The following is a 127,478-nucleotide window of genomic DNA, read 5'->3' as shown; positions in this document are numbered from 1 at the left end:
ATTTGGGTTTAGTTCATCATTTGGGGATTTAAGGGTAACTCCTTACACACCTTAATGACCCACTGTTCACAGCTCTCATTAGAAGTGACACAAACAGCCAGTTTTCTGGGTAGAGGATAATTAATGCTATGAGAATTACCGGCTGCAGATAATCAATAGGAATGTTTTTATCACGGACTGGTTGAAGGTGGAAGGGACCTCTGGAGATCACCTTGTCCAGCCCCCCTGCTCAGGCAGGCCCACCCAGAGCCAGGTGCCCAGGACTGTGTACAGAGGACTTCTGAATATCTCCAGTGGTGGAAACTCCACAGCCTCCCTGGGCAACCTGTGCCAGTGCTTGGTCACCCTTACTGCGAAAGAGTGTTTCCTGATGTTCGGAGGGAGCCTCCTGTGTTTCGGTGTGTAGCCATTGCCTCTGGTCCTGGCACTGGGCACCACTGAGAAGAGCCTGGCTCTGTCCTCTTGGCACCTTCCCTTCAGGTACTTACAGATGGGCACGAGACGCCCCGGAGCCTTCTCTGCTCCAGGCTGAGCAGTCCCAGCTCTCTCAGCCTTTCCTCATAGGAGTAATGCTTCAGCCCCTTCAGCAACTTCGTCGCCCTTCACTGGACTCTCTCCAGCATGTCCATGTCTCTCTTGTAGTGGGGAGCCCAGAACAGGACCCAGCACTCCAGGTGTGGCTTCACCAGTGCTGAGCAGAGGGGAAGGATCACCTCCCTTGGCCTGCTGGAGATGGTCATCACAATGCCACCCAGGACACGGTTGGCCTCTGCTGCAAGGGCATGTTTCTGGCTTATGTTCAACTTGTCCACCAGGTTCCTTTCTGCCAAGCTGTTTTCCAGCTGGGCAGCCCACAGGGTGTCCTGGTGCATGGGGTTGCTCCTCCCCAGGTACAGGACTCTGTTGAAGCTTCTGGCTTACCCAGGCCTTGCTCTCAAGTCTTCAGTAGAGTGAATTTGCTTAGGGAGCTGACCTGGCAGACCACTTTTTTTGTTTGCTTTTTTTCTTAATTCTCATTAGGATCTGGTCTTCTGCATATGAGAGCCAGCAGCTCTGACTTCAAATGGTTTAAAGCAGTGTTCTGAGATACATGATCATTTTATCCTCTTCATCTAATTCTAGCTCATTGCTGCTGTGTTTCAGATGGTCGATACGGGGCATGAGGAGGGGAGCAGACATGGATCACCTGACAATGCCATGGGGTTTTTGGATGAAAAATTTAGCTGTTGTTGCAAAGCTGCTTCTGTGTGCCAAGGCGAGCAGAGAAGTAGAAAGCAGAGGTGGTTGCCCAACCAACCAAGCAGGAAGCGATGCTCTTTTCTATGATTTGGAGCCACTTGCAGCAGAGATGAGGATGTTAATTGCCTCTCTTGACATCACTGCTGTGTGCAGCAGAGCCTGTTCTGACTGTGTCTGAGAGCAGCATCCCTGGTTCAGGGAAAAGGAGTGCTAATTCAGTCCAAATGGCAGAATGACTCATCTGCAGTGTGTCTCACTGTTAGCCACTGCACTTTGGAAAGCAGCCATTCGTTTTCCCGATAAGACAGTAGAGTTCTTCACTATATGCAAAGAAGCGCTAAAGCAGGGATGTGGCAGTGGGGAAGGGGACCAGAGATCCCATCTTGGGTCCAGAGAGACACTCCCGGCACTGGGCAGCGCTCACTGGAGCAGGCAGGACAGGGTGTAGGCAGGTCCCAGCAAGGGGACTCTGATCAGTCGTGAACCACAGAGGTGGGTAGCCTGGAGGGACGCTGAGCCCCTGGTCACGTCCTGTCATCCAGATAATGGAGAGGGAAGTGTGAGTAGGTGGGCTAATCCCTGAGAGACAACAGGAAAGGCTGAAAGGAGAAATCCAGTAGCGTTCGGGAAAGATGCTTTGCTGGAAATGAGGAGAGGGTTACTAGCGCTCTGCCCAACTTTCCGGGCTCACCTTACCAGAGAGCACACCCTGGATACAGTCTGGGAGAGGCTGTGTGCGTCTCCTCAGGTGTGTGAGCAGGTTGCCCTGTGGGCGATGAGGGGCCGGGGAGCTGTAGGTCCCAGAAGGCAAACACTTGTCAGAGCGTGGTGCCACCCAGGCAGCCTGGCCAGGAGCAGAAGGGCCATGGCCACGTCTTTCCTTGGAGTGCCACTGCGGGGCTCTGAGCTGTGGACACTGGTCCTGCCCGTGGCTGCAGGTGCACACTGCAGCCAGTGAGGAGACGAGGCAGGACCTGACGGGATGCATCCTCCTCCTGCTCTGAGCGGGAGCATGTTCCCATCGCTCCCACGGCTGCCTGTTTGAAGGTAACCAGAAGGTCTCTCCACTACTCCCCTGCCACCACTCCAAGATCACTCCAGTACTTCGCTAGCATACAGATGGCATTATAATCCTCTTGATAAGGTGTCTGGCCAACAGATGAAATGTTCTGTGAAACAGGCTGGGCATAGGCTCTTTCTCACACCTGAGAGCATGGGGCTCTGTAGGACAGTGTTGGGTTGGAGTCAGCTTTTCTTGGCAGTGTTGGCATGTCATCTCACAACTGGTTCCTGCACAGACAGCAGGAGGACAGGCACGGCAGCAGCAGGGAGGCACTCAGCTTTTGCCGGTGCTGCTTTTCTGGAAACGATGAGCTCTAATTAACTTACAGGCAGACAAATGCGCTCCCTGAGCAAAGCAAAATGCGAGGCCTGTGCTGTGCCAAGACGTGGCCCTGCAGGTCATGTGCGTGCACGGTGGGTTTGCGCAGTGTGCAGGTGGTGATGCGGCCAGCAGAGCTCCCAATGGTGCCCTCAGTGTCCACCGGGTCAGGGTGGCGGGGACGCGACCCACCATGTCATCACCAGCACCTGAACTGGGGGCTTGCACAAGTACAGGGCACCCCACACTGCTTCCACTGTGCTCTGCAACCTGTCCACTGTAGGACAAGAACATGAACCATTTCATGATTAATGAACATCAGGGAAAATTCATTAATGAGTGCCCACTGAATTCTCTCCACACAGGAAGAGGATATTACTTTATGGCTTTGTGTCTGAAAGTCCTAACTGTACTGACCGGTAAGGGTCTCAAGTACATTTAACATAAAAATAAAAATAAAAGATTAATTGGGAAAGCAGACTTTATTTTTACTTTCCTTGTAAAGATGAAGTTAGTGTGAACATTTGGATTTTTCCACAGTGATTGGTCGTATAAATATTAACATTTTAAGACAATATTTAAACTCTGTACTTCCAGCTCAACCTGTTGAAATTTTAAAGCTACTCGACCACATGACCTCTTCCAGGTCTTACTCCATATATTGAAATATTGAAATGAACTGTTGGCTCAAGTTTTGCAATGTGAAGTGAGTTAAACTACATATATTTTTGTGAACAAGTCTCTGTATGCCTGCTTGACAGTATGTGGATCCTCCAGGGGGCATTTGGCTGCCCTAGAGTGCAAATAGCACAGAATGAAGAGGGTACTCTAAACTGTTGTAAAGATCCCAAATCTCAGTGATTTTTGGTTTTTGGGGGTCTGACTGCTGGGATTCAGAAGCCTCTGAGAAGTGCCTGAACAGAGAGATGTTCTCCTAAACACCAGGGTTGAGGACACTGCAGGCAGCCCCGGGCATTACAGGTTCCCCATCTTATTTCTGAGGTCTCAGCACTGCCCGAGGCATATGTGGAATTTCAGTCAACTCCAGCTTCTGTGTGGCAGTAACCACCGCTGTGAGCCTGAGCCTCCGCGTCTGTTGCAGTTGTGCTATTTACTTCTCTGCAGGCGGTTTCAGAGTAGTACTGAACATTTCCAGGCGCTTCTGCAGGAGTGCCAACCTCATGGCAACTTCCAGCTTAAACACACCACCGTGCTCTTTCTGTCTGTGCCAGCAGCCTGGCTCTGTCCCGGCTAATGTACAGCCCAGCCTTCCTCTCCCAGTTCTCCCGTCTCTAAAGGCTCCCCGAGGGCATGCTCCCCCCGCACACCGAGGCTGCGGAGCTGTGCCTTTGTATGTGAGACAGGCAGCACGGCAGAGACAGCTACACAGGGCCTGGGACTTCAGGTTCCTGCCCTGCAGCCGGAATTTGTGTTCTCGCATCCTTCCCACACACCCATCCCCGCTGCCAGCCTCTGCACGCCTTCCTCTCCTGCCACTTACCCAGTAACTCATGTGGGCTTGTTGTGTACTGGCATCTGTCCTGCTATCACACCAGCTCCTTCTACTGCTTGACTCTACCCCTGCTCCAGACCACCCATCAAGCAAACCAACCCTGCCGGTGCCTCAGCTAGGAGCTGCAAGCTTCCCTTCCCTGAAGTTTGTCTCCTCCCAGGTGGCACCACCGTGGCAGGGACTGCCCTGCAATGCCCCAGTGGGGCTCATCTTCCCATTCTCTGCTTCAGCTGCCACCCTCGTCTCAAGAGACCTCCATGCGCGGTTCCTCCCACTCTGCCGCGGGAACAGCCACCGGCAGTTTGTCATTCAGACGCGCTGGTCTCTGACAGTTTGTGCTAGGTCAGCTTTGCTCTTATCCTGAGGCAAGCCAGGCCTTTGACCAACTCACTGACCTTAGAGTACAAAATAAAACAAGCAGTCTTTTAATGGTAAAAGGTTTCCTTTTGTGGTGGTGGTTCCAGATGACTCCAAATTGTACACCCAGAAGTAATGCGTATATAGCTAGGGGCAGAGATTTGCCAACTTACGATAGTGTCTCTCACCTCTGGTTTTAAACCTGCTCCTGAGTGTATGAACCCTTCCAGGCTTTGGCACAGGTTGTGTGCTTGCCAAGTGCCCGTCCCTGCTGGCTGGGCAGGGCTGCACCCCACCGCCTTGCAGTGTGACGAGCCCCTTCCGAAAGGATCCCCAAAAGCCACTCTGGAAGACTTCACTCAGTTTGGAAAGTAACTCAGTTACTGAAATGTAGACAACGTTTTAAATATACCATTTTTATTTGTGGCAGACAGTTTTCCTGAAATTATAGAAAATAGTACTTCTCCTTTTAAAAAAAAAAAGTTGGATTGGGTCTTCTTACAGCATCGGTCTGCAAAGAAGCAGGAGACAACATCAGACCGTGCAACACAGTTATGCCAGCTGGTACCAGAGGAGAAACCTGTGCGGGCAGCGTGTTATGTGAATGAGACAGAGACAATCCTGCTGGGAACCAACTGCCAGCTTCAGGCAGGGGGATGACAAGGCAGAAAACACTGCTGGTCATGAGAGGTTACGGCATGAAAGCCTCCAGCTCCCCGCAGTAAGAGCCCTGAGCCTCAGGGGCCTGCCGGGGATCCCCAGTGCCACCCTCAGAGCCCTCGCCCAGACCCTCCCAGTCCCAGGGAGCTCAGCCCTGCAGGCTGGGGGACACCTGCCCTCCCCCAAGCACCTCACAGAGCCAGGGCTGACAGCCAGGGCTATGGGAGACGCTGTGGGTGCAGGGGAAGAGCATTCCGGGACTACACAAGGCTTATTACAGGATGCCCAGGGGAGGAACCAAATGTGGGGAAACAGAGGGATAAGGGGATAAAAAGTGGCCCACTGCACGTACACAGGCAGCTGGTGGCCAAGGACAGATGCTTGTCTGGCCATGCTGGTGCCTGACAAGCGCAGTCTGTCCTGGCCACTCACCAGGCGCCCATTCTAAGGCGAGGTCGGTCGGTCTGGCTGGTGTGGATGCCAGCATCGGTGGTGTGTGGGGATCTGCATCTGTGAGGGGAGATGAAGTGGTTTGGGAGCCCAGGCACTGTCTGTCTGTTCGTCTGTCCGTGTCTGTCTGCCTGGATGCTGCCTCTGGGGGCTCATATGTGCTGATGCCAGGAGGTGGAGAGACTGGGAACCAGGGGCAGGTGCTGGGCACGCAGCATCTGAGCCCGCCTGCTGGAGGGACTCACACTGTAGGTATGTCTGTTTACACGTGTGTCTGTCTGCCCCTTCTGGATCAGAATCAACACAAACAGAAACATCGAGACCACACAGGATATGTCAGTCTCTGAGTACTCCAGAACAGATGCAGAAGGTCACTGACAAAGCATCTTCAAAGCAAGGGATTCCCAAACAAATAATGCCACAGCCCCGCACGGGAAGAGCGGTTTGTCTGGAGCTGCTGAAGGCCAGCCAGGCATTCCTCTGGTCCCACCTGGAGAGCATTTCATCTAAGGAACTGCTCGCTTGTAAATTACTCCAGCAGTGATCTCAGGGGGCAAAGAGGAAGACATTAACAGCTGTTTTCCCAGCTATTTTTTATTTAGTGAGGTGCCACTGAAGTTGCAAAGTCCTTCATGAAAAGGGAGTACAGTCCAATGGGGGTCCACGTCCCTGAGCTGTGAGAGCTTCCCAGTGGCAGCTCTGGAGAAAAGACAGGCAGAGAGACCGGTGAAGAAACCTTTCTCCCTGCTCAAAGAATGGTGCAGAAGATGCTCCCATGGTTGTGGCAGCCCCCGTCCACCCTGGTGGTTATGCTGGAAACCCTCTGACCAGCAGCTGCTGTGCAGGACACTGGGACACCTCCTTCAAGGTGAGGCCGTGCAGGGGGGTTGATCAGCATGCACTCCATATCAAACCTGGGAAAAGGAGAGACACCCCACGCATGGCCATAAGCAGGGTCAAAAGGCACTTCCACAGCAGCCTTAGAAACACTCCCTTCAGGTCCACCCTTCAAGGAGGGGCAGAGCAGTGGTCCTAGGTGCACAAAGCTCACCACACAACGTCTGTTCCAAAACCCAAGTGGGACAGAAACGGTTGGAGAATTGATACAGAAGATATTGCTTTACTGCAAAAACTACTTTCTGTAATTTCACAGCCAACACCTCCACATGACTGCAGGTTCTGGGGCAAGAGTCTGCAGAAAGAGAGTCAATGCTGGGACTTCCCAAGAATTGCTTAAAGGAGGCCAGATTTGAAAACCTAATGGAGTGCACCTGGACAAGGTGCTGGGAGTCCTCTCTAGTACACTCGAGTTTCCTGTGATGGGAATCTGGAGGACCAGGTGAGACCATCATCACCCTGGGGGACCACATGTCCTAACCTCCCTCCAGTAATGCAAGCCTTCCAATTTCACTGTGTCCTCTCCCACACCCTGGACCAAGATTTGTGACCCCCAAAGAAGAGTCAAGGTCGAATTTCTAGCTAAAAATAACAATTCGCTGAATACCCAGCCCTTGTATGGGTGATGGGGCTCAGGCTTTCCCTCCTCAGGTGACTGCTGCAGAGTCCTGGTCTAGAGTGACCTGTTTTGAACAAGGACTATAATGATGAGAGTCACTGAGATCTGGGTGACAGATGGCAGCTAAGTAAAGCTCTGTAATACCCATTAAGAGGTCTGCAGCTACAGTGGTATCTCTGTAGACCATCAGAAGGCACATTCTCTCTCTACTGGCACAAAGACCAGGGTAGCTAAATCATGCCTTGGAAAAACAAGCACTCCAAGATCCATTTTTCCCATTCACCATTCACATTGCTCTGGCAGCAAAATCCTGGAGGTAGAATCTGGTGCCTGAAGCCACCCTCCTCCTCACCAGCACAAAAGCACAATGCAGACTGGGGGTGGCGCTGGCCTTTCCTCCTTCCTCTGATTCTCGTGGCCCAGGCTACAAACACCCCGGGGCTGTCCGCACTGCAGGGACAGCAGTGCGGTATCCAAACACAGCAGCCAGGCTTCAAAGGCAGCACCGCGCAGGAAAATGAGCTGGCCCAGTCACAGGGCAGATGTCCCTATGCCCAGAGACATCCTGAAGACCCACACTGGCCTGTCAAGGAATAATCCAGTCCCCTCAGTTGGCTTTAGAGGTATCCCATGAGGAACCTCTTGGCTCCCCTTGATCTGCAGTCCTCACCTGCAATGGTCCAACACACCTGTGAGGCTGGTGCCATGGGTCAGGAGGGATTGGGAAGCTGGGCAGAGGAGCTACAAAGCAGAGCCCTCCAGTGCTCACCTAACACAGGAGCACGACGGTGTCTCCAAGCGCACAACTGCACCCCATGGTGTCAAGGGCCTCACCTTTTCTTGAAGGTGAGAAGCATGTTGTTTTGAATGATGCAATCCTCTGCATTCAATATTGGTCGCAAAATGGATTTCTTGGATCTCCCTTGGAAAATGAGGTTTTCCTGCACCAGGCCTTTGGCTTCATCAAAGAGAGCAATCCCATAGTCCCGAAAGGACTGGATCCTGTTCTTGGTCACCTGCAAAATAAGCTTTAGATGGGATGGCCCAAGCAGAAGAACATTGTTCATATGGCTCTTTGATCAACACAAAAACAAACCATAAGCTCTTCCACAGGCTCACAGGTACTCCCTGGCAGTTTGGGCGCACACCAAGGGTTCAGACTGGATGTGCTGTCGCCATGCGCACATAAGCTTTCCCAAGGCCTTCCACGCCTCATTGGTGGCCCCATCTGGCAGCTCAGTTGCCATCAGTGCTAGGTACTGCAAGCTTCCGTGCAACTGGTACCCAACCCCCTGGTGAAACACAAGCACAGATGCTGGTAAGCATGAGCTGAATGTGGACCTACTGCTGCTCCTTGCCCTCCAGGTTTCAAACAGCTGTACTTACAGGCTGTCACTACTTTGTATACGAAAAAAGAGCACTTAGGGGTCTCCTCTTCCCAAGAAACTCAAGGCCACAGCTCTCACTGTGCCACCATCTGGAAGATCAGTTGGGGATCAGTTCAGTACTTCCTCCTCCTTGGATCCACAGCAACAGCTACTGTGATGCTCCTCCCCACCCAGCACCACCCACCACCTCACCTGCTCTCAGGCACTTCTTGGGCTCTGCCAGTGGACGGACAAGAAACGACAGCACGACATCGCCAGTCCTTCAACAGGGACCTGCGCCCCCTGTTCTGCTCCCCAAACGCACCGTGCAACATGAATCCTGCCTGTGTGCTCCAGGACACTGCACAGCTGGGACCATAGAAAATGCAGCAGTTTTTAGCTTCTCGTACAGAGGACAATGTTTTTCTATGGACCTGGTTTTCAAAAGGACTCTGCAGCCCCTGCAGCACTCAGGCAGAACATTTGTCTTGGCAGGACTTTCTGTACTCATTTTAGGGGTCCTTCATGATGGGTTAAATTGTATTTATCTGCCATTTTGATACACAATGGCTTCACCTCAACCAAGAACAGAACAGAGGCAACCCTGAGCCAGGTGCTAGCCTTGGGAACTGGCTAGAGGCTGGAACACTGCATCTAACTTCTGAAAAACCTAGTTCAGATGCCAGCTACCCCAGTTCTTCAGCACAGCTCACGTAGCCTGCAGATCTCCAACAGAGACGTATGGGATCAGCCACTTGACTGTGAACTCAGTTAAATACAGGGGACAAGCCTGGGAGAAGATGAACTTTGTTGAACGTCGCTGCACCAAAACGCACAGGATTCCCTTTGCTGCCCTGAGGGAAGAGAAGTCTCTCCTACAAGCCATCTGTGAATCCACATGTGGGGAAACGATGACTGAGCTGACCTTTACCAAGGCTTAAACATCAGACAGATGTGACAAGCCACCTGTGGACCACTGTCAAGAGGACATAGCCTTGACATAGGACTTGAAAATTTACTCTTTCCTTTGGCACTGAGCAATGGCATGAGCTCGCACAAGCCCTTCCCTCATGCACTTGCCCACCTGAAAAGCAGCTGCTGCTAACAGACCTCCTTTCACATTCCTGTCGCTGTGGGCACGAGCACTCTGGGGCAACATGGCCAGCTCCCCTGGTAGGCGTGTGCTTTCCTGCTGCATGCGAGCAACAACAAGCATGGACCCACCAATGCTGAGGCTAAGGAAGATCTCATCTCCTCCTCCTGGGCCCTACAGAGCACTTCTAAACCTCTCTTGACAGGTGTTAGGATGTGACACACTTCAAACCCACTAGGGGTGGAAATGTCACCTTCTTCTGAGCAGTGCACTCTAGTTTTGCACTGCTGGCCTGATTAAAAACAAATGTTTATTTAATTCACACCTATGTCTTCCCTCAAACAATTTCTGCCAATTTTGCTCCAGCCTATTCCTGATGAATGCCCACAAAAAACCTGGAGTTAAGGAGGGCTGGTGGAAGGAAGCTTTGGAGTAGGACTATCTACAGCACTAGATCAGAGAAGCCCTGGCTTTGTCCTGCCAAAGCTTGGAAACCCCCAAAGATGGTGACTCCACACTGCTCTGTGACCTGTCCCAGGGCTGCACCACCCTCCAAGGCAAGAAGGTTCCCCCAGTCTCCCACATGGGCCTCCCAAGGTCCAGGGACCACTGCAACTTGTGCTGTTGATCCTTGTTGGCACTGCTGAGATGGGCTTGGCTTTGACTGCCCTTCAGGTAGCTGTGGGCTGCTGTTAGATCCCCTTTGGCCTCCTCTTCTTGGCCTTTTGGCTAAGATCAAGTGTAGTACCTGTTCTTATCAGTTTAATATCTGATACATCCTCGATGAGGGGACTTTATATTAAACGAATTTTTGGGCGCAACAAAATTATTTATTTGCTTCAACAAAGCCAAGTGACAGGCCCTGCACTTGGGCCACAACAACCCCATGCATCGCTACAGGCTTGGGGAAGTGTGGCTGGAGAGCTGCCTGGCAGAAAAGGACCTGAGGGTTCTAATTGACAAGTGGCCAAATATGAGCCAGCAGTGTGCCCAGGTGGCCAAGAAAGCCAATGCCATCCTGGCTTGTATTAGAAATAGTGTGACCAGCAGAAGGAGGGAGGTGATTGTCCCCCTGTACTCAGCACTGGTGAGGCCACACCTGGAGTACTGTGTCCAGTTCTGGGCACCTCAATACGAGAGAGATATCGAGGTGCTGGAGCGAGCGCAGAAGAGGGCAACGAAGCTGGTGAAGGGCCTGGAGAATAAATCTGATGAGGAGCGACTGAAGGAGCTGGGACTGTTTAGTTTGAGGAAGAGGAGGCTGAGGGGAGACCTCATCACTCTCTACAACTACTTGAAAGGCCATTGTAGAGAGGTTGGTGCTGGTCTCTTCTCACAGGTGATTGGCGATAGAACAAGAGGGAATGGCTTCAAGCTGCAACAGGGTAGGTTTAGACTGGACATTAGGAAAAAATTCTTCACAGAAAGAGTGGTCAGACACTGGAATAGGCTGCCCAGGCAGGTGGTGGAGCCACCATCCCTGGATGTGTTTAAGAGTCGTTTAGATGTGGTGTTGGGGGATGTGGTGTAGGGGAGAACTTTGTAGAGTGGGGTTGATGGTTGGACTCGATGATCCCAAGGGTCTTTTCCAACCTAAATGATTCTATGATTCTCTTTGCCAGACTAACTGACCCCAGCTCCCTCTGCCTCATCTCATCAGTCATGCCTCCCGGCACCTGCCCATCCTGGTAGCTCTGCAATGGATCCTCTCCCTTTTCTCCAACTCCCTTTTGACCCTGAGGTCCCAAACTGGACACAACATTTCAGATGCAGCCTCCCGATGGCAAATGAGATGGGTGACAACTTCCCTTGATCGGTGGGACATGCTTCTAATGAGCCTGGAAATTACACTCTCTCTAATCACCGGGTCGAGGACTCGATCCTGATTGTCTGCTCCTCCTGCTGGCAATGCCAGGGCAGTCCCTCCTGTCCTGCTGGCTTCCCCCTCGCCCAGGGAGGGAGGGCAGCAGCAGCAGGATGACTCGCCTCTGCCCCCCGCTGCAGGGCGGTGCAGGTCGGTGCCCTCTCAGCTCACTGCAGAACACACCTTCATGTCTGCTGCCTGGAGTAGCTGAAGGCCACATCTGTGGTTGCCAATGATGTCATTCTCTGCGATGATGCCCTCTCCCTTGGAGACGATGCCATGGCTGCTGTTCTCATAGATGCCATTGCCACGCAGCTCCACCTGGCAGTCGGCCTCCACCAGCACGCCTCCCCGGCTGTTGCAGGAGATGCTGTTGTTTGCGATGCGCGTCAGCTGGCTGCTCTGCAGCACGGCCACCCCGCCATCGCCGTTAGCGTGAATTACGTTGGCAATGATGTTGAGCACTTCACTGCTCTTGACATGCAGCCCAGCAGCTGCCGCCAAAGAAAAGTTATTGGTTAAGAGCTTGAATCTTCAGTCATGACCACCATAAATGTATTTCTGTTTCTATAAGCTACCCAGTTCCTTCTGTCACAATATGACTTTCCAACTGGGAGCTCAAGGACAAAAACGCACCCATACTTGGGTCTCAGCCCACCATTTCTCCAGAGTGCTCCTGGCCTAGTGGCCGCTGAGGAAGCCCCTGTCAGACCCCAGTGCTGGTGGGCCAGGACAACACACCATTCTGCATGCCACCCCTTCTCCTGCAGCCCAGGAAGAGCCACGGGCCCCCAGCTCACCTCCGTTGTGGTTGATGCTGTTCAATTCCACCAGCGCCACGCTGATGGGACGCCGGGCAGCCGGGTACTCCTCCTCGCTGTCAGCATCGTTCTCCCCACCAGCACCCTCCCTCTCCTCCTGGAAGCTCTCGCTGCCCCCCTGACCAGGGGGGTAGTCACCAGCATTGTCCTTGTGGCAGAATACCGCCACCCCGTAGATGCTGTTGTGGCTGATCTGGTTGTTGATAAGGTGTGGGAGGCTGGAGGACATCATCCACACACCGCAGCCCTTGTTGCCTGCAGAGTGGGGTGGCATAGACCACCAACTCATCAGTGCTTGGAGACCCCCAGCCTGTCCCCAAAGCAGCTGGTAGTCCATGTGTGGTGCAGGTGGGATGGAGGATATCCTCCTCTTTGAGCACACGTGAAGACTAACCCTACATGTCAGGGGCTTACGGAGATTTTTGGCCCTGACTTGGTCCTGGTGGGCTAACTCAAGTCCATGAGCTCAGTGCCTTCATTTACCCACCTCCGCCCTCTCCCAGCACTGTCTATGCTCTGACCCCAGCTCAACTCCCGCGGTTTAACTCATGCGATCAGGAGATAAACACCCGCTGCCCTGGGGCTCTGCAGGATGGCCAGGCACAGCCCGGTCCACTGGCTCTATACACAGGTGGCTTCACCACCGATGGGCACCACAGTGCTGGAAACCCACATGTCCTGGTCTCTCTTCCAGCAGGACTGGGAGTCTCTGGGGCCAGGGAGCAAGTGGCTCCGGGAGCACCGAGTGTGGTGCTCCCTGGGTGGGAGCCCCCCCCAGGGGCCCGGGTGTATTCCCCAGTGTCTATTGCAGGCTGAGCTGCAGCTGACACCACAGCCCCTCCTGGGCACCCACCACAACTCTGGAGAGCCCTGGAGGTAAAAGGCACCCCGGCAAGCCCAAGAGGACAGGAGTATGGGGTAGAAGGCGAGAATCGTTCTCCACTGGAGTTTGCTTGCTTACCATAAATGACGTTTCCTTCGATGAGGCCCTTCCCGCGCTCGCCCACCACCACGCCATCTGAGTAGCCGCAGGAGATGAGGTTGTTCCTGAGGACGGGGTCACCCCCATGGCGGATGTCTGCCCCACCCCACTGGTTCTCGCAGATGATGTTCCCTAGGGCCAGGCAGGGAGGATGAGGTGACCACACTGGCCTCCTGCCCACATAAGAGCAAGGAGACTTGGCAGGCTGAGACCTGGCCCCACCAAAAAGCTCCCATTGCCTGCAGCAGAACCCAAGCGTCAAGACCTTCCCCGCTCCCCCATTCCCCTGGCAATGCTCTCCCGCACAGGACAGCCATCACTAGCAGTTCCAGTGGCCACCACCTCCCTGTCCTCTGAGGTGCAGGGCAGAGTGGAAAGCACTCGGAGGTTCCACAACAGTAGGAAAATGTCATTGACAGCTTTAGCTTATAAACTGGATATGCCATATTGCTGTGGAGCACAGTTCCATGTCGCAGCTGTGCCAGGAACAATAATTTGGAGCACATGCTGCAGAAAGACATGCTCCCTCTGTCAACAGCAGAAATGCCAACTAGAAAATGCAAATCAGGGGATTATTGTAATAAAGTCACTCAAGAACGACAACAAGATAAATTTTGCAATCAAGCAAACAGACAGAGGCTTAAAGACAGAAACAAACTGGGCACAACACCACCATTTTCATTGCCATACCTGTGATTTGGCCTCTGCCATTCTCATTCACTGCTATTCCAGCAGCCATTCCCTGGAAAATATGGTTCCCACTGAAGTAGGAGAAGAAAATAAAGTTACCAGCAGCAGTGTTGCTGGTGCAGCGGGTCTCTGCAGAGGCACCAGTCTCCCTGGCTGGCTACTTGCCACAGCCTGTTGCCTGTGCCCAGTAGGAAGAGCTGGACGGGGGCTAGCTGCAGAGCGAAGGGCAGCGGGAGGGAAGCACAGTGGGGAAGGTACATGCAAAGCAGAGCAGAGCTACCGACAGCTGGACTGCTTTTTCAAGGAGGTGAATAACACAAAAGAGGCATGGAGAAACACCTGTCAACAAGATCATTCAAAGAGCGGGAGGTGCTCACGGACACCCAAATGGCCACCAAGTCAGACCAGTCACCCCATCTCCAGGAGTGCCCACAGCTGCAGCTGCAGGGAAGTCATGGGACGGGGAGAACCGCGCGCTGCCTCCTGCAGCCTGGCCTCTCTGCCCCGCCAGCTACCTGCACCCACAGTTACACCCACCCTGAGATGGACTTTCCTTCTCCTCAGGATTCAACGCGCTCCTCTGCAAACTGCCCTGCGCGCTTAGCTCCCCCAGCACCAGGCTGACACTGGGGGGAGGCAGACCATGCTGCCGGCAGCCACAGCCTCCCTCCCCCGTGGGCAGCATGGTGCGGGGGGCTCCCAGCTGCAGACCCCTGTGCCCCCATGGAAATGTGTGGGAGGCCCAACACATAGCAGATAGATGACACAGAGGAGTCTGTGAGGTCTTTAGCCCATTTCCCCCATCCTCCCCACTGCAGGAGGAGGGGAGAGGCTTTATCAGCCATGGGACTGCTGCTCCAAGAGCAGCCCTGAAGCCAGTGGGCAGACGGCGATCGCAGTTGATGGCAGGAAACATTGAACATGGTGGCAGCAGCAGAGGCAGTGCCGTACTGGGAAGGATGGCCTGGAGAGCACATGTCGGCCCCAATGCCCCTGAGTAGAGGTGTCACCCACTGTCCCCCGGGCTCCCACAGAGGGAGCCTGTCAGGAGGAATGAATCCCAGGAGCCTCAAGCCCACCACCAGCTTCTCCTCCACAACATGATCCCGAATCTCTGGCTTGCTGCTGAGGTTCAGAGCAGGAGAGCAATCAAATTGGTCATGAAGAAACATCACCAACCAAGGACAATACCTGGCACAGACTCTGCCCCAGCATCTACCCAGGAGAACCCACCAGAGATGGCTCCACTTCCCCTGAGCTGCGAAGGGAGTGGAGGCGCTTCTGCAGAGCAAGCCAGGGTGGCAGAGCAGCACCTGTGACATGCAGTCACCAGCGACGCCATCACCAGCACTGGCTGGACTGGAGGGGCGGGCACAGCACCTCATGCTGCTGTCCTGCTGCCAGGGACAAGAGTAGGCAGAGCAGGGGCCACCCCACCTCACCAGGAGGCTAGTGCCTCAGCTGCCCTGGCATGGCTGCCTCTCCACTTGCAGCTGCATGCTCGTGCACAGCTGCTCGCTCTGGCAGTGGGGGGAAGCCCCCGACGCCCCACTAGAGCAACCAGGCTACCAGTGGCACCCAGAGAATGGAAAGTTTCTGGTGGACTGGTAGGACCTGGTGCAACACATGTGCCTGCCTCTAGAAAGAGAGACCGGGTGAGAAGAGCACACAAGGTTTGAAATACATGCTTGCACCAGCAGCTGCGAGAGTAAGGAGGAAGAGAAGCTGCAAAACCATCCCAGAGGCAATCCCCCAGGAACACGAGGCAGGGGCTCTCAGCTGCCCAACCTGCTGCGGGTTGGTGTCCTCCAGGGCTGTGCTCACCATCTTAGGGGAGATGGCAGTTGCCTTGCACCACCGGGCACCATCACACTCGGCACCTTCCAGCCTCAGCCCCAGCACAGCAAGGGACGTGGTCTTACCCAAACAGCTTTTTAGCTGCTGCAGAGGGTGCCTCTGACTGGAAGATGTACATGCCCAAGGGGCTGTATCATGCTTAAAAATGGTACCTGGCACGCACACTTCTGCAAAGGACACCTCCCTGCTTTCTGCACAGAGTCCCTTACAATGCCCCACTGAAACCTGTCCCCCAGCCAGGCAGTGACACAGGATGGAGGTGGGCTTGCAGCTCTCAGGAACGGGCAAAACATAATTCTGTTTCCAGCTGTGGAAAAGGCAACCAGCAAAGGACATTACTCTGACTATAATCATCCCTCTGCGGCCAGCCCTGCCTGCCTGCAGTGGCATACATCATCCTGTCGGTGAGATACAGCCATGCCGATGGCCCCTGTTGAGCCCCACGCTCAACACAGCTGCACGTGGCAGCACCGGGCCAGGGCCAGAGCCTGCCTCAAGCCAATGCAGACGAAAGACAGCACAGAGCAGCACACAGGAGTGGAGCAGGGGGTCTCCTCCAAAATGGGAGGCTGGTCAGAAGAAAAAAGGTGTTTTCCCACCGAGCTTCCTCCCTGCCTCCTCCCCACCAAGCTTCCTCCCTGCCTCCTCCCCATCATCTCCTTCATGCCAGCAGGCACGGATGGTCATACATCAGTCACGGGTGTAAGCTGGGATTGCAAATGGTGTTGTGAGAAAGTATGGAGGGAAGAATATCTAGTGAATCTCTCCATCCCGCAGCCTGTTTCCTCTGCACTGTTGGGCCCTGCCATTACAATACCGCTTCTCTTAGAAATCAGTCTCTCTCTGAGACAGCGCTTGTTGGAAAGCCCAGCCCTGACCCCTGTGTTTTCAGGGCTGGTACATCTGGTGCAGACTTCTCCTCCCCAGGTCCCAGGACCAAGTGACTCGGTAGAGGTGCCTGCAAGAAGTCACTTCCATTAGGTCTGCAGGACTCGAGGCTGAAGCACTGTTAATTAACAAAACTTCCAGCACAAAGGCTCCCATTCTAACTGTGGGCCTGATCCAGGGCAACCATTTTCTTCCCTTTGTGCCCTACCCTGCTCTACACCACCACAGTGAGTTGTCATACCCCTGCTCCTTATCACCCACAGGCACAGTGAGAGGTGGGAAGGGGTGGCAGTACAGATGGGATGCCCCCTACATCTGCAACCAATACCGTGCTCCAGCTGCCATCCCATTACTGGGTTCATTGCTACCAGCTGATACCACCAGGTAAAGCTGATGGCATCAACCTGAAGAAAGCCTGCCAGACACCAACACCAACATCTAAACCGAACGGTATTAAACACACACGTCAGTAGCTCCAGATGTTTAAAGCAGAAAGGTGAATTGGAGTAACAGTGATTGGAGTGCCGAGGTCCGTTTCCCCTTTGCCTGCAAAAAGCACCATGACACGTGTGAGTTGTTCATCTTGAACACAGCCCGTGTCCTCCTCGGATCCAGGGAGAAAACCCAGGACAGGCACTTGGCAAAGACCTGTGTGCAGCAAGCGGACAGAGGGAAGTCACAGAAAGGCACTAATGCACCATGATCCTATTTCTGCTCTATGGTGAGGATAGGAAAAAAGAGAAGTGTGCACAGTGGGAGGAATAATTCTTAACAGGAGGAGGACAGAGAGAGGTCAGTGCTAGCTAACATACCTCACAGCAGGGTTTCCATTATACAGAATATAAATGCCAGCTTCTTTATTCCCACAGATCTGATTGCTACGGATGATGCCTTTTCCGTTGCCAGCGACGACAATGCCTGAGCGAAGGCCACTGTGTATCTTATTGCACTACAGTTTTATTTTTTGCACATGTAGAGAAAATAAAAGCAGAAGGAAGGAAGGTCACTCATAAAAGTGAGCAAGAGGAGACAGCAACCACAGAGAAAAGCAACAGCTCCCAACACTGCTGGGGAAAAGGGCAGAAGGGTAATTAATATAGCTGCCAAAAAAATCACTCTCAAATGGTCAAGACACACTTAACTTTTACCTTTCTTTGGGATTCTAGTACACAATGCCCAATTTCCCTTCCCATCATGCCTGCAGCCTCTGCTTCTTCCAGCAGCTCCTTCTGCCACCTCCAAGGGCTGCCCTGGACCTGGCAATGCTTTGTTCCCTGCAGCCCGTCTGCAAGGGCAACACCTCCCCGCGGCCACCAAGAGGAAAAGATCCTCAGCGGCACCAGACAGGAGCTGGAGGAAGGAGTCCATGTGGGGACCTCAGCATTACAGCATGGTGCCTTTTCTCAAGCTGCTAGACAGCACTTTGCACAGCCTGAACGACTGCTGTCAACAGCCACAGGCTGCTTCTCTCTACAGGGGCCAACATCTCCTGTGCGGGCAGGAGCACGCTGGGACCCTCTGAGCAGGACAGCAGCGCCAGCCGGTGTCTTGCAGAGTGGCGGGGTAGGAATTGCCAAACCAGCCAAAGCAACGAACAGCAGCTCAAAGATGCAACTGAGGCCAGACACGGCCTGCAACTCCATGGCCGAGCTGCCATCTCCGCCATGGAGCTGCAGCTCTGCCTGCCCCATCTCCTGTCAGAGCTCACACAGAGAGCTCGATGCAGCCACAGGGTCACTCGGATGCAGCTTAGATCTACCTTCCTGCCTCCCCCCACACATCGAGGCCCTGGTTCCTTCAAGGATAACTACAGATACAGCGTTCAGTGAACAGGGACAAGGTCGCCCGCTGCAGAGCTGGGGACACTACTGATTTGGAGGAAAAGCCGTGCCGCTGGAGAGTGAACTGCGGCTCCCCTCCGCCTGGGGCTGAGCAGAGAGCTGAGACCCTCCACCAGCCCCCAGGGTAGACAATACGAATCCCAGTGTGGGAGAAACAACTTACAGTACAGTGCCGATTTACTATCTTGGTTGCACAAGTTCACTCATTACACAGGGGAACACCCCCCTCCCCTCCCCTCAATGTACAGCAATTTTAAGACACACACTATCAAACAGAGCAGGATGTACCATCAGGCATGTACCAACAGGCAGCACTTTGCTGTGCTTTGCCCTTGGGGTTAGCTAAAACCTAAGAAACAGGCTGAATGGCAAAGCTAACAGAAAGGTCAGTGTTTTCTGTACTGGGAGATAGAATCCTGCTGCCCTTCAGAGCGAAACAGCACATGAGAGAAGGAGCGTGTTACCCTCCAGCACAGCTTGGAGGGGTACGTACCAGAACAAGGGGGTTGGCTCCCTTACGAATGTCCACTCCAGCCTCACAGTTCGAATGGATGTTGTTGTCTGCAATCAGGCCTCCTGCCAACAGGCGCAGGAATATCCCGGATGCTTTGCAGTGGTGGATGTCATTCCTCAGCATGATAACCTGCAGGGAAGAGGAGAAGCACCTGCAGTTGCAGTTAGAAGGACGAGGAAGAGGACGTGACCAAAGGATATAGCTCTCCTTTCTGCAGCCTCTGTGCGTCTACGACCTCTCTGCCTGTCCCACAGCCCAGGGTGTGCCAGGCACACAGGCCAGCTGAAAGGAAGTTCAGTGCGTGTGGAAAAGTGCTCCTTTTAAGCCTGTTGGGCACTACCCACTGTCATGGGTCTGCTTAGGGATGGGGACCTGCAGTTCTCGGTGCTACACAGCCAGAGCAAAGATATCCTCTTGGCCTGACACGTCCCTCCACCTGACAAAGCCCCTGTTCAGGTGTGCCCAATGGCTTCATTCACTGCATTGCACTTGCAGCACAGCACAGTGCGTGACCATTCCCCGTCCCATCTCCACACCACTCGTGGTACAACAGACCTGCCCCATCCCCGCTTGGGCAGTCCCTGTTCGCACTGGCACCCTCTCCGTACGCAGCCGGCAGCAGGCTGCCTCCTGACTCTGCTGCTCAGAGCTGCTCGCGGGTGACACTCAAATGCCACGGAGTCTCCCACGACTTCCCCATGGAGCTGCTACTGCACATGTGCTCAGCACCCAGCCTTACCATCGCCTTGCACCATCAGAACAGAGATCCTGCCGTTTGGGGGCAGAAATGGCCCAGCCAGCAAACTGAAGTCACTGGCACCACTCATAACAACCTAGTTTCCTCTAAGCAAATAAGTAGATAAATATTTACGCAGCAGCAGTCTTTAAAATTTTCCAGCCAAATAAATCATGTCTTAAATACATGTCTTACAAGTGCTAAGAAATAATCTACAAATTGCCTTTGCATATCCCACTTCAATAAGCAACACAGATCAAAAGGTAATTAAATTAGACTTCCTTCTATTTGCTCATTCCAGGAAAGTGCTTCATTCAATCTCTCCACTAAACGTGGAGCTCAGCAGGGCTTGACAGCTGCCTGTCTTCATTGCTCACACTTGGCTGCCGGGGGAGGGAGCTACAGGAGGCGAGAAATGCAGGCACCCGCTGCAGCTGGTCCCACACACCAGACCCTGGCTGGGGCTGGCCAGCACAAGGACGCCGAGCCCTTGCCAGCTCTGCTGTTCTCCTGCTCTGTGTCGCACCTTGCCCCCATCTCACGGAGAAGCCTTTCACTGTCTCCCATCGCCCAGTGCTCTGATGCCCACCTCTCGACAAGAGCCTCTGGGCTAATTCCCAGTGAGCAGCTCAGAGGGGCTGAGCAGCACAGCAGAGCCGCTCGAGGTGCCTCTGCTCCCTCCTGCTGTCATTCTGCGTCCAAGGGACAGCCTTTGGGAGGGCACCTCTGGTACAGATGTCCCTCAGAAAGAAAGGAGCTGCCCCCACTGCCAAGAAGCAGGGGACTGCAGGTGGGGAGACAGCATCACCACAGCAAAGCCCTTTCCTCCTGAGCCCTCCCAACACCGCCAGCACTGGGGATTTTGGCAGTGTGATTTTCCCCCAGTCCTTGATGTCACAGTCCTGTCTGAAGAGGAGCACAGGCACAGAGGCAGAGACCTCTGGGCAAGTGCAGGGTTAGATGATGCTGTGAGGAAAACCTCAGCTCAGCCTCCAGCACATGTCCCCTGCCAAAATCCCTCCTTAGACCCTACCTCTGCCTATGGCAGGCACCACCCCTGCAGGCTCTCCTGAAGCTGCCAGGACTGGCCATGGCAAGGGGCAAGACCAGGGGTTGACACCGCAGTCCCGAACTCCCTGCATTTGTGGTATGGGCTGTGCTGGGTGCAGCAAAGGTGATGATAACTAGCAGCACTTTTACAGCATGAGAGTTTAATTTACAGGTAGAGTGGGCCTGACTACATGACCCCAACATGCCACTGAGTTAACGCCTGCAATTGCAGTTACGTTACTGCATGCAGAAAGCAGGCGGCTGCAAGTGACCTGCCTTTCATTTGGGCTGGTTAACCCAAACCATGCATAGGAAAGGTGCTGGTGGAGCAGAAGGGAGAGAAAAGAGGGCTCGCAGCAGCATTCACAGCACCTTACTGTTCTGTATGCAGCGTACTGCGTAGGTCAGATCCCTGAAGATGCTTCCTTCCACTTTTGCTTGCCCTCGTGAATAAATGAATATTCCTCCCTTCCCATCCCTGAAAAGGCACTGCCGGATGATGCAGCCTTGCAGCGAGTTTGCCAAAGATTGGGCCTCCTTGTCCTGCTGCAACTCCTGCTGCAGAGACTTGAGCTTAAGGTCCCTCTGAAGGGCGTGCAGTCTGTTGCTTTGAAGCTTGCTGTCCATAACATCAGCAAGTGTGTGATTCGGGCTGTGGGCTTGACAGGCCACTTTGTATGCAACCTGAGCATCCTCTTCATCGTCGCTGCGTAAGTCACTGTCACTGGAGTTTGAGTCGAGGGACGGGTACTCCTCCTCCTCCTTTGCTGCTCTCAGGTTCTCTCCAAACTCACTGTCCTCCTGGGCTGAGCCAACCAGGGCTTGAGCACTCGCAGCAGCGAGGAAACTGCTTCGTTCTTCCCCTACCACAATTTTGCATGTTCTCACTGGCCTCAGCAGCGATTCCCTACAGCCATCCCACTTGGCCACGGGGCAGGCGGCTGGGTCAGGTTCCCGCAGGGACACTGTGCAGGACTTGGCCAGCACAGCCAGGTGCTTGCAGGCCCAGTTACGGTCAGAGCTCGGGCAGCCCTCCACAGTTACAGAGGCGTTCTCACTGCCGGTGAACTCACAATGCTCCAGGATGCAGAGGGCCACGCTGCGGAGGTGGATGCTGGACTGGCTGAAGGTGCAGAACTTCACCTGGCATGTCCCTGGTGCGTGAATCTGCAGCTGCCCACTTTCAAAGTTGCAATTGTCAAACTGGACGTAGCCTGAGGTTGTCTGGAGAGTAAGCACAAGGTGAGATCATTGCACAAAGCAAGAAAAAGCAGTCCTGAATCCACCATGAAGTTCTTCCAAAGCAGACAAGCTCATGCTCACAAACACAATACACGTTCAAGTGTCACCGACACAACAAGCTCACACAGGCACAGATGCAGTGCTGCAAGCTGAGTTAGCAAGTATCTTGCACCTACTGGCTTTCTTCCCTGCTGGCAACTTGTCCTTAACTTAGAATCCTAGAATGGTTTGGGTTGGAAGGGACCTTAAGGATCATCTCGTTACAACCCTTGTCATGGGAAGGGACACCTCCCACTAGTCCAGGTTGCTCAAAGCCCCTGGCTCAAGTCCAACCTGGCCTTGAACACCTCCAGGGATGGGGCAGCCACAGCTTCTCTGGGCAACCAGGGCCAGGGGCTCACCACCCTCAGAGCAATTTTTTCCTTACATCTAATCTGAATCTCCCCTCTTTCAGTTTAAAACCATTACCACTCAGGCTATCGCTCCCCTCCCTGATCCAGAGTCCCTCCCCAGCTTTCCTGGAGCCCTTTTAGGGACTGGAAGGTCTCCCCGGAGCCTTCTCTTCTCCAGGCTGAACAACCCCAACTCTCTCAGCCTGTCCTCACAGCAGAGGGGCTCCAGCCCTCCCAGCATCTCCGGGGCCTCCTCTGGCCCTGCTCCAACAGCTCTGTGTCCTTCTGCTGTTGGTGCCCCAGCGCTGGAGGCAGCACTGCAGGGGGGTCTCACAGAGCGGAGCAGAGGGGCAGAATCCCCTCCCTTGCCCTGCTGCCGACGCTGCTGGGGATGCAGCCCAGGATGCAGTTGGCTTTCTTGGCTGCCAGCACACATTGCCAACTCATGTTGAGCTTCTCACCCACCAGCACCCCCAAGTCCTTCTCCTCAGGGCTCTCAATGCATTCTCCACCCAGCCTGCGTTTGTGCTTGGCACTGCCCTGACCCAGGTGCAGAACCTTGCACTTGGCCTTGCTGAACCTCATGAGGTTGGCATGGTCCCACCTCTCCAGCCTGCCCAGGTCCCTCTGGATGGCATCCCTTCCCTCCAGCATGTCGACCACACCACACAGCTTGGTGTCATTGGCAAACTTGCTGAGGGTGCACTCAATCCCAACACCCATTTTGTCAACAAAGATGTTAAACAGCACTGGTCCCCGTACTGACCCCCGAGGAATGCCACTTGTCACTGCGTGCCATGACAACTTCGCTGCCAAGACACAGCTTTGCAGTCTCAGCAAGGCACAAGCAGTCACGCATGGGAGCAGACAGGGCCTAGATGTGCCAAGATCACTAAACCTTAGCAATGCTCCCTGCACAGAATAGTTTGCAGCCTTCAGAGACGTGTAGCTGCCAGCTGGCATCTTTAACGGACTCAGGGGTTTACCGGGTGAAGACGCAGGTAAGACAACATCAAACACCACCTGGTTGGCCTGGAGAACTACAATTCTCCCTAGAGCCATTAGCATACTTGGTGGAAGGACACTGCACTCACGATGCACCAAGTCCAAAGCAAAACAGGTAAAAATTTGTGCCATAGTGCTGCACGGGCATTACAGTGTGTCACTGCAGCAGAAGAGACACCATCAGTTCTTTGTTCCCTGGCTGTGGTTTCCCATCTGACCTGCTGGTACTTGCAGAACAGCCATCCCTACCATAGCCTTCCTGCTGTGCTAGGCAATACACGTTACAATTTATGGGTGCTGGCAAACCACCAGGATGATTGTCATGGACAAATATCTCTCTCCTGTATAGGCAGGGCACGTCTCTGCTTAGGTACAGAAAAGGCCAAGAGAAATGCAGCAAGGTACAGAGGAGTCAGGTCAGAAAAGCTGAGTAGTGTGCTTGGAATTTTACTGTGCTCTTAATTTGACTAGGAATCTCCCAAATCATTACTTTCTCTTCCCAGGTTATCCCTCAATCGCCTAGTCCACCCCACTAAAAACAGACAGACCAGTAACTTGTGACAGGCAATCTAGGGCCATTTTACAGAGATTTCCTGAGTTTGCAGCCAAGACACCATCCCAAGATTTGTTTTCAGCCTTGAGCACTCTCAGAAGTGGTCATACAGCAAATAGGTATTGAAATTCATTTCTCTGTACCCAAAGACAACCACAGAGAAATCCCTTCTGACTGGTAGCCTCCTCCAGACCGAATCATAACTTCCCTTTTTTAAAATTAAAAAAAAAGCTAATTAAAAGGGGCACAATGAAATCAGGTTCTGAGAGGCTGCTTGTGAAAGTCCTTCTGAAATTGCAACTTGCAGGGTTTTAATGACTGCCAGTAGGATTGGCCTAAGTTTGCTTTTTTTAATTTGTTTTTCATTGCTGGATTTGGGAGGGAACACTCTGGTTCCACCGGCAGCTGCTGAAGGTCTGTACCATCAACCGTTGCACATGGAGACCGGAGCGACCACCTGAACAATGAAACGCAGCCACAGGGACCAGCCAAATGCAGGAGACACCACACATCCGCTTCAGCAACTCGGCACATGGCCACAAACAGTGACTTTCTCAGCAGATTTGCGACTCAGTTTCCCCACTGCATGCTGGTGCATTATCTTTCTCCTGGAGACCTTCAGACTGATTAAGTCAAATATGTCACATGATAAATGCTGAAAAGGAAATGAAAAGGTGAATTATAACTAATGATGGGCTGACTCATTACAACGAAGGTCTCGTTTTTGGAGGCACAGCCCACAGGCACAGCACTCACACAGGGAACATCCCACTCTAGACCAGTCAGCGGCTGCCCGTGGGGACCAAAGTGTTGTCAGGGTGGACCACGGCAGCAGGGTTGGGCCCGTGGTCCCGCGTCCTAGCTTCCATCCAAAGGAGACCCTGGGCATCCCAGGAGAGGGCTCCCAGACCAGGCAGAGGACACAGTGCACATCAGCGCACCCAGTTTTTGGGGAAGCAGGGCTGGTGTGCAGCATGCTGCGGGGAGAGCTGGCTCCCTGGGGTTCCTCTTGCGCACCCAGCCCCTCAGGTCCCTCATGCTTTGCCATGCGGGCAGTCAGAAAGGCAGCTGGTAAGAAGGGGAAAATCACCAAAGGAAAAGACGTGGGAGCTGGGAGCCAGAAACACCCCTGAGAAGTGCAGCTGCGACTCTGAGGTGCATCTGGATACTGAGAAACCAGACATCCCGAGACACCACCAATAAGTGCACAAACCAAGGGACTGTAATGGCAACTTATCATCTGGAAAAACGGAAACAGTCCAGAAAAGTGAAATTGCCCTGAAAGAACAAAAACATCTTACCTATTGGCTGTTCCAGCTGAAAAATGGCAATTAACAGCATCTATTCGTTGCTCAAAGTGGTGGTGTGCTACATCCTCTTAAAAAAGACTTAATTTTTATCCAAAATGGAGCCCTTCTCTCTCTCTCTGAGAATGTCCCATCCTGCACATACCTTTCTTTTCCTAAACCGGCTGAACACTGCATGAACCTGCTACGAGGTCTCAGACCAGGGCTGGGGATGCGTGGATGATGCCAGGCTGTGACACGGGGAGTCTTTGAGGTGAGACTCTGTTACTTCACCGGTCCCCTTCACCCCTACTTTTGGGTTGGTCTGGTTTGCCCTCCTGCCTCTGGGACAGCTGGGTGCCCCTCTGGGACAGTGTAACAGAAGCACGCACCCTGACCGAGAGACCAGCGCTTCGGTTCAGGCACCACTGACAAGTAGCCCTGACCGAAGCCAGCCCTGCTGTGCCAACCGCAAGAAGGGTGCTGGGCCACGTCTTCTCAGGGACAAGGCATCTCACCAGGAGCTAACAGTGCCAGCCTGAGCTGGTGCTCAGATAAACTAAAACTTTCAGGTTTTTGACAAAACTAAAACTGCTACTGCCGCACACCTGCACAAACATCAAAGCAGGGGTTGACTACGAGTCCATCACTTGGCACTATAGGTTCTGCAGCCCCCTGAGCCCTCCTGTGCGGCTGCAGGCTGCGGGGCGGCCATCTCCCTTGAGCAGGGACTCTCTCGAGGTTATGCCTTGAGGCTGAGAGACGCCTTACCCGGCACCTGATACCTATAACGAGATAAGCGACGTCTTACATTAGGCCTAAAAGTATATTGTATCCTAGTGACATTGATATATCCAGCTTAATTACTGGAAGTGTAGTAAGCAGTAGAGTGTTTTACTGCCGTCTAAATTATCATTCAAACCAGTGTCAAATCACTGTCAAATCAGTGTTTCATCATCATTAAATTTTTGCTTAATCATCATTTGATTACCATTTAATTATTATTCAATGATCAATTAATTATCATTTGATCATCATTTAACCATGAATAAAACCCTTTAAGTTTACCCCACAACAATGACCACTCTTAATAATTTACCTGTGACAGATGGTTTGGCCCCTTCTGAAATCTGTCTAATTCTCTTGATACCTGTATTACATGTCCGTATCAGTATCTTATCTATCATAAGCATATCTGCTGTTGTATCGATGCTAAGTTTGCAGTAACCTGTAATAGCATTTACCTACTTGTTTGCTGCTGTTATTGGTTGTTGCTATAATATTGGTCATTGCAATATTACCGGTTGTTTCTATTACTGATTGCTGCCATACTATTGATTGATACTGTATTATTGATTGTTGGCAGTAATTTGCAATAGCCTGAAATATATATTTGCTTTATTAATCAAAGGCTTTCTTGCAAGTGGCAATTTGTGTGGCGTATGTGGTAATCTGTAACCAAGCGCAGACACTGAGAGGACAGAGCCCCTGAGCGCCATGCCTCACTGAGCCCCACGAACCCCCAGCCACGCTCTCCAGATGCCTGTAGACCAGGGGACCCCTTGGTCGTGACACCGTGGTGGCCTCACCATCCCCACTGTCCCCGCTCCGCCGAGCCTCACCTTGTAGAGCAGGGAGGTGAAGCGGGCCGGCATGAAGACCACGTTGCTGAGGCGGGCAGTGGGGCAGTGCTGGTCGATACTGGCCAGCAGTGCCACATCCCCCAGCTTGCCCTGCCCCACCACCTCCACGGGCACCTTCAGCAGCACCTCGCTCTGCTCCTCGTGCACGCCGGGCAGCAGCACCAGGCGGTCGTAGGGGCTCGCAGCGGCCAGGGCGGCCCGGAGGCTGCCGAACTCGCCCCCAACGCCCACACAGAGCCGGCGCCAGCCCTTCCGCCGGCGGAAGAGGGAGAGGCAGTTGGAGGAGTCCAGGTCCTGCGTGGTTTTGCTCCAGGTTTTGGAGGCCAGGTAGTGCTGTTTGAAGGCCTCTCTCCAGGACGGCGGCTCCACACCGGGACGATTGGGCCAGTTGGGGTGTCTGTGCTGGAGGCAGCCCAGGCAGAGCTGCCGCCAGCGTGTTCTGTCCAGGCTGAGGACGAGCTCGCTCCAGGCCCGGCAGACCAGGCTGCAGCGGCCCAGGTCAGGGAGGTGCAGGTAGGAGAAGATGAGCTGCCACAGCTCCACCGGCAGAATGCCGACCTCCATCAGCACCTGCGAAGGACAGGACACAGCATCAGTGGGGAGCCCGGAGAGCTGCTGGGGCATGGGGGGAAGCAAGCTCAGGCTGGCAGGGACACCCTCCTGTGGGGATGGGCAGGTCCCCGCCAGACATGGCTGTGCGTGGGCAGAGACGTACAGGAGCAGGCACGCAGCATCAGGCAGGCATGCCTTGGGCAGAGACACAGGCTCTGACCAAGCGGGGTTCATCATTCACCCTGCGGTGTGCTCCCATCAGCATTGATCCCTCCCTCCCTCCACTGGTAGCCCTGCTTATGGGCCAGCAATGCCCAAACAAGCTGTTCTGAGGCCTCTGCTCTTTCAGGGCGGTTAAATCTCTGTTGCTTAGCCCTCGGGCTCAAAGACCGCGCAGGAACAAGCACATTCCTCTGCCCCTGGCATTGCCATGTCCCCTGCCATGGCTTTCCCCACCACACTCCATCAGCCCTCACAGACCACCGGCCCTCACAGGTCTTGCCAGCTGCCCCTGCAGGCACGATGCCTTCCTGGGACACTCGGCTCATCAGGAAAAGTGTGAAGCTTTCTCCAGAGGCCAAGTTCATCCTGCAGCCCAGTGGCTGGGGATACCGGCAGGATGCTCCAAGCAGAGGAGGGATCAAGAAGAAATCGTTCATGACTCCAGCAATGCACCACCAGCAAAACGGGCTCGACTCATAGTGGATGCAAGAGACCTGATCCCGTCCCAGCATGAGGCCGCTGCTGCTGAGGGTGTGCAACACCACGCCCCTCTGCTCTGGTTCGTGCCACCCCCTCCCCAGCGTTATTCCCCATGTCCTGCCCTGAGAAGCGGTGGGTGCCCGTGGCACAATGCCTCCCTTGATTGCAGGACTTCAGCCCCCACCTCCCACCCAGTGCATGCAGCTGCGAAGAAGCCTCCCGATGGGCTCAGTGACCTCCCACTACTCTCCATAAAGCGCTGGTCAAGCGGCTTCACTAAACAGGTAGGTATCCCTCAAAATTTACCACTTGGTATTTGAGAGTAGAAGTGTTATTATCAGTGACCGGAGAAAACAACAATGCACAACGGGGAGCTCCACGGTCCAGCAGCACTCCCCCTGAAGCAGCCTGCTTCATGCACATTATCCAGCATGCAGTAGGTGGAGATCAGTACTCCGGGATGGTAGGAGCCCTACAAACACCACAAAAAGCTGTGTACATCCACAGGCTGGCTTCAAGTCAGCTGAGTGGCCAGGGGAGCCTTTGCTGGCAGCAGTGGCTCTGACCCCGCACCGGCAGTTCTGGCTCTGCCCCTGCCTGCCTCACCACTGCCAGGGTGGGTGGGACCACGCACCCACTCACATGCCGGGAAACGCACTCAGGCAAGGGCTGTGGTTACCCTCTAGTGCCAGAGTTCATCTCTAATATGATGCCGTTAAAAGCCTTCGGGAACCAGGCTCCCTTCCTCTCTCACAAATGCAGGCTGGCACAGCAGGCAAGCACTTAGTGCTGTGAACAATATTCTTTGACCAAACGTGGGGAATTTTACTTCTCCTTGCAGATATCTTGATTTCCAGCTATCCTGCAACTATCACAAGGGAATCTGCTCAAGAAAGCACAGACTTTCCTTGAAGCTAAGTTCTTAGTTTGTCTGAGAGCCCTATGCAATGCCCTAGGCACCCAGTGGGGAACCACCCCCTTGAACTTGGCTGGAGGAGATGCAGATTTGCTGCCCCGCTCCCACAGTAGCACTCCACGCAGTCTGCCAGGAAGAAAGGTCCCGTTGCAGCAGTGCTGTGGCCCTCTCAACTATGGTCTGCGGGGCTCGGCAGCTCTGAGCCTCTCCCCTGTATGACATCCCCAGCTTGCGCATCACGAGGCCATGGAAACCAGGCTCCGACACAGGAAGAGGGAGAGTTTAGAGCAGAACTTGGGAGGGAAGACTTAGTCTGATGCCCTTTCAAGCAGGCAAAGAGCTCAGCATCTTCTCTTTGCTGTTCCTCCCTTTCGCGGGGTTATCACAATGGGTTAAATTGTAATAAGCCTTGCCATTAAACTTTGTGGTAACAATACAAACACTGAAATAAAAATGAGCCATGGTCTCATTTCCCACCAAACCACTAAAATTAATCAAACCCCACAACAAAAAAACAATAAAATTATGCACTTCGTCAGTGCTTTGTATCTCTCAGCCCCTCCCCGGTGCGAGGCGACACCAGCGCCGAGCCCAGCCGCGAACGGAGGATGCCGCCTCTCCCGGGGGACACCGAGGGCCTCGCTGACGCCTTCCCGCAGCCCCGCACCGAGCACCCGGCGCCGGCGGGTGGGGAAGCGCGGCGACCGTCGGCCGGCGGAGCCCGGGACAACCCCTGCGAGACGCGGTACCTGGCCCAGGAAGCCGGAGAACGAGGAACCAACCAGGGCAGAAGTTTCGCCGAGCCCCCCGCCGCGCCCGGCGGCTTTTCCCGGGTTCTCTGCCGGAGGGTCCGCAAGGGAAGGAGGGGGACACAGAAAGCGGCGGAGGCGACCCCGCCTTCCGGTCCCCCGCCGCCGCCGCAGTGCCGGCCTCACCTCCGCCCCGCCCCGGCGGGACCCGCGCCGCGCGCCGGGGGGCGGGGTTGGGGGCGGGGCTGCGGGGCGGTAGTCTCGTCCCGCCCCCGGCCTCGCCGCCGCTCGATTGGCCGAGGCGGGGAGGGGGCGGTGCCATCACGGCCCAGCTCCCCGGTCACGTGAAGGGGAGGCGCACCCGGCTTCTTCGTCCTCCCCGCACTCCCTCCGCGAGCGTCACCCCGTGCGTCACGGCGGCGCGGCTGCGTCACATCCCGGCGCCCGCACGGTGGAGGCCGCGGGGCCGGCTCGCCGGCGGAGGCTTCCGTCCCGTCCCGTCCCGCCGCTATCGCCATGGCAACGGCCGCAGGTGTGTCATCGGGCGGGGCCCGGCTCAGCGGGGCAAGCGGGAGCTTGGCCCGGCCCGGCCCGGCGGGGCCCGGCCCGGCCTGGTCGTGGCGGCGGCTGCGCAGGCGCGGCGGGACCGGGAGCGGGCGGGGCCGCGCCGTCCCGCCGATCGGGTGCCGCAGCCGCCGCCCCGCGCTCCACCGCGGTGCCGGACTGACCTTGAGCGCAGTCGCGGTGCGGGCCGGCGGCCGTCCGCTGGGCCGAGGAGCGAGGCAGCGCTGCCGGCCCGGGAGGTGCCGGCGTTGTCTCCCGCCGGCCTGGCGCGGCCGCCCGCTTGACGGCGCTGCCCCGTCCCTTACCCGTGCTCGCCCCTTCGCTTTCAGGTCGCCTGGTGCCGCGACCCGGCGGGGCCGCCGTCGTTCCCCAGCCTCCCCGGCAGTCCCTCGCCGCGGCCCGGCGGCACTGAGGCCTCCGCGGCGACGGCACGGGGAGCCCGCGGCGGCGATGCAGCCGGTTTGGAAGCTTCGGGAAGGGCTCGATGCTGCCGGCGACCGGCGGCGGCGAGGAGCCGTGGGCTGGTGAGCCCTGAGTCAGTCCGGTGACAGTTACAGCGGTAGGTGATGGGCTGGAGAAATCAACAAATGAATCCCTGAACCTTCCAGGTCAACCAGCGCAGCTGCGTGTCTTCAGGATTGGGCTAATTGTTTAGGATGAATATTTCTCACAGTTGATGGTGAAAGAGTGTGAGTTTGTGGTATTACTCCAATGAACTGGTTGAATGAATATTCAGTTCCCTGGGTAATCACAAACTGACTGGGCCAGGAGGACTTGCCAGGTAGCATGTGTGTTCCACAGCAGTCAAGATGATGGGCAGCACTGCAGTCGCTTACCGGTATTACAAATACAGAGATATAACGCAATATCAGATAGCTAATGTCCTTTTCTTTATTCTTGTGTTTTTCAGACCTAGTGGGTCACGTGCCAGCATTTTGAAGGCCATGGTCGTTTAGGCGGGTAAATGGGTTGAAATGCTTCTTTAGAAGCACTGGATGTGCATTCCACAAGATGGTGACAGTGGCAGGCACCCAACGTACAGACCTTGGAACAGGGAATGTGATGTCTAAAAGGATTGTGTGTGCCCTCTTGCTCAGAGCACTTTGAAATCAGCTCCTGGCTTGTGGGGAGCTTCTGTATATAAATGGGTGGTGTATAAGCCATCTAATATGAATTCCTGTCTCTGATGTTGCTACTCATATTGAAAAAACATTTCATCTTTGTAAATTGTTTAGATGGCGTTTTCACTTGCCAGACTTTAAAGGATTAAATAGTATGTAACTGTAGGGGAAAAAACAATCCAGGTACATATGTGTTTTGTTTTAAAATAATTTGTGTACTTGGTCAAAATAATCTGTCAGGTTGCTTTTAGCAGTCCATGTTGTTTCTGTGTATCACACATCCTTCAGGTATCACTCACTTTTCTTGGGTTTTATTTTCCTCTCTCTCTTTGTTGTTTTTTTTTTTTCCCCTGACAAGATATTTTTTAAAAAAATTATTAAACGGTTTTTATCTCACCCCACAAGTTTCCTTTTTTTTTTTTTTTTTTTTTTTTAACCCTTTTGATTCTCCCCACCATCCCACCGGGGACAGGGGGAGAGTGAGCGAGTGGCTGTGTGGTGCTTAGTTGCTGGCTGAGATAACTGAAATAACTATTTATCATGGTTTATCTGTTGTTTTCTGTCACAGGGAAAGGCAGAGCAGAATAATCAGAATTTGTACTGCTACTGCATGTATTTTGCTTGGTTTTTTATTTCTTTTTTTCTTAGACTCTCTTCTGTCCCCACCACTACTGTCCAAGTGATGTGTATTTTATTAGTGTGAGTGTAGACCTTTCACTGTTTGAATACCATTGCACAGCGAATGGGGAAATCAAACATGTCAGCTCTAACGTAGCACTTGAGGAGTCCGTGTCTCAATGTCCTTCCCATTTTTTTTTCTGTTTTAATTTGTAAGCACACAGAAAGGAAAAACTGCCACTTTTTTAGGTCTCTGAGACTTGAGTAGAAAACCGTACAACATCTGTCACATCTGGCATTTGTTGCTTTTCTCCTTCAAATTTTATGGGCTTTCCTCAGACGTAAGATACCAGGTGCTGTTTGAATGATCCACTATGGTGAAAAAAGCTGTGGCTCTGCTCATGTTCATTCTTTTCTTTTTTGATGTAGGGAAGGAGAACTGAGGTATACTACAGTAAGAAAAACAGTATGATGGATTCAGAAAGTTCTGCCCCAAAGAATTCAAAGGAATATCTAAGGAATGATGTAACAGCTACCTCTGGTAAACATTATCTTTGTGGCTACTGTGCGGCCTTCACAAATATAGCAGTCACATTTCCCATCCAGAAGGTCCTCTTTCGACAGCAGTTGTATGGTTTAAAAACAAAGGATGCAGTACATCAGCTGCAGAAGGACGGACTTCGAAACCTCTATCGTGGCATCCTTCCTCCGTTAATGCAGAAAACGACAACGCTGGCTTTAATGTTTGGCTTGTACGAAGATTTCTCCTCCCTGCTCCATATCCATGTGAGTGCTCCTGAGCTTCTCACTCGCAGCATGGCAGCGGTGCTTGCAGGGACCACGGAAGCTCTTCTTACACCTTTTGAGCGGGTTCAGACTTTGCTTCAGGACTACAAACACCATGATAAATTTACAAACACTTACCAGGCTTTCAAGGTACTGAAAGTCTATGGGATGAGAGAATATTATCGGGGATTGGTGCCTATTCTGCTCCGAAATGGACCCAGTAATGCACTCTTCTTTGGCCTGCGGGGACCTATCAAACAGTGTCTGCCTGAAGCAACTTCTTACAGCACTCACTTGGTCAATGACTTTATCTGTGGAGGGCTGTTGGGCGCCATGCTGGGATTCTTGTTTTTCCCAGTGAATGTTGTAAAAACTCGCATGCAAGCTCAAATTGGTGGTGAATTTCAGTCCTTCTCAAAAGTCTTCGTGAAGATCTGGCTGGAACGTGATAGAAAACTGAACCACCTTTTCAGAGGAGCCCATCTGAATTACCATCGTTCTGTCCTGTCCTGGGGAATAATCAATGCAACCTATGAATTCTTGCTAAAGCTGTTGTGAAAACCACTGTCTTCCTTCGGCTCTTCTGTTCATTTGGGTATTGGTACATATGATGTCACTTAATCCCAGGGAACAGTGCCTGCGTAGTGTAAAAGGTAATTAGTCTTGGCCTTCAATATTTATGGAGTGAATGGTGATGCATCTAAACCTTGGTGCAATTAAGATGAACTTTTTAAAGTATTTATTTGCTGTCAGGTGAGTTTACCCATAATGGAGCTACTAGACAAATACAAGGTTTTAAAAAAAAGACTTACGTTAGTCCAGCAGCTTATTTTGTATCACTCCCAAAATTTCTTAACGCTCCATGATGGAATGTGCTCCACTGCCCACGTTGTAGAACATCAAAATCAAGGAGGGGCTGATGAAAACTTATTGCTTTGCCTGATAAACTACAAAATCTCGATTTAAGAGCTGCATTTTCAAACGTTTTAGGATCGTAAGTAGCCCATTGTTTAAAGATAACAGGGCAGATCCAGATGAGGATCACTGAAGTTAAGAACTTCAAGCTTAAGCTAAGCCTGCGCAAACTTTTCTGCCAGCCATTTTGATGCTTGGCTTTTAGATGAACATTTCATTCAGCAGCGTAAGAGCGGCTACTTGATGTTTAACTTCGGTGTAAGCTGACTCCAGTTCAAAGCGGGATCTCTGTGTTTATGTACATGTGTGCCTTCATGTGAAAAAGGGAAAAGTGGAAGGAATGAAACAGCAAATTTACTAAAGCTTTAAAGTGCCCTTCCTGCTTAAAAAACCTTCTATTCATAAACATGGAGTTTGTTCTGCCTTTTTTTTTTTTGTTGTTGTTGTTGCATTGCTGCTTTTTCTGTTGCTTACAGCTGTGGGGCCAGAAAGAAGATGGCCCTTTCTGTGACGCTCATGAAATGGTTTGGCTTCCCACAGTTGTGAAAGTAGCTCACAGACACAGCGCTCTTGTACTGAGATTTCTTGTCTTTTGCAAATTACTTCTGTTTCATTTGGGCTGTGGAATAATGGATCACAACAAGATATTTTTTCCTGAAACCTGGAGTTCTGCCCAGTTGATGGCTACTCTTTAACAGTTCTGTAAGACGGGATTGTACAGCAGCACTGACAAGATGAGGTTTCCGGGTATTACCCGTTTCAGTGGAAGTCTGTAAGTGTAGCAGAGATGACAGCCAAAGATGACCTTAGAAGCAGCTAGGTAGGAAAGATACAGCATTTGGAGATGTGTTTAAGGACTTCTGTAGGTGAGTACTGAAAAAGACTTACAGAAACATGAAGTACTGTGTGTCTTACAGACTTGGGAGTGGAGAGATATGACTTCAGGCCCTAGAGAAAGGGCCAGAAGAGCAAGCATGACCATAAACCAGGTGAGGGTCTTAAAAAAACCATTTGATTCTCCTGGGGGACTTTATGTTGTGAAACTCTCTATATAAAACAAAATATTTTGGATGATGGAGGGCAGGAAAGCTTTTGGAAACTGCTCTGAATTGGTCTTTTCTTAAGTTTTGGAGTGGCTATTACTGTTCTAATTTGAGTTTTACATTTGCTAAACTGTCCCCAAATATTGATTCTAATCAGTGTGTTATAATCATAATATAGTCCCTAGCTTCTCAGTCAAAAATGGCCAGGCGCAAGTGAGCATTCTTGTACCCGAATGTTGTGATTATCTGCATTTGAATAAAATGTTTACTGAATGTTTGTTACTGTCAGAATCTGATTTTTACCAGTGTACTTTTTTTGTAATCACTCCTTGATGGAATAAAAAAATTTGCATCCCATTTCTCTGTGGAAGATAATACTTCTTTAATGTTGGGAAATCTGAAGTGTTGAGGGTAAGAGTTTAATGTAAGGCCGCCACTAAGTGGTGATTGTCACTACTGGAGCAAAAAGAAAAAAGCATGGTCATGGTCTGTTCTGTCCCTGCTCAGCTGGTGCCGTTCGATGGCGTGCTCTGCAAGTCTGTGCTCAAGTACCCTCTCAGCTTTGCTTTACCATCACTGACAGTTTTACAACACAAAGGAAGTGTCTGCTTAACAAATTACAGATGTTTTATCTGTAAGAGGACAGATAGATACTCATCACTGGTGAGGAGAGGGGTCCAGTGAGTTTTAGCACGCAAAGTGGCTGTGAGATGGAGGATGTCGTTTACTGAACAGGGCATGTTGCCAGTCCAGGCGGCGTGCACAGAAAAGTTGCAATGCTTCAACTGAGATGTAAACAACTCTGTTCAGGCAAGTTTCAAGATTGTTTCCAGTCTTTGCAAGCTGACTATAGCCATACTTCATACAGTTGCAATGTAAGCATACGCGTGATGAAAGGATGAGGGAAAAGCCCAGCTTGTGGTGCTTCTGCGTGCTGTGTCCTGCACAGGGCAGGGTTCCCACAGGAACTGTGAAGGAGAAGGTGTATTGGAGAGAAGTGGCCTTGGCCATCTTCCCTGCTGGGGTGGCACCCTTTAATGGGGAAAGCTCAGTTGTCTGTTACCTTGTCTCATCACTGTTGCCACAGCTGGAAGGGGAAACTAAACGAGGACCTGTCCTGAACAGCAAGAGGGCCAGGCCTCAGCTGCTGCCTTCTCTGAAAACCTGCAGCTGGCAACAGCCGCTATAGTAGCATTTTAAAAAAGATTGCTGGTGCCTCAGTTTCTCTCTTGGTGGACTACAACAGCTTTATTCCAGCTAAAGAAGGGAAGGGGAATTCCACCAACAAGATAACAGGTAATACTGCCAAAAGAAAGACTAATAGAGCTAGACTTTGGGTAATGACTACTTTGAACAAAGGAGGGCAATATTACAAAATGCTGTATCCCTTTGAGGCGTGTTTTTCCAAAACCCTTGTATGTTTATGTCATGGTTTAACCTGAGCCTGCAACCAGAACCAGGTGGCCGCTTGCTCCCCCTGAAAGAAGGGTTGGGGGAAGAGTCAAAAAAAGCAAGGGGAAAGGGAGAAAAAAAAAATCCCACCTCATGGGTTGAGGTAAAGAGAGTTTAATAGAAACAATGACAGAAAAGGAATTATAATAATGGTGTGGGTCACTCTCACCGCCCAGTGAATTGGCACCGTCCTGAGCAGTGATTGCAGATTCCCACCCCTTGGCCAACCCCTGTTTATATACCGAGGATGACGTCTATGGTATGGAATATTTCATAGGTTATTCTGTTCTGTCTATCCTTCTATAGGAAGCTGAAAAAAGTCCTTGAACAGTGTAAATATCACTTAGCAACAACTAAAACCAATAGCTATTACTGACATTCCATTCACAGCAATCACTAGAAAGAAAATTAACTCCCAGCTGAAACCAGCACAACCTATTTTATGCTAAGCAGGGAGCCAAATTGGCACAGTTCTTATCTGTTTGCAGGGGTTAGGTGGGAAGACCACAGCCTTTTGCCTGGGAAAATAAACTCGTATGGAAGGCAACAGCTCTCTGCAGTCCTGACATGATGGTGTGGCTGGGAAAGGCAAGAGGCTCCAGTAACAGCCATGAGAAATAAACACGGGGAAGTCAATCATCTGGGAGAGTCATTAGGCTTTTCTCACAGAAACCAATGCCATCACATCCCTAACAACTAGACAGAGACGGCTCCTCCCCTCATTTATTATGCGGTGTACAAGGAGGGGGCGAGACTAAGCCAGAAGCACTGACAAGCCCAAACAGCATTTTTTTGCGGTGTCAGAGTAGGTAAACTGGATATAGCACATGACTTTAGGCTGTTTACCACTTCCTGCTCTGGTGGTCTGCATCAAACAGGGCTGTTGCACAGCTAAGAGGTTCAGAGTGAAATTTTGACGCTTCTGCTCTCACTTTCAGGAAAACTCGACAGAACAGCACTACAGCTGGGCTTGGGACACACACCCCTGAGAACTGCACAGCAGCTTAGTATTAATTACTGCCTTTATAGCAAAGCCAGGGCAACAAAGTGTGCTCATTTCCTCCGCTGCTTAGCTTGTATTCCTTCCCCCAACTCAAATCCACCTGCTGACTCAAACCCAGATGTTGCGCTGCTCCTGTGTGAGTTGAGGCCTCATTTACACGGACCACTGCAGCTGATAACCGTGACCTGCCCCATGTTCCCCACTGCTGGTGCCTCAGGTGACGTGAAATGAAGGCGAGTTTGGTTTTGCGCAGATGCTGCTTTCATGGTGGCTGCACTGGAGCCCAGACCTTCGCCAGGGGAAGCACTGCAGGGCAGCGTGTCGCTCTTGGCACAGGCAACCCGGGACCCGCTGCTCAGACCCGGCTGCCCACAGCAGCGCAGGCCCGAGAGTTCCCAGGACAGTTCCCAGCTTCAGGCTGGTCCTGGGGGCAGATTTGAGCTCACCTCTGCAAGGCTCCTTCAGCAAAACTTTACGCGAACAGCAATGCTCCTTTCAAGAGTTTGCTGTTTGAACAAAAGGAGCTCTCTACCTGGCAGGTACTGTCTCAGGCAGTGGAATGGTTAATTACACTTAGTTTGTCATTATGATACTAGCCCCAACATCTGTCCTGCTCTCTAGAGCTGCTTCTTCTCACAAGCATGCTTGACGGTAAGGACAGTAGCCAAGAAACCTGCAGAGGGGAGACCTGCAGTTTGTTTTGCTCCACGCGCTGGTTTTTTCCTCTTAGTTACACGGAGTAGATAAGAACCAGCGAGCATTACAGAACAGAGCTCAGTGTAAGATAAATACATTAAAATAGATTTTAATTCATTGAATTATTGTTTAGTTTATTATGCAAGCAAAAGAAACTGTCCACAAATAGTAAATTACTGTACGGCTGTAAGTACAATATTTTCAGAGCAGGTCTGATACTTCCTATACCGTATTAAAAGGCTACAATTTTTACTATGAAATCTCAGGTATTTCAAAATATTCTACATGCACAATTTGTTCTTGTATTAAAAACCTTACACTTAACTGAAGATACTTAGTGCTTAAGAAAATGCACTTTTGACCAAGATCAGGAAATGAGAAGTTTCTTTTTCCTGCAGGATGAAAATATTACGGGCTGTTGACTTTTTCCCTTTACTCCACCTTTTTTGAATCTTGTAAACTAGATTTTTTAAAAGCTTTCATTTGGCAAGTGTATTTCTTTCTTCTAGGAGTTCACATTTCATAGAGCAACAGACCCATGTTTTACGGTATCAGGACCTTCTCCACATCAGTATTACCCAAATTAAAAAAATAAACCCAACACCAACAAACAAACAAAAAAAACCCCACCAAAATCAACCAATCCCCCCCCCCCCCCCCCCAAACCCCAGAAAAACCTGATGTTTACATTCTAATTCTGGTAGTAGGCAATCAAACTGTCCTTACCAAGACTCCAAGAGTGCAAACAAACGTGCGTGTGTGTGTCTGTCTGTATCACTGTGCTTTTCCTCCTATCCCCAATAGTTCCGTTTGGAGGTTACATTATTCCCTGAACTACCCATGTTTGACAAGTGAACTGATGCCCCATGGCGGAATATACACTGAAATACACACACACACACACCTCATACAGAGAAAGTACATACACATGAAATTTCACTGTATCGTCCCATTAATAGTTTCTCTCCCCATCCCCACAAATGTCTGCAGTGATTTAAAGACTCTAATGGAACACTCAGAAAATGCATTTACTCCCACAACATAAAGTCACTGGACTACTACAACAGGATTACTACCTTCAAACACTAGTTTGGTTCCTGTAGATGCTGCTATATGTTCACATTCCCACAGAGATCTTAATTATGCAGTTTATCTGCTTCTGCTGATCAGCCATGCTGTGAATGGAGGAATTCTTTTACTACAGAAGTTAATGAATATGAAACCATGCATTTAAAAAACGTACTGCATGCTTTACAGTCACACAGAGAGCTCTATCTTCAGTAGGAAACACTGTAAAATTTGTCAAGTAATGTAACGCTTGAGTGGTCAAAAGTCAACCAGCGTAAAGAAGCCTCCGGTGTAAGTCGTTACCATACTCTGCTTTGGTGCAGTCTTTCATCTACTATTTGAAACATTTTCTTATATGTATTTCAGACAGTTTTATACAGTTATAGAAGGTTAGGAATTCATCTTTTGAAACATAACAGTAAGACACATTGTTGTTTTGGGTTTTTTTACTATCGAGAAATAGTCCAAATCTCACCAACAAATTACTTCATTAATTCAATAAGGCAAGGTAATACTATTCAGAAAGACTGAAAATCAGTCCTTCCACCAAGATGCAACTGCAAGGTATACCAGTTATAAACTTCGGAATAGTGTTTCATTAAGTGTTACGTGAGCTTCACAGGTAGGAGATGAACCTTCACTGAAAATTTCCAAGTATTGTTGAAAAGGAGTAATCAAACAATCAAGACCCAAGATTACCTCCTTACTCTAATTCAAACTCTTACAACGTAATCAGAAGAACTAGGTAACATTTCTACAGCATACACGGACAGAATCCATCTTAATATGCATGTGCTGGACACGCTACAGAAGTGCCAATGTACCATCAAACCCCTCAACCAGGTCAGCTTGAGATCAGCCCCACGCTCCTGCTCCCAGGGCAGGGACTGTCACCCACCGCCCCCAGCGTGGGCGCCGCGGCTGGCACCCGGGTGGGATGACACGTCTCGCTTCGCAGTAAAGTTCCTTATGCAGAAAAGTCAGTGTCCACCGTTTCAGCACAATACTCGTAAAAAACAGTGTATCATGAGGTAGAATTTAAAAAGTAACACTCAGTGCATATTAACAGGCATAGAATTAAAGTCACAAGCAATCTACCAGTTCAAATAATTTCTGATAGGAAAAACCAAAGCCAGCTATGAAAGCAAACGAACCAACCAACTCAAGAACTGCTTTGATTTCACGGGTGCTTCTTCGCCTCCAAAACGAACACAGTTCAAGACTGTGAGAACAGTATTCAAGATTTCTTCAAAATGTCACCTGTAGCCCCTTTAATGATTAGCAAAGCACTAAGTAAGATGAGAAAACAGCAGCCTAGAAGTGGGAAGAGCAAGTGCTTAGGGAAAAAGCCATCATGGTCCAGTGCAGGGACAGGGGGAGAACAAGCTGCTAATGGGGTTTTTTTTTGGCGTTTGGTTTTTTTTCCCCAAATACCTTGGCTAATTAAAAACTCCTTGTAGCTTAGCTCCTCCTTTGCATAAAAATACTATGTTCCACAACTGTCCTCAAGTTTTCTGTACAATTCACTTCCATTGCTTTAAGTCATTAACGAGGGAAGTGCCCCTGAAATGCTTCTAACAAACACACGAATCCTCACCGCTCCACCTGCAGGTTCGTGTTCACAGGCTGTTATTTGCATTCACATGGAGCTGGGTGCAGATGGAAGCCACGTGTTTCTAACCGGTCTCAGATACACTTGCGTATTTTATTCATTTAGTCACTATGCTCCATTTTTCATGGCTCAGCCAATTAATTTAAAATTAAAAGAATACCTTTTTATGAACTGCGTTCCTTGCCCACAGGTCAAAAGCATTCAAAAGGTACAAGTATTTGAACTCAAGAGTTGATGTTTTAGAAGACTTCACTTGCGATTTCATCGGTCTACTTTTGAGTTCCAGACAATAGTTTCAGCAGCAACAGAACTGCTCAGAAGATACGCTACAGAACATTCCAACCTATGCGTTCCTATCTGATAAGACCATGGGCATTAATTTGCATTTTAAGTTAACTGAGTATATTTACTTAAAAAACTTTTCTTCCTCCTCCTGCAGCTGGGATGATATTCTACTGAGATATCATCACCAAATAATTCTGTTAAAAACCCATGAGAAAGAAAGTTTAGGACTTTTACCAAAAAGTAGGAAGTCTGTTATCTGCACACACTTGACTACTTGAATGTGGTCCTTTAGCAGTCAGTTCCCAGAGGTGACGAAAACCCAATGCAGGAGTAATTAACTAGTCCTCAGATTACCAAATACCCAGTATTGGAGGCTTTGTATTACTAAAGAAATTCCCAAAAGAGAAAATCAATTTTTTTTTTTTCTCCTAATGCAGAGGAACCTTAAATTGCAGATTTCTCCACCAACACCCAGAGTATGCTACCTACACAAATTCAAAACTACAAGAGGATCCTTGGGCTTATGTATTTCCAGCAATCTCATCTGCATAGATGTCTTCCTTTTCCCCAAACACGTATTTTGCAAAAGGCTTTTTAGGAGTCAACTTTTAAAAAGCACGCTCTGTCGAGCTGGAGATAGTGAATCTGAACGCCAAAATATGACAGTCCTTTTTAGGTAGAGTTTTCCTCCTGAATTGAGTGTGTGATTGATCAGCAAAACCTTAGTGAAATATTAAAAAAAAAAAGATCTTGGAACACGTAAGTAATGAGAATATTACAAACTGATACTGATGTATGAGACTGAAATAACTGCATTTACAAGGTTAGCTGTATTAACTTGAGGCCTAAACTTGGCATTCATACTTAATATGTGATTTAATGGCGAACATTAACATTTTTCACATCTTACGATAAATTACCGGTTGAATCCAAAAAGATCTTATTGTAGGCAGGCATGCTTTTAATCCATTCCCAAACTGACAGTACATGTGAAGAAAGGCTCATCTGGTGATCCTACGGACCCGTCCTACATGAATTCCTCTCACAGCAATGGTGCGGGTGAGGTGTAGAAGAAGAGTCAGGTGGGACATAGCCTTAACATCAGCAGAAAATTCTGCAGTGTTAAGTTTCAAACGTGGGATTACGGTTTAGGTTACGATGTGCAAAGCTCCCTACAACAGAAACCCTGGCAGCTGAGAAGTCAAAGCTGCCCGAGAGAGGCCGGCCGAGGACACCCCCTCACACGAAGTGTCCCAACAGTTCATCTGCAGTGGTTACAGGGCAGGGGGGTTAATGGGCCTTCACCCATTCAGCTCCTGCTTCCCTGCCCCAGTTTCTTCCTATTAAATTCTCTTGAGGAAAAAATGCAGCTACATCTCCATCCAAAACTTCTTCCTTCTGGCAATAAACACAATATATGCAAACACAGAAAACCACATGTTAACTGCAGCAAACATTACAGAAAGTCGGCTCATTTTTCTAGCCAATCACAAACAACCAAATTAATATATAAATTAAAACAAAATTTTCTTTTCTTTTGTGACAGTAACTAACTGTGTCAGTTACGTAGAAAAGCAGCTCGTTATCTAATAATCACCATATGGTAGCTTCAGCAACAGAAAAGGCCAAGGAGGTGTACGTGAAGAAGTCCAGCTCCTTTGGAACAAGGAGGCGGCGTACCTGAGGGCGCCTTTTGGCTGAACTGCAACCCTTGCCCCCTCTACATTTGTTTTGAATAGCCCACTTCAAGTTGCATCAAAGGAAATTATCAACAAGTACTATGGTACAAACAAACCAGAACAATGACTCGATGGCACAGGATCAGCAGGAGCAGAGGTCTGCTTGGAAGGCTGGAAACACAGCATGTGGAAGTGGACTGGTGGGTGCAGTATGAGAATGCACAGAGTGCTGGGCTGGAAACTGGTTCCGCTGTTGTGTTCAGAGACCATAGCAACTATGATCTTGTCTGGATTTAGAAAACTCAGAAAGAACATACTTCAACTAAACTGAAGTGAAAACCACAAACGTCTGAAGGTCCTGTTGATGCAAGATGTGCCTAGAACTTTGGCTGATACAGAGAAACACGTCCGCTAAGGCACCCCGAGGCAATCTGACAGTGTGTTGGAGAAAACTTGGTTGTCAGTACCACGTCATTGTGGGAGTAGAGGGAACGGATTTCTTTCAGGGGACTGGCTTCTTTGGGCAAACAGTCGACAAGTTCGTTGCAGTGTGCATCAAACCCCAACAAGCGGATCCCAAAGCCATGCGGGGATGAAATCATCCGGCCATCGGGACTAAAACAAAGTTCTTTGATGTAACCCCGGCCCACATTGGCTTCTTCAATGCAATGAGTCAATCGCAGGGAACAGCGAGGCGAGACAGGGCGCACAGGGGCTCCTTCCTGGAATTCATAGACACAAGTCCACTAAAGAGAGAGGCAGAGAAAGGAATGTTGAAATAAAAGTACAGCACTGCAAACACTCGTTCTCTCCCACCGCATGTTAAGCGAATAACACAAGAATGACCAATATGACTGCTTATCTACTCTTTGATACACACCGACTAAGAAACACAGAAGACAGGCCAGTCCATTGGCATCTCCTCCGCTTTGAACTAAGCAAAAAAGCTGCTTTTTTAATTAAATAGGTGCTAGATATAATCTTTTAAATCTAGTTTTTATCTGGAAAGAGCAAAGCCTAATCCTTTGGCCAGGCATCTGCTCTAATTTAGTAAACATTTAAATGAAATCTATAATAAAGTAGAACTCAGCCTACTGTAATTTACAATTGACCGTTGGCATCTTATGCCCTTAACTTCAAAAGGAAAGAAATCTTGAAACAAGAGGTAAATACATTTTTGAAGGAATTTATGAACAGCTCTATAGCCAGATCAGTACTTGTGAGACAGCCAGGGATTTTAATGTGTAATCTAATTATCTAATCTCAAACCAAATGCAAAAACAGCTCTATGACAAAGTTTATATTGTGTTGAAAGATCCATTTCAGCCACAAGGCAAAAGAACTGTTCTTAGTTCTGTTCCATGTATTCTACTGAAATAAACACAAAGGGAACAATACTAATGAATATTAATAGAAGACAGTAAGTCAGACACTAGGACTATGCGAAATTATAACTAGGTCAATCACCAGTATCAGCCAAACCAATATAATATTTCCATTTTCAAAAAATTCTGTGTCGTATAGTGGTTTGATGATAAGTTTACAGAACCAGCATTAAAATTTGTAACAAATCTGCTAAGCTTTCATTTGGTCCTCTACACACCTGTAAGAGGTCACTATTACAAAGAATGGCTTTCTTCAAACCCCAAACAAATAAACAAACAAAAAAAAACCCCAATCAAAAAAAAAACCCAAACCAACCCAACCCCAATTTATATCAGCTATCAAATTAACTAAACTGTTTATTATTGGTCAAGTATTCAAATAATTCTTTGTGGTTTTGGAAAATAAATATAAAAGCTCTGTGCCTTGAAAACAGAGTGGTCTGCACAACTGCCACGGCAATAACTTTGAAATAACCCTAGGAAAAAAGGTGTTTGCAAGAGGACCATCTGATGGAGCTCAGGTGTTCTGAAGGCTCTGGCTGAGCTTTAAGTGAACTTGAGTTAACCCGGAAGTTACTTCTTCAAAAGCAGGTGCTCTAAAACACAACCCACAGGCTCTTGCTTTTTGTATACAGTCCATGAAGAAGTTTTTTCACTATTCTGAGTGCACTACAGACTGCTTGTTTGCCTTACAACAGGGTCCCAGTGCAATATAGCAGCTATTATGTGACACTTCACAAACAGAATCTGGGGAAACATGATCCAACACTGGCCTTAAAGTCTGCCATTAGGGAGAGCCACCACACAGGAAGACCTGGACAGGCTGGAAGAGTGGGCTAACATACCATATGAACCACATGAAGTTCAACAAGGACAAGCATAGGCTCTTGCATCTGGGAAAACATCATCAAGGAGTGTAGCACAGGCTGGGATCTACTCAACTGCGGAGCAGCTCCATGGAAAGGGACCTGGGGGTCCTGGTGGACAAGCTCAGTATGAGTGAACAATGTGCTGCTGTGGCCAAGAAAGTTGATGGGACGCTGGGTTGCATCACTGAGGGCATCACGAAGTCATTATCCCACTCTACTTGGCACCTGTCAGGCCACACCCAGAATACTCTGCAAAAAAGTTGTGGATGGGTTGGAAAGGGTCCAGAGAAGGGCCACCAAGATGATCCAAGGTTTGGGAAGCCTGCTGTATGAGGAAAGGCTGAGAGAACTGGGTTTGCTAGCCTTCAGAATAGAAGGCTTAGGGGAGACCTTATCACCATATTCCTTTATTTAAAGGGTGGCTACAAAGAAGATGGAGACTCTGTTTTTACAAGGAGTCACATGGAAAAGATTAGGGGTAATGGGTACAAGTTACTCCTGGGGAGATTCTGATGGGACACAAGAGGAAAAATTTTCACAATGAGAACAATCAGCCATTGGGATAGCCTCCCTAGAGAAGTGGTGGATTCCCCAACATTGGACGCTTTTAAGATTCAGATGGACAGGGTGCTAGGCCATCTTGTTTAGACTATGGTTTGCCAAGGAAGGTCGGACCAGATGATCCTTGAAGTACCTTCCAACCTGGGATTCTAAGACTCTATGATTCTTTAAAGCTGTTTTTACGGGACTGAAATCTGCAAGTGGTGTATGAGCTGTAGATGGTCTTATGACTTATTACTTCAAGTAAAGGTTTGAAATGGATTCTGCCAGAAAGATCATTGATACCCCCTTTATATTTAAGTTGCAGAGTTTTAGGATGAGAGTTGAAACCAAGGCACTCTGTTACATAAACTTCACTGGAATGCATCACATTCAGACCTATGGCGTGGCAGTTTTAAGGAGATGCAGAAATACACCATGAGGTTTTTTTTACAGCAGTGTAGGAGCAGCCTCTGGAAAGCATCATCAGCACAGCAGGAGCACTTCATCCTTGAAGCACCAATGGAGGTAGAAAACATTCCAAAGGCACTTGAGGAATTCAGAGGAGCTTCTCTGCTCAACTTGGACCACGTACACAACTCTCTAATCCTCTGTCTTTTCCAAGTTAATGCCACCTACATTTTGGCAGTTACATATTTTTAAGTCACGTATTTGGCAGCACAACTGTTGTTTGAAAACTCTTAACAGAGCCGTGACCTATAAAACGTATTCTGTGACAGAGATGGACAACGGGAGTACTGAATGCAGGATACAAAGTCATATGAGATCATTAAAAAAAAAAAAGGAAAAAAGAATTTCATGATCTTTGTAAAAAAAACTTGTAAGCAGCAATAACAGACTAATTTATTCAAATGCAAATTTACCCCAAAAGAAGGAAATCTCAATACAGTTGTATGTTCGATACATCTTAACATATTTTTTAAAAAAACATATTTGTTTTACCTCCTGGTCATCTGTATTACTTGAGCACCGAAGAAGCGTAGCCCACCCTTTTGGATGTAGCTGTAGTGATGTAATGCAATTGCCTCGATCTCTTTCTCCAGGAACCTCTGGTGTTAAGACCTCCAAACTATTTCTAGGTGATCCACCTACAAGGGGAAGTCAAGGTTAAGGTCTCAATGAAGTCTATACACTGATCTTCACCTCATCAGTCTAGTGCCGAAATGAGGTCAAACAGGTGACACTTTCACCTGACTGCTAGAGAAGACCGCACCTTTATGAAAGGATAAATCAAATACGAAAAACTGAAGCTAATACCAACGGGTTCAGGCCTGATTTTAAATAGCTTATTTTTTGAAATTTGCCTTCCAAGAGCTGCGTTAAATCACCTCATATTGTGAACTAAGTCAGAGTTAGCTTTCCACACCTACACTCTTCATTATCATTAAAACAAAGTCTAAAGAGTGTTTTTTCTGTAAGAACTACTGGTTCTCAAACTTCTGAATTCCTTCCAAAGTCCGTTCAGCTGTATGCAGTTTGCCTCCCTGCACCCCCTCACCCCTAGAAAGCTTTTCACCAGTAAATCATGCCCAAGTATCCAGATAAGCCTCCTCCTTTCATAAGTACAACTGAAATTCTCAGAACCAAGGGTAGTTAAAACTTAACATTATATTTATTTTAAACTGCATGTGATTCACAAACTATTCACCAATTTGCCAAGTTCACACTGACTCTCTGAAATGTATCCTAGATTCAGAGGAAGCCTGCTAACCATAGGATCATCAGTTTTCATAGCTCTGCAGTTAGGTAGGACTTGGTTTGTAATCAGAACTCCACAAAACACCGTGTCCACATTTGAGACGTCTTTGCGTATTCTTTTTCCATGCTATTCACTTCTTATGGAGAAACTGCAGACACATATTCCCATCATTAAGGAATACAAAAAGCTATGTTCTGCTTCGTTGTTTTTTTTTCCCCTAAAGGTCATTCATGCAAACTTTGTTTGAGGAAAAAACACAAGGGAAAGGGAGCATCTCTATGTAATAACAATAATGTACTAATATAAAATAAAGATCTTGTTGCTGTCATCAGATTTCTTGGAAAAAAAATTATCAGATCCCCAGCCTTCGCTGTGCAACAGTATTTTATTGGTTTATTAGAAGTCATAACAATGCTATTCTTTTAAAAGTCACAGAGACAAAAGCTATTATACTCTGGCCACTTATAGATACAAAGAGTCAAAGTCCATGATTTTTTTTATTATTATTTTTTTAAAATCTTTTCCTACCTTCTCGCTGGGAGGACCGCGACATGTGTTTCTCAGACAGTAGACCTGAATCATTCTGGTGACATGGTGAACCAACAGCCCGAGGACCAGACGAACCTGATGAAGTTATGTCTGCAAACAGCATGAGCCATGTGAACATCCCAGCTATGCACAGCCCACTTATTACGCACGTCCCTCACTTATCCCTCCTTAGAAATGTTAAGTAAAGGGTAAGGCACCCTGTTAAGAAAACACTTTTGAAAGCTCAGTTTATACTCTAAAAGTACCATTCTGTTTGTGCCTCATACAAATAAACTGCCAGCACAACAAACTCTACTGGGAATAAGAGGCAAGCTGCTTTCCTTCCTTCTTATGCACTGACACTACTAGAAACTGGGGTATGAATTCTTCCCGAGACCACTCTCTTTACATTCTGACATCCTAAACGGCAGAGTTTCTATCAGTATTTTGCTCTGTTACTACCACAAAGCAGTGACATTTCAGAGCAGGCGATTCTTCCAGGTCTGCTGCCAAGAGCAACTACACCACTACACAAAAGCCATTAGTAGTTGCTGGAGCCCACGTACAGTCAGCCCACTTAACGTGAGTTAAGTTTCTTTTTTACAGGACCAAGATAGATAAATAAAGCTAGAGACTCCCAGCTCAAGGTGACAAAATTCCACAGGCGCTTTATCCTGTAGTGCTGAAGTCTTGATACCAAAAATCACTCTAGAGACTCTACCTGAGTCAGAACCGTACAGATCTGTTATGACCCCCTGAACAACAGAACTGCTGCTGTGCCAAAAACTTCCTCATCAGAGTCCTTCTGACTCTACCTCTGCCTTCTTTTGCTAGCTAATAGTATCCCATAAAACAACTCAAACACAGAAGCTGCCAGAGACTCTTCCACAAGCATTCACCTGAACTTGTTGTAGTCCTCCTAGCTCTTAAAATGGGGTAGCTGCCAACCTCTAATGATTTGTTTAGGTCAAGGTCATGCAAAATCAGAAGATATCCAGAGGAGGTTGAGATCAACATTTTGGAACAGTCTGGAGTCAGCCTCATTCGCATAAGAAAACGGGTGTGAAAAAACTTCTTGTGGGGACATCCATCTTCTGTGCACCTGGACAGTGAAAAAAACCCACAAGAAATGGCTGCAATTAGCTTTGACTCAAGTCCCTAATAATGTCCAGAAGAGTCCAAGATCTGCTGAGCATCCTTATTAATTCAAAAACTTTTTTTCAGTACTGTCTTTATCCTATTTAAATCAGATTTTAATGAAATGGCAAGTCACATTTTCATACTACCACAACAATGAAGACAGAGATTTTTCAAAAAAAAAAACCCAAACCAACAAAAAAACCAAACTACATTTTGTCACGTCAGCAAGAAAAGCTCTCTTTTTAGCTACTGGACTAACACCATATAAAGGTGATGCAAGTTCTTGATAAGGGCTATAAACTAATCCCAGTATTTAAGAACGCATTATAGCACCATTCAAGGAAGCAGGTGTTCCATCTTGTACAGAAGAAACCTGTCCTCCTGTGTTCTAGAAATGTAACAGCAGTAACACAGCCACTTACCTGTTTGTGTCCCAGATGATCACATTTCCATCAAACCCTGACGTTACTAGTAATCTTGTATTGGTATCGTACTCGATGTTCTTAACCCAGCTAGTGTGACCATGCAAAGTGCACACTTTTGTGTTCAGCTTTCTCAAATCCCAAAGTGCTATTGTAGTGTCATCAGAACAAGTCGCAAACAGTCGATTATCTAGAAACCTGAAAATGGGAGAGAAATACTGTGTCTGCTTAGTGTCTTCTCCAATTTAAATATTCTTAAGCAGGAATTTAAGCTAACAGAGAAATAAATAAGAGTGGCCACACAAAAAAATTAATATACAGCAGAATATTTACCAATAAAACAGTTTCATTGAAAACCAGTACCCTTAGGATATGAACCAGTAGCACATCTGTAATAGCAAACATATACAAACAGCAGAAGCATAGTAAAAGGGTTTTTTGTTTGGTTGGTTTTTTGGGGGTTTTTTTTGTTTGTTTGTTTGTTTTTTAAATGAATCACATAAAGATCACACAACCACCAAACCACCAGTGGAACAAATGCTCACACAGAATCCCTGTGGTAACTAAACCAGTCACCCATCTGGACAATACTTAGTTTTAAACTTGACAAGTCTTTAAAAGACACAAACATCCTAGTACTGGTCAGCTTTTGGACCACTGGCAAGACACTCCCACTGAGTGGTTTGGCAGTCCCTGCAACAGGGCTCTGCCAGCCTGCAATGTTTGTAAGTTATGTCTTTCATCTTCCTCATTTTTGCCAGAGCCTTTTTCTACTACAGACAGGCAGCAATTCTATCTTCATTTCAGACTACACAAGATCCTATCAGCTCGTAATTAATCAAACCCATGCTCCTCTTGACTGTCCTCATTTCTACCTGCATACCCACCGTCATTCTTCTCCTACTTTTCTATAAACCCTCCTTTCTTCCCCACCGCAGACATAAGCTCCCTGCACTCAAAGGAAGTTTTTAAAAGCAAGATCACCTTTTGCTATTCCTACTGGAAGCCCCCGACCGCTTTGACACCTTGCTGCTCCATACGGTGTACGTCCCGCCAGCTTTACCAACCACGTGGCTTATACTACACAGAGTACTGCTACCTTGGGAACATGTACTAGATTTAAATCTGAACGCTGCCACTGTTTGCACATTCCCCTAGACCCTTAATTTCATTCCACCTTTGCCCATCGTTCTCCTCGGAGCCCCTCCACCTCTGCAATGCCCAAAGAGCATCGCTCGCTGCAGCCGCAGACCCAGGAGGAGCTATGCAGACCTTCTGCAGCCAGGAAGGTTTTCTACCACCTGGATGGCCTGGACAGGTGGTCAAGGGAGGTCATCCTCCCCCTCTGCTCTGCCCTGGGGAGGCCGCATCTGGAGCAGTGCGTCCAGTTCTGGGCTCCCTGGTTCAAGAGGGACAGGGAACTGCTGGAGAGAGGACAGCAAAGGGTTACCAAGATGATGAGGGGACTGGAACACCTCTCCTATGAAGAAAGGCTGAAGGATTTGGGTGTCTTCAGTCTGGAAAAAAGATGGCTGAAGGGGGAATCTCATCAATGCTTATAAATACTGAAAGGGTGGGTGTCAGGAGGATGGGGCCAGGCTCTTTTCAGTGGTGCCCAGCAACAGGACAAGAGGTAAAAGGCACAAACTTGACCATAGGAAGTTCCACCTAAACATGAGGAGGAACCTCTTTCCTTTGAGGGTGGCAGAGCCCTGGCACAGGCTGCCCAGAGAGGTGGTGGAGTCTCCGTCTCTGGAGACATTCCAGACCCGCCTGGACACTTTCCTGTGCCACCTGCTCTGGGTGACCCTGCTCTGGCAGGGGTTGGACTGGATGATCTCCAGAGGTCCCTGCCAACCTCACCATTCTGTGATTCTGTGACAGTCTCCACCAAAAAGCAAGGAGCTTTTTCTCCCACATTTCTGCCTTTCCTTTCCCCAAAGTACGGTTCATGTGTTTGAAGCAGGCACATGAAGTTAAGCCTTTCAAATGCACAAAAGCAGGTACACATATCACAGTGCACGTGCAGTGCACTCTTTCACATGAGCATTTCAGATCAACTTTGGAAGTACCAGTGCTATGCTGCACAAGTGCACAGGCTACCCAAATTTATGGACTCCTTCCATAGAGATGTGCATTTGAGGATTAGAGTGGTTTGAGTTTGAATCACAACAGAACATGAAATTCTGTTTATCTCCAACTACCGCAAGAAGACCAAGCCTACTACTCTGCATTTCACAAGGTATTTACAGACCTGCAGTTCTACAGTACACTTCTACGCAGCAATTCATTTATATCACATGCATGGTGCTCCACATGCACTATGTATGTTCTGCACTTAGCAGTTCTGAGTTCTTGCTCTGTTCACAGACGATTTTGGGAGAAGATGAGAAAGTGGAAAAGAATATGGGTCATACCAGTTGGATTACTACACTGATCAGGTTAAGTCCTTAGCCTGTTCAGGTGGTAATCCTTCATGATGATGATCTCCAGTCTTCAGCCAAAATTCAATGTACGTATCACTTCTGCCTGAAACAGTATGAGGCAGCTCGACAACCTTCAAGTGATTACAGAAGGAAAGAATATCTGATGTAAAAACACTTCATCAGACAGAAGGGATAGAAGGGCTAGAATCAGCACTAAAAAGGCATAGCTAGGTAATAAATTGAGTCTAGAGGATACTGAGGCAAATGCAAGACTTCTCAAAAACACCAAGTGAAGATATGATTTTGAAAGTGTACTTAGACAAGTTATTTGGTTCACCAAGAAAATTACTGGATCAAATTATTTAGTTTGGATTACACAATCAAAATAGATCATACTCCATTCCTACTGCAATTTATGCATGCCCTTACTTTTAGAAGGGGAAAGCATACTGTTTTATGTTTGGAATTCATGCCCGATGAAGACATTCAGGAAAAAAAAAGCCTAAACGTAAAAGGGAAAATAAAACCTATCCGAAAACCACCAGAAGTACATGAATACTAAGGCAAGAATGATCTACACAGAGGCATGTGGTAAGTTACCCCTAGAAACAGCATTTTATCTTTTAGACTTAGAACCTGGCTACATCATGTAAAAACAGCAACAACTCCAATGAAAAATAACCAACTACAACAGGAAGAACCCAATATTTCAGTTTTTCAGGGCAAAAGTAAAAGAGAGTACACCTCTTGCCTATAGAAATCCACCATTTGCCTTTATCTTGGATGCTACAGCAACCCTGCTTCACTCACCACAAACAAGTTTCAGATGAGGGAGGTACAAATGGTTCACACAGGCAATGACTGGGATTCATTTGAAAAAGAGCTCATTGAAGGTGCATATGACTCAGGCATATAAAACTGACTGAGACAGAGAAAGTAAATATAGGTTAATTATTCCTTGTCTTCCTACTTAAGAAAAGAAGACACAAAAAAAATAGACGGCCTCAAACCAAGCTAGCGAGTTTTAAAAATACTATTAAATCCTCCTTGAAACACATTTGTGCCATGGAGCTCTCAATGGGAGAGTTTTAAGTAAGCTTAAAACCTGACCAAATTCAGGTGAAAAAAATGTCTGCTTCAGACGATGACACACAAATCCCCAGTGACTGGGAGACTACTGGAAGAGGACCACTACATACTTCCCTGTTCACACATACCTCTGAGACATCTGCTATAGGGCACAGCAGTGGCAGTATTTAATTTTTGTGCTTATTACAAGCAATTTCTGTAGCAGTGTAACGCCTGGAGTCCTGCTCATTAAGCAGAAACAATACTCCAGGTAATGCTGTATTAGCCATGTCTTAAAGAATATAGTTAAGTACCTTGTAACTAAATTTATAACAATAAATAAATGGGGACGTGCAGTAAGACAGAATAAGGTGCCGCTATCCTACAAAGAAAAAATAAATCTTTAAGGAGCATTTTAAAGGAGAGCGGAAAGTTCACTACGCGTTGTCAGGCAGGACCTTAGTCTGGTGATTAACAGTAGATCTGAGAGTTATCTGCTTGGAGGTAGTACTGGTGTTTTGATATCAATCAAACCACACAGAGAGAAGCAGAGAGCAGACTTACAAAGCCTCACATGCAGACAAAGTGGAAAAAAAGGAGATCCTTTGAATAAGAGAAGAGAGTGGCAGGAAGTTTCAATGCTGTTCTCAACTAAGGAACGAGATAAATTTTCAGGACCAGCACAGCTGACTGCAAGAGAGACAGCCAACAGGCCAAGGAGGCTGCAGCAGAATGCCCTTTGTAAAACGTGACCCAGAGTAACTCACTTGAAACCCGAGCTAGAGCAGTTTGAATGTAAGGATCAGATACTGCATTAGGGGTATATAAAAAGGAAAATAAATCTCGTTCGCCTTTGCCTTCCGATATCTCGGATTTATTTCTCATAGAATCATCTAGCATTATCTAAAAACTAAACACATTTAAAGGACAGCCACCGGCACGCAAGACGTGAAAAACTGTATTTCCTTACAGAAAAGCATGTTCTCAACATCTCTTCTATTTGTGTCTGCCAGCCCCAGCTTTTACTTTAGCTTTTCTGAAAGACATTCAACTGATGTAAAATTTCACTCTCTTCTAAAAAGGACAGGCAGCTTGTGAAAAACATCAACTTATCTGAATAATGCACAAAGACACTGTCAGCCCACATTTTATTTAACTCTTTTGAGGGAAAACGCTCACAATACTTCTACAGTTTTCTTGGGTGTTTTTTTATTTGATTTGGTTTTTGGGTTAGGTTTTTTTGCTTTGAGAATCTGAGTGAAGAGAGGCTGCAATATTGCCCACAAGGTTAAAAAGTGTATTAAGTTCACATGTGAAACTCTATTCTCAGACCCAGAACAGCTAAAAATAATAGAATTTAAAAGGAAAAACATTACATGACAAAAACCCGGATGATTTAGGTTCCTACGCTTGCTGTTTCCAACTTCATCCTGAGAAACAGGCAAAAGATTTAAACCATAAAGACTGAGTTCAAGTTGAATTGCAGAAGCCACCTCATTTTCCCAGCTCATCTATATCACACCAGTATTTAAAGCAGCCAATATTTGTTTTGAAATTTCTATGCAACTATGGCAATATCTCTTATGATTCAAAATACCAGACATATTCATATAAATACCTCATCTTGCTACAGCCTCGGATTTGCATTTTAAACATAAATCCCACATTACTTGCTCTGCTCTGATTTACCACGTTCATTCAGGGCATTCCAAAGACCAGTTAAAGCAGGTGATAATACCTGTCCTGGTTTGAGGTAAAACAGAACCAATTTTCTTTTCAGTAATTTTCAGTTAAGCATCTTTTAACTGAGTGAAATTAACGGCATATTACGTTCGCTTCTAGCAGGTAAGGTCTGATGTTTGTAGTGAATACCACGGAATGGTATGCAGAGAGAGAGGCTCCCGCTTATAATAACTGCTGTAACAGCCAAGGTCAGCTAACTTTCTAACTTTATGTACTGACTTGGAGGGTCAGCAGCAGAAGAGCATAGAGGGGCTGCGCCTGTGGGGAGAAAGGGACAGGCAAAGTGACCCAAAACTCAACGGGGTATTCCATTCCATCTGCATCATGCTCAATACAAAAGCTGAGGGATCAACGGGTCAACTCCTTTTCTTATTATTATTACCCATTCTTCTGCATTTGCATGGTTTCTTATTAAATATTGGTGCAGGAGTAGATGTCCACCACCCGTACCAGCATGAGCCACTCCGACCGCTCCAACAATGAACACTGCTGCTACTCCAACTCCATCAGCACCAGTACGAGTTGCCTCAGTGGCCAGGAAGCAGAAAAAGAGGTCAGTTCGTTCCCCTGCCCCTTATGACAAAGGCCAGATAAAGCAAGATAGCATGGGAGAGAATTCTTCTGCCAAAAATCCAGCAGAGGGTCCTTATCAAGTAGATCCGTGAAAGGGACCTTCTCAAGCAGATCACAGAGAGAGTCCTTCTCGGGCAGTGTCAACACAGGAGGAGGAATCAGACAGAGGTAATCATTCAATACTTATCTATGAAGGACTTGCGAAATACAACAAAGGACTTTAGCCATCATGAAGGTGAGACACTTATCACCTGGTTGCTCCAATGCTGGGATACTGGGGACGATACCATAGACTTAAAAGGTAGAGAAGCCAGGCAGTTGGGAAACCTGGCCAGAGACAAGAGGTATCGATAAAGCAATTGGGAGAAAGCTGGACACTCTCAGTCTGTGGAGGTGACTCGTGTCGGCCGTAAAGGGCAGGTATCCCTTTAAGGGTGACATCGGATGCCACCTGAGCAAATGGACCACCACAGAGAAAGGTATTAAGTACCTGAGAGAACTGGCTGTGCAAAAGGTGATTTATGGTGACTGGCAAGTGAATGCTGACCCTGATGAAATGCCGTGCAAATGACCTATGAGTCTGCGCAGAGTGCACCACTGATGTGTTCCCACACACTACCTACAGTGGTCTGGGGAACATCTGATGCTGACACACCAACGGCAAATGAAGTTGCTAACCAAGTATGACAGCATGAAGACAGTCTCTCTCGTCCCCTCACTGTTGCAGCCATAGAGGAACTGACTGAGAAAACCAAGAAAATCACTGAAAAAAATAAGAAATTATTTGAAAAATTATGATAAACTGTCCAGGATGGAGGAAAGATCCCACTCGTCCCCCACATGGACCCACACTGCAGCCCTTAGGAGAAGACACTCTTCTCCTCCCATAAACTGCAGCTCTTCCATCAACAAGACCACCTGCCAGCATTATACACCACCACTTTCAGATTCTTCCTCTTCCCCTTTCCAGCCTTTCCCCACCTCCAATACCAAAGAGAAGGAAAATGGTACAAAGCAAACTGCAGCCTAATGGCTTCACAAAACCCACTCCCCCCAAGAAAGTGTGTAACACAAACTTATCACACTGTTGTAAGAAAAGCATCTATGGTAAGACAAAATACAAGATCTTTTATTCCTTCTGGCCTACCTGATATTATTTACACAGTCTTCATGAGCTTCAGAGAGAGTTTTGATGTGCTTTGAAGAGATTGGGTCAAAAAGCAGTACTTCAGTCTGTTCACAAGCAACAGTCAACACTGACCTGTAGGGGACCAGAGCAAAGCAGAAACATTTGTATTCAGTAAAAGAAATTACACCTGTGTGCATCCAGCTAACCTCCATTCCCTGTCCTCAGGGAAACATGGCTTCACCATTACTTAGCGTGGCTTTCTGTTTACACTGCACAGAATCTGCAGCAGTGTTCATGGTTTTTTATTAACTTCTTGCAGATGTCTATTCTCAAGTACATAACACACAAATAACGTAGAAGAAAATAGCATGTTGTTTTATTCTGGAGAAGTTAACTTCTCTAACTCCTCTTCAAGAGACCATGACTCTTCTCCTGCCTGGCTGCTGACATAATTAATGCACAGCTTGTGCATTCACCAGACAAACCACATGATTTTTTTAATTCACTTTTTTTTTTTAACATGCAAGGTGGTTGTTTTGTAACAGCTATTTACTTCATAGATCCAACGATGGCATTATTTAAATCTCATAGTGAAGTGTATTTACATCAGTGGTTTTTTTTTAGAAGTTACTTGAGGCTGATTTGTTCCACCTCTGCAGTGCAGTGCACAAACTCAGTGGTTCCTGTCTGGGAAAAAAAGAAGAATCAAGCTCTGGCATGAAACCCACTGCTTTGTTCATGTGAGGATCATGGAATCATGGAATTTCAGAGTTGGAAGGGACCTCTAGAGATCACCTAGTCCAACCCCCCTGTAAAGCAGGACTGCCCAGAGCACATTACTCAGGGCTGCATCCAGGCGGGTCTTGAGTCTCCAGAAAAGGGGACTCCGCAACCTCCCTGGGCAGCCTGTTCCAGGGCTCTGTCATCCTCACCGTAAAGAAGTTTGTTCTCATATCTGATCGGAACTTCCTATGTTCCAGCTTGTGCCCATTACCCTTTGTCCTCTTACTGGGAACCACTGAAAAGAGTCTGGCTCCACCCTCCTTAAACCCACCCTTTAGATACTTGTAAACATTAATAAGGTCTCCCCTCAGCATTCTCATCTCCAGGCTAAAGAGTCCCAGCTCTCTCAGCCTTTCCTCATAAGTGCGATGCTCTAATCCCTCACTCATCTTTGTTGCCCTACGCTGGACTCTCTCCAGTAGTTCCCTGTCTCTCTTGAACTGGGGAGCCCAGAACTGGACACAGTATTCCAGTTGTGGCCTCACCAGTGCAGAGCAGAGGGGGAGAATGACCTCCCTTGACCTGCTGGCCACACTCTTCCCTATGCAGCCCAGAATTCTGTTGGCCTTCTTGGCAACAAGGGCACATTGCTTGCTCATGGATAATTTACTGTCTACCAAGACCCCCAGATCCTTTTCTTCACAGCTGCTTTCCAGCAGGTCCACCCCTAACCTATACTGGTGCCTGACATTCTTCCTCCCCAGGTGCAGGACCCTACACTTGTCCTTGTTGAACCTCATTAGGTTCTTCTCTGCCCAGCTCTCCAGCCTATCCAGGTCATGCTGGGTGGCAGCACGGCCCTCTGGGGTGTCAGCCACCCCACCCAGTTTGGTATCATCAGCAAACTTGCTGAGCATACACTCTGTCCCCTCGTCCAGGTCGTTGATGAATATGTTAAACAATACTGGTCCAAGTATTGACCCCTGGGGGACACCACTGGTTACAGGCCTCCAACTTGACCCTGCTCCATTAATCACAACCCTCCGAGTCCTGTCACACAGGCAGCTCTCAATCCACCTCACTGTCCCCTCATCTAGTCCACACTTCCTTGGTTTCCTAAGGAGGACGTTATGAGAGACAGTGTAAAAGTCTTGCTGAAGTCAAGGTAGATGACATCTGCTGCTCTGCCCCTACCCAGCCAACCAGTTATACCATCACAGAAGGCTACGAGATCGGTCAAGCCTGATTCACCCCTTGGTAAATCCATGTTGACCACTTCCAGTAACTTCCTGCTCCTGAACGTGTTTGGATATGACATCCAGAACAAGTCGCTCCATTACCTTCCCAGGGACGGAGGTGAGACTAAGAATCTTGCTTCACATTGCAGGAAAGAGGAAAAAAAAAAGACATCAGCACCCAAGAGTAAGTGGAAAGGCATCTACTCTGAAATTCTACTGCAGATTTCCCGTATGACTGTGCCCATGTCACTGCCTCCCTCTGTTCTTCCACTGGCAACACTTTTCAGGGCATTGGGAGACACTGTAGTTTGCTTTCCGGGGTGTCAGCCGATCAGCTGAAGAGTCTGTAATATGCGAGGGTCTGCAAGGGGCTGTACAGAAGGAGGGAGAACAGCCGGCGTCGAGTGCTGGCCGCTGGCTCGCTTGGGTGAGCCAGCTGGCCATGAGCCACCCTTACACTGCCACTGCACCAACCCTCATCAAAGAGGACAACATATGGAAACACCCCCCTCTGGTCTGCCTCCCTGATCAACCACGACAATATTCCCCTAAGACCTTTACAGGTGCTACCCCAGCTACACTACCTCTTCGTAACAGGCAGCCTGTGCTGAGGTGCAACCACCGACTTCTTCAGGGTAAAGACGCAGGTACAGTTTTCTCATCTCCTGCCATAACACTGACTTTGATGGCTATTCAGTTTGGCATCCACCCAAAAGCAGCACAAAGATGACATTCAGACTGCGTATTCAGGAGCAGAATTTTTAAACCAAACTCTAAAGGACAGAACCCTTCCCCGATAATCTGACTACTCAAGCTCTGCTGACTACCAGCATTTTTCTACATCAGAACAGCATGAAGCCAGTAAATGCTAATGGCAGAAATAAGACTGATTCAAAGCTTTATTTAAAATATCTAGCCTTTCTGCAACCGAGTCATTGTTTCACTAAAAGCTTATATTATAAAGTTTAGATTTAAAATGTTTACTTTTTAAAATAGCAAAGAAGTCAGGGGATTGCTGTCAGACATCACATACTATTAAGTACAAAGAAAAAGAGTCCTCGGACAAAAGGTATTGTTGTCTAAATGCAGTAGTGCTGTTACGGAAGTGACGGTCAAAGGCAGGAATAGCAAGACGCTGGCACCAGTCTAAATTGGGCATTAGCAGAGACTCAGGCTGGGAACTTAGCTAATTGTTATCCATGTTTTTTGAGACATTCAAAACCCACCTGGACGCGTTCCCGTGCAACCTACTCTATGTGAACCTGCTCTAGCAGGGGGCTTCAACTAGGTGATCACTTGAGGTCCCTTCCAGCCCCTATCATTGTGTGATTCGGTGATTACTACTCTGAGGACACAGAAAAGTCTGGAGCAAGATTTAGTATCTTACTATATCACCTAATTCAGTTGCCAAAACCAGAACAACTTCAAGAACTACAATTTCAAGGATGTTACCTCCTTTAAAAAAAAGCACCTTTTCTTCCCCACATGAAGACCTTTGTGTATCTGTGTATTTACGGCTTTCCTTGGAGAAAAAAAGTAATCAAAGACCTTGTCCCAGGATACACATTATTTGTGAATGAGACCAGAGAGAAGTCTGCAGAGAGTTCACAGGGGTCCAAACAGGCACAGAAAACACCCACTTGGGCAGGCTGTCTGGCTCTGCACCAGCCTCTCCTAGGGCATCAATATTTAATGGGTTCATGTATGTTGAAAAGGTCTGATTAAGTACAATGACACGACAGTGACAGTGAAGTCTGGCCTGCTAAATTAGTGAAGCTGACCTCCTGAAAAGCTCAGGAGTTCCCCCAGCCCTGCAGAGCTCCAACCCGTACAGAGGCATTATGGCAGGAAGGCAGCCGCCCTTGGTCCGCACACCAAGTGCGAGAGAGCAGCTCCCTGCGGGCCAGACCTCACCCGCAGCACAAAGTCCAAAGGCACCATACCCGCCGTATCCCCACAGCAGTGCTTCGAGGAGCCAGAAGGTGACAGAAGGGGCAAGCGACAGAAGCTACAGAGAGACCAGAAGTCTCCACTGCACAGGATGGGTCTTGGCCAGCGCAGGTTAGGCCAGGTCTGTGACAGCTCTAAGCTGAGCATAACCAGCAGAGAATCACACAGAAGTGAGCAAGGTTTGGGCCATTTCATTTGGTTTTCAGGCAACTGAGATTCAGAACCATGGTGCAAACTCACACCCAGCACCACTGGTAGTCTGCTGGGCCTGGCCCTGCAACCACACCAGGTCCATGGATGTGTCTCTGTGACACCAGAACCTTCTTGCTGGGTTTGTTTTGGAGCAGGAAGGTCCCTGGTTTAGCTCACCATGCCGCCTCACACGCCTCAGGCACAAAGGAGGTGGGAGGAATACAGAAGTACACCTTTTGCCAGAAACCTGCACAAATAGTCTTGAACAACAGACCAATTACACTGCTACCGCAGCTGACAGTTTCTACACTAGTACAAAACATCCAGGTGCAGGTATTTTTCCAATTTGCTTGCTGCAGCCAAGCCAGGAGAGCGATCCCCCCAGCCTCTTCACACTGCAGAGAGGATCCCATGCCTCAGGAACGTTCCTCACACCCAGCTGGGGATCTACAAAAGAAATCACTTTCCAGCAACAGTCACCTGAGGATTATTTTGACAGTTTTTGAAGCTTAACTTTCTCCTTTTCAAAAAATGGAGAAACAGATAAGGAGTTGAACGTCATCTCTACAGCTCAACTATGGCAAAAGTGTCATGAGTTCAGATGTTCACAGAAACCAGAAGCCTGTTCTGATAAAAACTCACTGAAAACAGAAAAGCTGACCAGCCATCAAGGGTAACTAAGATTTCAATTCTGACTATCGAAACACTGTTGAGACCACCCTACCTGGCAAGGTCTCTCTGTCAAGAAAACCCCACATGCGAGCACACTGCAGGATGCAAATATGCAGGTGTCTCTGAAGTTAACTCACTCTGCTCTTGGTTGGTGTTCCAGGACTTCTTGTGTTCTAAATGAGCCCAAGTGCCACCTGCTTTTGTCTACACCACTACAGGAGTGTTCAGCAAGACACCTCTCAACTCCTTCCTCAACGCAGACCCACAAAATTCATGGCACCCGCAATGAATAAATGTGTCACGTTTCAAACAGAAACTTGGCTCTCTGAGGACATCTGGCACAAACGCTTCTGCGCCTTAACGAAGAGGTTCCGCCACCCTGTTCTCAACTGTGTGCCTCAGTGTACCGCCTCCCCTCCTCCCGCGGAAGCAACCACAGAGAAGCCGGGACCGACGCCAGGCCCTGGGCAGCGGGACGGACTCCCGGCGGGGGCTCCCCGCGTGCCGGGCCGGGCCGCCGTTCGCGGGCAGGAGCGGCGGAGCGCAAAGGCCTCCCGCCCGGGCCTGCCGAGCCAGGCCCATCCCCACCAGGGCCGAGTCCCGACGCTGCCCCAGACCTCACGGTCCCCCCACCACGGGTCACGACAGCCGCGGCCCCCTGGCAGAGCGCGACCGAGCGGGGCTCACCAGCCCTGCTCGGCACCCGGGGGGGGGGCCGGACGGGACGGCAGCGCCGCCGGCTGGGCCCGGTTCCCGCAGCGGTCGGGCTCGGCAGGCTCCGCGCCGCCCGGGCTGGCGGGAGCGGCGTCGGGGCCGGCGGGGGAGCGGGGAACAGCGCTGGGCCCCTACCCGTCGGGCGAGTACTCGAGGTTGAAGACGGCGCCGTGCGTGCGGGTGCTGAGGTACACGGAGTCGGCGGGCTGGATGGAGCCGTACAGCCCGGTCATGGCGCGGAAGGTGTCCCGCGCCGGGTCCACGGCGGCGCTGCGGCCCAGGCAGCGTCCGCGCAGCCACCCGAACAGGCCGGCCCCCGGCGCCGCCCGCGGGGGAGCGGCCGGCAACGCCGGCTCCATACCGGCGGGCGAACCAGGCCCCGGAGCCGCCTGGCCGCCGGCGGTCCCCGCCCGGGCGGCCTCCGCCTCCGCGCTCATGGCGCGGACATCGCCGGGCCGCGCCTCCGCTTGCCCCCACCGCCGGCACCGCGCCTGCGCGCGCCGCCCCGCGTGGGACACGTGACCTCCGCGCGCGGCGGGGGCGGCTCCGGGCCTGGCGGGCCCCGCAACCGCAGCCGCCGCGCGGAGACACGCAGCGCTGCGAAGCGTCCCCCCCCGTCCGCCCCGGGCCCCGGTGAGAGCCCGCCGCCGTGACGAGGCGTACGGGGTCTCACGGTGGAGCAGGCAGGAGGCCGCGCAGCAGCTCGGGTGGGAGCACGGGGTGACCCAGCAAGCCCACCACCGGCGCGGCCAGTGCCGAGGCCACAGCTGCCATCGCCCTGCTGGCCCGGATGACCAGGGAAGAGAAGCCCACTCTCCCCTTGGCAACCCTCTGGCATTAATCTCTTAACCCCTTTGCACACTCAGAATAAGCCACACTAGCTTGCAAATGGAGAGCTTGATCAACGTTAAGGCTGCACGGGCATCAGCAACCTGTCAGGCGCGCTCGGTGTCCCCTCCTGGCTCCCCGCAGGGTGTCCTGCCCATGGCATAGAACTCCTTGTTTGGGCGCAGGTCAATATAATGAGCAATGCGATTGGACATGGCAAAAAATGCAGAGATCATGCCTACGTCCCAGGCATCTTCACGGTCAAAACTGTGCCTCCCCACCTTCTGGAAGTGCTCCTCAGTGATGTTATCGGCTGTACAGACTGCAACAGCAAACTCCAGCATTGCCAGGTCCTGGTCACTCAGGTCAGACAGTTTCCAGTTCACAATGACCTGTGAGAAAGCAGAAGCCAGAGGTAGCACAGATGGACCGAGCAAATGGTCTGCCTGGCTGGCCACCTTCTTTTCTCCACAAGCCAGAGAGATGGCTCTTATTTGGCACCTGAACCAGACATCCTGGCTACCATCAAAAGACTCATCAGTTTTACCGCCCTTCTTGTCTCAGGGGCTATGGCAGTTTTGGTGAGACAAAACTGTGGAGAAGTACTTGAAACAGGACCCAACACCACCAGGACACTGCAGCTCCCCATTGGTACCAAGTTCCTCCACACACCAGATTAAAACAGCAAAGAATGTGGGCAGGAGGATGAATGCTCTACAGGTCAACCATCCCTCCCGAAATCTTTCTTGGAAGGTGGATGAAGATACACAGACCCCCACCTCGGGGTCCTGCCCTCACTGGCCACTGCTCACCAATAAACCTAGTGGCACAAGTATTGCGTTGGGGTCCCAGACATGTCAAAATTGCTCAAGATTGCTGGGAACTACATAGATCAAAGGTTCAAAATATAGACCGAAGATCAAAACTTCAGGTAAGAAAGCAAGCACATGAGAGGGCCATTCCCACCTCCCAGGGGACCACGCGAAGGAGGCGAGGTGCACACTGCTGTCACCCCACTGACCTGGTCAGCCAGCGCTGGCTGCTTGGAATATATTCGATGAAGTGCTCCATGTGCAATCACACAGCAGGGACATCTATTCACCACACTTGTAGCCACAATTACAAGCTCTTTGTCTGCCTTGCTCAGTCGCCCTACAGGGACAGCAAAAGATTTAGCAGACTTTGCTGTTAAAGATGACCACCACAGCAAGAATCACTGGGGCAACAGGGAAGGGAGGGTGCTGGGTACAAGCTGCCTGCAGTACAGCCCAGGAGACAGAGCTCCAGAGAGTGTGCAAGGAGACACTGCAACCAAAGCTCCTAGGTGACAGGACGAGGGGCAGCCATTTTAAACTGAAAGACGGTAGGTTTAGATTGGACATAAGAAAATGTTTTATGACAACGGTGATGAGACACTGGGACAGGCTGTCCAGAGAAGCTGTGGGTATCCCACCCCTAAAGTGTTTAAGGTCAGGTTGGACTGGCCTTTGATCACCCTGATCTAGTGAAAGGTGTCGAACACCACATGGCAGGCGGGGGGGTGTTGGACTAGCTGATCTTTAAAGGTCCCTTCCAACCCAAACCACTCTGTCACTTCATGATCATCCATGCGACTAATTTACCTGTATAGTTGCCCGTGAGGCACCCAATTAGGATGAGGGGCATGAGATTTTGTCAACAGGGAAACAACAATTCTGCATAACAGGAAAACTCAGACAAGCAAAATTACCTGCTCACCGAGTAGGAAGCTCAGTTGGTACTTCTCTGTGTATGTCTTGGAGGCAAATGGCTCAGGAGTGTGTTGTCTGTTCTTCCTCTGATGCTTTATTGCTGCTTCACAGAGAAGTGCAATGTTCTAAAACCCGCTAAGCAGGTTTCGGCAAGTAAACATTACTGGCAGCTTTTGAAGGCAGGAAGAAAAAAATAAAAGTAACAGCGAGGCACGCTAGGACTGGGGCTTTGAGAACTTCTAGTGACCACCAGACAGACAAACCACAACTTCTGCAGAGTATCTAGCTCTGTGACTGCTCTAAAGAAGCTGTGGAGAAGGCTGTGCTTTTTTGTACTCAGAACCAATCCTCATCATTTTCACAAACAGCTTCACAAGAGGACTGTGCACAGGATCTGAGGAACTTCCCTGGCTGCGTATCAGCACTCATGCTTTTTGCCTTCTTTAAGAGAATTGGCAGCACTTTTTTTTCTAAAACTACACTTCGCAGGGAAGGTCGGGGTCTCTTCCTCCCCACAAAAGCCTCTGCTTTCCATAAAACCAGTGTCTTCTAAGAGCAAGAAAAACACTACTAAAACCTCCCAGGTAAAAAAATCAGAAGAGGCCTTACTGCTCTGCTTCAGTGCCAGCAGGTGGCAATGCCGTGATGCTGCAGGAGAGATGCTGAAAAAGATGGGATCCAAAATAGTCCTACTCTTCAAGTCAAAAATGAAAGCATGGGAATGAGAAAGGAAAAACAGACCCTCATATAGCTAGGGGCATGGCTTCACTCCAGCAGCACAAGCAGAGCAGAAAGCTTCACACAGAGCCTGCACATATCATGTGGGAGAGGCTTAAGGCTGCACTCCTCACTGCCTCCAGATCTTGCGGAGACACTCCTCCCAAGCCCTCATCTCCTGCTGACTACATGCACCAGCTTATTTTTACAAAATCCTGGTTTTACTAATGTACCTTCAGAGCAAAAGCAAGGAGAGCAGGCCCTTCATTGCCCTGTACCATGGGAAGAATGAGGGAGGAAACCGCATACCTCAAACCGTGTTTCCTCAAAGGCTGGAGAGCCATGCAGAGTTCCCTACAGCCCTGCTCAGGGCACTGCTGCAGCCAGCCCTTCCTCATTTCCACATCCCAGTGCACAGCAAGCACCTTGGTCCTCTCCCTGCTGCTGTAGGGTAGGGACACCCCAGGGTTCAAAGTCCCTGGCGCAGTGTGGCAGGGCACAGAGGGCATATCCTCCCTCACACAAATTCTGTGCACTGCTCATGGGCAGCTCATTGGCAAGAACTGTTGGGAAGGCAGAGCTGCAGGCAGGCTCAGCAAGGACCTGCCCCTCCCTTGGAAGCTGTTTCATGATCGGCCCATGGCTATGACCCAGCCTGAGCCTCACTGTGTCTGTGGTGCCCGGTCTGGAACCTGACTAACCCCCAGGCCAACTTCCTGGCTTGATTGTGGATCTGCCTCGTCCCCTTGGACTTGCCTGGGAAATCTAGACCTACCCTGCTCACCTTGCTCTGGTAGTGTGGGGCTGCAGCCTTGCCCATGAAACCACTGCCTCGGTCCATGCCCTTCCAGCACACTCTGCTCCAGCTCATCTTCCCTTCGGCAGCAGCCCATCCTTTCTTTGTCATGACCTAGAGCACAGTGCAGTGAGGCAGCAAAGCTTGGCTTGAGAGCTGCTTTCTAACCACAGGCTAAAGACTATGAAGCTGTATTCAACAGGAGTGAAGCCAGAAGCAGCTGCACCATTCCAGCCTCTGCCAGCTGTTACTATGGGCTGGGAGAAGGCACAGTGAGGCAATACATCAGAGGATGTCAGAAGTGTCGCTTCTAGCAATGTTTCACATCTACAAAGGGAAGGGCAGTTCTGAGGTGGTTGTATGGTTTACCTGTGTCTTTGTGCATAATGGCGTTGTAATAAGCAAAAAAAGCTCTGAATTCAGCAGGTCAGTGAGACATGACTTTGAACACATTGGGCAGAAATCCAGCCTGTTCAAGGAAAAAGAAAAACAAGTCAAGAACTGTAACTTAACGCAGACGGCGACATTAATGCACTAGGCTTAGACAACCATTTATTAGCACAGCAGTGCTGGGGAATCTCTGCAGACCCATTCTTTTGCCCTTTGAGCCTATTTATGCATAGGACTGAACATGTAATGATGTGGTTCTTAATGAGGTGTTGCTGCAGTTTCATAACATTGCCCTGCTCACTTCAACCACAGAAGTAATGCCCACAGTCACATTGGCAAGCGCCTTTACAAACCAAGAGGCTGTCTCCACTTGATCTTCCTGCACAGATGCTGCTATGCCCACTTGACCATCCTAAACCTTCTGTAACTCTCCTCTTCCCTCTGAGATCACAGGATGCAAGACAGGGCTGGCCCCATCTGAACAGGCATGCTGTTTAAGGTGCTGATACACAGTGGGTGTATATGTGGGCACAAGAGTGCTGCTCTACTACTCTCCCCATTCTGCCCCCAATAGCAGATAGCTGCTAACGCCTGGTCCATCTCTGTGATGGCGTGCAGGGCTGCCTTTCCCAGAGAATCGATTGCTGTCTCTCACACACACGATCAGCCGATGCACCATCCACCCATGCCTGGGTCCCAGCAGTTGGTATTTATCAGTAGAGGTTCAGCCTCAGTGCCTGGCTGCCTACTTGCCCTTCTAAACAGTCTGTGTTTGCTGTGATTGTGCTCACTGCCTGCAAGCTCCACCAGCCTACCAGCTGCTGTTCTTGAGGGTGTTCATGGAAAAGTAGAGTTGCCCATATGTCACAGAGTCCTCTGGCAACCTCCCTCCATTGCCACACACTGCCTGTGCCTTCCTCCTGTCTTACCCATCTGGCTATTGTTCGTTAACCAAGGGGAGGCTCCTCCCTCTTTGTCCACAACCCATTACTTTACTGAGGAACCTCTGGCAACAGAGGTTGGCAGCCCTGTTTGGATATCCAAGGCTGCTACTTTGATGGGATCCTAGCACGTAGGTCTGTGCTGACCCCTTCAGCACACACAGGGGTTTGCGTCACAGCATGTGACATTTGAGCTGACTCTTCCTCTGTACATCATATTTATGCAAACTTCACCAGGGCCACCGCAACAGTAGCAGAGCACAGATTCAATGTGCTGGCAGGAAGGACAGGGAGGCATGGACCAGCACTCTCCTGAGACGAGCTCTTGGAAGAGAGAAGTCTCTGTGGAGCTGTGGCTGCTGGTGTTTTAGCTGTCAGGAAGGACTGTGTGGCATTCCTTCTCTGCAGCAGCAGGGAAGGAAATTCTTGTCCAATTCCCTCTTTTTCCCCTTATACACAGTTATGCATTAGGCTTACTGTTCTGCCACTGTGCTCCCTGTTTAGCTTTGGAGAAAAAAAAAAGTCAAAGCTCAAAAGCAGGAATACCCCCTAAGCCTTTTAATACTGTAATCAAAACAGCTCTTTTTTTTCTCTCCATTAAAAGTGTTAAAAACACTCCTAATAGCGTCTCAAGTAAACACAGATGCTGTCCCAGAAAAACAAATACATGTCAGTGTTCCAGCTAATTCCGTGCACAAGATGCCATCTGAAAAAACGCACTAGTCTCATGGAACCAGGGAGACTTACAATCCTGCCAACACACTGCAGGATTTCCAGTAAAATTCCCATCCTGTAGACTGGAAGGAGCTTCTAAAGAAGTGCTGCTCATCTCAGTCTCCCATTAGGTTTGTGTTAGACCTAACTGGACCAGAACTGCTCTCTTAAGGTGTATGACCGACTTGGACTTTGGACCCTTTCCACAGATGGAGTTTTGCAGCAGAACTCTTCTACCTTCATTTCTACTTCCTCCATGAGCTCCACGATGTCATACGGCATGTCCTTCTTATTGGGTACCGGGTACCACCCAATAGGTCTTGCAGCATTCTCTTCCTTGGTGCTGCTATATGCCACCCAGGGCCAGCTCCAGAGCCCCTCTGAGGCTAGGAGAGGCAGAAGCTGGGGAGAGAGGAAGGAGGAGTTTGTTATTTGGAAGGTGTCCTGGTTCCGGTGGGGATAGGGTTAACTTTTCCTGGTATTCCATGCCATGTGAGCCACGCCCACCCTGAGCTGCCGGGGGAGGGGGCAGGAAGTTGCTGCTTAAAAGCGGGCTGGGGCGGCCCGGGTCCGGCCGGCGAGCAGCGGTTCCGTAATCGCGTTTGTATATTCCGTTGTTGTTGTTGTTGTTGTTGTTGTTGTTGTTGTTGTTGTTGTTGTTGTTGTTGTTGTTGTTGTTGTTGTTGTTGTTGTTGTTGTTGTTGTTGTTGTTGTTGTTGTTGTTGTTGTTGTTGTTGTTGTTGTTGTTGTTGTTGTTTGCCTGTTCCCTTTGCTGTTCTATTAAACTGCCTTTGTCTCAACCCAAGAGTCTTGCCTTTTCTTACGATTCTTCCTGTGTTTGGAAGGCACGAGCGAGCGACATGTGGTTCTTTGTTGCCGTCTGAGGCTAAACCACGGCAGTCCTTTTTGGCGCCCAACGTGGGGCTCGAAGGGTTGAGATAACGACAGAATCCAACTAGAACGTGGAAAAAACGGTTTTGGTTTTTTTTGTATGCATTTATTTTATTAGGTAAGTAGTCACTGGTCATCATGTTGCTTGGTTTGTTCTCATGGCTGTGTTACATAAATTCCTATATGGCTTATGTACTCCCTGCGATGCTGTTTACTGTGTCTGGAACAGGGATGAGGATTATCATTCTGCTGTCCTGTGCGATATCTGTTTATGATATGATAACATCACTGTTCAGACGGCTATTTTGGGGTGTTTATGCGGTTTTGCTGTCCTATCCGTACATTGGACACCGTCTCTCAGAATTTGTTAATAATTTCCCCAGCCCTTTTGCCTCCCTTTTCTCCTTCGGGTCAGGTATGACAGCTTTTGAGAATTTTGAATATCCTTGGGATACTCAAACTAGCGTGTTCGTAGTGCTATGTCTCCTGAATACGTTCCAGGTCTTGTTTAGGGTTAAGCGACTATTTAAGACTACCACCCGGAGATCTGCTCCGAGGCTGGATAGTCAGGGGTGGCATGGCATGTGGGAGAGCATGGGCAGGTACCTAGAGAACTACTCACCTCCAATGGTCTGGGACTTCACCCCTGAACAATTACAGGACCCTGATAAAGTGGTAGAATATTTGAAGGGAAAATGCTGTGGCTATTCTAGAGAGGCACAACTCACCGCGCTGTGCTGGGCCCTGGCCAGTATCTACCAGGCACTGCTCAGAATTATGCAGCACCCTCAAGGGGAAGAGATGGAAACCAGACCTGCGGCGGCCCCTGCGGCTGCTGCAGCCCCTGCTGCAGCCCCTGCGGCGGCCCCTGCGGCTGCTGCAGCCCCTGCTGCAGCCCCTGCGGCGGCCCCTGCGGCTGCTGCAGCCCCTGCGGCGGCCCCTGCGGCTGCTGCAATCCTTGCGACGGACACTGCGGCTGCTGCAATCCTTGCGACGGACACTGCGGCTACTGCAATCCTTGCGACAGACACTGCAGCTACTGCAACCCCCGTGGTAGCCACTGCCACTGAACCAGGGAACCAACCCATGCCAGTATCAGTTGCCCCCATACAGAAGAAGAAGTACACAAAGAAATCAGTTCGCTTAGTAAGAGATGATGATGAACCAGGGCCATCACGAGAGCAGGAGGAAGAGGCAGAACCAGAGATAATTACTCGATCCCTATCCTTGAGTGAGCTGCGGGATATGCGAAAAGATTTTAGCCGACTTTCAGGCGAGCACATTGTCACCTGGCTGCTCCGGTGCTGGGATAATGGGGCCAGTAGCCTGGAATTAGAGGGTAGGGAGGCCAGGCAGCTGGGATCCCTGTCTAGGGAAGGCGGCATTGACAAGGCGATCGGGAAAAAGACCCAAGCCCTCAGCCTCTGGAAACGACTCCTGTTAGGCGTGAGGGAGAGGTACCCCTTCAGCGAGGATGTTGTATGTCAGCCAAGCAAGTGGACTACCATGGAAAGAGGTATCCAGTACCTGAGAGAATTAGCCGTGCGGGAGATGATTTATTATGACTTGGACAATGCAGACTTACCCACAGACCCTGATGAGGTGCGATGCACAAGGCCCATGTGGCGGAAGTTTGTACGGAGCGCACCATCGTCATATGCCAACTCCCTGGCAGTAATGGAATGGAAAGGTGAAGAGGGACCAACGGTGGATGAGGTAGCTGGCCGGCTCCGGCGATATGAATAAAGTCTCTCTTCCCCCCTTGTCTCAGCTGTGGAGAAACTGTCGCGGAAGGTCCAGCAACTTGAAGAGAATATGTCCTACTCCCCACCTGCACGGGCCAGCATCTCAGCTATTAGAAGCAGGCATTTCCCCACTCAAGAGAGAGAGTACGGAGGGTACACACCACGAGGCACCCTGTGGTTCTACCTGCGGGACCACGGAGAGGACATGAGGAAGTGGGACGGACAACCTACTTCGATCCTGCGGACACGGGTACAGGAGTTGCAAGGAAGGACAACCACAAAAGGGGATCCCTCCAGGAAAAGTGCCGCCCCAGTTTCCAGTGGGCCGTTCCCCAGACAAAGCAGAAGGCTTGATCTTGCTTCTGATCCTCTTGAAGGAACTTCCAAGTCATTTATGCAAGAAGTGAGTAATGGATACTATGACCAGTATTAGGGGGGCCCTGCCTCCGGCCAGGTGGAGGAAAGGGATAACCGGGTTTATTGGACGGTGTGGATTCGATGGCCTGGCACATCAGACCCACAGGAGTATAAGGCTCTAGTGGACACGGGTGCGCAGTGTACTTTAATACCATCAAGCTATAGAGGGGCAGAACCCATTTGTATTTCTGGGGTGACAGGGGGATCCCAAGAGTTGACTGTACTGGAGGCAGAAGTGAGCCTAACTGGGAATGAGTGGCAAAAGCATCCCATTGTGACTGGCCCAGAGGCTCCATGCATCCTTGGTATAGATTACCTCAGGAGAGGGTATTTTAAGGACCCAAAAGGGTACCGCTGGGCCTTTGGCATAGCTGCTTTGGAGACAGAGGAAGTTAAACAGTTGTCTGCCTTGCCTGGTCTCTCAGAGGATTCTTCTGTTGTGGGGTTGTTGAGGGTCAAAGAACAACAGGTGCCGATTGCTACCACAACGGTGCATCGGCAGCAGTATCGCACTAACCGAGACTCTCTGATTCCCATCCATGAGCTGATTCGTCAACTAGAGGTTCAAGGAGTGATCAGCAAGACTCGCTCACCCTTTTAACAGTCCCATATGGCCGGTGCGAAAATCTAATGGAGAGTGGAGGCTAACTGTAGACTATCGTGGTCTGAATGAAGTCACGCCACCGCTGAGTGCTGCTGTGCCGGACATGCTAGAACTCCAGTACGAACTGGAGTCCAAGGCAGCCAAGTGGTATGCCACGATTGATATAGCGAATGCATTCTTCTCAATCCCTTTGGCAGCAGAGTGCAGGCCACAGTTTGCTTTCACTTGGAGGGGCATCCAATACACCTGGAATCGACTGCCCCAGGGGTGGAAACACAGCCCCACCATTTGCCATGGACTGATCCAGACTGCACTGGAACAGGGTGAAGCTCCAGAACATCTGCAGTACATTGATGACATCATTGTATGGGGAAACACAGCAGAAGAAGTTTTTGAGAAAGGGAGTAAAATAGTCCAAATCCTTCTGAACGCTGGTTTTGCTATAAAGCGAAGTAAGGTCAAGGGACCTGCGCAGGAGATCCAGTTTTTAGGAATAAAATGGCAAGATGGACGCCGTCAGATTCCAATGGATGTGATCAACAAAATAGCAGCTATGTCTCCACCAACTAGTAAAAAGGAAACACAGGCTTTCTTAGGTATTGTGGGTTTTTGGAGAATGCATATCCCAGATTACAGTCAAATTGTAAGCCCTCTGTATCAAGTAACCCGGAAGAAGAATGATTTTAAATGGGGTCCTGAGCAACGACAAGCTTTTGAACAAATCAAACAGGAAATAGTCCATGCAGTGGCCCTGGGGCCAGTCCGGGCAGGACAAGATGTTAAAAATGTGCTCTACACTGCAACCGGGGAGAACGGCCCTACCTGGAGCCTCTGGCAGAAAGCACCAGGGGAGACTCGAGGTCGACCCCTAGGGTTTTGGAGTCGTGGATACAGAGGATCCGAAGCCCGCTACACTCCAACAGAAAAAGAGATATTGGCAGCATATGAAGGGGTTCGAGCTGCTTCGGAAGTGGTTGGTACAGAAGCACAGCTCCTCTTAGCACCTCGACTGCCGGTGCTGGGTTGGATGTTCAAAGAAAGGGTCCCCACCACACATCATGCAACCGATGCTACATGGAGTAAGTGGATTGCACTGATCACGCAGCGAACTCGAATGGGAAACCCCAGTCGCCCGGGAATTCTGGAAGTGATCATGGACTGGCCAGAAGGCAAGGATTTCGGAATGTCACCAGAGGAGGAGGTGACACGTGCAGAAGAGGCCCCACCATATAATAAACTGCCAGAAAATGAGAAGAAATATGCCCTGTTCACTGATGGGTCCTGCCGTATTGTGGGAAAGCATCGAAAGTGGAAGGCTGCTGTGTGGAGTCCTACACGACGGGTTGCAGAAGCCAGTGAGGGACAGGGTGAATCGAGCCAGTTTGCAGAGGTGAAGGCTATTCAGCTGGCTTTGGACATTGCTGAGCGAGAAAAATGGCCAGTACTTTATCTCTACACTGACTCATGGATGGTGGCAAATGCTCTGTGGGGATGGTTACAGCAGTGGAAGCAGGGCAACTGGCAGCGCAGAGGCAAACCCATCTGGGCTGCTGACCTATGGCAAGATATTGCTGCCCGGATAGAGAATCTGGTTGTGAAAGTACGCCATGTAGATGCCCACGTACCAAAGAATCGGGCCACGGAGGAACATCAGAACAACCAGCAGGTGGATCGGGCCGCTAGGATTGAAGTGGCTCAGGTGGATCTGGACTGGCAACATAAGGGTGAACTATTCATAGCTCGGTGGGCCCATGACTCCTCAGGCCATCAAGGGAGAGATGCGACATATAGATGGGCTCGTGACCGAGGGGTGGACTTGACCATGGACACTATTGCACAGGTCATCCATGAATGTGAGACATGCGCTGCGATCAAACAAGCCAAGCGTTTGAAGCCTCTTTGGTATGGAGGGCGATGGCTGAAATACAAATATGGGGAGGCCTGGCAGATTGATTATATCACGCTGCCACAAACCCGTCAAGGCAAGCGCTATGTGCTCACAATGGTGGAAGCAACCACTGGATGGCTGGAAACATACCCTGTGCCCCATGCCACTGCCCGGAACACTATCCTGGGCCTTGAAAAGCAAGTCCTGTGGCGACATGGTACCCCAGAGAGAATTGAGTCGGACAATGGGACTCATTTCCGAAACGGCCTCATAGACACCTGGGCCAAAGAGCATGGTATCGAGTGGGTGTATCACATCCCCTATCACGCCCCAGCCTCTGGGAAGATAGAACGATACAATGGACTGTTATAAACTACACTGAGAGCAATGGGTGGTGGGACTTTCAAACACTGGGATATGCATTTAGCAAAAGCTACCTGGCTAGTTAACACCAGGGGATCTAACAATCGGGCTGGCCCTGCCCAATCAAAACTTCCACGTACTGTAGAAGGGGATAAAGTCCCCGTAGTGCACATGAAGAATATGCTAGGGAAGACAGTCTGGGTTAGTCCTGCCTCAGGCAAAGGCAAACCCATCCGTGGGATTGCTTTTGCCCAAGGACCTGGGTGCACTTGGTGGGTGATGCGGAAGGATGGGGAAGTCCGATGTGTACCTCATGGAGATCTGATTTTGGGCGAGAATAGCCAATGAATCAGATTGTGTGCTGTTAATTGCTAAGTAACACTGTCACTGTATGTCCTCATTGCTATCAGTTGTACTACAAGTAAGGCACAGGGGTGATGGGATAAGAACTGATCTCAGCAGCCGGCGCCCAGCAGTTTCCTCAAGATCTACATCTTCAGCCTACAGACTGCGTGCATGAGCCACACCAGGTGCACCAGTCACAAGCTCCAAAAAATACAGCATGCAACAGACCAGCACCACCCAGCATCTCACCTGCCCTGAGAGACTGTTCTAACAGATGGAGCCCAAAGCCGTGGATTAAAAGAACTCAACGGACACTTTGGAGGGATGACCCATAAACTAAGGGTATTATATGTGTGTATATATATATATATAACAGGGGAAAGTGGTGGCAATTCATTGGAACCTGCTGGGCATGGCATAGATGGTATGGAATAAGGGGTGGATAATGTCCTGGTTCCGGTGGGGATAGGGTTAACTTTTCCTGGTATTCCATGCCATGTGAGCCACGCCCACCCTGAGCTGCCGGGGGAGGGGGCAGGAAGTTGCTGCTTAAAAGCGGGCTGGGGCGGCCCGGGTCCGGCCGGCGAGCGGCGAGGGGAGCGGCGGTTCCGTAATCGCGTTTGTATATTCCCCTATCCGTGTTCGTGTTGTTGTTGTTGTTGTTGTTTGCCTGTTCCCTTTGCTGTTCTATTAAACTGCCTTTGTCTCAACCCAAGAGTCTTGCCTTTTCTTACGATTCTTCCTGTGTTTGGAAGGCACGAGCGAGCGACACGTGGTTCTTTGTTGCCGTCTGAGGCTAAACCACGGCAGAAGGACACGTATTACCTTGTCAGCCTGCGGAGGGAGGACTTTTCCTCAGCTATTCCTGCTTTTCTGACAGGACTCAGGCACCTCTATCGCTGTAAGCCACTTGCTGCTCCATTAGCAGGGCAGTAAGTGCTCTGGGAAAGGAAACCCAAGACCCATTCCTGGCTGTAGCCCTAAGCTGTTGTGTGGGCACACAGCAAGCGTCATGTCCCCTTTCCCCACTTCTATGCACCATCTCAGCTGCAGGCCACAGCCACTCCTCCTCCTTGCAGCCCTCACCAGCCATGGATCAGCCCATCTGCACCAACCTGCAGCATCTCCCAAACTTAAAAGGCATTTCCCACCAATCTGCACAGAGCAACATCACACGGACATCCAGCGGTGGCCCTAACAGATCTCCTTCAGCAAAGGAGCACAAAGAATAAATTCAAAGCCTTTTTTTTCTGCCAGTCGGCCTTCTTCCAAGCAAAGTCACCTCCTCTCCTGCAGAACAATCAATGGCACCAGAATCAGGCCTTCTGGAGGTCTGAAGCAAACAGCAATTTTATGCCAGAACCACTGGAAAGGGTTTGGTACCGAAAGACTGTTTCACCCTTTGTAATGCTCCATTACTGTAAGAAGTTGTGGTCTTGCAGTGCCCGGGCTGTAGGCCTTGCCAGCTGTTCAACCCTGCTGCAAAGGGCTTTACGATGCAGCTGCATTTGACAGACAGTGGGGCTGGGCCAGAGCGCAAGAGACCCGGCGCTGGGCAGCTGGTGCGAGTGTGGGCACCCTGCTTGGAGGGCACCTCGAGCATCCGCCCAACTCTCCATCACACACCACAGCGGATCTGAGCATTCCCAGGAACACCGCACCATCCCCAGTCACCCCCACCACCGCAGGGTGTCCCTCACAGTTTTTTAGGGAAAACTAAACGTGTTGGATCACACATTCTGTGAGTGTTCTTGCTTGGCTTATACTCAAATTCTGGCCCAAAACACCAACACACTACTGCAGCATAAACGAACAACAATGATAACCGGGACACAGACACCTCAGCTTGCTGCTGAGGAACAAGGACACTGAAACAGCTGTACATGCTGCACCAGAACATATCCAGGTACCACCAATGAAAATCATAAGAAAAACACTAAAGCAAGTATAAATAGGAAAACCATCTTAAAAATGAAACTTCTGAGGGGGTAAGTGCAACAAGTAGCTTTAGGGCCACTGAGAGCGCAGATTCCCACCACATCAGGGTCAGCCCTGCGCCCCGTTGGGAACCAGGCAGCCCTGCACAGCCCATGGAGGGGCCCGGCGGATTTCCCTCTGTCGCTGGGATGGCGAGTACCGGGGACCGGAGGCCGCCGGGTGCGTGACAGGGAGCAGCAGCTTCGCGGCGGGACGGGGCGCCAGGGCCTGGCAGGTTCGTCCCCTCTGCGACCGAGGAGAAACTGCCGCGGGGCGGGACTGGCGGCCTCCACGAAACCCGACGGCTCCGCGAAGGCCGAGGCCGGCGGGACACCCCGGCTCCGCCGCTCCTCCCGCGGAGGGGCCGCCCGGGCCCCGCCACCGGTCCCGGCCCAGGCTGCCTGGAGGGACGGGGCAGGAGCTAACAGCGCCCGCTCGCCACCGCCGCTCGGACATCCCTCCGCACAGCGGCCCTGCCGCCTTCCCGGCCCCGGCCCCACGGGGCGGCTCCCCCCGCCCGGGGCGCCCCCCTCGCCGGGCCGAGCCCCTACTCACGGGCGGGCGGGAAGGCCGCAGCCGCAGGCCGCGCAGCAGGGAGCCGCTCCTGGGCCGTCCTCCCCTCGGGGCCTCACCCCGCCCGGCCTTCCCGCCTTCCCCTGGCCCCATCCACCTCCCCCTGGCCCGGCCTCACAGCAGGGCACCGCCCCGCCCGGCCCGGCCCCTTCCGTGCCAGGCCCCGGCTGCGGCCCCGCCTCGGAGCGCCGGCGGCAGTGGCGATGGCGGGCGGCGGCGATGGCGGGTACCCATCGGCGGAGGCCGAGGGGGAGGCAGCGGTTGCCTGTGAGGCTCTCCGTCTGCTGCAGATCGACCCCTCGGCCGTCAGCCCTGGCGCGGGGCGGGCGGGCGGCGTGGCGCCGTGCTCGGTAGGTGCCGCGGGGAGGGTGGGGGCCGGCGGGCCCGGCTCGGCGCCCGAAGCCCGAGGCCTGAGGCCCCACTGCTCCACAGAGGAACGTGCTGCGGAAGCGGAGGCGCTGGGAGCGGGTCCTGGCGGCCAAGAGGAGGAAGCGGCGGCAGGAGCGGGAGCGGAGCCGGGCCCGGCACGCCGGGGACCGAGGTGAGGCGTGGAGTGGGGCGGCCCCGCTGAGGGGCCCGGGACCGGGCCCGGGGCCGGCGCTGCCCTCTCTCTGCTCTGCCTCCCAGGTGCTGCCGGCCAGGACGGCGGGAGGGCCGCGACCGCCCTGGTGAAAGAACGGCTTCTGGAGGCGCGGGCGTCGGGGCCCCGGCTCTGCGTGGACCTCGGTCTGGTCCACCGCATGTCGCAGAAGGTACGGGGGACCTGCGGCGGCCTGGACGCCGTTCGGAGGTGCTGGACGTGCCCCCTCGCAGCCTTGACGCGGACCGGTTGGCTGCTCCTCTCCTCTCCCTGTCCTTCTCTGCTTCTGCTGTGCCGTGTCCTGCCCTGTGCTGATCGCTGGGAGGGAGCAAAGGGGAGCCCTCTGAAGTGGGGCTGAGGGAGAGGAGGTCGCTGGGGCGGGTCCCTGGTTTGTTCTGTTTGTGCTGGCAAAGTCAGGAACCCTCCAGCTCAGCTCGAGCAGGCGTGTGTGAGGATGCACATACAGCAGCTCCCCTGAGCTCAGCCTTGGGGGCTCCCCTCCCATCTCTGTCCATGCTGTCTGGGCTGCCGGGTCTCCAGCACGGGCTGGCTGCACACCCAGCTGGCCCTCTGGGAGAACAACCTCAGCAGCTGGCTGGTGACACAGGCATGATGGATGTTTGCAGGCCCAGAACGGAGCCTGCCCCTAGGCTTGTGGGTCACTGTGTTTGTTATTTGTTGGAAGGAAACAAGCCGCCTCGCCTCCCAGATCAGGAGACTCTATGGGGCAAACAGGCGGGCCAAGAAGCCGTTTTGGCTCTGTCTGACGGAGTTTGTGGTAGGCTCGTTGATCTATGAGGAGTGTTTTCGCATGAACGACGGCTTCTCCAATTATTTGGTAAGGGTCTCTGACCATAGTGCTTTTAAGGCTCGTAGCACCCCACAGCCACAGTGCTGGCCCAGAACAGGCAGAGGTGGGCTGGGATGGTGGGAATGCAGTTCAGTGACAGTGGTTAAGGACAGATATTCTTGCCCTTTGGCAGGAGACAAGAACTGACAGATAATGGGGTGATGTGCAAGGCCACCTGGTTGGAGCTCATGTCCCTCCTGTGTGCAGGAGGAGAAATCCTTCTGCAGATGCTACTTCTGCAGAGAGACGTGTGATATTGGGGACAGGCAGACACATAAGTTTGGTCAGGCTTTGGGCAGGTCATGCATTCCTCTCCTGAGTTTTGTACTGAGCTTGGCCTGACTTAGCAGAAGGCCCACACGTACAGGTTGTGGCAGTGACATTGAGCTGTGTGTTCTACAGCGCATGTGGGGTTGCATCTGGTAACAGGGGAAAAAACCACCTGAAGTGGAGATTCCTGAATCTCTCAAGAATTAGGATCTCATTTAAAATTAGGCAACTATTGCTGATCTCCCTTCCTCAAACCATGTCTAGGAATTTTTATGAGAAGATAATTTAATGGATCTTGAGATGTGTATTGTTCAGTGCCCATATAGAAACTTTTTCCAAATTAAAAAGCCCACTCTACCTGTAGGAGTTTAAACACCTAAGGCAGTAGTGTCAGTTCTGGTATATGTCCGTATCTGAGAGGGGGTTTTGCTCTGTCAGGTGGAGTTTGGGCTAATGGGCTGCTTCTCTTCCCGTCTTGCATTTTTCAGATGGATACAACTCAAGAAAGTTACCTGGACCTGTTTCCTTTAGATGCAATTGTTTATCTCACTCCTGACTCTGAGAACGGTAAATATGCTTGCTTTAGGCACAGGGAAACTAGGGCAAAAGGTTGATTTTTAAGATCTTTTTTTTAAAGACTATTTCTTACTTCAGGTTATTCAATTCCAAGCATTCACTGTCTCGAATTGCATGAGATATACTGTGTTCTTAGGTCTGATGCTAAATCTATTCATATCTCAATCTGTTTCGACAGGGAATGAGGTTTTGAGTCAGGGCTGTGTGTCATCTGCAGCAGACTTAACTTAAAACCTGAGTGTAGTTCCCCTGCAGTTTGTAATACTACGAAGTGGCAAAGTGGAGATGCTGTGGCAGCTTTGAATACAGTCTAAATTACATCTTTCTCTAACGCAGGAGCTACAACGTTCCCTTTATTACTTAATTTGCTGCTGTGTTTATTTTGTCCTCTTCCTCCATTTCTAATCGGCCACATGTTCCTGGGGATGTAGATCCCTTTCTTGTTTTATGCAAGTGTCTTAATCTGATAAAGAGTGTGGTAGGAGTGGGGGAAGGTTTTAGTAGCCGACTCTGAGACTGGGGAGGTGTCTGTGGAGCACAGCTGACCGTATCAGTCACATCTCAGAACAGACACTGGTTCACGGGAGCAGTGTGTGGTATCTCCAGCACTCTGTGCTCTTGGGTTGTGTCTGATCTCTCCCTTCCAGTCTGCCTGCGGATTCAGGCAGACACTTCCATCTCAAGCCTCAGCCTCCTGCACGGCCTGAGGCTCCAGTGTGAAGGGTGAGGCTGGCTACAGCTTTCTCATGAGTGTAGGGTCTGTCTTGGGGGAAGGTGTGGTGCAGGATTTTACTGTTGCATATTGCTGAGTGAGTGCTTCTCTTGTTTCTAGTCCTTGAAGATGTTGATCCAAGTAAAGTGTATGTCCTTGGAGGCCTGGTGGATGAAAGTATTCATAAGGTGGGTGGTAGCCTGTGGGAACCTGAAGGTGCTGTCTGCCCCATTCTCTCACGAGAGCTGAGATGTCCCATTGGTAGCACCCAGTGCTGCTGCTGCCTCAGTTTGAGACAACTATTGTGCCATCATCCGTTTTTCCTCAGGGTTCTGCCTGGACCCAGTACCAGGCTGAGAGAGACTGCAGCAGTCTGGGTGAAATGAGCCCCAGAGCAGTTTTCGGCTTTGTAGCTGGTTGTATCCACAATGACGTGCCTGCTTTGCACGTGCAAGTTTGTGCACATTGGGCACCTTGTTCTTGTTTCCCTTGCAGAAGCTGACTCTGCAAAGGGCACAAGAGCAGTCCTTGCAAACAGCCCGCCTCCCCATTCGGGAATATATGGTGAAAGCCGTTAACACCAAGAACTACCACTCAGAGACACTGGCAATTAATCAAGGTGAGAGGCTAAGCCATGTCCTATAACTTGCCTGGGCTGCAGGAGGGGGGGAGGCTGTCAAGCAGCAGAGTTTTCAAAATGGAGGCCTGGTGCTGAGTAATTGGAAAAACACTGGAAGCAGAAGTTTTTCTTACTAGGTTTTATCCATGCCGCTCCCATTTTAAGGTCTTGTGTGCTTCTCTGCATCAGCCCATTCTCAGAGGAGCAGGACTTGCATCACTCTTGCTTTGCACAGAGCAGTGAACAGCTGGTGTGGGGAGATGTGAGGAGGCTGCTGTTGCTACAAGTTACACAAGGTCCCAGGCAAGGGAGAAGGACAGAAGTTTTCAGGCCGCGTCAGGTTCAGTCAAAGCAGGGCTTACAACACCAGGGTGGAGTGTTCGTGTGCTGTACCACTGTGATGGCTCCATGTCCTGACCATGACCTGGTGACATCAGTGGATGCTCCTCCACCTCTGCAGGTAGTCTGTGGCTCTGTAATGTGAACGCCTCTCTGCTAGGGACTATGGGGGGGTCTCATGTCCTAGGCCAGCTCTAGTAAGTTCTTGCCTCTGGCATGAGGACTTTGTTGCCATCTCTGTTGGCACCAGGCCGAGGAGGTGGCTGAGGACTCTGCAGAGCACCAAGCTTAGCTGCTAGAGACCACTGTGTCCCAAGGGAGCCCTGATGTGGAGACACAGCATCTGAGAAGCGATGGTGGAAGCACATCAGGTATGACCCACCATGGATGTACTGTCATCAGCAGCACAGACCAGCAGTACAAGTTAGTCACAGTGGTGACTGGGGGCATCTTCCTTTATTTGACATGGCCTCTGCTTTTTCTAGGCAGAGCTCCCCAAAGTCATCTTCAAAATAGTCATCTGCTTCTAGATAAGCTGCCTTAAATGCTTGCTCATCAGATTTTAAATGAGAGGGAACGCAAACCCCATGCTAACCTTCTCTAGGATCCGTTATTATAATTTCCTGATGGTTTGCAGCTAGCGGAGCAGTAGAGCTTGCTGACTGATACTGGTATCACAGCATGGTACATCTCTCTGTTCTGACAGTCTTTGATGTGTTATCAACTTACTATGAGACCCGAAGCTGGCCATCAGCCTTGAAAGCTGGAGTGACTTCTGGAAAAGGCTATGTGCTACCAGATGCAGTGAAAGAAGTGAAAATACCTCAGCATGACAATGCCCAAGAAAACTCTTTTATTTTGTGATGTTGAGGAGCTGTGCAGACAAGAGAGGCAAACTCCACATTTCAAGCAGAGGCACCAGCATGAATGTGTGTAGAGAAAACAGCTCTGCTTAAATCTTCTCTAAGGACCTTGCCAAGAGTGACACATTCTACCTCAGCAGTACAATGCTGGAAATGATTTCCTCTTTTTGAACAGAAAACAAAAGCCAATGGAGCCCTGGGATCAAGTAAAAACTGGCAGGAATTCAGTTTTGCTGCTTTGCAGATGCTTGTTAGAGTGTTTCTAACTCTTGCATCTACACTTCTCTGGGACCGGGAGGAGACCTTTAAGGTATTTCTTTCATGTTGATTAAACAGTAAGGTGAAGTTAGAATGCAAAACTCACTGGCGGGGGAAATTCCTTCCCATGGAAAAGGACGGCACTGGTCCAGTTGGGTAACACAAGATGGGAAGTGATTCCCCAGTGGAGAAACAGTTCCCACGTGCGCCACGTCCTAACAATGTTAAACCAGTTGAATTGGCGACTTGGTGAGTTGTTGAAGCCTATAGCTAATCCTGTGCATCTAATCTAAAATAAAATGTTTACTCTTAAACTCCCATTGCGTCCTTACAGTTACTGCTGCATGCATGTTTTATGTGTGCCCCAGCACACATGCTGATGTGTGATGTTCACTAACCCTGACATTCCTCCTGGAAAGGTACCTGGGATTTGGCTGTGTCCTGCACAAACAGCAGTGACGTATTTCGTGGGCACAGCAGAAAGCATTTTTCATGCATCTAAACTGCTATGTTACTTCACACGTTGTTGCTGGGAAAAAAAAAAAAACAAACAAAAAAAGCCCTTATTTCTGATGACTATGTCTAACCACCAGTGGAAGGACTTGAACGTCTTCTGAGGTAAACCGCTATCTCATATGCTTATGCATTTCTCCTTCACATCAAGAGCCTTTTACAACACCTGGAGTTCAGTGCCTACAGCATCAGTAGGGCCTGCTGCAGCAGAAGCTCTTGGTGGACACTGGCTGTTGCTCCCTATGTAGACTCAATTTGCGTCTGCCGGTCCCTGTTGCTTTGCTGTGCCCTCTTTCAGTGTCCCATGGGCTCTTCCAGGTCTTGCTTTTCTTGTACCCCTGCTTATTAGCTGTGGGTGTGTAGTTAGAGGTCTGCACTTGGGCTTCAGCATAAGAGACTTAAACTTTCTAATTGAGCCTGAGTTTGCTAGGCAGCAGAATACACTAACCCAAACCACCGGGCAGTGCTGCGCTCCCCAGTGGCTGAAGGTACTTCCGCCACCCTGTCCTTGTGTGGCCAGGAGAACAGACTGCTCTTGGGTAGCTAGCTTGCCTGCGGGCACACTGTGAGAGCAGCAGCTGTTGAGGACCTGGCGTAGGGCTGCTGTAGGTTGCCAGGTTCCTGTGGGTGTTCGCTTGCCTTGGCTGTTAGAGTCTGCCTGGTTAGGGAGCTCTTGTAGGGGTGCTGCAGCAGTCCCTTCTGCCCCAGGTGCCGTCCTTTTCCACACCAGGCTTCAGTTGCAAGAACTTGCCTTTCTCCCTCCAGAAGCATTAAAGAATGAGCAAAAAGTGGGGGTGCCCTCCCTCAGATGTTACAAAACCACAAGACAAGCCTGTCCCCACACTGCCCTTGTGCTTGGGGAGATGTGGCAGAGCTGGCTGCCTCCTGTGGCCCGCCCATGCTCCTCTGGTGCAGACTCCTCCATCCTGAGCACAGTTGGCTGCAGCAACAGCTTGTCATGCAGTACTCCTGCTGCAGGCACCGCTCAGAGAAAGCCAGCCGTTCCCCAACAAGCCCCTCGGTTAGACACCAGCAATGGGGACCTGCCTCTGCCCGCTTCATCAGAGACACTAAGGTCATGCCTCCAGCACTGGCATGCTGATTCACTGGGGATGCACAGATAGATGACCTTCAAGGGCTAACAGCTCATACTCAGCTAGGGATATACCGCACGTGACAGAAAAAGAGCTACTGATGAGATTGGGAAAAGGGGCTTGCCCTCTCCTCAGGAGGCCAGCGTAATGGGTCACCAATGAAGGTGGCATTTCAGTCTCTGGGCTTACATGTTCCTTCTGGAAGACACCGATCTGAAAGTAGCATGGCGGGGGAGGGGCGGGGTCTAATCAGGAACTTTCTCAAGCATCAGCAAATGGAAATAGAAGAGCAGGGTAACACGCAGAAACCATATCAGAAGAGCAGGATATGATGTTGCCTCCCTGGCCTGGGACAGCCCTCTCTTCAGCCCTTGCAAGGAAAAGCAGTTAAATATAGCACAGCTTTGTTCCCAAAGAGGTTTCCATTACAAGTCCAGGCACACCTTCAGCTACAGAAGGTGAACAAAGCAGCCTGGGTTCCTTCATGTCGGGCCTGGGTGGGATTTGACATCACTCAAGTTCACAGAGTCTGCCTGGAGAGTCAGGAGGGTGAGGAAAGGCAGGCAAAACGCTCCTGTCTTTCTCCACAGGCGACAGAAGAAGGCTAAGACAACACCTTGTTGACTGGCCACCTGCAAGGCCTTTGGGAGATGAGGGACAAGCCCCAGGCAAGATACATAAGCCACTGAAGTACTCTATGAATTTGCATATTACATACGGACTGTGTACGCAGAATTACAGAAAGCTAAGCTGGAGAGCAGTATGCCCTGCCCCATGACTATCCCCTGGACAGGGCAGCTCTTGGTGGAGCTAAGCTGACATGCGTGGACACGTCCTTCCGTGACCATTCTCACACTGTGGGACTAAACATCCTGTGTGGGAGACCCTGGTAGTGGACAGAGGGAACATGGCTGGGCTCTTCCCCACCCAGTGCACTCGTGTGCTACCAAACAGCCCCATCATGACAAGGCGGGTACCCTGAATTGCTGCAGGAGACAAAACATGGCAGCTGTAAGAGCTGTGTGTTGGCGAGCAAGGAGCTTGGCACCCAGATCTGGGCAGCCTTGCCTGCAAAGCTGCTGGTGGACAGCCTGCACAAGCTGGTGGTAGGTGCCCACCACATCCACAAGCGCAGCCCCAAGCTCCTCCTGCCTCTGCCTGCACAGCTGGCAGTGCGTCACCTGGAAGCAGGCCACTGCCAGCTGAACCAGGTGGTTAAATGTCACCTTCAGTGCACCCTGCAACTCTTTGAGGGGCTGCTCTGTTTTCAGGAGCTCCTGGCAACTGGACAGCAGGTCCCGACAGGCTAAGCCAAGGGCACCCTTACTCTCAGCACCCTGCTCTGCACATTGATCTTGCAGGTGGGTTGCCTGGTTCCCAGAGAGCTTCCCCACAACCTCCTGAAGCTCTGTGGTGTAGGCTAGGAAGCAGGAGAAATCTGCAGGGCTCATCCGTGCTTGGTCCTTCAGCTGGCTGAGGGCTTGGACATGAGGGTCCCACCATGCCACATCCCTAGCAATGGAGACTGGGTAACTGCCCACAGGGGTCCCAAGAAGACTGCGGCTGCTGGATGGTGGGGTGGTGAGGGGTCCCAGAAACGTGCTGCACATGGGGATGGTGGTTTCACATTCCCCCTTGTCTGCAGGCCTGTGGAAGCAGCTGATATAGGACAGCCGACAGCTGCACTTGTCCATCCCAACCTGTGGTGGAGATGTCATCTTTGCTGTGGGAAAACCCAAGGTCCTGGTCACAATGGGGTCAGAAGGGGTCTGCTCATCCTTCTTGTGGTTAAAGCATAGGAAGGAGTGTTTTGAAGCCTCCTGGTCTTCTGCTCGTTTCCCCAACGAGCCTAAAGGTATTGGGCCTGAGGAGATGGAAAGCCCTAGAGACGGAGTCAGAGGACCATCCTTCCCCACCTCAGTAGCCTGTTCTTTGTGAAGAGGAGTCTGGACAGGCCATGGCTGTTTGGGAGCCACGTTTCCTCCATCTTTTCTGGGCTCTCCTTTATCCAGCCCCAGGCTGCTTACCACCTCTCTCTCAATGGGTTGTCCAGCTGAGGATGTTTGCATCTCCCTTCTGACAGCATCAGCCTCCAGGCACCCATTGCTCTTCTGAGAGGCCAAAAGCTCTAGTGGGACATCTGCGCTTTTCTGAGATGTGAGGTCTGTCCTCACCCCAAATGAGAGCCAGGAGAGGCGAGTTATAACCCCTGAAGTGCTGCTGCAATCTGTTAAGAGCTGGGTTGCATCTGGAAAACCGACATTTTTATTGTGCACTTTCTGTAAGGCCTCCTTGTTTATCACTTGTCTGCTTTTTGCCTGTGAGAAGGCACTGTCACCACTGTTTTCAGCGCAGCTGTCACAATTAGCTTTTCTTTCTTCACAGGGAGCTGGGACAGGCTCCTCAGACATTGCTTGCCTCCCAGCAGTGGGGAGCAGTTCCTTGTCCTGGGCCACCTCATGGGGAGAGGCCACGCTGGGGCCATGAGCTGATGGTGGCAGTGTGTGTTTGTTAGCAGGCGAGGTCACCACTTGGTCCAGGGATGGGGGTACATCACTAACCTTGTGCTGGGTTGCCATTGCCTCACCCACATCCTCCAGTGCTACTCGGGCTGGCCAGCCTCCAGTGGCCACACAGCTCTCCTCACTTGGCCACCCAGTATTTGTCTTCATGGAGGAACTTTCCTGGGCAGCTCTGCTTTGTCCCCCAGCAAGGGGCACAGGTTCCTCCAGGGACAGGAAAGGTGGATGTACAGCATGTGCAGGTTGGAGGCCACCGTCCACATGTATGGCAATGCCTGCACTCTCCTCTGGGTGCTGGTCACCCTGCAGGCGAAGAGCAGAAATGGAAGAAACCACTGAATCAGTCACTGATTTTGTTTCCATGGTGTCAGGCTCCATTTCCATCGGGTCAGAGGATGGGTTTATGCTAGCAGTATCTCTCTGGGCCTGGGTGGCAGCAAGAAGTCCCAGCTCTGCATCCTTTTCGATGTTCTCTGAGGAGGGTGGAGCGGGGAGCTGAGCAAGGAGTTGGGGGGCAGGTGGCCAAGAGCAGCGGCTCTGCAGAGAGCCTGGCAAAGCCAAGGGGAAAGAGACCTGTGAGGTGTAATCGGTTTTCAGGAAAGATCTCCTCTTCCTCAGGCTCTTGGCATATGTCAGCTCCTTCTCCTTTCTGTGTTTCTCCCTTGCTGTCTGCCTTGTGATCACGTTTTCCCCTAGGCTGTAACACCTTGGTTTCTTTAGGATGCAGAAGGAGTTGTCTGTACCCTCCTGGGACGTCATGTTGTAGCCTGCTGGCAAGAAAAAAAACATGCAAGTCAGGAAATGGCCCCAGGCAGCAGAATATCCATGTTATCTATGCAGTGGGCCAAAAATCTCTTAACACAGGTCCTGCAATTGCAGACATAGATGTTTGGCAGCAAAGGCTGGCTCCCAAGTGCCAAAGGAAACTTTCTTACGTTATGATCAAGCACCTGCTTCGGACCGGCTATGTCAAGAAAAATAAAGACTCTGGGCCCATGGCTACAAAGACTGAAGTCCAGGATTCGTGATGAAGGGCACTGGATAGGCTTTCCCTTTGTTTACTGGAGTCACTTGGTCTGACTGCAGGTACAGCTATAATTCTCAAGTTAAATTTGGTGATATTAGCAGCAACTCCAGAGACCACTGCCTACAGCTGTAGATTTATTAACACTGAATGGAAACATTATCAGAAATTCCCAGCCTGGATATTTAGAAGATAAAAATTTCCAGAGATTACAGTTTTGTGCCTGAATATGGTATTGTTCCCATGCATGAGCACAAAAGCCAAAATTGTTCTAACTACACAAAACAAAGTCTTAAGAATTTCAGTTAATGTTGAAAGAGCTGGTTATTTCAGAAACAAGAATCCTCCAACTACTGGGACCTGCTCGGCCGCAGGACTCCTCCACCCAGTTTCATAACACGCCCCTGACCCAAAAATTACTTTTAATCTTGGGGGAGCATGGAACAATAATGTTTTACAGCTTTTAGCTCTCCTCAGCTTGAAACAAGACAGCAGAGCACAGGTACTGCCTGACAGTGGGAATATTTGCCATAAAGCTCCCTGTCAGTGCAAGGACAAATATCTGTGTTGTGTTGTGTTTCTGGGACTCGTCACTCTTCATCACCAAAGATTCTGCCTACATAGAAGGATGCACAGAACTTCCTTATGCAGCATGCCAGCTTCAGGATCAGGGAGAGCCATACATCAGCATTCTGGAATTCCTGCAGAAACATGGGGACTTTCCAGAATGCCAAACTCATTTGAAAACTGACTTTTTCTGGGATCCAATGCTTGAATGTGATGACAAAACTCCCTGCAAAGCTGCAGCTCTGACCACTGTGTGCACATCCACTGTATTTCTGCTCAAGAGTGGCTTATGAAGAACAGGTGTACAAAGGTCCTTCAAAAATCTTGGGAAAACTATGACAAGCTGAAAGATGATCCCTCCAGGAAGGATGACGGGGGAAACAGGCAACAGCCTAGCCCAGGGGGTGGAAGGAAGGTGACCTGCAGCGAGTGGGTGGTGGTTTACCTGCCAAGGCATCCGGAGGGCTAAGCCTGTCTGCAGCATCATAGAACTCCTCCTCAGAACTGGTGTCACCAAAGCCTGGGGGTGGCTCCAAAATGAGGTTGCTTGCCTCTGCCGTCTGCTGTGCCCCACATGGTACCTCTTCGTGGGCAGACCCATCTTTCCAAACGCTTCTTTGAGGGCTGCGACTGATGTTGTTCCTTTCCACGCTGCTTGCAGGTGATATGCTGTAGCATAGGCTGTAGTAGCCCATGGTGTTTGTCTCAGACAGCTTGGTCTCCAGCACAGACGCAGCAGTGTCCTCCCCTCTCTGCTCAGAGGGACTGTCTTCACACCCAGGCGCCTCTGCATGCGGTACCTTCAAGAAACAGAAGTAGTCTCTGGTTTCTGCCCTGCTGGAGCCTCCTGCAGCATGAATGGGGAAGAAGCTCTTGTCTGAGCTGCTCATCTCCTGCACTGTTGGTGTGTAGAAGTGGAAGAACTCTGGCCTGGAGGAAGAGCAAGCTTCCAACTCATCTTCTTCTAGTGCATCCATAGAGTCACTGGAGCCACTCGTCTTAAACCCTCGACTTTCGGTGTTGGCTGAATCTGAAGCCTCGGATGTGCTGTCTGTTGCATTGTCACCCCCATCGCACTGGTCGCTCCCTCCAGCTCGGGGCTTTGTGCTGTCCTTCTCCAGGTTGTGTAGCTCTCCCAGCTTCTCCTTGTTGCACACAGGATGGGCACTGCTGTATGCTATAGGATGGTCCAAGCAATGCTCTGAGGAGGAATCCAGCTCCCAGGAGTCTTCAGAGTCACTGCAGGTTCGAGATTCATACCCTGGGATTGAAACATAACGATCAGCCGGTCCTTTGCAGTGGCAAGGAGGAACAGCCAGACAAGGGTTACAAACTCGCCTGCACAGCGGGGATACAAAGCCCAGAGAGCTCTGCCCTCACTTGCTCATCAGCAGATAACGTGAAGATGCAATCTGACCTGCGGGGCCATAACCTGTCAGTGGAGGCTTGGTCCCTCCTGCCTGCTTTGCCTGGTTTTATGGCAGACCAGTACCAGAGAGAGCTGCAGAACAGGAGCCAGCTATCTCACTGCCTAAAGCCTCCGTCTGCAATCCCTGTGAAGCTGGAGTTATCCTGACACGGGACAGGACAGCATGTCAAACAGATCCTCTCTCTCCTGGCTGAGGCATGCCAGCAGCAGGGAAGTTGTGCAGGTTGGTAAAAGAGCATAACTGGTTAGTGACAGGTCTGCCATTTCAATGACAGGCACTAGCCTTCACTTCTGGGGAAAAGCTGACAATTACTGCGGCTCTTCTCCTGCCCGACATGACTGGGGTTGATGGAAACCTGTCACTGCCTGCACCAAGGCTAACAGTCTTAATAATTTGCAGGTGCCACTGCACATCCCTGGGCATGATGCTGTTCCCAGGAAGGAATAACACCTCTAATGCTGGAGGATCCACCCACTTTCTCCCCATCCTTTGGCAAAAAAATGGCTGTTTTTTTTTTAACCTTCTTCGGCTGAGACACGGTGCAGTTGCTGTTTTTTCTCTCCCCAGGTAAATATGGAGACATTTGCATCCACGAACAGTCTGTAATAGCCAATGATGAGGCAGACAAGATCTTTTGCACTGTTTGATTCCAGCAGCAGAGTCAGCAGCTTTTTTGGGGGGAAAGGGGAGAAAACAGTAAAAAATGAGAAAATAGACAAATATTGCTTGTACCACAATCCGCAGGAACATGCTGCATACTGAAAAGACAATCCCTCTCTCCCATAGTGCCACCACTGCAGAGTGCTCTGTTTGTGCATGAGGCACAAAGAAAGAAGAGAAACTGTTTTTCTCGCATTTTGTTTCTTTGATATGTCTCACTGATGGAGGACAGCAGGAAGAAACACTTCTGTCATTTTGTATTTTCCTACGAGCTTTCCCTTCTGAGTCTATTCTAAGCCTTTTGTACTGATGACACCATCAGCTAAATGTCAGATTTTGAAAAGAACAGATGGTGTGAATGACTCTCCCCTTGTTCTGTGGCCCTGACACAGCCACACCCTGGCCATTGTGAAAGCACTGCTTACCTTCAGGTCCTGCAGGTAGATTTTCACCATGCTCACTTTTTCAGACTCCTCTGTAAGCTCCATCCTGCTGATGTTTGCAAACTCTGCCAGACTTGTTATGATGTTGAGCTTATTATTGATAATCTGGCTCACCCCATACTTGGCACCCACCAGCAAGGCAACATATGATTCTCTGTCCTGGAGCTGTAGGGGGAGAGGTTAAATCTGTAGCCAAAAATCCAAGCACGAACCCATTCACCTGTGCTGGGCAGGGACTCCTCAGCCACCCAATCTTTGGTATCTTTTAGCATTGGACTCTACAGCTGGGCTGTAACCAGCTGCAAAGGGAGCCCCTCATTACTTACAGGCTGTCAGGTCACCTGCTCCCGGCCGTTCTCTTCTCTAGCTTGGGGACCACCGGTTTCTCTGTGCCACCAAGGTAGGTGGCCCCAGAGATGCACCAGCCATCTAGCAGATCCAAAGAGGTGGTCAGCAGCAGGTTGCTATCAGAAGTGTCATCTGGCAGGCTGTGCCAGATGGACCTAGCGAGACCTACTGGAGCTGGCTAGAAACTTCAGGAAGGCATTTTTGGTTTAGGGAGAAATGTCAGCGCTTTCTGTTAAGATCAGACACTTGAAAAATTAATGAATGCCCATATAATTTGTCAGAAACATTTAAATTTTCACACAAGGGTAAACCTAGGCATTACTGCAACCCATCAGTAAGGTCATCCTCTGGTTCAGACCTACCTACACTGCTCAACTCTCTGTACAAAGCAGCTTGTGGTCCACAGTTCAGCACAGATCCAAGTAGGGACATGCAAAAAAAAACAACCCAAGAAACCTCTTGTGTTCTTTTTTACAGTAAGATTTAAGCGTGGCCAGTATCTTTTCAATAGTTTATGAACACACATACCCCTCCCCGATCTCTTAATTACTTTATGACACACAAAATCTAGACAGATCTCGTCTGAAGAGCAAGAGTCACAACTTTCAGTTAGAAAGAATATGCATAATTATTGTGTAGGCTGGTATGTTATTCACTTCAATGGAACTAGGCTGTGTTACCCTAGCACAGTCCCTTGGCAATATTTATCATGATGTCCCAGGACAGGGAAAAGTCGTATGACTGGAACTGTCTGAAACAGCATCACCATAGCTAATGTTATATTTTCTATGAGTATTAAAGCAGACAGGGAAGGAGACTCAGTAAGAGGCTGCTAATCTCAAATCAACAATCAGTTTAGAAAAATATTTAAACATTTCTGCTTTAGATAGGGTTTACTTTGGTTAAGACATGATCTTACCCACTGGTGAAGAAAAAGGGTTAAAACTGCTTCTTGTGCCCTATCTTTGCAGTTATTGTCCAAGTACACTGCCATAAGAGATGCACAAAGCAAGGCAATAAGACAGTATGCCAAAACCCAATTACATAAATAAACAGCACTCATACCATGAGGGTGGCATTAAAGATCTTCCCATTGTACATCTTCAGGTCTCCCAGTATTTGCAGGTAGCTCAGGCGCACTTGGACTGCTGCGAGCATATGCTTCATTTTGCAAGAGAAGAAATACTGTTTAGAAACATGACAGATGACTAAGGTTTGACAGCCTGTAGGCTAGAAGATGTTCTTTTCATACAGGACTTAGTATTTCACCAACACATCTAGCTTGGTCTGGATAGGCAATAGATCTGTACAGGACCATCCCACATTACCACATTTGCCATCTGGCAATGCCACAAGCAAACTGCAACATAACAGAACACACTATGCAGGGAAATTAGGGTGCGTGCGCAGCAGAGGGATTTACAAGAGGAAAAGACAGAAGAAAAGCCCCAAGTGGTCCCATAGAGAGAACACTCATGGAGGAAAGACATTGCCTCTTTGGCCATGAGGGACACTGCCACCATCCTGGGGGGCGCCTTGAACCCAGGGGACACACACTACCTTCTGACGAGGGTCCAGTAGCACCTGGTTCCGCTTCATGTGGTAGCTGATGGCTTTCTTGATATCCTTCCCTCTCATGTTTCGAAGCAAAGTTGGTGAGATGAAGTTTTCAATTCCCCAGTCCCTCCTGCCAGAAAGACGGGAAGGGAGCAAAGGGGGTCCAGCAGTGCTGTCCCCCAGCAAGACAGGAATGTGCAGAAAGGCAGCTGGCCAGAGGCAGAGACGGGCAAAGGCACCACGGAGCCTCATGTCCGGACGGCTCATGCAATGTGACTGCCTCACTTGAATTCACTTCTGTGTACATCTGCTACTGGGTCAGCACATGGGGTTGGATGAATATGTGCTTTCATGCAGAATGCCTGTTTTTACATGGTTATACAGAAGACAATCTACAAATTTAGTCAGCATAATAGTCCCAATCTGTCCTTGCCACCAGAGGATGAAGATTCTGTCTTTACATTCACTTTTCTTTCGTTACGAGATTATTACATTTTAACATCTCCAGTTCCCTAGACCCAAAAGTGTAGGCCATTTTTTGTTGCTGAAGAGTTTATTCAGCCCAAGTGTTAAATATGCAGGAACTAACAATGCTGCAGTTATCTGTAGTCGCTTCTCACTCTCCACTAACTGCACATGGTTGGGTATGTCTGGCCGTATGCAAGGAATCGGTGGCGCTTGCACAGGCTGGTGGAGGCTCAATGCTGCAGTTACCACACAAATGTCTGTTATTTAATGATTGGCCCATCACAAGTTCTTAAAGCAGGGCAAGTGTGTTCTAACAGTACTGACATGCAGCACAGCACACCTGCTGCTTGTGAAAGCATTTTTCGGTATTTTTTTCCAGATCCCATTACTTCACAGGACCTATCACTTATACTGAAATTAGGTATTTCTGATATAGTTCTGGTGGATGAAGGGATGTAAAGTAATGCCTACGCAAAGTTGATGATTATCCTCTCTCTCAACTACAGCATACAAATCTTAGTATACTGGCAGGAGCAGCCTGGGTAACATAGCAATGTGAGAGATTTGCAATTTCATGTCCCTGCTCTAGCGACAGATCAGGATGTCCCTCTGCTTAGGGACATGCCCAGGTGTTATACTGTCCTTATTATTCAAGCAGCTCAGCAGGTTAAAGAAAGGGAGACTTGTGAAGCCATGTTGCCCTAAAATGACTGGCACAACTAAGAGACTGCAGCCTCTATCGGTCAGAGACATTCTTCTGTCCAGAGCTAAACACTGGGCAAACATAGAGCTGATGACAATTTTAGTTGGCTCCTTCTTTTGCCAGGCTTAGTCACAACATAAGACAGAAATCTGAGAACTTACTCAATGTATTTCAGGGATACTTTCTGTGGCTGAGCACAAGCATAGATCCTTTCCTGTATGTGCAGAGCAGCCAGACGTAACGCCACACTGCATTTCATTTCCACAGCAAATCTTTCCTGAAGCACATCGCTGCAGCTCTGGAACAAACACAGCTGAGTTAGCATGATGATGGGAGCTCAGGAAGAAGTCAGGATAAGACCTCTGATATGACTACCATGTGTCAAATAAAGGCAGCCACCCAGCTCATTTCAATTGCATTCTGTTAAAAAGCCAAGCATATCTCCTGGATCAAGCACTGGCTGGGTGGACGGTCCCAAAGAGTGGTGGTCAATGGAGTTAAATCCAGCTGGCGGCCGGTCACAAGTGGTGTGCCTCACAGCTCAGTGTTGGGACCATTTCTGTTTAAGGCCCTGGGGGTTCTAATTGACAAGCGGCCAAATATGAGCCAGCAGTGTGCCCAGGTGGCCAAGAAAGCCAATGCCATCCTGGCTTGTATTAGAAATAGTGTGACCAGCAGAAGGAGGGAGGTGATTGTCCCCCCGTACTCAGCACTGGTGAGGCCACACCTGGAGTATTGTGTCCAGTTCTGGGCACCTCAATACGAGAGAGATATCGAGGTGCTGGAGCGAGTGCAGAAGAGGGCAACGAAGCTGGTGAAGGGCCTGGAGAATAAATCTGATGAGGAGCGACTGAAGGAGCTGGGACTGTTTAGTTTGAGGAAGAGGAGGCTGAGGGGAGACCTCATCACTCTCTACAACTACTTGAAAGGCCATTGTAGAGAGGTTGGTGCTGGTCTCTTCTCACAGGTAATTGGCGATAGAACAAGAGGGAATGGCTTCAAGCTGCAACAGGGTAGGTTTAGACTGGACATTAGGAAAAAATTCTTCACAGAAAGAGTGGTCGGACACTGGAATAGGCTGCCCAGGGAGGTGGTGGAGCCACCATCCCTGAATGTGTTTAAGAGTAATTTAGATGTGGTATTGGGGGATGTGGTGTAAGGGTGAGCTTTGTAGAGTGGGGTTGATGGTTGGACTCGATGATCCCAAGGGTCTTTTCCAACCTAAATGGTTCTATGATTCTATATAAGTTGATTCAAGGATTTCAGGCAAGTTGAATCCAAATGCTCTGTTCTTAAGTCCTCTGCCTTTCACATTCACATAACTGAAGTGGCCTGAAGTATGCTTTGGTTTAAAGCAGAAGTGAGAATTGGGTGAGAATAGATCCTGAAGCATGGAATGCCTTGATTTCACCTGCAGGTAGAGATATTCGAAGGCAACTGGGTCTTCCTGCAGGAGGTCTAAGGGATCCTTTGGGACAAAGCAAACTCTGAAGAGGCACCGGTAGTCGTGAGATTCTCTTTTTTGGACCACCTGCAACAGACAAACAGCATCATGCCACAACTACTGCTGTATGGCTGCAGATTAGCCATTTTCCTTAGCAAATACACGGAGACATTGCTAGTGTTTGTAATTTTATCTTCAATTCTTTTTCTGGTTTTTGCTTCTCCCTGTGGTGGCTTGGAAATCCTTCGACAGCAAAAATTCAATAAATAACCGTTGATCTCATATACTTGCAGGATAACTGTGACAGAAACTTCAAGGCCTTATAATAATGACAGAGGAAAGGGCAAGCTTCTCTGCTTTTAAGTTCAGTCACAAGATACAGCAGCCCTAAACCGACACTTGGATCATTATCATAATGTCAATACAATGTTAAGACCCCTGGGTTATACATTAGCATATTTTATTCTGGGCAAATCCCATACGGGCTCACCAACTGAAACAAAGCAGAAATTCTGAGGGACATGTGCTCAGTGGTTGGACAGTGTTAGCTACCGAACCTCTCTGCATTACAGTGGGTCATCAACAACGTCAACAGCATGGTGATGAGACTCCCAGGTAGGCACATTCTCACAAATTAGATTAGTCCAGAATTACGAGCACAGCAACACAATTACTAACAGAGTTAACATCATGTTTGCAGGACACAAACTTTTGATTTAAAATTTAATCACAGTGGCACCTGGCTGGGTTAACTCTCTGACTACCGAGAGAACTGTAAATACCTGGGTACACAGCTATGTTAAGACTGTCTCAAATAGTCCTCTGTAGATCAGCCTATCTGACAGGTGACACAAAGCATGGTCATCCCCTACATGGTCCAAGCAATACCAGCCCCTGGGTATTGCTCTGTGGGCTCTCTAAACAGAGTGAGATGCTTCTGAAAGCACCATTTCTCCATGGGCTCCAGTTAATGCAGTGGTAACATGTGCAACAGAGAGAAGAGCAGAGCACTTCTGCAGATGGGGCCAAGCTGACTCCCTCTTGTGACACCTCTCTCTGCACCTCGCTGGCCACAGTTCACTGGTGGTGGTGCCCACCCCCAGCACAGCTGCCAGGGCACGCAAGGGGCTCTCCTCACCTGCTCAATGAGCTCTTCCTCGTGCAGCAGGTGGATCTTTGCCACATTGTACTGTTCCTCCAGAGCGAGGGCAAAGTGCACAATGCTCCGGATGGAGAGCTTCTCTTTCAAGGTGAGAACAATGTCCTGGGAAAGGAAGGCACACAGATGGTCAAACAGCATTTAGACACAGTTGCTGAGCACTGCTAGCACACTGCATGAATGTGGATGATTCTAGCCTGCCACTGGCAGCTGTGTGGACAGCACTAAAAGGGCAGTGGTGAGACACAAAGTTCTCTGGTGCTGCAACAGAGCGAAATTTTTAGTGCTGTTTCACAGGAAACCAGTGCTTCTACGATGTGCTGCCTTTCCCTCTTCACCGACAGCTTCGAACACATTGACCTAGACAAACCACAGAAGTCTCAGTGTCAGAAAAAGCCTGCAAGTTCATCAGAAGTGGAGGTACGGGAGATGGGAGCCTCTTCGGGACACCAAGCACGAGCTTGGCGGTTAGCTGCTGTGCTTTTCCAGATGTATGTCTGAGCAACAAAACAGTATGCCAGCCAGGCAGTCGGCAGGATGGTGGTCGGAGCCACCCACATCCATTGATGCCAGAGAGTTGGTAAGGAAGGGATTCAAGGGAACTGCAGGAGAAGCACAGAAAGCACAGATAAAGGGAGGACAATACATTTCAGTAGACCAGGAGGACAAGGTAGGGAAACTGCAACTTGCTGTGGTAAGAGTGCATTAAGATGCAAACTTCAAGGTGTAATAGGCATCAAATCCATTTCCTAGAGTCGCATGTCGCGGGCTGCTTCATGCTGAAAGTTTTGGCCTTACAGCTTTTAGCTTGGTGGTGTTAAGCACTTTCTGTCACACTTGATCCAAGTGTTTGCTGTTAGCCATTCTAGCTTTCTATAATGCTATGACACTTTGTGAAGAAACTACTAAGAACTGGTGAAAAACACTTCTCCCCACCAATAAACAAGAATTTGAGAGCATAATTGTAAAAATCTTACCAAATTTGAATCGGTGTTTCAGTTGTATGGAGAAATCTGTTGGAATACTAAGTGTGATGGAAATAACTAGTTTATTTTTGGCAAACATTACTTGACTGAGTACCAATTGAAAGAGAACTCCTTTGACTCACTCAAATCTCTTAAGGTAAGCATAAATGTTTGACTCATCTCAGTGTTAAGCAAAGATCTCTCAAACAGCAGAGGAGCTTTTGAAAACACTAAACTTAGGAAGCATTTTACCCATTTGAGTGTTTCTGTGAGGATGCTGGTGAGGGTTGCACTCAACTTCAGTAGGGAAAAATTTGTTTCAGGTCAGAGGTAAGCAATTCAATTCAAACCTGAGGAATTAATCCATCTTTTAGATGTTAATCCCTTGCAGGTGGGCATTCATATCTCTCTTTAACATCTCCCCTTTCCTTACTACCTCCTTGCTTTATTTCAGTATTTTCTTTTTCTCTGCCCTGCAAGCCACAAGACTTGCAGAGACTTACTTGCGTGAGAGACCACAACAGTTTTGTCAAGTTTGGATGAACTAGATAATAAACTCCTTTTTGAGCAAAGTTTTCAGTGCATTATAAATAAAATTGTATAAATAAAATTGGCTGCTAAGAAAACAGAGGTGAACCAAAGCAACACCTCCTCTGCAGAAAGAGCATGGAAAATCCAGCAAGCTCAGCATCAGCCAGCACTCCAGTTCCCACTAGGTGGCGAATACAACCAAGCGCTTGCAAGTTCCACTGCATGCACCTTTGCTGCTAGATTGAATTCAGGTGGTGAGAACAAAGACAGACAACCAAGCATCATTACCTTCACAGTAGTGCTCGTCTCAAACCTGAAAGCTTTCGTCTGTCCATTTTCCAAGTATACCTTGAGAACGTTGGGCATACAAAGAAGAGAATTCCCCTGTAGAACAAAAGCAACAGCGCTAATTCTTGGACGTTAAGTCTCCGGGCATCCGGCTGCTCTGCCTGACACAGGACATCCTGGTATAAATTAAAATCTTTCTCTGCTTTTGCAATCTTCTTCTGTGGCACCAAGCTTTATTCCTTGATTATTCTTCTGGCACAGAACAAGGGAAAGAGAGCATAACAAATGCCTTTATCATAAAACTGTGGCCAGTGCAATAGCTGCATGTGGCCCAGATACGCCCACTGTTCAGCTCCCACATGGCACAGGAAGATCTGGCAGGTACTGAAAGCTGCAAGCCATCCTCACTGCTCATTACTGGAAAACCAGCGATGTCTGCCGGAAAAGACATCTTCCCATTATTGGGCACCAGGCAGCAATAACCCCAACACTGACCACTTCCCACTGGCAGCAGCCATGACTTCAGCTCAAGAGCTACACAAACCCTGTATGCTACTGTGTAGTATGCTACTGTGAATATATTTTGCACACCACCAGAAGGCTGTAGGATTCAGCTAAACGTGCAGTGGTACTTTTACTGAGCATTCCACTAAGATTTGTGACTCCTGAACTTCCCAAACAGATGATGTAACCAGAATTTCTTGAGATAGGTCTCAAATGCATTAGGCAAGGCAATGACTCCCATAGCAAAAGCACCTCTGTTGGGTGCTCTTGGAACTTGCCTCTGTCCTTCAGGGGCTGTCTAGGGCTGCACCTTTCAACCTTCCACCTTACTCCTTTAGTAGAGCTCATTTGCACCTTCCTTCTTGTTTTCAGCCTTATTCTTGTTGCTCAGTGCCGAGAATGTTTACTTCTCCATGTAATGAGAATCTCAAGGTTGAGAAAGACATTTCTAAGACGCTCTCTCCTATGTTTCATTTGCTGTAACACCTTATAAATCTCACAGCCTTGGTTCCTCTTGATAAGAGGGCCCATATACCCTGGAAGTACTAGCAGAACAAACATAAAACACTTTTGAATCTTGTTCCTTGTTCCTCCCCTCCCTGTTTTGTGGGGTTCAAGCTGCCTACAGTCATCACTGAGAAAAAAGAGTGAATATTGCCACTATTCCCAAGCCCAAGCTCTAACTCCTTCCTGCGAAGTAGCACGAACACATTGCATCTTTGACAGGTCCTCCATCAATTTCAGAAAAGTGATGCTGGTTTGCACCAACTGCACATTTTCTCCGGTAGCTCCCGCAGCCTCGGATTATCATATGAATGGGGTCTTGTACAGCCAGCACACAGCAGAACTTGAAGTCTATATAGAAACTCATATACAAATGAAATATCGCTACTCTCCTGGTCAGATCCAATTAGCTGGCCAGAACACCCAGATAGGATTTCTCTCCTTTTGTGCAGGCTCTAACAGACTACTACGAATTAATGCTGAAAGCTGCTGCTATGGCTTACGCAGCTGTACCCCTCCTGTTTTGTCTGGTGCAGGGTTGATTTACTCCATGTTACAGCTAGGCCCACAGCTTCTAATAATACACTGACTGATGCTGACCTGAGGATCCTGAGGGACCTGTCTCTTGCATATCATTCAGTTATATAGGAATACATAATAAGTTTGCAACAGAAAATGGAGGCCAGATAGCATTGCAGCTGATAAACAATTTATGTTCCCAAACTGGAGTTTCAGGTTTCAACTGCAGAAGGCAGCCTCTGGGTTCCTTCCAGTTGCCACAAAGATCACTTAGCAATGCTCCATTAAGATGAGAAGAGTAGTGTATTTACTGAAACAGGAGGCTTTGCAGTTTTTCAGGGCCATAATACCCATTTTGGCTGTCTTAATACATCAGTCCACTGAAAGGAGAGCAGTTCTAAAACACTCAAGCAGAGTAGCTGCTGTCTATAAGTGAATAGTGCTTTTCCAGAAAGAAGTCATAAATATGCAACAAATTTATTTACTCTTCCTTTGTGCTAATATTTTACTGTTCAAAACAGGGTCCATATCCAACTGGTGAAAAGGGAAGCTAACACCAGTGGGACCCCAACAGACAAATAAATTTCTCATACCTTTATGTTCTCATTAAATGGATAGCAAACTATATATTGATTGTGCCCTTCCTCTGAACTTGCTGGTATAATTAACTTAGCTCAGCAGAGAACTGATAGAGGCTTTGTAGGAAGCACAAAGTACAACGTCCCCTTCATAAGTGCCTTCTTCAGACCTCTCAAGACCTGCCTTGCAATCAGTAAGTCAATGGCACAGATCTGAGACCTGCATGTGCTGCAACACCAGTGCCCAGTCTCTGGCTGAAACAGCTCCATGGAAGCTCCCAAGCAGAAACTAGTGCGAACCTCCACCTATAAGAAAAAACAGAGTCTGATGGCATTTTCAGGTCTGTCTGTATCCCATGACCAGCCTTGCCCAAGGCCTCTCAGTCATCTCTGCCTGGGACCATTTCCAGAGCACATCCTTCTCTTCCCTAGTCCCTGAGCGTCATGTCTCCCAGCTGCATGAGGGGTCCAGTACCTGGCTTCTGTCAGGAAGGGTGGCCCAACTGCCATAATGCTCAGGCAGGTCCCAGACAGACCTGTCATTAAGATCTGAGGGATGTGAACACAGCCCTTGGTACAGCAGAGATGTGCCTTGCAGCAGCTCCAGCACATCTGGCAACAACTTGGCAGGAAGGAAAGGATCCCAGAGTCTAGAGAGATGTATGTAGCAAATGTGTCAGGAGTCACACCTGAACCTCTCCTGCTCTAAAGAGCAGGCCGGAGAAGGAGTCCTGACATGCCTGGAGTCACGCACAGGTGCCAAAGCATTTGCATTGTGCCTGTCTAATAGCCTGGTGACATCCATGGCATCTCTGGCTGCACCTCTGCCCTGGTGCAGGGGGAGAAAAGGAAACACCTGCCTTAGCTGGGTCGGGAGACCTCCCTACCACCAGAGATGGGAAACAAGAGACAGCCTAGAAGAGAAGAAGAAAAGGGCCTAATGGAAAGGAAAAAAGGAAAATTCAACAGAGTTAAAGACTCCCAACTGACCCCAGTCCATCCCAACCACACTGAGCTTAGTAAGATAACACAGAAACAAAAAGGAAGCATTTAAGAGCTGCTCCCATTTCAGGGAAGCTACAAGTGTTCTCACTTCTTGGCCTTTTCTAGTACAGGCAGACCCATATCTACTCAGCTCATTTGTTAGTAGTGCTAGAAACCCTGTGATAAATTTGCAGCATTCCTCCAGTGAGCTGCGATCTTGTTTCACGTAAGAACAGATCGGCTCAGCTTACAGAGAGTCTATTATGGAGGCAGCTGTGAATGCTCTGTGGAAGCCTGCTGCAAGGATGTGGAACACAACAAGCTGTCACCCTATCAGCTAGAGAACATATGTCAAATTTAATAGTAAAGCAAAGTCACCAGTACCAAACTCTCTGAACACAGTGCTACCTGAACACTGCTGAAGGCCAGGAAGAGATATCCCAGCTATTTCATCAGCAAATAAACCTGGCACGGACAGTAGGATTCACCTCTCAACTGTAGGGTTAGGATTTCTCATGCCCATACTTCAGTCTAAGTTTACTACGGAGAGATTGGCACCTCAGCAGATCACTACTACACCGCACAGCCGTGTAATGCTGATTTAAAGTTCACCTGATGGTAAACGGACAAAAGCAGTACATGCAGGTATTTTCCATAAGTCTAAGTAAGCGAATCAAAGACAAACCCCTCTGGAGGTGCCAGTATTTACACCTGATCACCAGTGAGCCTAGGGGACAAGTTGGGACCAGATGCCTGGATGCATATCCAGGGCAGACTCACACAGTGAGGGTGCAGCCACCCTGTGTAGATCCTGCCCATGTTAACCCAGCTCGGTATCTGCCCGCAGGAATGGCCCGTTTCTTCCCAGCACGCAGTGCTGACGGCGCCCAGCTGCAGCTGCACCCCACTGACCTGTGTGTGTCCATTCACCAGCACTTCCTCTGCGAAGCGTACTTTCACGGGGTTTGTTTTCAGCCTTGCCCTCTTCTCTGCAGTAAGAAATGATGACTTAGGCCCGCCCTGAAAAAATAACAGCACTCAGTTGGCAGCTCAGTCAGTCTCATGAGAGGCAGAGGCCTACAGAACAGGCGGGGGTGCGATCACAGCCCGCGCTGACACTGGTCACACCACACTGCCTCGCACTTACAGGACCAGGTGCTGTTAGGAGTCTCTCACCCTCCAGGCTTGTCACAGGCCTTTTTGACCTATCTGGGCAGTTGCTACCCTCAGAGCCCAAACCCATCTGTCCAACAAGTGGACATAAATGCAACACATGCTGTACATACTCCTAATTTCACTGCATGTTAACACATTACCGTGCTTAGGCATCTCCCCAGCTCCTGCAATGAAGCCAGGATCCTGCAGAATGACTGTTAATCTGCCAACAGCTGGCTTGCAGCAGGGCTACAAGGTACCATAAACCAGCATGTGCAGAGTGCCGTGCAGTGATAGAACCCCTTGGCAGCATTTCACAGGAACACAGTTGTGTGTGCAGCACTTCCCAGCTCAGCTGGGGTATCTAGAGCAGAGTCTCATGTTGCAAATGTTTAAGAAAACTGCCAAAGGCTAAAAAGCCAACTTGACTTAATTGCACTGCTGTCACATAACCATGGTTTCACCCTGACAGGGGCCTACCAAGCTCACAAGACACCACATGAGCCTCGGAACGACTGAGTTCTTGTGCCCAGATGTCCTGCTCTTGTTAAGCACAGTACTCCCTAAGAAGAACAGAGGCACTATCCCTCAGTATCCTCACAAACGACTTTGAGGTAGAGCAATTCCTACATTCTTGCCAGAGACGCAGGTGCTTCCCAACCTGCCACAGCATCAGCTCGCCCCAAGGACATTTGGCAAGGACGGAGAAAGGGAGGCAGGCAGGAGTCTGTGCCCAGCTAGCCAGCCCTTCCAGAGTCTGCCGGGCTGTAGGGAGCACCACGCCCCGCAGCTGCCCTGAGAAGGGACAAGGCCTCCCACATCCCTCCTAGTGCTGCCAGGGCAGCCCCGGCAGAGGGTCTGGTGTCTGTCGATGGGAGGCGTTACCTCTCAGCTCTAAGCACAGCTGCCTTCAGAGTGGGGCAAGAGCCAACCCCAAACCCAAGATCAGCCTTGGCTGTATTTGGAGGTGTCCTTAAAGTGACCTGCAAAGGAAAAAACAAAAATGGGTTCGTGCCCCATTGGCTTCTCAACAATGCATGAAGGCCTGTGAAGGGTGTTCCAAATCCCATGAAGGGTTTGCCAAATCCTTTTTTTTCTGAAAAGCCATTGCATTTTCCCCCTTTTGGCAGGCATCCAGGTCTTCAGTAACTAACTCTCATCTCCAGAGCCAGATCAAGCACTGGCAAGACTGACAGCCAGTATACCAGGCAAGGGTGATCAGATTAAGAAAAGAGGGAAGCCACCGTTCAGTGGGTTTGCTTAAAGTTTTTCTGGTTATTTTGGCTTTGTGCACATCCATTGAATGCCAACATGGGTGGGAAACTTTGGACAGGAAAAATATATTTAAGAGATTTTCTCTTCAATGTACCTTCACTGAATGGCCAAAAAACCATCATGACCTTAAGCCTGACAGCTCCAGTAACTCTTCCGAAAGAATCACAATTCTTGTTTCTAAGAATAAATCAAAATTTAAAAACTCCAAACAAATGAAAAAGACTCCCAGAATGCCTTCCGGGGAGGGGTGGTGGGGAATTCATCTCAGGCCACTTTCATACATCACAAGAAGCCAAAAAGCACACAAACCCAATTTTGTCCTTGCTTTGCAGCTCAGCTTTTATACACATTGAAATACCCTGCACCCAGGGGAGCTGTGAGAGGTTGCCACTGATTCTCCACAAAACCTTCTCAAAGGACATGCGTGGAAGCAGAGGACCCTTGCAGCTCCCTCATGGCTTTGGTCGGGCCGTTGCGTCCTGCATGCCAGCCCAGCTGCCCCACCTTCCCTGCGGGCCACGCTGCCGGCCATGGCCACCTGGGGCAGTGCTGCTGGGAGTGCTGAGAGTGCTGAAGAAAGGCCATTTACCAATGTGCAGCGCAGGACAGTTAGGAGGAGCTCATCACCGGCCTCCCTGTAACAGAGACAGGCAGTTGGTCAGGGTCAGCAGCCACCTGCACCTTCCTCCCCAGCATCACGGCCATCAGGCCCTCCACCCTGGCAACCGAAGGCTCTCAGCTGGGCAGGGCGCAGCACACCAGGGCCCACCATGGTGCCGGAGAGCAAGGAAACCCCAATCTCCTGGGCCACTATGCCCTTCAACTGCAGGGCAGGCTTGTCCCTGTGGGGCTGGCCCCCTCCCAGCCCAGCACCCCAGGAAGCGGCGAGGTCTTCCCCTCGGCAGAGTCCAGCCCCACATGGCCATGCACCTCCGCAGCCCTTGGTGAGACCCAGTCCCTGCACCTCTCCTTTCAGCCCTCTGCCACCTCGTCCCCACCGGCCATGCAGGACCACACCTGATGATGTCAGCTGCTCGTTCGACAGACACATCATCCACCGCAGTTGAGTTTATCATGAGGAGCTGATCGCCCGGTTGCAGCTTCCCTTCGGCGGTGCTCCCTGTGGGTGACCGGCACTCTGTTAGTCACGACTGTGCCATGCCAGCAGACCTCCTCCCACCAGCAACGCTCACTGCAAGCTCCTCTTCCCACCCGGCACCCACTTGCCTCAGCAAGTGCCTCTGGATGTCAAAATAAAAAAGCACCAAAGGATGTTGGGCCCTGATACCAGCTGGTGTACCACCGCCCTTATCCATGCCACCTCATCCGGGCTGTCCCTTGGCCCCAGAGGCTGCCCCTGCCCTACAGAAAATCACTCTTGCGCAGGTCTTTTCCCTTGGTAGAGCCCACCACACTGTCCTCAGACAGAGCCTGCCCAGGGTGTGGCAGGAGAGCTCATAGGCTCCCAGTAAACCGCAGGAGGACTGGGGCAGCAGCACTGCCTTGCCCTTTGCCCACCCGCGAGCGCTTCCCCTCTGTGGGGTCTGCACCCTGGGCTGACCCTGACAGTCACCACCTGCGGCGCACAAGCCCAGGCTTGGCACTCCTGGCATGCCACCATCCAGACCAAGGTGCTGCCGCAGTCCATGGGAGATGTGGGCTGGATTCCGAGCTCGGTGACTCCCCTCTGCAACTTGGGAGAACACGGAGGAGGTCTCCTTAACCACACTATCTGCTGGGAGGATCCACAACAAGGGGAAAAGATGGTTTCTGAGCTTTGTTTTTCAGGAGAGCAGCAGCCACACGATCCAAGGGGCTAGGGAGCAGGTGGACCTCTGATCTGAGAAGGAGAAGCATGCTTGCACCCCCCAGCTCTACTACAGCCAGCCTGCTGGCTCAGGCACACTATGAATTTCTCTGACACAGAGGTGTGCCCACAAACCCACCTAGCACCCACCCCCTGTCCCTCAGGAAGACTCCGGCATCAGGTACCATACTTGAAAGGCAAAACACATAATTTGGAATGAAAAACAGGGCTTTTATCTGTGGCCTCCTACAGCAAAGGGCGGGACTTAAAAGGACGGATATCTTTGTGCCTCAGTTTTAATAAAATAATGATTCTTTCCGATTAGGAAAAAAGAAAAGACTAACAGAAAAACTCCTTCCCCACTTCACAGACCTTAAGTCTCTCAGCTAATTTGTTAGTTGGCCACTAACATTAAGGACAACAAAAAAAGCTTTTATAAATACATCAACAAAAAGAAAGCCAGGGAGAATCTCCATCCCTTACTGGATGCGGGGGGGGGGAGAAAGTTGCAACCAAGGACGAGGAGAAGGCTGAGATACTTAATGCCTTCTTTGCCTCCATCTTCAATAGTCAGACCAGCTATCCCCAGGGTGCTCAGCCTCCTGAGCTGGAAGATAAGGATGGAGGGCAGAACAACCCACCCATAATCCAGGAGGAAGTAGTCAATCTGCTTCTGCACCTAGATGCATATAAGTCTATGGGGCCGGATGGGATTCACGCAACAGCACTCAGGGAGCTGGCGGGAGAGCTCACCAAGCCTCTCTCCATCACTTATCAACTATCCTGGTCAGCAGCGCAGGTACGAGATGACTGGAGGGTGGCTAATGTGACGCCCATCTACAAGAAGGGTTGGAAGGAGGATCTGGGGAACTACAGGCCTGTCAGCCTGACTTTGGTACCAGGAAAAATCATGGAGAGGATCATCTTGAGTGAGCTCTCACCGCAAGTGCAGGGCAGCCAAGGGATCAGGGCCAGCCAGCATGGGTTTAGGAAAGGGAGGTCCTGCTGAACCAACCTGATCTCTTCCTATGACCATGTGACCCACCTTCTGGATGCGGGGAAGGCTGTGGACGTTGTCTATCTGGACTTTGGTAAGGCCTTTGACACCGTCCCCCAGCATTCTCCTGGAGAAGCTGGCGAATCATGGCATAGGCAAGTGTACCCTTCACTGGGTTAAAAACTGGCTAGATGGCTGTGCCCAGAGAGTTGGGATTAATGGGGTGAAATCCTCTCGGCGGCCAGTCACCAGTGGTGTCCCTCAGGGCTTAGTTTTGGGGCTGGTTTTGTTTAATATCTGTATCAATGATCTGGATGAGGGGATTGAGTGCACCCTCAGTCAGTTTGCAGATGACACCAAACCAGGTGGGAGTGTTGATCTGCTGGAGGGTAGGAAGGCTCTACAGAGGGACCTGGACAGGCTGGATCCATGGGCCAAGGCCAACCATATGAGGTTTAATAAGGCCACGTGCCGGGTCCTGCATTTCGGTCACAACAACCCCAAGCAACGCTACAGGCTTGGGGAAGAGTGGCTGGAAAGCTGCCCGGCAGAAAAGGACCTGGGGGTGCTGGTGGAGCCAGCTTAACATGAGCCAGCAGTGTGCCCGGGTGGCCAAGAAGGCCAACAGCATTCTGGCTTATATCAGGAATAGCGTGGCCAGCAGGAATAGGGAAGTGACGGTGCCTCTGTACTCGGCACTGGTGAGGCCTCACCTCGAGTGCTGTGTTCAGTTCTGGGCCCTGCTGTACAAGAGGGACATTGAGGTGCTGGAGCGTGTCCAGAGGAGAGCAACCAGGCTGGTGAGGGGTCTGGAGACCAGGGCATCTGAGGAGAGGTTGAGGGAGCTGGGCATGTTTAGCTTGGAGAAGAGGAGGCTGAGGGGAGACCTCATTGCCCTCTACAACTACCTGAAAGGAGGTTGTAGAGAGCTGGGTGTTGGCCTCTTCTCCCAAGTAAATAATGACAGGACCAGAGGAAATGGTCTGAAGTTGCAGCAGGGGAGGTTTAGATTAGAGATTAGGAAGAATTACTTTACTGAAAGAGTGGTCAGGCACTGGAACAGCCTGCCCAGGGAGGGGGTTGAGTCACCATCCCTAGAGGTGTTTAAGAAACGTCTAGATGTGGCACTTCAGGGCATGCTCTAGTGGCAGAGATTGTAGGTTGTTTGGTTGGACTCGATGATCTCAAAGGTCCTTTCCAACCATGAAGATTCTATGATTCTGTAATTTAACCACGTTTCACATGGGAAGGGGCATAAAGAGAAAATTTCCCTCGAAAGCACTGTAAAAGGCCAGAGACCATAGTTATGCTAAACAGCCCACAAGCATGAGCACTTGGACAGGCCGTTCTCCCAGGCAGATGGGGGATGCCACAGCCCATATGGGTGGCCAGAGGCAGAGCCCAGGCCAGACCTGCAGCCACCCTCCCCATAACACCTGCCTGCCCGGATCAGACACAGTCTTTCTCTGGCTGTCACACTCACACCGACAGGTAAAAAGCAGGTATTTTTGTGTACCCATTAAAAAAAAAAGGTAAATAAAAACCACATTCACAGTTTTTGATTCAGAACCCCCCAGGCCACCTTAAAAGCAGTTATATCCTCCCTTTTGTAACTGGAAGACTTGATCTGCTTGACTTGCCCAGAATTCCACCTCTAGGCTGCCTGTAACTAGCAGTGATCCTCTCTGTGTTACAGGGCTGTAAGCCCAGAGAGCATTTTCAACAACAGATCACTAGGGCCACTGCAGAATAAGAACTCTAGATTATATTCTTCATTTAAATTACAGATAAAACACCAGAAAGAACTTTGCTTTGAAGCAGCTTTTTGCATCCCTGATGGTCAGCTACGTCTGAGTGCAGGCGAAGGATTCGCCATGAAGCTGCCATTGGCTTAGATTTCTTCCATGCCATCAGAATCAGGCAGGTGTTCAAGCACTCTGCACGCCACAGGCACACAGGCTTTTGCCCTCAGTATTCAAGGATCACATGCCGACCAGAGGTACCTGAGAAACTCATCAATACCTGGCAAGAGTTTATCACTAGGGCCATCTGGGACAGTTCAGGCTTCTCACACCCGCGACTGTAGGGAGAAAGAACCAGTGCTTACCTGCAGTGACAGATGCAATCGTAAGAGGAAGAGTTGGACAAATCTCAAAGCCATAGTGATGGAGGACCAAATCTTTGTATACTGTGATGGTAAGTTTGACATGGCTGGCAGGCTGGCCACTGCCATCACTGGTGCTGTCTGTCATAGACACTCTGCCCCTGTGAGACAAGAAGCTGGTGATTAACTAGATATAGTTGGAAGATACTTTATCAAAGGGACATAGACTCACATACACACAGCCCCACTGTCAGTGGACTGCACCAGTATACAGAGAGGCCAGCTCTTCCCTGGGTACCCACGGGTGGCTCTGCACTGTGCTGGCCAGCAGTGATCCCCCAGGCTCCACAAAAAGCCACAGACATCAGATCAGTGGCACCAGCTGCCTGTAACAACTCCTTCAGCCACCCCACCCCAGTGGTCACATGGAGGGAGAACTCCAGGTGTGCCCTACAGCAAGCCCTGATCTCCACAATTCACAGCAACACCTTTACCCAGCAAGGCAGTGAGGGAATTTACAGCACTCTATTTCTGCCAGGATCCAGGCCAGATTTTGATTCACAGACTTTAGGAAAGTAAAGCAGCAGTGGGTCAGGATCCCTTGTAATGCAACCCAGTCTCGCCCTGAAAACACGGGCCAAGGGCAAGACACAAAGAGAACTAAAACCTCATCTTCAAGAAAAGCACATTTTGCATTGAGCAGTGTTGTATTTCTGCAGACGTGGCTCACAAAACCAGAATGGGTGAAAGCAGGAAGATCTGCCCCTGCAAACCAAAGGGGATTCTTAAAATCACTTTTGTTTTCTAGGGACTACTGTATGTATATTTCCCAAGAACAACTAAAACAATGAGTAAGATCTGCAACCTGTGACTGCTCCTGCTTGCTGGGAACAAGCTTGTGCTGCCTCTGATCAAAGCCGATCAACAGATATTCCTTTCACAAAAACCTTATTTACCTGGATGCACCATCCCGAGAGCGGTGAAGCCATTTGGCTACCATTTGCTCTATTCTACATGCTTTGCGTGTCTGGATTAAGTTAGTCTCCAAATCTTCCATTTACCTGAAAGTGGCAGAAATCACAGGAAAACAGAATGATAAAAGACTGAGGAAATCTAGACACTGTTCAGACTTACAAATAACAATTCACAACTCCTTTGTAATAAAGAGATCCAGTGGCACTTTGGGAAGACCATGTGCTTCGACAGAGGATGTTAATGTCTGTAACGCTTACTATGATTCTTCCTGCCCATCCAGTCTCCCCTGCCTGATGCTTTTGGTTAGTCTATGCTGGTGGTCATACTGCGTTAGCTTCTTACGGCAGCAAATGACACAGTAACCTCTGTATTCCTTTTTCATGGCTTCTGGATCCATTTATCTGTTTTCTCAACAAGAGAAAGCTGCCATACCAGTCATAGGAAAGCCCTTCTCTATTTTAGTCTGGGATCTCTGAACGGTAAGTTTGGTAACACCCACCTGTACATTGATCCAAACTATCATTGACTGTCATTTCAGGGAAAGGTATACAGTCTTCAGGGCTCAGAAGTGAGGTCTACAGCCAGCTCCTGGCTGCTTTAGGAAGGCAGAGAGCTGGTATATTCCCTCCCTGTGGCAGATTTCCTCTCGGATTAATACAGCTACAGAAATTCTAGAGAGCAGTAATGAAGAAAGAAACTGAGTGGCCAGTGCAAGCTGCTGCACGCTGTTGTTTGCACTAGCAGAAGCAGCCTCTAAACCAATGTCATAAGCCCAAATTTATGTCTGATAAAACTTGTCCAGTGTACTGACATCTACTAGACCTGGAGCTCTGCAAACATATGTGGGTCCAGAAACCAGTAAGATGAGTGGCTCATCCTCGATCTTCTATTTAAAAGCTCTAGTTCAACAATATGAAAATGGTAACTCACCAACCTGCTCCTTGTGCATGCACCCTCTGCTGTTGATAGGATGTTTTTAGTCCTACAGAACTGAAGAACTGTGGCGTTAGAAGGGTTTGGCTCAGATCTGGTTAATTCATTGTGACTTCAATTGCACCTAAAACCATTCCTTCTTCTGAAGATGCAAAGGCTAGGTCAGGTTCCAGACCCCAAAGTGAACCTGCCAGTCCGCGATTCCTCTGCCAAACCAGATCATTTACCACCTTAACATTGTGCCTTTCAAGATACAGAAAGCCTGTGGTCACATATAATTTTCATTACTCATTCAAACACTGGAAAGAACTGTGGGCTGCAAGTGAACCAAACACAAAATGAAACAGAGATATGTCTGCATCAACAAGAAGTCATGAAGAATATAAACTCTTCGTATTTCAGTAAGGAAACAGAATTATTATAGCCACCTTTCACACTGTGTCTTCCAGTCAGCTTGCAAGATTTGTATGTCCTGGGCTCCTCTCTCGTATCTTCTGCTCAAAGAGTAAGTTCTGCACATCGGGGACATTGTCTGTTATGCTGGGACAGCGAACAGGACAGAGGGATGCTGGTCCATAACAGGAGCTCTGCTGTAGCAGAAACAGTGGTAAGTTAACTTCAAAATAACAAGATATAAAAGAAATGGTTGGAAGCTGACAGAAATGAGGCACAAAACATTTTGTCTCAACACAAACTGGACCTCTTCCCCTCAGCATCCTCCCAACTCACAACATTCCCCTTAATTCATCTTTTCTAGCAAGGATGAGAGGACAGGACCAACATTTATTCATGTCTCTTGCCCTCCGAGGAAGCCATTCTGACCCATTTCACTACCTGCTTGTGTAGCAACGGACAGAAAAGAGGGCCACAAAATTCAACCCTAGAGGAACTCTTTCACTGAGTGTTCTCTTGGCTGCTCTTTCTTATCAACAGAATTCAAAACTGCTCCTTCATCCACACTGCTCCTATATCTGCCTCTGAGCAGCATCTCTGAAACAAAAATGACTACCCTTGCAATCAAGCGGTGTTTTCTGAAGGAAACTAGAGCTTGTAGGATGGGAAATCTGCTCCCTTTCCAGAGGATGACTGAGAAGTAACCGCAGAACAAGTAGAAGCATAGCAGTTCTGCACCCTGAAAGACACATATCAGACATGTCAAACCAAGGCCTATGCAGTCATGGTCTGTGCTTAGCATGTTCCCTTTCAGCCTCAGGATTTCACTGTTTCTGACAGTCAGCTCTGCAGACACTCTAATACTCACGCAACAGTGTGGCTGTAACCATCTTCTGACTGACTTAATCTCTCTTCTCAGTAGTATAAAGTGCTTTGGCTTTCCTACATCCCTTCAAATGCTCTCATTCCCCTCTGAGCCACGGGGAAAGTCCTGCTTGCGGCTGGTCCTTTCTCTGTTTGGAAGCCTAGAAGCCACCTGCTTCAGCTACTGATGAACTGAGATCAATTGTTCTCTGGTGCTTTCTCATTACTTCCATGTGCCTCATTACCACACTCTACCCATGCCCCATATTTTTTACTTCTTTTCAAAAAGGACAGCCTTTCCTTTCTATGCTTCTGCTCTTCTTCACAAAAGAGAGTTTCTGGAGAAAGTCTCTTAACCTGCAGGACAAGGAGGAAAAGCTTGAAGAACAAACATAAATGCTTAAAAAACCCAGATAGAATAGTAAAAGAGAAAAAAAACCCACATCGTCCCTTCAGTAAACCAGAATGTTTGACCCAAACAATAGGTATCTTAGAAGAGGCAGTTTGAGCAGACATTTCCCTATAATAGTGCAAAACACCAGGTAGCAGCCTTCTTTCTCATAGTGTCCCCAGGGCACACAGGCCCCTGCACATGTGCTGAGGGGGACAGGATTACCCAGCCTTTTGCACAGACCCATCACGCACGTGCAGTTGGCACTTCCTCCTTGCATCAAAGATGATGCAAGCTCTGACCTGAGTCCTTCTCCCACCTGCCCTTTTGCAACTATTTTTGAGCCAAGCCCTTGAGCACGTCACTAAGCAGCTTGAGTGGGCTAGGATCCTAATACACAAAGATCCTTAAACTCTGTCAGAGGAAACTAAGACTTGCCGGGTATTCGCACGGCTAACTGACCCATCCAGACAGCTATTGCTTGGTATCTCATAGGAAGCCTGGGTGGGCAATCCTGGCTCTTCAGGAACAACGCTGGCTTCAAAACAGGGCCTTGGCAAACCTCAGAGCATGCGTCCATGTGGCAGTGTGCTCTCCCCTTTTCCCCCTTTCCCCGCCCCAGCTCCTGCTCAAGCCATGGCCATCAGCAGGAGTTGTGATGAGTTGCACTTGAACTGTGGGAGATGGCTGGCAACATAACCAAAACACTGGAGCAGGAACCTGGGTATCTCGTTCCCATGTGAATATGACTGTAGGTCAATTCTCTTACTCCATAAACAGTGGACAGCCCAAGAGCCCTTTGAGCTCTCCTGCATGGCAGCGGCTGCACAACAGGATCTCCCTGTGAGTGGAGACGCTCGCTTAAGGTTCTTCTCCTCGAGGTTGAGAGATTCCTTGCCGCAACAGATTCTCGGTAGGTGACTAATAGCAAGCTAAACTTTGAAATCTTAGCTAAGTGATCTAAGGATTGATTGCGCATATATAATCCTTTAGACATAAACCGTTGACCAAGTCTGGGACTAGGACTGGATCCAGCTGCACCTACACTCCTCCCTGAGGAGTTTAGAAAGCAAGGGGGTCCTTTCTGAACCTCGTGACTCAACGGGAGGGTCTCCCTGACAGCTTGTCTGACCCTGGTCCCTATGCAGTAAATAATCAAGTGTGCCCTGGCATCGAATCTCGTAAACACTGTCGCATTCACCACTAACTTTGTTAAATCACTGTTTTATGTTAATAAATATTTCACTACTTCTCCCATACAAGTGAAGTTAATCACTCCGCCTGCGAAAGTCCACAGGGCAGGACAAAAGACAGCAGGGGCGGGAAGGACATTGTCTCCTGCATGGAGGACCACCGACACAAGGAGAACCACCAGCCTTCACTGCCTGTAGTCATGCAGCGCTGCCAGAGTAGCGAGAACACTGTGTCCCCATCAGCCTCTTCCACAGCCTCCCCTTCACCCACTGCAGTGGCACAGCAGGTGTGCATATTCCATCCCTGCTGCAAAGAGGGACAATACAGGTCTAATCTCACACCACTCGGTTCTTGTCTGCTCAAAGCAGAGCAGAAAGTTGGTGGCAGGCCGCTGCACAAGGAAAGGAAGCTGTGAAGAAATGTGTGCTGGCTGTGCAAAGAAGGCACTGAATGAAGGAGTATTCAGCCAGCTAGCCCAGATTTGACTGGCAGGAAAAAAAAACCAACCAAACCAACTTTCAAGGAAAATGCTTCAGTTATTCTCATGTCATTACATGGAAAGTATTAATTCATCAAACTGAAATTTGCTGATAAAAAAGCGTTCTACTGTTGTTTTTGAAATTACATCTTTGTTTTAAAGTGTTTGCTACCATCAAAATTTGCAGGAGCACTAGTGAGAATCAGCAGGTCTCCTCTGCTGACTGATGGCAGAGAACTGCATGAACGGGAGTAGTGACAATAAGCTGTCATAAACCAGCTCTGAGTGTGGTCCACCCATACGTCACTCATTTGGGCTTCGGGAAGCATGTTTCTAAGTACTCCTTGTAATGGATCCCAGTCAGTAGTGTGCAATCCCAAGGAAGGCAATAATAAAATTCAAATAGTGTGTAATGTGCCCTGTCCTCCCCCAGGCCCAAAGTGCAGTACAATAATGGGTACTGATAAAGCGCTGTGACACTATAGTGCTCCTCTGGGTCAACAGAGGTCTGCTGCCTGTGATTCACTTGCTCCCTGCCCATGCAGCAAGCCTTCAGTGTAGGACTACCGTGCATGTGGCACGCAGCCCTGCAAGGCTAAGAAGAGCATTATGGTTTGTGGGAACACAACCCTTACTCTTCTGCTGCATTTTTTCCCCATTGGCACCTTGCAAGAGCACACACTGCTGAGATGGCACGAAGCCAAAATCCAGACTTCCTTAGAGTAACCAGCAGAGAGAACAAGGATAACCTAGGTTAAATGACCTCTGGCTCTCTTCAGGATATTCAGCGTAGTGACTTTTCTTATACAGCTTTTTAATTCTGCCAGAGACGCCAGGCAGGCTACCTGAGAGCAACCAGAACAACAGGCAGCATGACGAGAAGCAAATGGGGGGAGATCATGGCCAGGTCTGGTTCCAACTGTCTGTGCTGAGCTCTGAGAGGTGGGACATTGTGAGAAAGATGACCTGTCTTCTGCCTTCTCCCACAGACACTGTCAGAGGCAGTCAAGCCACCTTTGAAAAAGAAAAATTCCTTTCTTCTGCTTTTAAGGGTTCCCTTGCACCTGTGCCTCCCTGCAAAGCTCCCAAAACCTCCTGTGGACATTAGTGACTCACTGGACTTGGCACGGCAGGGCAGGATACCTGTGTGCAGCAACACAGAAGGTGCACCACATAAAAAGATCTTTCTGCAAGACTCTATCTGCACATCAGTACTAACAACTCATTACAGCCCAGCTGCCCTCACTATACTGATGGCTGGAAGTTTCAGATTCAGTTTGATTCTTACAATGAGAGTGAAGTATCTGACCTTTACAGTGGTAACAAAAACACCCTTGATACATGATCCCAGGTGCATCCTCACAGGCAAATGGAAAGGAATTAAAGTTTTTTGTTTGTTTTAAATTTCCTGATGTTTGGGGCCTGATTTGTTCTAAATATTGGGAATCAGCAGCTATGACACAAATATTACTGTGAGAATATGTGTATTAATAGCTGATGCAGAACAACTACATTTTCATCTTTACAAAATACACTTTTCTACCTGAAAAGCAGATGATCAGCATTTCCTTTACCACTGTTACTGCCAGCCCTGCTGATGGTGGCAGCGGAAGATGAAACCAGACTAGGCAACAGGTCCCCGACTACTGTAACTTGCTCTCTGTGGCGTTTAAGGAGCACCTATCAGGAGCATGTGCAGCTGTGCAAAGATTAATGCAGTACTCCTGCCTCACATGTGAATTTACGAGGGGAATAAAGGGCCTTTAAGGCTTCTTCCACCTCCCATCTTCAAGTCAGCCCCCAAGCCACTCTGCAGTGATGCTTACTGCAAAGACAATCAGGAGAGCAGCCAGCTCAGACCTCTAAGCTCCAGCCAATCCTACACAGCATTCACAGGAAACCTTGCTGTCTGCAACAAGGTTGTCTGCTCATGGAGGACACAAACCCTGCCTCTGGCCACTCTAAAATGCCAGGGACCCCAACACTAGCAGCAACCTCCACAGCAACTGTGGGGGAGACCATTCCTTTTGCAGATGCGTCTACGAGTTCTAAACATCTGTCTCCTTTAACTGGAAAAGCCCTAGGGCTCACAGTCAAAATTTATGGTGTTGAAAATACAGGCAGTAAGACTGAATGGCAGTCAGTGCCATGGCCCAAAGCGTAAATAAATACAGTGCTTTATGCTGGTCCCCTCTGCTTTTTATCAAAACCAAATCTCTCTTTTCCTGCACAGTCAAAACCTATGCACTGGGTTACGTCTTTAAAAACCAGCCTGCTGTTCCTCGGGAGGGGCTCACAGGTCTAAAAGTAGCCTCATGTCCTCTTCCTGTTCCTTTATGGGGCTGATGAGTCTCCCAAAAGCAGCAAGATGGCTGGTACTAACACCATGCATTGCTGCTAATGCAGCCTCCGTGTCTTATCTCTCCTCTTATCCTTTGACAGATGGCTAGTTCCAGACCAGAGCTCTTGGGCTTCAAAGTAATCACAGTTATGTTGAATTGCAGCAGTTGCCCTGGAGAAAAAGCAGAGGTGTCTGTACCACGTGTGCAGTGCTAGGAGGATGCTGTGCACTACAGCCAGCTGTGAAAGCCACCTTCCAGGACAGGCTGCGAAAAATACACAACGGAGTTGAGCATTTCATCGTGTCTTCCTTCCCCTTTGCCTTTTCATGGCAGTGTAGAGGAATGTAAGTCCACAGTCCTGTCAGTATCCAAACTGTAGCTATGCTTGCCAAAAAGCTTCGAGGTGCTGCTGGAACCATACTCTGCCCTCCCTGACACAGAAACATTCACCAGAAAAAAAACAACATCAAAGCAGTCCTGTATCGTCCCACCAGTAGGCAGAAGGCAGTAACTTAAAGGAGGGGAGTGAATGGAGACAAGTCCACGCTCGGGTGGCAGGTGAACCCCATCCTTGCCTACCTCGCCTTCCCAGCTGCCTCTGTACAACAGGTAAGAGGCTCTGGATTTGGAAGGTCAGTTCACTGATAATGTGGATTATGGTGCATCTGCACCTGCTGGTCAAATGAAAGGGCAAGAAGGAAATGCACAGGCAGTGAAAGCAGGGACAGGTATCCTTGGAAGAACATAGGGATGCTGCCCAGTTGTGTAGGGATGGGGTCAGGAAGGCCAAGGCGCGGCTGTAGCTGAACATGGCAAGGGATGCAAAGAACAATAAGAAGGGCTTCTACAGGTATGGCAGCCAGAAAAGGAAGGTCAAAGAAAGTATACGGCCCCTGATGAACACGACTGGCAAACTGGTAACAACAGACAAGAAGGCTGAGGTACTTAACAACTTTTTGCCTCAGTCTTCATTGGTAACCTCTCTCCCCACATCTCTTGAGTGGATGGGCCACAAGACAGGGACTGGGGGAGCACTGTAAGAGAAGATCAGGTTCATGACCACCAGAGGAACCTGAACGTACAGAATTCTATGGGAGCTGACAAGATGCATCCCAGAGTACTGAGGAAACGGGCTGTGTAGTTGCCAAGCGACCCTCCATGATATTTGAAAAGTCATGGCTGCCAGGTGAAGTCCCAGTGACTGCAAAAAGGGACACATTGCCCTCATTTTTAAAAAGGGTAGAAAGAACCATCCTGGGAACTAGTGACCTGTCAGCCTCACCTCTATGCCTGGGAAGACCATGGAACAGATTCTCCTTGAAGCTATGTTAAGGCACAAGAAGTGATTTGAGAGAGCCAGCCTGGCTTCAAAAAGGGCAATTCTTGCCTGACCAACCTAGTGGCCTTCTACGATGGAATGACTGCATCAGTGGACAAGGGAAGAGCCACAGATGTCATCTATCTGGACTTCTATAAGGCCTTTGAGATGGTCCCCCACAACATCCTTCTCTCCAAATTAGAGAGGTATGGATTTGATGGGTGGACTGTTCAGTGGATCAGGAATTGGTTGGATGGTCACATCCGGAGGGTAGTGTTCAACAGCTCGATGTTCGTACGGAGATCAGTGACAAATGGTGTCCCTCAGGGGTCTGTACTGGGACCAGTACTGTTTAATATCTTAATCAATGACACAGACAGTGTGATTGAGTGCTCCCTCAGCAAGTTTGCAGATGACCTCAAGCTGAGTGGTGCAGTTGACATGCCTGAGGAACAGGATGCCATCCAGAGGGACCTGGACAGGCTTGAGAAGTGGGCCCATGTGAACCTCATGAGGTTCAACAAGGCCAAGTGCAAAGTACTGCACCTGAATTGGGGCAACCCCCGATATCAATACAGACTGGGGGATGAAGAGGTTGAGAGCAGCCCTGCTGAGAAGGACCTGGGGGTACTGGTGGGTGAAAAACTGGACATGAGCCGGCAATATGCGCTAGCAGCCCAGAAAGCCAATCACATCCAGGGCTGCATCCCCAACAGCATGGCCAGAAGGTCGAGAGAGGGGATTCTGCCCCTCTACTCTGCTCCGGTGAGACCCCCCTGCAGTGCTGCCTCCAGCTCTGAGGCCACCAACATCAGAAGGACATGGACCTGTTGGAGCAGGTCCAGAGGAGGCCACAAAAATGATCACAGGGATGGAACACTTCTCGTATGAGGACAGGCTGAGAAAGTTGGGGTTGTTCAGCCTGGAGGAGAGAAGGCTCCAGGGAGACCTTATTGTGACCTTTTACTATGTGAAAGGGGCTAATAAGAAAGATGGGGACTTTTTAGGGGGGTCTGTAGCAATAGGACAAGGGGTAATGGTTTTAAACTAAAAGAGGGTAGATTCAGACTAGATATCGGAAGAAATTTTTTACAATAAGGGTGGGGAAACGCTGGCACAGGTTGCCCAGAGAGGTGGTAGATGCGCCATCCCTGGAAACACTCCAGGCCAGGTTGCACAGGGCTTTGAACAACCTGATCTAGTTGGAGATGTCCATGCTTATGGCAGGAGGGGTTGCGGTAGATGACCTTTAAATATCCCTTCCAACCCAAACCATTCTATGATTTTACCTCCTGTGTAGCTGATGACACATCCTCACACTGTGCAGTTCAGAGCCAAAGCAGGGCTGGTCCCTGCCCAGGCTACCCCAATTTATCAGGCATGGTCTTCCCAGGAGACCAGTTATCTGCTGTGTGCTGCCCTCACAAGCTCTGAAAAGCAGAAACTGCAGCAGCAGAGTATCCTCTTTTGCCACATGGCCAATCTCCTTGGTTTCGACAACAGCAGAGAAGCCCTTCAGCTCATGCTCAGCCTCTCCACTGTCAGAAAGCCACTTTTTTTTCACCTGCTTCCAGAGCTTCCAGAGACAGCAAAAGAACGGTTTATCCCAGATTCTTGTTGAAGTCCTCCCTAACCAATGAACATCCCTGACTTGGGACAAAGCCCTTGTCTCCTGTGGGACAAGAGACCCAGTGTGTGGTCCCTCAGCCAAGGAAAGAGTCTTCACCCTCAACAGCAGAATTGGGTGTGGAGCTGCTTGGGTCAGGAAGATACAGGTTCAGAAGAATAGGCAGGTTCTCACACAGCACATCTCTGCTGACCAGCCAGGGGATCTGGGTCATGTAATGGGTCAGCTACAGGGTAGGGAGGTATTGATACAACTGGTGATGTCTGCTCCTCCAGCTGCTGCTTTTGTCCAAGTACCACCAGAGAGTAAGCATGTTCTTTGCTTTCTAGGCAGGCAGTAGAAAACTAAGCTCATTCTTGATGAACACAGTTCATTGTGAGCATGGGCTGCATCAGAAGACACTTTTGGCAGGACTAGGCATTTGTGCAGTAAAGCTTTTGAAGGTCAGGCAGCCCTGACAAGACACTGGGACAGAACAATAATTTACAGATTTTCTACACAGTAGATTGTAAAGATGTTGTCTGAGATATGGTCAAGGGAGATAACATTGCATTGCCATGCTTTCAGGGAGCAGGTAAGCCAAGTTCTGAATTGTCAGCTGTTGTCACCAACTATCTTAGGCAAAAGCACTGATCTGACTTAATTATTCATCAAGCCATCAGTGCATCTTGGGTTTTAAGCTTTTGTTTCTACAGAATGGAAGTACTTTGCACTTGCATGGCTCACCACAGCTCAAGCAACAAAGTGACAGCCACCACCGTGCCCACTCAACAGCCCGTCCTCGGAGCTAGGGCAGCTTCTGACGCAGGGAAAATGGACCACACTGTGTGAACTGGACAGAGTGCAGCAGTCTGAGGGAACATCATTTTTGATGCTTCCTGGAGCTACTTAAGTCAAAGTCCTTGACTTCACCCCTCTCACGATACTCTATATCATCCAGAGGAAAGTAGCACATCATGTGGTAAGAAAGCCATGAAGTGTTTCAGGAGGTGCAATCCATGTCATCATGTGCCTAAGCCGTAGTTCCCACAAAGTGCTGCCAAATCATAGCACTATTTCCTTCTCATCCAAAGTGGAAAAACCTTTGATGTTCAGCACTTCTTTGTAATATCAGGAAAGGAATTACCACCACTACCAGAAAAAATATTTTAAAAAGCACTGTTGTTTTTTATTGTTATTGGAAAGCCAAGTTTTCACCTACAAACAGCTGCTGCCAGTAAGGAAAAAAAAAAAACGAACCAACCCCAAAAAAACTTTACACCTGCCATAAGTCAAAAACAGTTAGCAGGAGGAATCTGAGCATTTGGCAACCCAGGGAAGACAGGAGATATTCTGCTTCAGACCGTGGTGCTGGTGAGCCCTGCCTCATGCAATTGCTGCACACAGATGAGGCTTCCCAGGAGCAGCCTGGACACCTCCAGGGACACCCCCTGCCTGTACTTGCACATTCCAACTGCTCGAGCCCTCTGACCTTCTACTTTCGCACAGCACTGGTCAGGTTTTACATGGACACACTCCAGCTCTGAAAAACCACAGTGTCTTCACAGGTGCATGTCACTTGGGAAAAAGCTTCTCAGAGCCAGATCCAGAGCCTTCAGGTGCTCTTCAGGGGAACCTGCTGTGCAGCAGATGCGCCCCTGGACCAGGATGGCCTGGGGTTGAGGTGCCTGTGGAGGAGAGGAACAGCATAAGACCCCATGCAACCTGCGGCACACAGTTGACTGGTGGAGGCACAGACTCATCACTGCTGGGACTTGGCGCCAGCACTGCTGGCAGAGTGGCTCCATGCCCAGCCCTGGAGCAGGGCCTTCTTGCAGCAGAACAACAGAGGAAGAGACACGTGGCTGCTGGCCAGTGGAAGGATGAACCTGAAGCTCCAAATGAGCTACACCCTCCACAGCAATCACCTAGCAGAGCCATCTTCCAAGAGGTCCAGAGGAACCCATCCTGTGGCATCTTTAAGCAAAAGCCAAGTAATACCTGGCCAGACCCAGGGAGCCAGGAGCACATCTTGTAGTTTGCCTGAGAATAGATACAAACATCAGAGCAGCAGGGTGACAGGCACTGCCAGATCACGTCTACTGCTGCCAGATACTCATGAAGGTAGTCCATTTGTCTCTTTTAGCTTGACCAGACATATTACTGGTGGCCAGAAGTCATTAGTGACCACGAGCACAAGTCAGCCATTCCCTGCTGCTCTCCCCAGCCCAGCTGCAGGGCAGTGCCAGCTGTTAGCTTGCTTTCTCAAGTCATTTGCAAGTCTGCCTGTACCATTACACCCTCACTGCGCTCCCAGTTCCTGCAGATATAAGGGTCTTCGCATTTGAATTAGTTTTAAAATATGAGGTTCTGGACATTGCATGCAATGACTTCAGGCACCAAATATTGGTTTTAGCAAAGGCCCTGCATCCTTGCCTGGCTGATACATTTATAGCAGAAGGGAAGAATTAAGAATAGCTTTGTGTACGGTCCATTACACACAAACTGAAGAAAATGATAACCAGACTGTTCAAGGTGGAAAGGAGAAAAATCAATACTTCCCCTCTTGAATAGCTTTCACTTCTAAAAATAGACTTGTGTGGAAGTGTGTGAAGACTTTCATCCCTTCAGCTCTACCTCTCTGGACAAGAACTGCCAGCACAGAAGGAATGTTCCCTTCTAATTTCCCAGCTTAGCTTTCCAAGAGTAATTTGTTTTCACGGTGATGAAAACAACTGCCTCTGATTGTGTAGTTGGATCCTCTTCCCCAGCCCCTGTATGCACAATACCATGAAATCAAAAAGCTTACCCCATTAGCAACACTACCATTTGCAATTTGTACAATGTGGGGGGGGGCGGTGGGGGTGGTGGCGCGAAGAGATTCCATGCAGAACTCCACGTATTGGTACTGATCTCCATGTCCTGGTGCAGACTTTGAAACAACAAACGTGCCTGTAAAGTTTGGCACTCTGGAGTATTTCCAGTGTCTTCCTGGAACTGTTCATACAGAAGAAAACCCACCTCAGCATAAGCAAGTTCAGGGCTGGCAACACAACAGGTTCCTCCTTACCTGTTAGTAAAGATGATCTTTTCATGTGCCTTTGATTTCACTGAGCATGAGGACTATATGCTGGGAAACAACTTCTGCATAGCCCTTTGGCAAATGCCAAGAAAGGATGAATAAAGAAAGGGAAAATATATGCACTTGAAAAATATCGATTCGCGAATTTCATGCTGCGTACAGAGCCATTTCACAAAAGCCTAAGAGCTTCTCTTCAGCTTTAAAAATGCCAGGCTCTTTACAAGCATTAGAGTCCAGATAATAGTATTAAACACACTGCTCTAGTTGCTAGCAGCTTGCTTAGCATAAATTTAGAGGGTAATTTACTAAAACTTTGAGGAGCAAAACCCAGGATAATTTAGATAGCGCTACACTTGGAAATGCGTGCCATATGCCTGCTACCAATGGCTAAATTAGAGAAGCAAAGGAGTCTCCACCACAGCCAGGTCCACACTTGGCTGCAAGCCCAGCTGCACCCAAATGCTGTCATTTCTGCTGCCAAGCCACTCTTTCCCATAGCAGTTTCAGCTGGTAGAGGACATGACTGAGACACTTTGGTGAAAAAGAACTTCACCTGCCATTTTCTGTAAGGCTTCACCGGTTTCTTTAAAGCCCCCTGTCCATCCAGAGCCCTCCTACCCCTCTACACTTATCTGAAAAAGACCTGTCTCCACATCACCATTTCTATTATCTGTTTAGTATCATGGGGCTGGGCAGAGGGCCAGCCTCTTCCTTTGAGTTGTGCTGGGTCCTTGCAGTCATTCCAGTGCTCCCTCACTTTTGACCTTCCCACCCAATTTGGTCCCAGAGCTTACTCATCAGCCTTACCAGAGCTGCACGGGTTGATTCACAAATGGAGGGATGAAGCAAGGGTTAGGTGCCTCACTAGCTGATGAATTTATGCAGGGAGAATGAAATGCTGCCTTGCAGACTTCCAGGTGTTATGTTTTTTTTTTTTCTTTTCGAGCTTGGATTTTTATCAGGTTTTATGATAGCCCTCTGAACAGTTATCTCTCTGCCTTGCTACAGAGAGAAACTGTTCCCACATGGGAGTGGGAACAGCATCACAGAACAGGATAGCACAGGAGAAATGGTTCACTGAGGGCTCCCTACATAACATGTCCTTTCCACTTCCAATTCTGCAGATTCTTCTGGGCCAGCAGGACCACTCCTCCAGGACAAGATCTGCATGACTAATGGGCTTCCTAACATTTCTTGTTTTATAGGCCCTTTAGACCATTAAGCCTTATCTCCCACTGTCCTGCAGAGTTCTGATCTCTGTGATTCAGCTGCCCCGCAGAGATCCTGCCTTTACCCACCGAGACCACTGCCCTTGGCGATGAAGAATCTCTCCACAGAGTGCTGCACCTGATGCTCGCATGTTAAAGCCACTCTGACTTCTGCTCCCTCAAGCTCAGGTGAAATTTCTCTCACAATATTTTCCCATTGCGGTTGAAAAGCCAAAATCATTGACTGTGAATTCCACAACAGAGAGGTGTTGAGGTTTTTTTTGTTTGCTTGTTTTGCTCGTTGGGGGGGCACGGGGGACAGGGCAGGGGAGCATATAGCTTCCTCCCATGAAAAAGAAAATTAGCTCACAGCACTTGATGCAAGATCAGGTCAGAAACCACTAAACACGTCACCTAAACTAAAAGAGAGGCACAAAATCCAAGATCATGAACACTTAATTCACACAGACCTACAGCAGAATCCGCTGTCCCCCCCCCCCCCCCGCAGCGAGGCAGGTATTTCTGGATAAAAAATACCAGCAGGACACTAGACCACACTGCAGAGCCGCCGGCTTTCTGCTAGACCCCTGGGTTAGTATGGCACAGCCTCTCCCACTGTACCCAGCTAAGCCCGTGCGGCAACACTCACTTCTCTGACGACAGCCAGTTTTGGGGCAGAAATCCCCGGCGCTGGCTGTAAACTCCAGTGGCAAAGCCATCTTCCACGTGGCTGTTGTGAAACGGCCGATATGGAGCGAAACCAGCAGTACTACTTACTACAACACCTCCTCTCAGCCGAAACCGCCGGTTTTGGATCGTCTCGGCGCGCTCCGCAGCTCCGCTGCCTACCGGGACCCCGCCCGCCGCGGGCTGCCCGGGCCGCCTCCACCCGCGACCGACGGTTCCGCAGCTCCGATGCTGCGGGGACAGAAGGGAACCCGCGTGCAGCCCGGCCACCGCTGTGGAGAAAAGCCTCCCAGCTACCTGCCGCCGGCAGCGGGGCCGGAGGGGGCGGGCGGGGTGGGGTCCCGGGGGAGGAGCCTCCCCGGGACTCCGCCCCCTCCCCGCCCTGCCCCGCCCTAGTTCATTCTAACCCCACCCTCTGGCTGGTCAGCATCGTCCTGCTTTCACCTGGGAGTTAATTTCCTTTCTAGTGATTGCCGCGAAAGGAATGTCAATAATGTATATTGCTTTAGTTGTTGCTAAGCGATGTTTATGTGTCTCAAGGACTCTTTTCAGCTTCCCATGGAAGCTGAGCAGGGAATACAGACAGAACAACAGAATGCCCAGTGGAATATTCCATGACATAAATAGCATGGTCAGTATATAAATGGGGTTAGTTGGGGGCAGGGAGGGGAATCCATAATCACTGCTGATGAAAGTACCAATTCACCAATTTACCAGCTGGTGAGAGTGATTTGTGTCTTGTATATTATTATTATTATTATTATTATTATTATTATTATTATTATTATTATTGCTGCTATTTTCCTCTTCTGATATTGTTCTATTAAACTATTTTTATCTCAACTCACAAGGGGTTTTTTCCCCCTTTCCTTTCTCCTCTTTTTGTCCCTCTTCTCTCCATCCTTCTTGGGGGAAGGGGAAGAACTGCACAAGTGGCTACATGGTCCTGGCTGCCAGACGTTAAACCACAACAAGCATAAAGGTCCCTTAGTGGGAAGTGTGTGTGTCAGTGTGTGTGCCTGTGTGCGTATGCCCACCCCTGGGTCCCAGTTTCCCCAGTTGCTGGCACCTACAAGCCCATACACGTCCCTGAGGCCGTGGCCCCACTCCAGTTGCTGGATCAGACCCTCCTTCACACACCAGCACCAACAAAAAGAGGTACAGAGCTGCCCAGGACTGCCCTGGTCCCCCCAGTAGGCAGCCCTTCCAGGCCTCACCCCTAAAGACCTACACCCCACGACTCCCTGGCCACATCACCTCTTTGCCACTCATCTGGCTGGATCATCATTAGCATTCACACACTCGCTTGCACACCACACCACCCCAGGTGCTGCACCACTGACACATGGGCCACTCTGACACACATGCACACACGAGATAGAGTCCCTCACCCAGGAAAACCGCTGGAAATGGAGTTGAATAAGGCACAGAACAGACTGCGCTGACCCAGTGCAGGGCATGGCCAGACAAGCATCCCAACCAGAAAAATGTTTATATGCTGCCGGCCCTTTTTCTCCCCTTATCCTTCTGTTTTCCCACGTTTATTCTCCACAGACCATGCTGACGCCTGTGTTTCCCCACATTTGGTTCCTCCCCTGGGCATCCTGTAATAAGCCTTGTGTAGTCCCGGAATGCTCTTCCCCTGCACCCACAGCGTGTCCCGTGTTGATAGCAGGGACCTCCCTCGGTCCCAAGAGTGCTCAGACTTTGACTCCTTTTGATAGGTTTCATGCCTGGACCATAGGGCTGAGCATTTCCTGGGACAGCCCTGGGGGGGTCCTGGACAGGATTTCCCTTCGTCAAATTCCCTAATCTGTGTTTTAAACTGCGTTTGTGCCCCAGTGCTCCTCTGGGCTTGTGGAGGTGGTCTTCTGATGGGCTGATGAGTCCTGCATGGGCCTGGGAACAGACACACAGGGTATTATTTTGGTTTCCCACCCTGCTGTTGCCTCTCTGTGCTCCTCTGTGGGTACGCAGAGCCGCTTTTATCACATAGCACAGTGTGCAGTGCTCTTGCTGCTGGTACTCTGGGCTTGGTGGTGCTAAGGACAAAGACAGTGGGTGCAAGGCTTCTTGGAGATTGCCTGGCACTGCGTGACATTCACTGCACAACTGGGGACACAGGAACCCACATCCACTGTGTCAGCTCTTCCTCTCCTTCTCTGACAACAGCCTTTGCTGTACAAATGCCCTGCTCTGTATTTGGACTCCTCTGTTACTCTCTGCATCTCTTTATTTAGCACAGGAAACAAAGACTCACCTACTGAAAGGTATTGATTTTTTCTGTTTTGTGCCTTTCTGGTTTTGCTCTTTCATACTCCCTAATTAGCCAGGGTATTTCTGCACTGCGGGTCCTTCTGCCTTTACCTTTGCTGTTCTTTCTGCTCCTTTTTCAGGAACTGCTCTTCTCACAAATCAGCTCACATGCAGAAACTATGGTTATTTTCTTTTTCTGATGATGTAAAAACCGAATTTTTCTGGCACCTTTCATGGTTAGTACTACTTTGTGTTCCCTGAACTTAACCAAAAATGAGGTTGGGGCCTGACATTTGTAATTAATATAACATTAAACAGTCCCAAGGAAAAGGTTTTTCATCAACTGCTGATTCATGCAGCTTTCCTGAACAATCTGCATCACATTTCCTTTCCTACCAGTGCCTCTGGATGGTGCTTTCAAAGCAATCCACGCAGGAAGCAGAAGCTTAATTAACAAAGAAATTAAGCAAAGTTCTCTTTCCTGGGGGTAAAAAGTGGTATCCAGTAACAAGAGAAATCAGAGCTTCATGCCAAGCTACCAAATGTATTAGATTTGTACCTGTGTGTGGTAGAACTGAGCATGTGGTTTTCTTCCCTCTGATTATTCTAAGTTTCAGAAGCCCAGGGAACACTTCTCCAGAAAGTTATGAGACATTTTGGCTCTAAATAGCATTCTTCATTGCTCATGTTTTGATTATGTTATAGCTGACCTATAAAAGCCTTCTGTCTGGGGAAACATTTCTAAACTATTTGGAAGCTCCCAATGCATTGCTGCTTGCCTGCCAATCTGTTTCTATAAAGAATGCAAGAATATCAAACCTGTGGGAGCTCATCCTAGTCTGAACCTGATGAACCCATCTCCTGCTAAACCTCTGAACCCATCTCCATGTCCTGTGATCCAGATAATTGTTTTGGAATTGCTGGGCATAAGGATCCAGAAAGCTGTGTCTGCTGAAGAAGAGTGACTAAAATTTCATGAAGGAGAAAAAAAACTTCACGTCTCACATATCTGAAAATTTGAATTTAGCAGATTAGTCAGCCCCTCTCTCAGAGTTCCTTAGTCTGGATGTGGCAGGGCTGCCCAGCCATGTTTGAGAGCCTGTGTGCTGCTGGTTTTTGGTTCCACAAGCTACGCAGGAACAGCTCAAGTTGCCTAACATTATGGCTGCCCTTCTGCAGGATAAAGCTGTAGACAAGGTAACCCTTTATCCTTCAGCACTCTCTGTGAGGTTCGCCATGCCATTCTGCTGCTGCTGCCCAGCCCAGTTGTTTATGGAGTTTGACCCATCAAAGGTCATTGAGCATTATATGAGTGACCCAAACTGCCTTAGAATCATTGAATGGCTTGGGTTGGAAGGGACCTTTAAAGGCCATCTAGTCCAACCACCCTGCAATGAGCAGGGACATCTTCAACTAGATCAGGTTGCTCAGAGCCCCATCCAACCTCACCCTGAATGTTTCCAGGGATGAGGCATCTCCCACCTCTCTGGGCAACCTGGGCCAGTGTCTCACCACCCTCATGTAAAAAATTTCTTCCTTATAGCTAGTCTGAATCTACCCTCTTGTAGTTAAAAACCATTAACCCTTGTCCTATTGCTACAGGCCCTCCTAAAACGTCCGCCCCCACCTTTCCTGTAGCCTCTTTACATACTGAAAGGCCAAAATAAAGTTTCCCTGGAGCCTTCTCTTCTCTCAGCCTGTCCTCAAAGCAGAGGTGCTCCAGCTCTCTGATCATTTTCGTGGCCTCCTCTGGACTCACTCCAACAGGTCCACACCCTTCCTATTTTGGGGGCCCCAGAGCTGGACCCCAGGTGGAGTGTCACCAGAGTGGAGTAGAGAGGCAGAATCCCCTCCCTTGATCAGCTGGCCATGCTGCTAGGGATGCAGCC

General features: G+C 49.6%; 6 protein-coding genes and 1 pseudogene across 37 annotated transcripts; 3 read left to right on the top strand and 4 right to left on the bottom strand.

The window, feature by feature from the left end:
* Positions 1 to 4,918: 4,918 nt before the first annotated feature.
* On the bottom strand, positions 4,919 to 30,103 carry FBXO10 (F-box protein 10). Of its 14 annotated transcripts, XR_008463686.1 has the most exons (12): positions 29,860 to 30,102; positions 26,920 to 27,510; positions 21,192 to 22,043; positions 19,013 to 19,162; positions 17,491 to 17,627; positions 13,934 to 14,004; positions 13,223 to 13,375; positions 12,241 to 12,516; positions 11,624 to 11,934; positions 8,697 to 8,852; positions 8,503 to 8,593; positions 8,269 to 8,408 (listed from the first exon to the last, which is right to left on the bottom strand). XR_008463686.1 is itself a non-coding variant. In XM_054184729.1 (11 exons), exons 2-11 carry the CDS (start codon positions 27,502 to 27,504, stop codon positions 6,349 to 6,351), a joined length of 2,883 nt encoding a protein of 960 aa, XP_054040704.1. In that variant the 5' UTR covers positions 27,505 to 27,510; positions 29,860 to 30,102; the 3' UTR covers positions 4,919 to 6,348. The 14 variants fall into 14 exon arrangements, 11 of the variants coding, with proteins under 11 accessions (XP_054040704.1, XP_054040705.1, XP_054040713.1 ...); XM_054184729.1 differs by lacking the exons at positions 8,269 to 8,408; positions 8,503 to 8,593; positions 8,697 to 8,852 and adding exons at positions 4,919 to 6,514; positions 7,951 to 8,132; XM_054184730.1 differs by lacking the exons at positions 8,269 to 8,408; positions 8,503 to 8,593; positions 8,697 to 8,852 and adding exons at positions 4,919 to 6,514; positions 7,951 to 8,132 and having other exon boundaries at positions 29,893 to 30,102.
* Positions 10,286 to 10,407, top strand: LOC128903143 (U2 spliceosomal RNA; annotated as a pseudogene).
* On the top strand, positions 29,719 to 35,263 carry SLC25A51 (solute carrier family 25 member 51). The gene is made up of 3 exons (XM_054185618.1): positions 29,719 to 29,902; positions 30,192 to 30,391; positions 32,592 to 35,263. The coding sequence occupies exons 1-3, from the start codon at positions 29,719 to 29,721 to the stop codon at positions 33,504 to 33,506; spliced, it is 1,299 nt and encodes a 432-aa protein (XP_054041593.1). The 3' UTR covers positions 33,507 to 35,263.
* A 1,193-nt stretch (positions 35,264 to 36,456) lies between these two features.
* On the bottom strand, positions 36,457 to 62,204 carry DCAF10 (DDB1 and CUL4 associated factor 10). The gene is made up of 7 exons (XM_054184743.1): positions 61,869 to 62,204; positions 56,263 to 56,376; positions 49,306 to 49,503; positions 48,643 to 48,845; positions 47,744 to 47,854; positions 46,459 to 46,604; positions 36,457 to 43,447 (listed from the first exon to the last, which is right to left on the bottom strand). The coding sequence occupies exons 1-7, from the start codon at positions 62,168 to 62,170 to the stop codon at positions 43,079 to 43,081; spliced, it is 1,443 nt and encodes a 480-aa protein (XP_054040718.1). The 5' UTR covers positions 62,171 to 62,204; the 3' UTR covers positions 36,457 to 43,078.
* Positions 62,205 to 62,615: 411 nt separating this feature from the next.
* LOC128902218 (uncharacterized) lies at positions 62,616 to 76,769 on the bottom strand. 14 transcript variants are annotated; one of them, XR_008463692.1, is made up of 7 exons: positions 76,635 to 76,769; positions 68,087 to 68,251; positions 66,174 to 66,273; positions 65,793 to 65,918; positions 64,291 to 64,461; positions 63,583 to 63,713; positions 62,616 to 62,953 (listed from the first exon to the last, which is right to left on the bottom strand). XR_008463692.1 is itself a non-coding variant. In XM_054184751.1 (7 exons), the coding sequence occupies exons 3-7, from the start codon at positions 66,187 to 66,189 to the stop codon at positions 62,669 to 62,671; spliced, it is 654 nt and encodes a 217-aa protein (XP_054040726.1). In that variant the 5' UTR covers positions 66,190 to 66,273; positions 68,087 to 68,251; positions 76,635 to 76,769; the 3' UTR covers positions 62,616 to 62,668. The 14 variants fall into 14 exon arrangements, 6 of the variants coding, with proteins under 6 accessions (XP_054040726.1, XP_054040728.1, XP_054040729.1 ...); XR_008463696.1 differs by having other exon boundaries at positions 64,291 to 64,391; XM_054184751.1 differs by having other exon boundaries at positions 64,299 to 64,394.
* A 34-nt stretch (positions 76,770 to 76,803) lies between these two features.
* TRMT10B (tRNA methyltransferase 10B) lies at positions 76,804 to 82,033 on the top strand. 6 transcript variants are annotated; one of them, XR_008463689.1, is made up of 9 exons: positions 76,804 to 77,002; positions 77,085 to 77,193; positions 77,280 to 77,404; positions 77,918 to 78,070; positions 78,841 to 78,919; positions 79,761 to 79,828; positions 80,136 to 80,259; positions 80,425 to 80,719; positions 80,849 to 81,298. XR_008463689.1 is itself a non-coding variant. In XM_054184748.1 (8 exons), the coding sequence occupies exons 1-8, from the start codon at positions 76,856 to 76,858 to the stop codon at positions 80,523 to 80,525; spliced, it is 906 nt and encodes a 301-aa protein (XP_054040723.1). In that variant the 5' UTR covers positions 76,804 to 76,855; the 3' UTR covers positions 80,526 to 80,840. The 6 variants fall into 6 exon arrangements, 4 of the variants coding, with proteins under 4 accessions (XP_054040723.1, XP_054040724.1, XP_054040725.1 ...); XR_008463690.1 differs by lacking the exon at positions 80,425 to 80,719 and adding an exon at positions 81,305 to 81,441 and having other exon boundaries at positions 76,806 to 77,002; positions 80,849 to 80,969; XM_054184748.1 differs by lacking the exon at positions 80,849 to 81,298 and having other exon boundaries at positions 80,425 to 80,840.
* Positions 82,034 to 84,285: 2,252 nt separating this feature from the next.
* FRMPD1 (FERM and PDZ domain containing 1) lies at positions 84,286 to 108,919 on the bottom strand. Its single transcript, XM_054184690.1, has 15 exons — positions 108,819 to 108,919; positions 107,866 to 108,023; positions 103,972 to 104,074; positions 103,544 to 103,589; positions 101,437 to 101,544; positions 97,436 to 97,531; positions 95,631 to 95,756; positions 94,460 to 94,579; positions 93,210 to 93,346; positions 91,881 to 92,007; positions 91,386 to 91,505; positions 89,955 to 90,137; positions 89,390 to 89,537; positions 87,885 to 88,700; positions 84,286 to 86,618 (listed from the first exon to the last, which is right to left on the bottom strand). Exons 1-15 carry the CDS (start codon positions 108,917 to 108,919, stop codon positions 84,286 to 84,288), a joined length of 4,722 nt encoding a protein of 1,573 aa, XP_054040665.1.
* Between the last annotated feature and the right edge of the window lie 18,559 nt (positions 108,920 to 127,478).

Source organism: Rissa tridactyla, chromosome Z (assembly GCF_028500815.1).
Source record: "Rissa tridactyla isolate bRisTri1 chromosome Z, bRisTri1.patW.cur.20221130, whole genome shotgun sequence".
Classification (NCBI taxonomy): domain Eukaryota; kingdom Metazoa; phylum Chordata; class Aves; order Charadriiformes; family Laridae; genus Rissa; species Rissa tridactyla.
The sequence above is the reverse complement of the archived record's forward strand: the minus strand, read 5'-3'. Positions and strand labels throughout refer to the sequence as shown.

Excerpts from the sequence above, each read along its gene's own strand:
- FBXO10 (XM_054184729.1), bottom strand. The coding sequence starts at position 27,504 with ATGGAGGTCGGCATTCTGCCGGTGGAGCTGTGGCAGCTCATCTTCTCC. Across the intron at positions 14,005-17,490 it reads AATGGAAACCCTGCTGTGAG|TGGGAACCATATTTTCCAGG; the intron begins GTATGTTAGCTA and ends CTCCTACTTCAG. Across the intron at positions 8,133-11,623 it reads TCCAGGCAGCAGACATGAAG|GTGACCAAGAACAGGATCCA; the intron begins GTGTGTTCTGCA and ends CTTATTTTGCAG.
- SLC25A51 (XM_054185618.1), top strand. The coding sequence starts at position 29,719 with ATGCCGCCTCTCCCGGGGGACACCGAGGGCCTCGCTGACGCCTTCCCG. Across the intron at positions 29,903-30,191 it reads AGGAACCAACCAGGGCAGAA|CTCCCCGGTCACGTGAAGGG; the intron begins GTTTCGCCGAGC and ends ATCACGGCCCAG. Across the intron at positions 30,392-32,591 it reads CGCCATGGCAACGGCCGCAG|GGAAGGAGAACTGAGGTATA; the intron begins GTGTGTCATCGG and ends TTTTTGATGTAG.
- DCAF10 (XM_054184743.1), bottom strand. The coding sequence starts at position 62,170 with ATGAGCGCGGAGGCGGAGGCCGCCCGGGCGGGGACCGCCGGCGGCCAG. Across the intron at positions 56,377-61,868 it reads CTCGAGTACTCGCCCGACGG|GTCAGTGTTGACTGTTGCTT; the intron begins GTAGGGGCCCAG and ends GGTCCCCTACAG. Across the intron at positions 43,448-46,458 it reads GTAATACAGATGACCAGGAG|TGGACTTGTGTCTATGAATT; the intron begins GTAAAACAAATA and ends CTCTCTCTTTAG.
- LOC128902218 (XM_054184751.1), bottom strand. Across the intron at positions 64,395-65,792 it reads CCCCACACTACCAGAGCAAG|CAGCAATAAAGCATCAGAGG; the intron begins GTGAGCAGGGTA and ends TTCTCTGTGAAG. Across the intron at positions 63,714-64,298 it reads CCAACTGAGCTTCCTACTCG|GGCGACTGAGCAAGGCAGAC; the intron begins GTGAGCAGGTAA and ends CTGTCCCTGTAG.
- TRMT10B (XM_054184747.1), top strand. The coding sequence starts at position 76,856 with ATGGCGGGCGGCGGCGATGGCGGGTACCCATCGGCGGAGGCCGAGGGG. Across the intron at positions 78,920-79,760 it reads CACTCCTGACTCTGAGAACG|TCCTTGAAGATGTTGATCCA; the intron begins GTAAATATGCTT and ends TCTTGTTTCTAG. Across the intron at positions 80,260-81,304 it reads GACACTGGCAATTAATCAAG|TCTTTGATGTGTTATCAACT; the intron begins GTGAGAGGCTAA and ends CTGTTCTGACAG.
- FRMPD1 (XM_054184690.1), bottom strand. The coding sequence starts at position 108,919 with ATGGAAGATTTGGAGACTAACTTAATCCAGACACGCAAAGCATGTAGA. Across the intron at positions 97,532-101,436 it reads TGGTGAATGGACACACACAG|GGGAATTCTCTTCTTTGTAT; the intron begins GTCAGTGGGGTG and ends TTTGTTCTACAG. Across the intron at positions 92,008-93,209 it reads GTATCCCTGAAATACATTGA|GAGGGACTGGGGAATTGAAA; the intron begins GTAAGTTCTCAG and ends TCTTTCTGGCAG.